This window comes from Silene latifolia, unplaced genomic scaffold (assembly GCF_048544455.1).
Source record: "Silene latifolia isolate original U9 population unplaced genomic scaffold, ASM4854445v1 scaffold_88, whole genome shotgun sequence".
NCBI classification, from domain to species: domain Eukaryota; kingdom Viridiplantae; phylum Streptophyta; class Magnoliopsida; order Caryophyllales; family Caryophyllaceae; genus Silene; species Silene latifolia.
This window is the reverse complement of record NW_027413793.1, coordinates 1,585,734-1,729,912: the sequence shown is the minus strand read 5'-3', so window position 1 is coordinate 1,729,912 and position 144,179 is coordinate 1,585,734. Positions and strand designations below refer to the sequence as shown.

General features: G+C 37.8%; 1 non-coding gene across 1 annotated transcript; it reads left to right on the top strand.

The window, feature by feature from the left end:
* Positions 1 to 81,146: 81,146 nt before the first annotated feature.
* On the top strand, positions 81,147 to 81,253 carry LOC141640582 (small nucleolar RNA R71). The gene has a single exon (XR_012543076.1). It is a non-coding gene; the product is annotated as a small nucleolar RNA R71 (small nucleolar RNA).
* The last annotated feature ends 62,926 nt before the right edge of the window (positions 81,254 to 144,179 follow it).

Sequence of the window (144,179 nt, the reverse complement as noted above, 5' to 3'; positions counted from 1 at the left end):
CACAGATCATAGTGAGCTTGGCAATGAACCGGCTTATGTATTGAACCTGACCGAGAAATCCCCGAATCTCCTTCTCGTTCTTAGGCCGAGGCATTTGTTGAAGGGCTTTGATTTTGGGTGGATCAATCTCAATGCCTCTTTTGCTGACGACATGTCCCAAGAGTTTTCCGGAGGTGACCCCGAATGCACACTTCTGAGGATTTAGTCTCATGTTATATTTCCGCAGACGAGCGAAGAATTTATGGAGGGCACTGATGTGGCCGTCCCTTTCTTTTGATTTGACAATCATGTCATCGACATATACCTCTACCTCCTTGTGCATCATATCATGTAGGAGAGTGGTAGCGGTTCTCTGATAGGTTGCTCCGGCGTTGATGAGGCCGAAAGGCATGACCGTGTAGCAATATGTACCCCACTGTATAGTGAACGCAGTCTTGTGCATGTCTTCCTCAGCCATTTTAATCAGGTTGTACCCGGCATACCCGTCCATGAATGATAGGAGAGCATGTTCGGCAGTGTTGTCCACCAGAATGTCAACATGTGGCAAAGGGAAGTCGTCCTTTGGACTTGCCTTGTTCAGATCCCCAAGTCGACGCAAACCCGAATTCGTCCGTCTTTCTTTGGTACCGGCACAATGTTGGCCACCCAATCCGAGTAGTCAGATACTTTGATGAACCCGGCTTTGAACTGTTTGTCCACCTCTTCTTTGATTTTTAAGGCCCACTCAGGACGCATCCGGCGTAGCTTCTGCTTTCACGAGGTTTAGCCCGGGTTTGATGGGTATTCGGTGCTCGCAATTTCTCTGTCAATCCCGCATGTCTCTCGTAAGACCAAAGAACACGTCCTTGTATTCGTGGAGGAGGTCAATGAACGGTTGTCTTTCCGAGGGGTCCAGGGTTGTCCCTATCCTAAGTTCTTGAGGTGTATTGTCGGTTCCTACGTTAATAGGCTCAGTTTCCTCAATGATGGGGGTTATGGTTTCCCGTTTGTCAAGTTCTTTGGCTAAGTGAGGTGGGTAGTCACTCAAGTCAAATTCCTCATAATCATTCAGAATCGCATTGCAGTTAAATTGAGACGAGTCATAAGCAAACTTAGCGTTCATTAAGTTGACACGAGCGAAAAGCTCGGAGAGGACAGACATCTCGTGGTCGGTCGGAGGCGACACGACGAGAAGAAGTGGCCCCGGAACAAGCTCCAGGTTGTCACCTTTCATGGGAGTGGGGGTGACCTTAGTAGACTCGACCTCGAATCGGCCCGACTTTGTGATAAAATAGTGGGAAGGGGACCTTGACTGGGACTTTCGGAGCGTTAGGAGCTATAACAGACTCTGACTCCGACTCAGACTCAGACTCAGATCCTTCTTCACTTTCCTCCTTGAACATAGGGCCTTCTCCAGTTGTGATGTTTAGAATGCGGCCTTGGCGATCGGTCTACTTGATGGTCTTCCTCCAGCCCTGAGTGGCTTTCTTCGGGTCAGTATCGGAGATCAAGGCGATTGGATCAAACTGAATGTCTTTCAGGGCAATGTTGATGATGTCCTCATAGTCGAGGCGTTTGATGTTATCCTCCCCAAAGAGTAGTGTGACAGCTTGTCCGTCGAGGCATGGTGACGGTTTGGACTCAGTTGATGCGGTTCGATGTTGTCGGGGATAAAGTAGCAGTCCTGAAAGACTTCCACTCCCAAGTATCTAGCCCTGGCCATAGAGTCATAGATTGGCTCCGGAAAGCCGTGGTTGAGTTTAGACTCTCCCTCGGGGACAAAGTATCCGTTGAGAGTCAGGTGGTAGGGACAGAGGATAACTCAGTGCTTCTTGCGTTTTCGGACTAGGAGGTTCATCTCCTGGATATCTTCGTGAGTAGGTTCGTACCACGGTCCAAAGGGAATGTTGGGGACCTTAGCCTGTTTCAAGGGAGGCAAAGGGTCCTTTAGTGGATTGAGCGGCAAACCCGGGAAATAACCCTGACGCATCATGATACGGTTGATCGTGAGGTTGGCGAACGGGTCACCGTCAGAGGTTGCCGATTCATCAGTTATGGCGTTTACAGCCTGGAAACCCCACAACTCATTGTCGTCCTCCTCAATGGCTTGGGAGGCTACCCCTCTTCTCATAACTGCTTTGATTGGGAAAGCAGGGATCGTGATCGTTTTCCCGTTGAAGGGGACCCTGATCTTTTGGTGGAGCGTTGATGTGACCGCTTTGACGGCGTGAATCCAGGGATGTCCCAGGAGCATGTTGAAGGACGCGTCGATGTCGACCACTTGAAAACTGGTTTGTCTTTCTAATGGCCCGGTTACGACGGTCAAAGTGACTAGCCCAGCGACCTTGCGACGAGTGCCGTAGTAGGCGCCTACTCCTTGATTCGTTGGGATTAAATCAGATTCCTTAATGCCCAGCCTGTGGGCAGTTTTGAGAGGAATGACATTCACCGCGGAACCGTCATCCACGAGGACCATCGGTATGTTTTTCTGGAGGCATTGTACGGTGATATACAGGGCCAGGTTATGATTGGCTCCGAACAGGGGGATATCCTCGTCGAAGATGACGACCGGGTTACTCAGGTCAGGGGCGTCTCTCGTCATGTGTGCCACTATTTCTTCTGGGGAAGAGGTGGAGGGCACGGTTAATTTCCCCAGGGCCTGTAGCAAGGCCTCTCGGTGATTAAAAGACGTTGCGATCAATTGCCAGATAGAGATCTCGGCTTTTGCTTTCTGGAGCTGCTTCAGGATTGAGTTCTCGGGAGCCTTTGGTTGAGTGTCCACCTCTGGGACGATTTGGTCATTCGATGTTGGAACGATCGCTGGGTTGCTCGGATTTTGATAGGAACGTCCGGACCGGGTGAGATGTCCGATTTCCTTCATCCGCTTTTCCTTCCCTGGGATGACATAGACATCCTGAACATCATCCCGCCATATGCCGTTAATTTCAGGGTCTCGAGGATACCTTGAAGGGGTATTCCTCGGTGGGTAATTCTTGTGGGGAATATTTTTGTGAGGACGATTTTTGTGGGGGTAGTTATTTTGAGGGTAGTTATTTTGAGGGTAATTCTCGTGAAGGTGGTTATTTTGAAGGTGATTTTCGTGGGGTCTATGCCAGAATGGTCGCGGGAGCAATCCATCCTGGGGTGGGTAGTTTTGAATACTTGGGGAATTCTCCCTCGGACGTGGTGCCGGGGGATTGAAGATGAGTCGACGGTAGGCGTCGTCGAGTCGGGTGATTCTCTCGAAAGGGCGGCAATGGCCTCCTCAACTTGTTTGAAACATAGTGAGCATAGTGGCGAAGATCGAACACGAACACTCCGTCTGAAGGGTCCTTTTCCAGAACATTCACCTCGTCGTCAATCGGCAAGATGAGATGAGAGCAGTCTAGGGTCGGCTCATCGTCAAAGATGGCGTGAATTCCCAGAGGATTCGTCTTGTTGTTTGGCTTAGTTGGTGGAGGTAAAGGCAAATCTCCCTTCTCAATCATGTCTTGAATGAGGTGCTTGAGTTTGAAGCAATTTTCGGTATCATGCTCTTTCCCTCGATGATACTGGCAGTAGGCGTTGGGGTTCCAAAATCGGGATTTCTTGGCGTCGGCCGGGTCCGGGGTGGGCCCGATCGGTTGTAGCTTCCCTTGGTCCATGAGCCTTTTCAGGGCACTTGCATAAGTTGACCCTATGTTGGTGAACACTCTCTGAGGCGTTCAATTTTCTTGGCAGATGGTTCGACGAGGTTAACCTCATCAATCTTGCTTGTCTGACCGTAAGGGCGAGATCCGGTTGAGGTGGATCCTTGATAACCCCTGCCGGTGGTCTTTGCTAAGACACCCTTTCGGAGGTCGTCCTCAATACGTGTCCCCAGAATCTGCAGATCTTGAAAAGTTTTGATATTTTGATACCTCGGAGGCATAAACCGCGGAGGTTGTTGACAAATTTTTCCACCGAGTTGACTCACTCGGCTTATCGACCAACCGAGTACTCACCCTCCTCCAACGGGTTAGGAACTCGGTGAATCCTTCCTTGTCGTTTTGGGTTAACACCTCGAGAGTACGGGTGTTGGCCTGGATCTCGACATTGTCGGATATCTTGTTTGGCAAACTCAACCGCGATCTCATCCCAAGTGGTAAGGTTTTTCGGGTCCAAGGAGTAGTACCATTGGCGAGGAATCGACTCCAAAGAGGATGGGAAGATCCTGGTAAAAAGTTCCTGTTTGACCCCCTTAATGGCCATGTAGTCTTTGAAAGCACGGATGTGGTTGAATGGGTCCTCCACTCCCTTGAACTTAGGCACATCGGTCGGGGTGAAGTTGTCGGAGTAATCGGTCCCCAACGGTTCGAACCTTCGGTTATTTTCAAGGTGGATGTTGTTACCCCGGGCTAGGAGTTGTTCTTCCAAGAGTTTCAGCCTCTTTTCAGTCTCAGTCAGAGGTGGGGTATTATGTTCCCCAATTTCCTTGTTCTCTAGGGCGTTGATACGGGTCTCGACGCGATCCAGGGTGACCTTAAGAGCGGTAAGTAGGCTGGCTAGCTGATCAGTTGTGACATCTTTGTTGTTATCATTGTTATTGTTGGACGAAGCTGAAGACAGGGCCATGGCTCTGAGGCAGAAAAACGGCTCACATTACAACTCAATCCGACACGGTTCCAAGAATGAACGCAGACAACACAGAGGACGAGACCAAAATCGACTCAACAAGACGGGGTGACCGTGTGTGGTACCTCGGTGCCGACTCGATTTATGACGTGACGTTGTTTGACCGAACCTTTGACACGAGTCCAATCATGACGGCGCGACGCCATTGGACGGGTCTCGTGGTGAGACGACTCATAAGTAAAGACCCATAAGTACGTTTGCTTCGACTTGACAGACACGAGGCGGAATTGGAATGGTGGACTGAAGTTTTCGAAAATAGAAATTTTCAAAAAGATTCATTTGTCGCTTTAGTGGGCGGCTTCCGAAGATAGAGATCTCCGCAAGTCGATCAGTTGAAAAGGGTTGTCTTAAGTTTATTTGCAAAAGACGGTTTGAGTTTGAGTCGGCTCGGAAAACAGTGTATTGTTTCCCAAGACGGTTTTGAAATTCAAAATTGTATGTTTTGAAAATCGAGTTTGAAATGCTTGAAGTGGTCTCGGGGACGGTGCATGGTCCTCGGGATCCTGAAAGTGTCTCGAGAAAAGGGTGTGTGATTTTCTCGGGTTTTGAAAGAGCCATTGTCGGCGCGAAACGGGTTAAAATCCGTGTCTAGACGCGGCGATTATAACGGCGTAAAAAGGTGATTTGAAATGTTTATACAAAACCGGGTTTGAAAATCGTCATTACGACGGCCTAGAAAGGCGTGTTGAAATGGTTATACAAAACCGGGTTTGAAAATCGTCATTACGACGGCGTAGAAAGGCGTGTTGAAATGGTTATACAAAACCGGGTTTGAAAATCGTCATTACGACGGCCTAGAAAGGCGTGCATCGGTCGGCGAAAGACCGAGGTTTGAAATGGCCATTATAACGGCGCAAAATGGTGTTTTGAAAGTTTGAAATGACACGGAAGGACTTATGATCAAGTAGCACATAAGCACTCACAGTTTCATTATATTATGCATTATGCTGACACGGGTTTTGGCTTAAAAGGGTGGGTTACACACCAAGCAATCAAACCCCGATTTAGGAGAGGGATACCAATCCAAACAAAATGTGTAAGGAGGGTGCCCTAGCCTCGTGCTCGAAAATGATGAAAGCTCTTTGACGAAACAAAAATGTGTAACGTCAATGGTATGCTTGACTCAATCGGGATTCGAAACACGGGGATGAGAAAACTCACGCCGACGGGACGAGCCAATTGGTCGAAAAGGGTTAGGTTGTGGGCCCGGACAAGGAACCCGACCGTCACCGTAATATCAATTAATGCATTCCAACCAAGACCTCGTTCGAGTCTCACCATCTAGGGATCACAAAGACGTAAGTGTCCTAGTTTTCCACAGCGGAGTCGCCAATCTGTGGACATGGCCCACCTGCAAGTCCGGTTCGATCTGTGGACATACATCGGTCTTTTTGAAAGCCACGCTCGGCGGCGTAAAAATGCCTTCGACCGGATCGTTTTAGATCGGTCGGTTTCATCTCGGTAAGGGTCTCGAAACGATTAGAGATGTTCGGAGTCGCCACCAAGTATTTGTGGGATGCCTGGAACCCGTTCGAATTCCACTTTATACCTCGGTCAAATCGAAGCACAAAGCAGCGTTTTGACGTAGGTACTAAAGATAAGGAAATCGTCCCTCTTTAGCATCCTATCTCTAGAATGACTCTCGTACGCCCTGGATAAGGTCGTCCACTATCCAAAGTTTCTGAGTAAGAGGTGAAGGTACGTATTGGGATGCCCTTTAATCAGACACCCAATCCCGCCCGCGTTTTGCGGCCTCTACTGATCGATCTTGGTTGGTTGAATGCAAAAGTTGATAAAACGGTTTAAATGCATGAATGCGCATCCAATAATTTAAACCCAACATGTGAGAGCTTTCTAAATCGGTTTATTTAATCCAAGTATCAAGTATAAGATGTCGAGTTGGATTAGTGATTGATTTGCATGCAAGACGGAAATTAATCATCCATTTACCATATTAGGTTTAGGGTGCATAAGATGATCCATTTGTCTTAGTAAGGCATTTTGCAAATATGGTTGGAATAGTCATCTGATCCGTCCTATATCCGGGTTAACCTGAGTCGGGATCGTCCTGGACTAATGCTGGAAGGGAACAGGCCCTGTACCAGATGGCTATAAGAGGCGCGAGGCAGCCGACGGTGTAAGGGGCCTCCCTCTGGTTTTGAAAATGAGAAAGAAAAGGCCTGCTTGAGGCGCGGGTTAGCCAACGGTTGTATGCCGTGTTCTGACTGTTTAGAAAACGTTATAAAACGTGTTAAAAATGGGTATTTGAACCCGGTTTGATTTGAAAGGGTCGTTTAGACCGCATTTGTCGATTTGAAGAACTAGACTCGAATAATCATCATTGTTTGATAATATTCGGTGTCGGGTTCGGTTTGACAAGCTTGACATGAATAGTTTTGAAAATGATTATGGACTAACTGTTTTAAGTCCATTTTGAATGTAATTAGTCGGTACTCATCATCGTACCCGGGTTAAAATCCGGCATGGTATGTATAACCAAGGATGACTTTGTGTTGGTGACTAATATGGTTGTTTGAAAAATGTAAAGAAAATGAAATTAAAGGCTTTAAAATACCTCTTAAATGTCATTAACCAAATATTATCACCGAAACACGGTTTTAACCGTCATGGTATGAAGAACCAAGGGTGAAAATGCTTTATGGTTAAGACATGTGAAATGAAACAAAAAGGTTTCGAAAATACATTGAAATGGTAAAAACCGATTACAAATATGAAAAATGGATAAAGGGAAATGAAGAGAACAAACACGGTTGATCTTTGGTCTGAATACCCCATTTAGGCGCGAGCCAGTTGGCGACCTAAGGGGCTTCTGCCTCAGACCAAAAATCAGTTTTGGCTCGTCCATCCCATGTTTTGGTTCATGTTATGCATGTTTTAGCATGTTAAAGTCATGAAACAAATGAAAACATAATAAAAGAGGATTTTTACACCCTCATACTTACATGTTTGGTTATGGCGAGTGACCGACGTAAGTGTAATAACTCGTTTGATCGGAAAAAACTCGGTTTAAAACCGTTTTGGTAAGTAAAAGAGTGTTTTAATAGTTTAGTGATGGTGTAGTGGTCAAAGTGGTCGGACAAGTGATTTAATGCACGATGACGGTACCAAACAATGTGTAAGGATTGTATTTACGATCGGTAGGTCGTCAATACGCGTCGGGTTGTGACTTAAGAAGTCGAGTCGAGAATTTTAAGGGAGAAAAGAGGGGGCGGACACTCGCGCCAGTCTTAAATGGGTGGCATTTGAGGGGTATTTATAGGGAAATGAGTGGTTATGTGAGTTTTGAGCGACGTGGCCACCTGGGCTGCTCAAAGAGGCGCGAGCCACGTCGCGGCACTTCGAGTTGTGTTGTCACTATCACAACAAACACAATCATGATTTGTTCTATCCTAGGTTTTGTAGTCACATGTTTGGTACTTGACCAACATGAATCCGGGAAAACTTAGTATAGAAGGCTTGAGATATTTTTGTTTTTATGTTTGACTCGGTTTGACTCGTTGTTGGAGTCGGGATTTGAATTTTCGAGTCGGTTTTTGGTCCGGTGTCGGTTTTGACTCTAGTTAGTGTCATTGCGACCCCGTCGTCGTGCATTAAACACTCCAGGTATTTTTGAAATGTTTTGAAATGTTTTGTTTTCGAAATCGTTTTAAGTTTTCCGACGTAAAGTTGTACACAAACTGTCGATCAAACGCTGCGATCCCAAAACATGTTGTAGTCCGATAATCATCGGGTGTTTGTTGGAGTCTCAGCAGATACTGGGTATCTACACTATGACTTTGGGAGGATGAGTCTCTTCATAATTGTCACGAAAGTTCTGGAATCTATCATTAAGAACTCGTACCGTCTCGGTATGCGTTCTTTTAGTATTTGAAAGAACGGTTTTAGATTCCTTTAACTGCTGAGTTAGAGATTCAATCTCCTTCTTTTGATCTGAGATCATGGCTTCTCTAGCCATAGCCTTGGACTCAAGAAGCTCTTTGACTTTCCTCAATTCCAATGTTATAGCTTCACTAGCTATAACTTTGGCTTGAAGATGCTTAATGTTGAGTTTCAGGTCTGAGGTTATATCTTCATTAGCTATAACTTTAGACTCAAGAGCCTTCTTTTCAGCATTTGTCACATCTGAAGTTGTAGCTATATTAGCTGTAACTTTAGATTTAAGCCTTTTGGCCTTTGCTTTAAGAAGATGATTCTCTTCAGCAATATCAAGAATTTGTACTTTCACGTCTTTCAATTCCAATTCTTGTTCGTGACACTTATCAAGAGATTGCTCAAAATATTCAATTAAGGCATTCCTAGGTAGTTTCTTAACACCATTTTTATGTTCAAGATAGCTTACCTCTTCTTCTTCTTCTTCTGATTCGGAATCTCCTAGAAAGCAGCAGTAGGAGTCCACGCTATCTTTATCACTGTCTGAAAGGAGGTCAAGACTAACGTTACTTAGACATAGGTTAGCAACTTTTTCTTCTTCTGATGCTTCGTCGTCCTCAGTGTCGAGATCTCCCCAGCATGATGTCATCATTACTTGCTTGAATTCCTTCTTGGTCTTTTCACGTTTTGCTTTGTCTTTAATTTTCTCCCATGTGGGACAATCCTTAATCATATGACTGGATTATCCGCACTTGAAGCATCCTCTGTTAGCAAACGTATTCTTAGACTTTGAAGTTTTCTTATTATAGGACTTGTTGTTGTTGTTAAACGATTTTGCTTGCTTATTTCTGAAAATTCAATTATTAAATCGTTTGGTAAACAAAACGGTTTCGTCCTCTATTTCTACATCTTCTTCTTCCTTAGCAGAAGCTTGTAGAGCCATGCTCTTATTATTACTGGACTCGGCCTCATCGTCATCCAGGACGAGTTCATGAGCCATGAGAGCACCAATAAGTTCTGCATAAGGAAGAGAAGTGAGATCTCTGACTTCTTCCATAACCGTGACCTTGGGACGCCATTTCTTGGTTAGACTCCTAAGTACTTTTCTAGCAATATCCTCGGAGTTAAAAGTTTTACCAATATTTTTGAGCTCATTGACTATAGTAGAAAATCGTGCTGACATGCTATCAAGTGATTCATTCTTTTCCATTCTAAAAAGTTCATGTTTTTGAATAAGCAAGATAATGCGATATTTCCTTACAGCAGACGTTCCTTCATAGGCCAACTCAAGACCATCCCATATTTTCTTGGCTGAAGTACAAGAGGAAAAACGATCGAATTCATTCGATGTCATGCCGTTTTGTAACATGCTTATCGCTTTCGTGTTTTTCTCAGCCTTCTTGTAATCAGCCTCAATATAGTTTTCTTCCTTTTTCTCATAGGTAGTGCCTTCCGAAGATGCAACCAAAATTTTGTTTGGTCCATTCTTGATGATCGTCCAGCACTCCCAATCATGTCCTTTTATATAGTGTGTCATCATGTTTTTCCAAAGTCCATAATTCTTCCCATGAAAGACGGGACCCTTAAGATACATGGAATCCATTTCACACGTGCGTGTAAGGTAGCGGAATAAAAATAAAATAAAAAGATAAAAAGATAGACGGATCTAGCCTCTTTGCGGTTAGGCAATCAAGAGCACGAGGCTCTGATACCAATTGAAGAGTCTATCACAACCGAAATACTCGAGAGGGGGGGGGGGGGTGAATAGAGTATTTAAAAACTTATGCCCACTTTTTATTTTATATCAATGTAATTAATTATTTAAGGTTTATTGATTAAACTTTAACTAACTAACTAAATGATTATGAACGTAATGAAATGAACAAAACGAAAACTGTAAAGACACACGGGTTTTAAGTGGTTCAGCTTCACACGTCGAAACCTACGTCCACTATTCTCGATTAATAATTTTAGTACCATTCTCCGGATTACAAAATTATCAACCCAATTCGTATAGCTAACTCTAGCTATAACTCAATTTGAATATCAGTAGATATTCGGTTTTGACTATCTTAAATTACTAACAAAGCACTTTGATTGTTCTTCTAAGTGTTCACACAATTGAACGAGTAAGAAACAATATGAAGTACTATTATCTTATGACGTAACCTTAAGAAAAACAAGCAATTTAACGAGCACGACTTTTCGCAAGATTTTCCAAATGCAAAACAATAAAAATAACGATTAGATTTAAACTCAAAATTTTTTGCAAGAGATTTCTATATTCCCAAAAGCTTAACTTAAATGAAGAATGATCATATGTATTTATAGTAGAAGAGAGGACTAGGGTTTGCACGAAAACCTAGAAGTGCCGTGAGATAGGTAGTTTATTTTGTAAGAAATAAATCTCTATCTCTTTCTTAATTCAATCCAAGATATATTTAGTTTAGGTAAGTAAGATAAAAGTAAATCTTATTTTTTCCAAAACTATATCCTTAAGATTTTCAGATAAGTAAACAAATTAAATCATATATATTTAAGATAAGAAAATATCTTATAAAAATATAAGTTAGATTTAACTAGATTGATTACTTGTACTAGAGGACTTGTGAAACCTAAAGATTCAAAGCCAGCGGCCGAAACCCTAGGCCCGTGTCCATCTAGACGAAAATCTCTCTTCTGGGATTAGGGTTAGGTTGAAACAAAACTAGCAAACCCTAGGTAGCATGACGACCCATAAGTCGTTTTACTAACAAATAGAGACATGTATGTTATCCATTACAACAACCCATATTTCAGCTCTACTATAGACATATATGATTTCGAAATATGTTTAAAGAATTTTTATCCTTTGAAAAATGATTTTAAAATTATTAAAATCGTGCCATCAAATTGCTACTCAAAGTTATAGTAGAAACAGCTATAACTTTAAGTTTGCTAAGTAAAGTTATAGGTGAAATAGCTATAACTTTACCTTCCCAATATTCTTCTCTTAAGATACCGTCATTAGATGAAGACCTATACTAGCTAATCTTCCTGGAGATCTTCAATGATAGGATCTTCTCTTTATCTTGAGCTTATTAAAGACTTTATCTAGCCTTCTGCTTGAGTGATCATCATACTTGAAACTTGTTACAGTTACTATGATGCTTTAAGAATCTTCAATGTTATAGCTCAAGCTGCTATAACATTACTTGAACAATGCTTCACAAATCTTCAAAGTTATAGCTAAGGATGATATAACATTACTTGCTAAACTTGTAACCTAAGTTAATCTAACAAAGACTAAACAAACGATTACGAGCAAGAGTATATATTATACGAAGCACACACTTGTCATTATCAAAACTTAATCATATATCTATATGGTCCAACAATACCTATTTTGTTTCTCAAAATCATGCTTTAATTTGTGTTAAATCATGTTTGTGTTAATATGGTCAGCCGACAGTTGAAAATTTGATATGCCCTAATGCTAATAATATTTGAATGGTGAGACTATATTAAATTTACTCATGAGTATATTATAATGGTGTATATGATAGTATAGACAAGTAATACTACCATCTTTATCGCAAAATTTGCAATACAGAAAATTTTATTTTATATTTTAACAATTTAAATGTTAACATTAACATATTTTAGTCCTACGATTTAACAAGAGAGATTTTGAATGGTGTATAGTTTTATTAGTCTTGCACAATGTATATATTTTTGGACCTGAAGTTTTCTCTATATGGTAAACAAAATTTGAATAAAGGACATATCATATACTTTTTGGGCCTTGAGTTCCCAAAGATTTTTATTTATAAAGATGAGGAGATATGTCCATATAATGACTTTAGCCTGTAGTGCAAAGTTTTAAAGGTGTGTAATACTTTAACACCGTCTCACCCATACAATATATTCATATTGTATAAGTATAAGTGGCCAGAAGTACACGTGTAAATGCTAGTGGCCAGAAGTTCACAACAACAATTTTTCAACCGCATTTGGGTTTCAAATTAATAAAGCGGTCTTTATGAAAAGGCAAATTTATTTGCGAGTTGATTCTTGTTCACCTGAAGTGGAACAGTATAATGAAATCTGTAATTTGATCCATTTCTAGAAAAGAATATGACACCTCATAAAGACTCTGCCGGTGACAGATATCGAGAATATGGCGTTATGATAAGCCTAACATTGCGGCCTTAATTGAGCCTAATAATGTGGCATTTCATGAGCTAAGCAAATAAGCCTTAATTGAGCTTAATGATGTGGCCTTATTGAGCCAAAATTTGTTCATTGAAAGAAATGACAATATCTCATAAAAGTCATGTGAGATTCATATATGCTCAAAGTTTGATATGAGAAAGGAAAAATTATTTATGTGTTAAAATTTTGACATTTACACTATGGCCTGAAGTTCATAATGTTTGCAAATAATGAACCTATGACTCGAAGTTCATAGTATTTACATAAAAATTATGACCTGGAGTTCATAATGTTTACAGATATTAAAACAGTGGCCTGATGTTCTCGATGTTTGCAATTCACATTTTTCATACGGTGAATCATTTTGATTATTAAAATAAGAATAAACTCGAGGTTTATTCATGGATGTCAAAAGCTCATAAACTATGGCATACGAGATTTATTGATGATGCAATATACTTTTCATTTCACCCATATAATTAATGTAGTCTTGGAGACACAATATGGTGAAAATATGATTTGAACACTTTATGAGTGATATCTTGTTTAATTTCCATGTGAAATTATGATTTTATTGGAGGGAATTATGCCATCGGTATGTAGTAGTCAAATACGAGGACGTGATGTATTTATTTTAAAACACTAAAATTCCGTATGGAACGGGGCATTTACTTTAGTCCTGAAATAAAAGTGATCATGTGACCAATATATGATATATGGAGAATGGTTAAACAATACAACTAATTTGAGAGTTGTTGAATATTTTATCAACCTTGAAGGGAATAATTGATTCATAAGTTGAATTGTGGTCAATTTACATGTATCATCATGCTATACAACACATTAAAAGGATGTGATAAGCATGGGTGTGTCATCATTTTATATGTTGATGATTATAATTGTTGGTCATATGAAAATACTTAAAGAAGAATATATTTCTTATTGGAATATTGATGAGTCTTGCCTACATATATGAGACACTTATTATGTCCTATGTCACATCATTTATGCGGTTGGATAAAGTATTGCTAACCATAAGTTTAGCATGACAAATATAGTCAACTAAAAAAAAATGGTGTGTGATACATATGAAAGATTGCCATGGATTTTGGGCAAATTAAGAAAGTTGACATGAAATGGTTAAAAATGTGACAGTTGAGGTCATCTAGGTTACTAATATATCCGTTTTTATAAACCTTAAGTTTATCGTAAGGAAAATATAATGCTGAAACTCTCTCGTGTAAATTTATTAAAGGCAAGACATTACACGGAGATTGGGTATATTTGATATTGGAGATCTAACAACTACTCAGAGTGTAATAAAGAACTTAAATGTTCATGTACGGATTGACACTATATTAAGAGACTTATAGCCACATAATAATTTTTCTGAGTAGTTATTTTGTGAAAATCACAGTTTCATTATATATGAAATAATCATTAGTCGAAAAGGGCATTATGATTCAGCACATTTAAAATCCAACTGCATTACATGTTACTCCTCAAAACATTTTGTTATTGTACAAAAATGTCCATATAAATTCTTATCGATGATATGAGAAATTAAGGTCTAAGGTGGTTATGGTTTTTACCACCTTAGGGGGAGAATGATAAGGAAAAGCTGGTAAAAACAAACAAGTAAATTATCCCCAACTGAACCTGAGGTTCAGCGGTTTGTTTTCAATATGAAATACATCAAGTAGAGGTTCATGGAATTAGAAATGATGGTATTCATTTGGTTATGAAGATGTATTATGATACCACACTTTTATCACCTTATCAAAATGCGATATGTTACATTAAAATCTATGATTTAATTATAGACAAATTATCCCTATATGTGGTATAGCGAGCTATACACTAGTCATAGAAAATATATGTAATGAAAAATTAGATTCTTGCCAAATTGAAAAATAAAGCACACGTGAAATATAGTGTGAGTCATATCGGTCCACATATTTCAAATAATAAGAAAATGGCAAGTTTGGGCAGTTGGTACTCCTATGGAGTAAAGAATTTTGGATGTCCCGGAAGTGACATAAATATCTGAATGATAATAGATCACCTACAAAAGAAAAGGAATGGTACCACATATATTCAGATATCACTTATCAGTACTGACAATATCACAAGATGTTGAAATTATATCGATATGTCTAAGGAACCGATATGCATTTGCGCGCGGATTTTAATGGACTAGAAAAAGGGGATCTTATATTTAAGTCCATTTTGGTTGTCGACATATAATCTATGATTATAAATGAGGTCATGGACTAGAAGTCTAGTTATTGACTTGAAGTCAATTTAAGTTATGAATATTGGAAAAGGAAAATGTACAGTTTGCATTTTGAGTCATCATCATGTGCATTGTAGATAATAAGTTTATTATTTGCATCTTATTGTTATTATATATACATTATACATTATTGCATTGTTTTTATTGTTGTTTAGAATTAGTTACATATCATATGCATGCACATGATTTATTATATTGTTATATTTTGATAAATGTTTAAAAAGGAGAAATGTTATCTTATAAGATACTCCAACGAGGATAAATCCCTATAGGAGCCTTTTATAAACGATCATCAAATGGTGATGTTTGATTAATTGAGTTTTGGAAACTCATGATTATATATGAACTTCTACGGCACGATTGAAAGATTATCGTCATTATTTCCAAAATGGAACATTCAAACTCCTGTAGAGTTACTTGAATGAAATTATTATTGTCTCAACCTGAAGTTTGAGCATATGAGAATAATGATTTAAATGAGCTTCATGCTAACACGTGTGAAGTTAGTTTATGGTTCATGCTAACCTGAAGTTAGTCAAAATCTACAATGAGAATGTCAATCCATACATGTGTGGTTTAGCAAAGAAAACAAGTCAAAGGAATTGGATGATTTATTCAATAATTATCGGATTAATTCTCCTTAATACAAGGAATTAAGGAATGATGGTTATACTCTTTTTCCCTTCGACTAAGGTTTTTGTCCCAACGGGTTTTTCCTAGCAAGATTTTTAATAAGGTAGTAGCATAAGCGCATTATTACGCTATAGTCATGATCATCAGTATTGTTGAGATAACAATTATTTTAGACATATAATGTTATGTCGTTTACTGTGGAGAAGCTATATCACTATTGCAGAAGTATTAATTGAATTGAAGATCCAAGAGTTATTATGAAATGATTATATCCGGACTGTGAATTCTCAAAGAAATATTATATCGAAGCTGTCATGGATTTCTATTGATCGAAGATTCAAGTTTATTAACCACAATGGGTACTACTTCAACGATCGAGAAGTTATGTCAAATTATGGATCATTTCAAGATTTATCAAGTTATGTAATCATGACGGGGAGTAGCACGTGCTGTACTCTTTTTTCTTAGCCATGGTTTTGTCCCACAGAGTTTTACATGGAATGGTTTTAACGAGGCAGCTTGTTATGCGTGTTTGAAGATTAGTGTACTCTTTTCCTTCACTAGTGTTTTTTCCATGGAGTTTTCTGGGAAGGTTTTTAACGAGGTATCTTCTTCAATGATGGATATCCAAGGGGGAGTGTTAAGAAATATTATAGTATAATATTATATGGATATCCATATCTTAGAATATTTTAGAGTGTATTATCTTATGAAAACTCCACCCTTATTGTATGTGTATAAAAATCCCCTCATACTGGAATAATATACGGTTATGTCTCTCTTTTCTTCTCTCTACCTTCTCTCTATAATTATCTCTTATCTTTATTTCACAACACGTGCATTGTTCTTGCTAATTTTTTTTCTTGATATTACCAATAGATCAATATGTAAATAACTGACATTCTTTCCATTTTATGTAAACAAATCGGTCTATATATTTTTTATGACATTGAATTTATAAATCATGATGCCATTCTTGAAAAATATGTTATCATATATGTAGATACTCGTATCCGTTGATATTGGAATTTATAAAGAACCCGACAAACACCCGATGATGATAGGACACATGTATTTATTAGTTGTCATTGTCATTATTTGGGTTCGTTTTACGATGTAGAATGGGCGTCGTCGATGAAGTATTTTATTAATTTAAATGATATTTAAATTATGGTTTTTTTGGGTGAATTCAATTTATTTTATTTTTATTTTTATTTTGAATTTATTTTCCCAAGTTTATTTTATTGAAAATAAAATAAATATTTGATTTGAAAAATCATTTTATGAGTATATTTGGTTTGAAAAATCATTTATTTTAATGTGTTAATTGATTTGAAAATCGAAAAGAACTCGTTTTGAACATGTGTTTTTGAGCTCGATTTTAGCTCGGTTTTTGGGCCCGTTTTCTTTACGAATTGGCACGAATATCGAGTACACTAACCAACCTAGACCACTACCCATCCAACCGCAGTTCGAACCCCATAACCACGGCCCAAATCATGCCCCAAATCACCCCCAAACAGCCCGCACAAAAACACGAGCAGCCCCCCTGTTTTGCAGCCCAAAACCCGAGTCCAAAACCCGCTCCAAACACCACCAAAACCCGTGCCCATTAACCCTAACCCATACCCTAATATCCTACCCATATTACCTTACCTTAATCACCAAGAAAACCCCCCATACGAACCCTAGAAAACCCCCCAAAAGCTGCTGGACAGCAGCTATGCTCAGCCGAGCCCGTCTGCCTCTCCTCCCTTTTACCCTACTTTAACTCCCTATAAATACCCACCCTTCACCATACATTCATTCCTCTAAGTTCTCCATACATACAACCGTCACTTACAAGCTTTAAACTCCAGAAACAAACCCTAATTGCCTCTCAAAAACCCTCCACAAAACCGACTTGCAAACTGGAACAGTTTGTGCGTCCTCTTCGAAATACAATTCGTTCCTCCTTCAAACATCCATTAAAATTCGAGTTTCTTGTTCCAAATTAACCATACAACATCCATCTACACATTAGACAAAGATTTACGAGCCAAATTGCCCTTGAGAGTACACGAATTCCCTCGAAAAACAGAGTGTTATACACTCTGTTTTCGCGGCTTTTTCCTGTCTGTCCAGTTCTGTTTGTGCTCGTTTTTCGTGCCCTATAACTCAAAACGAGCAGGGATTGTTTTAAGATCTTTGTTCTCCTCTCTTTCTAGTTTTCAAAACATCTTTTAAATCGAATTTTCATCGTGAAACGAGGGAGAAATCGCTGTTTGAAAGTTGCTGTCCAGATTCGATAAAAACGCGTGTTTGCTTTGTTTCTTCGTCGACGACGGCCTCTCGTGATAAAATCTACCATCGATTACGACCCAAGACGGTGTCAACGATACATGTAGGTTGAGGGTGCATCAAATCCTTTTCTTTCTCCCTTTTATTTCGTTTTTTTATGTTTGTTTTTTATAGTTTGTTTTTGTTTGTTTATCGTTTTTTGTTTATCGATTGTTCTAATTAACTACGAAACTAGTTTAGTCCGAGTATGAGTTAAAGTACCACCATGAACACCCGCGTTGACTTGAGATGGGAAAGAAACCGCTACATCAGTCGGTCGTACACCCCCATCTCATTTACATATCCTCGTGTTCAAGGTAGAGCATTAATAAAACAAATTTTAACTTCGTTCTTCGCTTTTGACATCTCCTCTTCTCTCGTGTGATTCGACCCATCTTAGGACCCGTCACATGTTAGTATGACCTCTGATTGTTAACATATAACTCATTTAGATGACATTAGATCAATTTGATAACCTAATTAGACACATTAGGGTACATCGACATAGCTTTAAAAACCGATTAACAATTCTGTAACTTAATGAACGCATCTCTCTCTTTCACCTAATTTCTCGCTAGTATAAGAGTGCGTGATTAGCACCTTCTTATTAACACTCGATGAGTTAACTTAATTAGCAACTTGACCTAATTTGACCCCTTTTAGGCCGTGTAGAATACACCTTTGCGCGACATCCTTCCAATCGATCAACGTTGTTTCTAATTCGTTTTCTAACTTGTTTCCTATCCCGTTTCACAATCATCTATCTAACCTAATGAACCTGACCTAGGACCTAGGTTTGGCCGTGGCCTTTGGCCTTTCTTGTTTCGTTCGTTTTTGCATCGTTCGTTCTTTATTTGTTTTGTCGCTTGTAATTTATCGTTTGTTATCGAGTTGTAATTTTCGAGTTAGCTTTCTTTTATCGAGTCAAAACCTCTTTTAAAAACCTTAGTCTTGTTTGGTTAGATGGTTGTGCCCCAATGCAAGTAAGAGCGTAGTAAATCGCATGTTGTTTAAAGCAACATGGCCCGGTTTATGCTAATGCATGCTTTGGTGCGTGACCCAATGTCTAATTCGATGAGATTAAGTGAAAGCACACATCACGAGGAGTGACCCAAGGCCGTGAGTCATGTAAGCCGTGGGCCACCCCTCTTGTGCACGTTTTCCTAGGCCGAATTGGCCATGTGTCGTGTATGGTATCGTATGTAGCAATTGTATTTAGATCGAGTTGTATCTTTAATTTATTGTTGTGTCGGCATGAAATGCCTGGTTTGTAATAGGGTAGATCCCAACGGCTCCCCCATTCCCATCAAGCCTTGTTTGTTTCGTTTATATGTTGTTAGATCAATCAACCCACATGCTAAATTACAACTTTGACAAAGTTAGTTTAGTTGCATCTAAATCGACATAGAAACTTCACATGTTAGGGTTAAAACGATGTTTGCATTTCATATATCGTAGTAGCTATGACCTTGTTTGAAATCCATACTTGACTTAGTAGAGGCCGTTATTGACGGGCGGGGTTGGGTGTCCTTATGGGCTTCCCAACACGTACCCTCACCCCTTACTCAAGATCTATGGTTTGTGGATCCGTCTAAATACCATTGGATTACGAGAGTCATTCAAATCGAGTGATATAGGGTACAAGTCTTTATCTTTAATCACTCGTAGTCGATTGGCTTTATGCTTTTCGATGAAAGGTGTAAAGTTGACTTGAACGGTTCCAAGTTCCCAAAAAACTTGGTGGCGACTCTAATTGGTCTTAATTCGATTTGAAAGAACCTCGAGTCGATTATGCCTAGTGTGGATCCCGCGGACGCAGCCTCCCGAGGGCCTTGTCCACGATTTGGCGACTCTGGGAAAAGAGGACTAGTTACACTTTGTTTCTAGGGTCTTTTCCTCCGAGGTGAAACTTGAAAAGAAAGTGTTGGAAAGTAAAACATTACTCATAGTGCTACGATTCATGCATAAACCCTTAAGGACTTGCCCGGGCCGTCCCAGCGTTTCTTCGTGATGCGTGGGGGGCGACGTCCCACTATGCTAGGAAGCTGCACATTGCTTGCTTCCACTTCACCTCGCGTGGTTCTTGATGGTGGGGACGATCTTCTAGGTACTCTACCTTAAGACACCTTGCTCTATAAGACCGCAAAAGGATGGAGGGCATAGACCTTCTTGTAGAAGACTTGCCGAGACTTAGAGATGTCTAGGAGCATACATCCTTGTAACATGAGAATGACAATGTGCAAATTGTTTTCCCGAGTCTTTTCGAAATTTTCCATGTCCATTTCAAAACCGAACTTTTGAACAACTTACTTTCAAACTTAGCATGATTTTCAAAACGCGGAATGCTGCCCAAATAGGACTAGAAATTTCGGCCAAAATGAGCTTTTATAGCCGGCATGCTGCCCATTTTAAATCTCATTTTCAAATCAATCCTTCGTTTTTCAAAATCAATCCAAAATGCCTCTCGAACCTCAACCAAGCATGAAATGCGTCAAGTCGTGTCCGGGTCCCGGCCGTGTTAGGCCGGGTCTGTTTCGTTCTAAAAGTCTAGAACACGACCTTGTTGGGTCACCCAAGCTCACCTCTTGGGCCTTGAGTCATGTTGGTCGACCATTTGGTCTAGGATAGTCCACAAAAACGCCCAAGCTAGGCCATTTAGGGCGTTTCACCCGAACCTATGGGCTATGTTAGTCCAATCACGGGTTTAGTCACACCGAGTCCATTTAGAATCGTCTTTATGACAGTTTGAGTCATGTCGTTTTGCCGAGTCTAAAATGAACCAAGGTCTAAATCCAACCGTGAGTCGAACCTTTGGTTAGTCAGTCTCAAGTCGAGTCTTTGTTTGAGTCAAGTTGGGGTCGTGTCCTTAAGTGTGCAGGGGCTCTTACTTTAAATATTGACTCAGTACGGGGTTTTCTTGTAGAAAGGCCGCCAAAAACCCGACGTCAAGCAATGGAAGATGTTGTTAACAAGCTTACTGAGGCCGTGAACCTCATGATGACCCGAATGGATGCAATCGAATCTAAGCCGGGTGAAGATTCCCTCCACCACCGACCGATCTGGAAAAACGGTTCAAGTTCATCGAAGACCGTTTGAAACTCTCCCGGGGGGAGAACATTCACTATGAGAATGCTAGGGCCTATACCCCCGTGCGGGATAAGTTGCCCACGAACATGGTACTCACCGACATCCCAAAGTTTAAGGGCACAAAGATCCATCCACCATGTTAACGCCTATAAGGGGTACTTAGCATCGAAGGGAGTACTTGCGACATGCTCTCTCGAAATTTTCGCTCAATCTCGGATGAACACCCGAAGGCGTGGTTCTATAACTGGACCTTAAGAACTTCCCCACTTTCAAGATATTACGGTGGAGTTCTCAAAGCACTATCTTGACAATGTCGAGATTCGGACCAATATAAGAACATTAGAGGTTATGACACGAAAAGAAAAAGAAGGCTTTCTTGAATTCCTTGCAAGATGGCGCGCTGAAAGCGTGAAATTAGCCAAGAAGCCTGATGAAGTTGAAATGGTAAATAAGTTCGTAAAGAATCTACGACCTATTTACCGTAATGCTCTGAAATACCAGAATTTTGGCTCTTTCAAAGAATTGATAAGAATCGGGATAAAGGTAGAAGATGATGTCATAAGGGCAGAGGCTGAAAGGCCGAAAGGGTACCAAGGGGCCTCATCGTCTAAGGGCAAGGCCCAAAGAATCGGTCCATATTGATGAAGCCATCAATCTCTTAGAAGGGCAATCGAAGAAGTCGCAGCGCCAAACACCTAGGGCATTCACCGATATCGGATGCACTTATACATACGCTCTCCAAAGGCTCATAGCCCAAGGAAAGCTGAAGCCTATTGGTCCAACTCCGGACCCTCCCGCTGATCAACAAGGTAAATGGTATAAACCAAATGCCTATTGTGCCTTTCATCAAGGGAAAGGCCATGATACTTGAAAGGTGCTATCGATCAAGCACAAAATCCAAGACATGATTGAGAACGGAACGCTCCCGATCCCAGCTGTTAAACCCAATAACATCATCAATCCATTTGGCGATCACTCTAACTTTGTTTTTGTCGAAGACAATGTCGATTATTCCCATCTTATCCGCCCATGTCACTTGAAAGGGGTGTTTATCGGGAAAATATTTGTGGATTGCTTTGAATTCTTGCCAAACCCGAAGAATGAAATTCAAGTCGGGAGTCTTGCTCTAGAATGTAATCCTCTCGTTAACGAAGTTAATAAAAGACAATTTGATTCACCAACCTTCATCACTGCGTAGATCCTCAGAGGAATACCTCAGGATGGAGGCAGACCATCAAAGGGATCAAGGACAAGAGCCGAGCATCTAAGTTGACAGCTGAACAAGAGAAAGCTCAAGACCAGATTTGAAAATTATGAGTCGGGATCTATTTTCTTATTTTAGTCGAGTCGAGTCTAGGACTTTATTTTCCTGAAATTGAATCGTTTGTTCCGCGATGACCTAGGGTGTGTCCTAGGAATCGTTCCTTCGAGTCTGTTAAGCATTTGTCATTCCAATAAAAGTCGCAGTTTCGTTTCCAAATATGTCTTGTTTCCCATCCTCAATCATTCCTAAAGCATGATAAAATGCGCAACACACTCAAAGGCATCCCTGGGGTAGAAATATGTCCCGTTTCAAAATGTAAGGTACAATAGGATTCCGTGTTTGATTCCTTTACCTATTCCATGTTTGGCGGTAGAAAACCTCCATCAGAACCAGTGCTTGTGACAAGCTTTTAGATGATTCTATGACAAACCCGGACTAGCTCCTTGTTTCCCCTATCGATGATGGAAGGCAAGCCTTTTCCCCAACAAAATCATCCCATCTCGAAGAGAGAAGATATCAACCCGTTCTAACAAGGAATTGTTAGTTCCTACCCAAATTAGTTGGCGAAGCCCAGTTTTCAAGGTGTATCCATTTATGACTAAGAGAATGAATAGAAGATCATTTTCAAAGAGAGAAAAAAGATGAAAAAGAATGAAAAAAATGAGAAAAAGAGAAAAAATGAAAAATGAAAAAAAAAGATAAAAGAAAAAAAGATGTTGAAGTTATTGCGGATTGCTTTTGGTTGGATGTCGAAGTTACGGAAGCCAGAAGTCAAGTCAAGTACCCATAGTTGAAGTTCAATGGGCGAAGCCCAAAAGCTTAAGTAGTAACCTCTTTACCCTCTAAGTCCTTCCCGAGACGATTCTGAAAGGGATAGTCGAGAATTTTGAGAATTATTCCGCTTGTGTTGTTACACCCAGCCTTTAGGGTCAGACATGGAAATTTGAACCCACATCATTTTCCAACCCATTTGTACTCGGGTTTCATCAAGCCTGAGACACCATTTCAAACCACGTTATAAGCCATAGCCCTTGGCCTTAACACCACAAAACAAGCCTTCAGAATGATGGTTAACCATTCAAACTTGTTTTTACCAAGCTCCACATCCCAAAGAAACACAACCTTTTGTACCAACCCTAGACACGGGATTTAACGGTACCTTACAGGCTAGAATGGGATATGACATGATACCTTAGGTGAAACCTTCGAGTGTGTACACACAATCAAAATGCCATGTTTATGCACCATGATCGAACTACGTCGGATTTGATTTCGCTCCACGCGAATACGTAGGCAGTCCTTCAGAATAAGGGATTCAATCCACTCATCAACCAAGTCGTCATCTTGTCGGTTTCTTATGGGTCCTAACCAAGTCCAAATGAAGCTACCTTTGTTTGAGTCAGTCTTAGCACTCGATGTAGGCTAGGATAAGGATATAGGTTCAGATGAATAGTATCAAGTCTCAGAATGAGCTTTATCTAATGGTTTAGGCAAAGATGCCGAGTCACATAGATGTGGGTTTGTGTTGGGAACAGAAAATTTGAAAAACCCACTGAAAAGAAAGAACGCGTGGAAGAAAAATAGTAAAAGCCCGCTGAAAAGAAAGAAGGCGGTGGCAAGAAATGATGAATACTCGCTAAAAAGAAAGGAGGCGAGGAGAAGAGTGGCAGAATGTTCCCAACAAGAGTGACGTGTGATGTCCAACTGTTCTCATAAAATCAGTCTGTGTTTAGTGTCTAGGCGAAGCTAACGTCGTTGCTCCGTGAGTTTAATCCACCTTGTCAATATCAAGTGATCTTGATTCCCATGTGCCCTTGGGAGCACGCCCATGCCATACGGTATCTCCGTCTCAAGTCCGATGGCCTTGTGATTCCCGTTTGCCATCTTTTGATGCCAGAATGGCCAATTTACATTTCTACCCCAACAAGTCAATAATTGAATTAAAACCCGTGCACACTTGCGGTTTTATTTTCCTTTTTTGTTTTACGGTAGCGGGCTACGCCCACGTGGTTTACGAGTCATACAGAGTGTCTGAGTCGTATTTCAAGCTCACCCATCAACGTTCGATTTCAAAATGCCAAATATTTCAAAATTTCAAAATTTCAAAAACTTTTTGCGCATTATGGATAGATGATCCAAGTCAAGGTTCAAACCTCAGAGTTCAAAATCAAATTTTGGGTCGACGACCCAACACCCAAATGATTCGTTTCAAATTCAAATTTCGGGTCGATGGCCCAACATTCCAAGTGATGTCAAATTCAAACTTCGGGTCGATGGCCCAGTTTTTCAAAATTTTCAAATTCAATTTTCGGGTCGATGACCCAATCTTTCAAATAATCCAATTTCAAGATCGATGATCCAAATGTGCTTATGTGATGATTATTGCTAGAGCGTTTTTATGTTTCAAATATAGCAGGATATGCTTCAACTGGGGGCTCTAATGTCTTCGACTTTAGAGCCATGCAAACTGGGGGCTCTGAAGCCGTTGGCTTCAGAGACCATTATCAAGATGTAAAGGATGACATCCACTCAGAATTCAATTCAATACAAGAGTATGAAATGGAAGAATTCCGTAGCTGAAAGCAAATGATGAAAGCGGCGGCAACCTCCTTGGAAGGTCCCGTCCCATTCGGACAAGCGCCAGCAGATGATAAATTTTGGGCAAATGTCAACAGATGATGAATTTTGGAAAAATGCCAGCAGATGATAAACTTTGGGCATGTGTCAGCAGTTGCCGAACTACGACGCGAGTTTGATTCCGTCAGAAGCGGATACGTAGGCGCCTAAGGATAAGGCTCAATCCACTATACATGCAGTTTTATGGGTCGATGACCAACGATGACAACTTGACACAACAGAAGCAAGAGGCAATCCCCAACGAAGTTTCAGGTATGATCTCTTCTTATGGTCAAGTAGCTTATATACGCAAGTCTAATGGACTATAAACGACCCGCAGAATCCTCAGGTCGAAAGGGACCTGGGGTATACTTTGACTTTCGCCTTGTCCAAGCCTCAGTCAAAGTGGGGGCTCTGTAGATACCCGTATCCGTCGATATTGGAATTTATAAAGAACCCGACAAACACCCGATGATGATAGGACACATGTATTTATTAGTTGTCATTGTCATTATTTGGGTTCGTTTTACGATGTAGAATGGGCGTCGTCGATGAAGTATTTTATTAATTTAAATGATATTTAAATTATGATTTTTTTGGGTGAATTCAATTTATTTTATTTTTATTTTTATTTTGAATTTATTTTCCCAAGTTTATTTTATTGAAAATAAAATAAATATTTGATTTGAAAAATCATTTTATGAGTATATTTGGTTTGAAAAATCATTTATTTTAATGTGTTAATTGATTTGAAAATCGAAAAGAACTCGTTTTGAACATGTGTTTTTGAGCTCGATTTTAGCTCGGTTTTTGGGCCCGTTTTCTTTACGAATTGGCACGAATATCGAGTACACTAACCAACCTAGACCACTACCCATCCAACCCCAGTTCGAACCCCATAACCACGGCCCAAATCATGCCCCAAATCACCCCCAAACAGCCCGCACAAAAACACGAGCAGCCCCCCTGTTTTGCAGCCCAAAACCCGAGTCCAAAACCCGCTCCAAACACCACCAAAACCCGTGCCCATTAACCCTAAACCATACTCTAATATCCTACCCATATTACCTTACCTTAATCACCAAGAAAACCCCCCATACGAACCCTAGAAAACCCCCCAAAAGCTGCTGGACAGCAGCTATGCTCAGCCGAGCCCGTCTGCCTCTCCTCCCTTTTACCCTACTTTAACTCCCTATAAATACCCACCCTTCACCATACATTCATTCCTCTAAGTTCTCCATACATACAACCGTCACTTACAAGCTTTAAACTCCAGAAACAAACCCTAATTGCCTCTCAAAAACCCTCCACAAAACCGACTTGCAAACTGGAACAGTTTGTGCGTCCTCTTCGAAATACAATTCGTTCCTCCTTCAAACATCCATTAAAATTCGAGTTTCTTGTTCCAAATTAACCATACAACATCCATCTACACATTAGACAAAGATTTACGAGCCAAATTGCCCTTGAGAGTACACGAATTCCCTCGAAAAACAGTGTTATACACTCTGTTTTCGCTTTTTCCCCGTCTGTCCAGTTCTGTTTGTGCTTGTTTTTCGTGCCCTATAACTCAAAACGAGCAGGGATTGTTTTAAGATCTTTGTTCTCCTCTCTTTCTAGTTTTCAAAACATCTTTTAAATCGAATTTTCATCGTGAAACGAGGGAGAAATCGCTGTTTGAAAGTTGCTGTCCAGATTCGATAAAAACGCGTGTTTGCTTTGTTTCTTCGTCGACGACGGCCTCTCGTGATAAAATCTACCATCGATTACGACCCAAGACGGTGTCAACGATACATGTAGGTTGAGGGTGCATCAAATCCTTTTCTTTCTCCCTTTTATTTCGTTTTTTATGTTTGTTTTTTATAGTTTGTTTTTGTTTGTTTATCGTTTTTTGTTTATCGATTGTTCTAATTAACTACGAAACTAGTTTAGTCCGAGTATGAGTTAAAGTACCACCATGAACACCCGCGTTGACTTGAGATGGGAAAGAAACCGCTACATCGGTCGGTCGTACACCCCGTCTCATTTACATATCCTCGTGTTCAAGGTAGAGCATTAATAAAACAAATTTTAACTTCGTTCTTCGCTTTTGACATCTCCTCTTCTCTCGTGTGATTCGACCCATCTTAGGACCCGTCACATGTTAGTATGACCTCTGATTGTTAACATATAACTCATTTAGATGACATTAGATCAATTTGATAACCTAATTAGACACATTAGGGTACATCGACATAGCTTTAAAAACCGATTAACAATTCTCAGAATTTAATGAACGCATCTCTCTCTTTCACCTAATTTCTCGCTAGTATAAGAGTGCGTGATTAGCACCTTCTTATTAACACTCGATGAGTTAACTTAATTAGCAACTTGACCTAATTTGACCCCTTTTAGGCCGTGTAGAATACACCTTTGCGCGACATCCTTCCAATCGATCAACGTTGTTTCTAATTCGTTTTCTAACTTGTTTCCTATCCCGTTTCACAATCATCTATCTAACCTAATGAACCTGACCTAGGACCTAGGTTTGGCCGTGGCCTTTGGCCTTTCTTGTTTCGTTTGTTTTGCATCGTTCGTTCTTTATTTGTTTTGTCGCTTGTAATTTATCGTTTGTTATCGAGTTGTAATTTTCGAGTTAGCTTTCTTTTATCGAGTCAAAACCTCTTTTAAAACCTTAGTCTTGTTTGGTTAGATGGTTGTGCCCCAATGCAAGTAAGAGCGTAGTAAATCGCATGTTGTTTAAAGCAACATGGCCCGGTTTATGCTAATGCATGCTTTGGTGCGTGACCCAATGTCTAATTCGATGAGATTAAGTGAAAGCACACATCACGAGGAGTGACCCAAGGCCGTGAGTCATGTAAGCCGTGGGCCACCTCTTTGTGCACGTTTTCCTAGGCCGAATTGGCCATGTGTCGTGTATGGTATCGTATGTAGCAATTGTATTTAGATCGAGTTGTATCTTTAATTTATTGTTGTGTCGGCATGAAATGCCTGGTTTGTAATAGGGTAGATCCCAACGGCTCCCCTATTCCCATCAAGCCTTGTTTGTTTCGTTTATATGTTGTTAGATCAATCAACCCACATGCTAAATTACAACTTTGACAAAGTTAGTTTAGTTGCATCTAAATCGACATAGAAACTTCACATGTTAGGGTTAAAACGATGTTTGCATTTCATATATCGTAGTAGCTATGACCTTGTTTGAAATCCATACTTGACTTAGTAGAGGCCGTTATTGACGGGCGGGGTTGGGTGTCCTTATGGGCTTCCCAACACGTACCCTCACCCCTTACTCAAGATCTATGGTTTGTGGATCCGTCTAAATACCATTGGATTACGAGAGTCATTCAAATCGAGTGATATAGGGTACAAGTCTTTATCTTTAATCACTCGTAGTCGATTGGCTTTATGCTTTTCGATGAAAGGTGTAAATTTGACTTGAACGGTTCCAAGTTCCCAAAAAACTTGGTGGCGACTCTAATTGGTCTTAATTCGATTCGAAAGAACCTCGAGTCGATTATGCCTAGTGTGGATCCCGCGGACGCAGTTCCCGAGGGCCTTGTCCACAATATACAATTTGGAAACATAATTGTAAAAAGGGTTTTTCTAACATGTGTCCTTAGGGCACATGATAATAAGTTAAGTAAGCAAATATTTTCAAGATTATTTCACTATTTATGGTAAATATGAGTTTCAACTCTAATTTATCATGATATATTCTCAACAATGTTTCCTTAATTAGCTTATTATCATATGCCCTAAAGGCACATGTTATAAATTCCGAAGTTAAAATTACAAACAATTGGTTTCCAATACGACATCATTCACACAAATTCGAATACCAATATAAATTCCCAATTAGTTCACATTCTTGAAGAAAATGTCAGCATTCCATAGCAGGATACATATTGGCAAATATTAGGAACAATTGTCCAAAAGTAAATTCCCAAAATACCCAATTAGTTAACGGGAAACACAAAACATGCCAAACATAAACTCCACAAAGCATGTCCTAAAACATGGCTAAAGACGATGTCGAAAGAGAGTCATAACTTTACAGACCAATAAACAAAACCACAAAGCATGTTCAAAATAAGGCCATAACCAATGTCCAAAATAACGCTATTCAGCATGTCCAAAATAAACCCGCCAAACGTGACACTACTTCTTTTGGCTAGCGCCCTTCTTTGCCCTGATGCAGGTGTTAGGCTGATTCACGGTCTGACTTGGAACGCCAATGTCATCAAGCCTAAGGGAAAACGACGGCGGCTGCACCAAGACTAATGCATCCACCTGGTCACCGTGAGCGTTCCAGGCTGCAAGGAAATCCGAATTGTTCGTATATTGCGTAAACGACCCCTGCGATTGCCCGCCTTCACCCCCAACACTTCTCATCTCACTTGTCATAGGCTCAACAGCACAAGCACCCCATTCCTGGCTTTCTAACTCCCGTGTAAGGCTCCTGTGCATATGGGCAAAACTATAAACAATTTAGGTCAGTTTGTGACAATTTCAATTATACGACAATTAAGCTTAAAATGGTTACAAATAACACATGCCCAAATATATAACAAATACCTATTTTAATGAACAATTTAACCTACCTACATTTTTAACAAAATTCACCACATATTAAGTTATGAAACATACAGAAACTGGTACCATTTTAAGTCCGTTTGTGACCATTACAACTATAAAACAATGAAATCTAGAATGGTTACAAATAGCACACGCCCAAATACTTAACAAGTACCTATTTTAACGAATAATGTTACCTACCTATATTTTTAACAAAATTCACCACATATTAACTGGTATCATTTTAACTCAGTTTGTGACTATTACAACAATGAAACAATTAACTCTGAAGTGCTTACAAATAACACTTTCCCCCAATTACTTAACCAGTTCTTAACTCAGCTATATTTTTAACCAAACTGATAAAATGTTAAGGTAAGAAACATAAAAACAGTACACCTATTTTAACTCAATTTGTGACCATTTCATTTAGACAACTTTGAATCCTAATCTGGTTACAAATAACACATTTGCCTAATATATAAGTTGTACTTATTTTAACAAACATTGTGACCATTTCAATTATACAACATTAATCAACAAACTATTTTATGTCGAAAAAACCACCAAAAATCAAAAAAACAAACTATTAAATATACAATTTTTAAACCACAAAAAAAAATCGAAAAGAAGACTATTATCAGTTGCACGTTTATACTGAAACCAACAAAAATAAAAAAAAATAAACAATAAAATCGAAAAGAAGACCATTATCAGTTGGACGTTTATACTGAAACCAACAAAAAAAATAAATAATAAAATGGTCCGAAACCAATTTGTGTCAAAAAAACCACCCAATATCCAAAAAATAAACTATCAAATATACAATTATTAAATCAAAAATCAAAAAAATAAACAATAAACAATAAATTCGAAAAAACCCCAGAAAATAAAAAAAAATATACAAAGAGACTGAAAAACAACAACTGATCTATTATATGTCGACATGGATCACTTGCATTTGACCATTATTAAACCACAAACAAAACCATAAACAAATGAACTGAAAATAAAATCTATGAAAATGAGATAACCTCCTCCATTCCCGACATCATCTACTGCCTTTATCACTCTCGTATTCTTCTTCACCGGTTGCCGTCTTGCAGATTGTTTCGTTGTCATCCTCCCACTATTTTCTGATAATGTTTACGAATTTGGTTGATTTGCATGAAGATTTTTTAAATAAGAGAAGAGGAGAGATTGAGAGAAAAGGAGAGATTTTTAGAGAGAAGGAGGGAAAATGATCTTTAGAGAATTAGGTTCAAAGTATCATTGGGGAAGACAAAAGTTTTAATTGTTATTTTAATCCCAAAGGTCTCATTTGTCATAAAAGGCGCACAGTATCAATGCTAGTCTATTCCTTACATGTTTTGCATGCAATTGGTACTATCCGACCCGTCGTAAGTTTGTGAAGGATATATCCGTCACAAGCAAGACTAATTGGTTTTAAGAAGACAAACATGATTGTGTTAAGGAGGATAAACTTTAATTTGACGAGGGATCAACCGCTGGACAATCAACACTTGGTAATATGTAAGGTGTGAAGTTGGAGGGTCATGACATTGGAAGGATGTTAAGAGTAAAAGCATACAGATTGAAGAGTATCTCCTCTTCCTCTTATTTATCCTCTTTCCCTCTATCTTATTGACACCTCATTTTCCACTATCACCAATCACCATCCTCCTTCTAACTTTTTTTCCATTTTTTCCTCACATCAAAGAGGATCCTCTCTTCTTCCTCTTTTATATTTTAATTATGTTTATAATAGTTGATAAATTTATAAAAATAAAATACAATCCACATGGTCTAACTTTATGGGAGAATGGACACAAGGGCCTATGATTAATGTTAGGCCTCGAAATCCGCAGACCCTCCTGATCAGTATCTCATCTAAACCTGACTGTCAGGCTGTCAGGGTGTCAGGCTATCAGGGCACATGAAGATAGGCGCCAGGCCATGGAGAGGACAACGTTCAAAATATCAGGACGATATGAGACCATATACGCGTATTATAAAGGAATTATATACGCAGCATTAAGTATGAAGATCATGCAATAAATGCAGTAATTAAGGGAGGAATAATTAGCAATTATTACTGGTAATAATGGAGAATAATCTACATTTAATACCGTATCAAGCAGCCATTCAGGGAAGAAGCCTATATAAAGAATACTTTGAAGATATTGGAGGCATCTCATTTACACACAAGAAGAAGTATACGCAATACATAGAGAAATATAAACGTTATTATCATACAATTATTCTCTCAAAAATTATATAGTGAAATCCTCTCCTGGCTTGGTGCCCGTGGTTTTTTCCCATTCAAGGGTTTTCCATGTACAAAATTACTTGTCTTATTATTGTTGTTGTTATTTCATTTACGACTTATTATCACCACTCGACGACCGACCAACAGACTATCTAGAGCTAGTTAACCTTACACAACTCTACCCTGACCTGATTTCGCCTTGCGCAAATTCCACACAAAACAATTGGCGCCCACCGTGGGGCATCTAGCTCTTTAAATCCTTTTTTCTTATCTTACAAAAACTCAAAAAAACTACAAAAATGGCCGAACCCACCGTTGAAGAACAATTGAATGCAGCTCTCCAAAAAATCGCTGAGTTGGAAAGCCTGAAAGAAAAAGTAGCCCAAACTGAAGCAGAAATCCTGCAATTAAAAGAATCTGAGTCAACCCTAAAGAAAAAATTAGAGAAGACCCAAGGGGCAGGCTCTAGATTCCAACCAGGAACCCCATTTTCATCAATCATTAAAAATATTGACTTTTCCAGTTTTGGGAGCCCAAGTATTCCTAAATCCATTAATATTGATGATGATGATGATGAACCAAAAGATGATAAGGAGAAGCCTGATGAATCTGCAGCAGCCATCATGATGGCAGTGGTTCAGGAGATCAAGAAACTCAATGAAAAATTCGATAAGATACCTGGAGTACCGCCAAAGATGGAAGAAGTCGCCCTCGACGGCTATCTTTGATTCGCCTTTCATAGACGAAATAGCAAAAGTAGACCTACCAAAAAAGTTCACAATTCCATCCATGAGGGTCTATGATGGAACCACGGATCCACAAAATCACGTGGCTCTTTACAAGCAGAAAATGCTAGCTGCATCTATTCCCAGCGAGTTCAGACAAGTTTTCATGTGCAAGGGATTTGGAACGACCGACCGGCCCCCCCTTCGAAATGGTACATCAACCTGCCAACTGGCAGCATCCATTCCTTTGCCAACCTGATCAACAGTTTCAACCAGCAGTTTGCGAGTAGCAGGGAGATGGAGAAACGATCCAGTGACCTTTACCGGGTTACACAGAAGCCTGATGAAACTCTCAGGACATTTCTTGCATGATTCAACAAGGAGAAAGTATCCATACCCAGGTGTGACGTTGGAACAGCAGTGGAGGCATTCAGACAGGGGTTACTACCATATAGTGACTTATACAGCGAACTCACTAAGTATCCCTGCCATACCTTCGAAGATGTCCAGGCCAAGACTCTTGCTTTCATCAGGGTGGAAGAAGATAAAAGCTATAAACTTGGATCACCCAGCAGACCAAAAGATCATGAAAGGAGCAGTAGGAAGAGCAACAAAGGAAACAACTATAGACCTACTCCATATTCCAGGCCAGATCAGTCAGAAGTGAACCTGGCCCATGAGTATCAAGGTAAGATTAAAGTTTACCCACCTATCTCCGAACATAACTTCAGTGTTGATATTGCAGGGTTGATCTAGAGACTTGACAACATGGGATCAGCTGTCAGATGGCCCAGGAAGTCAGAAAATCCAAATCCCAGAAGAGACAATTCAAAATGGTGCGAATTTCACATGGATATTGCACACACCATGGATGATTGCTTCACCCTGAGGAAGGAAGTGGCCTACCTGCTAAAATCAGGATACTTGAAAGACCTGATCAAGACAAAAGGCAGGAATGCAAACCAGGATAAAGAGAATCAGGAGCATAAGCAGGATCGTAGTCTCCCTCCACCACCACCAATCTATGAAGTGAAATTCATATCTGGCGGTTCGGAGATTTGCGGCCTGACAAGTTCAGTAGCAAAGAAGATAGCCAGGACGCCAAGGACTGTATCGCCCTGCAAACCGGATCATGTCCCAACAATCACTTTCAATGATTGTGACCTAGTGGGCATCCCTGATGTTCATCATGATGGCCTGGTAATTTCTATGCAGATTGGAACAACCACACTAAGAAGGATCCTGGTAGACAGAGGCAGCTCAGTGAACCTGATCATGCTTGACGTACTAAAAGCCATGAAGATCAACGAGGACCAAATCATCAAAAAATCCAGCGTCCTAGTAGGATTCAGTGGTGAAACCAGGAGCACTCTAGGATAAATCCACCTCCCAACCTACGTGGAAGGAGTCTCGTCTTATGAGAAATTTGGAGTCCTTGACTGCCTATCATCCTACAACGCTATCTTGGGCAGACCCTGGATTCACAATGTCAAGGCCGTACCATCAACCTATCACCAGTGCATCAAGATACCAACAGACTAGGGCATAGCCACAATCAAAGGGGATCACAAGACAGCCCAGGAATGCTACACAGCAGCCTTGAAGCCTTCCAAGGCAGGTAAGTCCCTGGCATAGCAATTACAGTACCCTGCCAGGAGCACCTATGTGGCACCTCCCAGAATGGAAATAGATCAGGTAATCCTAGACCCTGAGTACCCTGACAGGTATGTTTTCATAGGATCTGACGCACTTTTGGATAGTGTCGCCCGAATCGGTAAAATTCCTTAAAAATAAATCATCTTGGTTTGCTTGGTCACATTTTGATATGACAGGAATTAGCGCTGATATAATTACTCATAAGCTCAATGTTGACCCATCTTTTAAGCCTGTACAACAGAAAAGGCGGAAATTTGCAGCTGAAAGAAATACTATTATAAACGAGGAAGTAGAAAAACTCTTGGATATGGGGATGATCAGGGAAGTAATGTACCCTGAGTGGCTGGCTAACGTAGTTGTTGTGCAGAAAAAGAATGGGAAATGGAGAGTCTGTGTAGACTACACTGACCTGAACAAAGCCTGTCCTAAAGATCCATTCCCCCTGCCTCACATTGATGCCATGGTAGATGCCACAAAGAAGCCACGAAATGCCGACATTCATGGATGCTTCCAAAGTGGATTCAATCAAATAAAGATGCACCCTGCGACCAGGAGAGTATCGCATTCATTATAGACCGAGGCATATATCGTTACACGCCATGCCTTTCGGCCTGAAGAATGCAGGGGCAACTTACCAGCGCCTGGTCAACATGATGTTTAAAGACCAGATAGGTGACATCATGGAAGTATACATAGACGACATGGTGGTGAAATCCAAGAATGCAGAAGATCATGTGAAGCATCTCGAAATAGCATTCGAGATATTAGAAAAATACAACATGAAGCTGAACTCTGCAAAATGCCACTTTGGAGTCTCTGCAGGCAAATTTCTTGGATATATGGTCACAAAGAGAGGCATAGAAGCTAGCCCTGAACAGATAAAGGCTATCCTGGAACTACAGTCACCCAAGACTGTCAAGGATATCCAAAAATTGACAGGCCGGGTGGCTGTCCTGAACCGTTTCATAACAAGATCCTCTGAGAGATGCAAAACATTCTATAACCTCCTCAGGAAAAATAAACAATTCTAGTGGACAGATGAGCATGAGACAGCTTTTCAAGAACTAAAATCTTATTTATCATCTCCACTCTTATCAAGGCTAAGCCGAAAAGGAGAGCCTTTGTCGATACCTATCATCACATCGACACAAAGTCATGCGCCTCTGGTGAAAGAACAGGACGGCCAGCAACATCCACTCTACTATGTAAGTAAAAGCTTGCTAGATGCTGAGTTGAGGTATGGACTACTTGAAAAATATGTCTTAGCTTTAATTATGTCATGTACTAAATTGCGACCTTATTTTGAAAGTCCCCCCCCATTATAGTCAGGACCATTTTGACCATAAAATCTGTCTTGCGTAAGCCTGAACTTTCAGGCAGGATGGCCAAATGGTCAGTACAGATTAGCACATACGACATCTCATTTGAACCCAGGGCAGCGATCAAATCGCAGGCCCTAGCAGACTTTGTGGTTGACTTCAGCCCTAACCTGGAACCAGACCTGATAAAAGAGGTCAACCAACTAGAAAATAAAACCCCAGACCAAGAATGGACCCTATTCATAGATGGGGCATCCAACGCCAGGGGGACAGGGTTAGGACTAGTACTTAAATCACCCAGGGAGATATGATAGCACAGGCTGTAAGCTGTGAGTTCAAAGCCACAAACAACGAAGCAGAATATGAAGCCCTGATAGCAGGCTTAAAGGTATGTCTAAACCTCGGTGTTCAAAACCTAAAGGCTGGACCCTACCTGAGATGTTTGGAACCTGACGAAGCCAAACTAGTACTTCAAGAAATACACGATGGACACTGTGGCAACCACAAAGGAGGAAAGAGCTTGGCAAGCAAAGTTCTCGGACAAAGCTACATCGGCCTACACCGAGGGCTGACTGCCTGGAATACTCTTCAAAATGCGAAGCCTGCCAAATTCATGCACTAATCATACATCAGCAATCTGAACTCCTCCATTCAATTTCCGCACCCTGGCCATTCATAAAGTGGGTGATGGATATTGTGGGAAAACTGCCCATAGCTCCAGGGCAAAAAGTATTCATGTTAGCTATGACTGATTACTTCTCCAAATGGATTGAGGCTGACTCTTTCAGGCAACTAACAGAAAAGGAAGTAATATCCTTCATCAGGACAAACATCATTTGCAGATATGGAGTCCCATCAGAAATAGTATGCGATAATGGAACTCAATTCGTGGGGAAAAGAACCCAAGCATTTTGCCAAGAATAGAATATCAACCTGGTAACATCAACTCCTGGATATCCAAAAGCTAATGGCCAGGCTGAATCAAGCAATAAGGTAGTCATAAGCTGCCTAAAAAAGAAGCTAAAAAGAAGACGAGGCAGATGGGCTGAAGAACTTCCATTAGTACTATGGGCAGACATGACAACTCCAAAATCGCGACAGCCAAACACCTTACTCCCTGGTGTATGGCTGTGAAGCTGTCATTCTGCGAAGTACGAGTACCAACATCCGATGCAAACAACAACGTTGAAGCAAACAAAGACCTGATGCAAGACAATTTGGTCCTGACAGAAGAATTAAGAGACGCTGCCAAAATCAGTATGGCATCATATCAACAAGCAGTCGCCAGGACTTACAATAAAAACGTCAGGGTCAGGGTCTTTAAAGAAGGAGACCTTGTCCTACGCAAAGTATTTCCAAATAAAATAGAAAAATCAGCAGGCAAACTGGCTCCCACATGGGAAGGCCCTTACTTAATTGATTCAATTGTTGGGCAAGGAGCATACAGGCTCCAAACGCTAGAAGGGGAAATGATCCCAAGATCCTGGAATGTAACTCATTTAAAATTATTCCATATGTAAAGATCAGGCTACAATCAGGTTACTCAAACAGAATGTTTGACAGGCCCAACAGGATGAAACTTACAAAGGAATATCAAAAGCAGAATAAGCCAAAAGAAGGCCATCATGCCTATATTAAAAACCTTTACCCCCTGGGGCAAAGGTGCCAAAATATTTATAAAAGCCAGGGATAGCCTCCCTAACCCAACACAGGAAAAGAAAAATATTGTTTGTCCAGGGACATCCCCCCTGGATGGGCCAAAATAACAAATTGAAAAAATTAATTACTGCTTCTCCTTAGAAACAGTAGCAGCATCAACAACCTGCTCCCCACTCTTAGCCGGATCAGCATCAACATCCTGCTCCCCTGGAGAGTCAACCTCCTGTTCATTTTCCATGTTATGCAGATCAAGATACTTTGAAGCAGCAAAAGCCATCTCAGCCTCAGGGTTCCACTTCGCCCTGGCCTCAATAGGCTCCGACATAGCAGCCGCCCTTCCCTTGATATAGAAGTAGAGGGAATCATCATCCAGCTTGAACTCCAAGTCATCCCTCTCTTGGGTGAGCTCCTCATTTCTGTCCAAGGCCTCCTGCAACAACCGCTTGCTCGAAACTGCCTTAGTCTTAGCGGCATCCATCTCAACCTGCACCCTTGTCAAGTCAGCAGCTTTAGCAGCCAGGTCAGCTCGTGCAAAATCCAGCTCAGACTTTAACCTATCATAATCTAATCTCATCAGATCAATTCTGGCTACCAAAGAAGTAGCCTGATAGGCATTATGGAGACAGGTCGCAGCACCCTGATCAAAAATAGAGAGAAAAGTATGAGTAACTTACCCTAATAATAGAAAACTACCAAAACAAAACACACATAAAAATTGTTCCAACCTACCTCCTCTTGCGCAGCCCAAGGCACCCCAAGAGGCTGATCGAATGATCCATCAAGTAAATGCCGAGTAGCGCCTCAACAGGGTCAAGGGTGAGCATGACATCTGATTTAGAAGCAGCGTAGTCCCTGATCTTCACCCTAGCAGCCTCCATATTATCCACCCTGGCTCTCACCTCCCTGACCGGGGCAGAAATATCAACATCTTTAATTTTCCTTTTTTGGGTCAACTTGTTTCAAGGGGCAATCTGAGTAGAGAGAGACCTTGGCGATCGACTTTGTTCAGTCAAGTCAATAACAGGCTCAGTATCCTCGCTTCCCTGGGAACCTTCCTCCTTGATCTTAGCCAACCTGGCTGAAAGGTTAGCCATGCCAAACTTGGCAAGGCGAATAGATGACCTGGTGGCTGCAACACGAAATACTATATTAGCAATATAAACCAAACATTATCAGGAAGCTAAAGTAAAAAGAAAAGAAAGACTAAAGATAGACTTACTGCCTGAGGTAGTAGCACTAGCAGTCCCTGAAGGTTTAGCCGCCCTGGCAGCGCCATCAGCCTTCAAACAGCGAGGAAGGTGACCAACCCCGCAACAGAGAGGCCAGGACCTCTCCAAATGAGGAATAGCGAGGAAAGCAGAAACATTGGGAGTGGGATACTCAGTTTCAGTAACCCAGTCATCAACTGCACACATAAGAGGTATGACTTATTATAATTTTCATTTTATTTTTCACTAACAAATAAAACATTGCAGAACAAAGAAAGAAACCAAAAGACTCACCAGCAACGCAGGCCTCATGATTTAAATACGCTAAGTCAGGACCCACAGAATTGGTCCTGACAAACATGTACCCAGCAGCCCAGCCTTTATCATGGCCGCTGTCCAAGTTACTCAGAAGAGGAGTAGTAGACACCCTGACCTTAAAACTTATACGGCCAGGACTGTTTGTTTTAACAGCATAACAAGTCTTCAAGTCGTCAAGAGAAAAAGAAATATTGTGTTTTTTAGAGATTCTCAATGGAACATACAACCTTCCACACCATTGGCATTAACTGATAAGATGGAACACCGATCTCCTTAATAACCTCAACCATAAGAGGAGAAAAAGGAAGCTTACAGCCTGCCCTGAAAGCCCAATCATGAATACAGAACCAACCAGGACAAGCCCAGTCGGCCTTGATGGAAGAATTCTCAGGGATCCAGACTTCAGCATCAGCAGGGATGATCCCCTTATCCTTCAAAATCTTCTCAAACTCAGACTTCAAAAAGTTTGCAGGAGACTGATCCTCGTTTAAAGCCTTCGTAGGCTTGAATTGAAAATTACCATGGAATATTGAGATCATCTCCAATGGAGAATCACTCGGCTTATTGACTGTGGGAGATGGAGCAGCAGAAGAACTAGGCAAAGTTTCAGAAGAAGTTTCCTCAGGATTATGAGGAGGAGGAGTTGCAGGAACCGCTGCCCTGGTAGACTTCGTCTTTGCAGCCATTATTTGAAAGATTGTGAAGAATTGATTAAAGATTGAAGAAGTTGGAAATTAAGAGAACTAAAGAGAAAGATTATTAAAGAGAGAAAATAAGAAGAAATTGCTTTGGTGTGTTCAACTTAATGAAGCACGCATGTATTTATAATGAAGGAGATTAGGGTTTCAGCCGCAAAGGAAGTGGATAATCATTAAGGAAGTTGCAGTAAATATCACACGCGTCATCAACTGCAGTAAAATAGCCGCTGCAGGAAACTGACTAGGCAAAACTTAACCGTTGGGTAATCTTCCTAAAAATAAAGTTATCTCCTCATTTTTTCGTCCTAGCACACTGCAAATAAGGAGATAAGGGGCAATTGTTAGGCCTGGAAATCCGCAGACCTTCCTGATCAGTATCTCATCTAAACCTGACTGTCAGGCTGTCAGGGTGCCAGGCTATCAGGGCACATGAAGATAGGCGCCAGGCCATGGAGAGGACAACGGTCAAAATATCAGGACGATATGAGACCATATACGCGTATTATAAAGGAATTATATACGCAGCATTATGTATGAAGATCACGCAATAAATGCAGTAATTAAGGGAGGAATAATTAGCAATTATTACTGGTAATAATAGAGAATAATCTACATTTAATACCGTATCAAGCAGCCGTTCAAGGAAGAGGCCTATATAAAGAATACTTTGAAGATATTGGAGGCATCTCATTCACACACAAGAAGAAGTATACGCAATACATAGAAAACTATAAACGTTGTTATTATCATACAATTATTCTCTCAAAAATTACATAGTGAAATCCTCTCCTGGCTTGGTGCCCGTGGTTTTTTCCCATTCAAGGGTTTTCCACATACAAAATTACTTGTCTTATTATTGTTGTTGTTATTTCATTTACAGCTTATTGTTGTACCCTGACGACCTGACCAACATACTATCTAGAGCTAGTTAACCTTACACAACTCTACCCTGACCTAATTTCGCCTTGCGCAAAATCCACACAAAACAATTAACTTCCTCTAAAAATAGAGGAAGTCTTCCTCTTCCTCTTTCAAAGAGGATGTCCAAGTTGGTTCCACATTGAAGAGGACATTCTTTTAGAGGAGTGATGGTGCTAAGAGGATGCACCATCCTCTTCAATGTGGATGCTCTAAGACTTGATGTCTCACAGTCAATACAAATATGTGCATTCAAGAAGTTGGTAGAGTTGACGCCACACGTGCCAATTTAAAGGCGGCTTTGGCAACTTGGGTTCGACTGTAGAAATTTTGAGATACTTCGTTGTCTCGATTTGGAGTTACTCCCTCCTATTCTATATATTCTTCTCCTTTTTTCTATAAGAAATAAGAAAGTGAATTTGGACCACATAAAATACACTATTTAACATGACATTTAATTTGGACCACACAAATCAACCTAATAAAAGAAATAGGAAAGAAACCTGATAAACGAAAAAGTAAATAGGGAAGAATATATAAAATAGGAGGGAGTATTTATTACTCATTTGGTCCCGCTCAATAGTTATCTTTTTTTATTTTGGTGTGTATTATTCAATAGTAATCTATTTCTAATTTTGTTAGTTTTTTGTGGTCACCACACATTTTCATGTGGGATCCTATGTTTTGTGTGGTCCATAGTTACCGAGCTTTTTTATTAATCTATTTACCAAAAACAATAGATAAACTATTGACCTAGATGGAGGGAGCACTTTTAATAGACTATATCATTAGTTTTTCAATTTAGAATCCGAGCTCTATAGTAAAGTATATTGTAAAGTATCTGAACTTAGCCAGTTAGACATAATATAAAAAAAAATATAAAAAAACTCACGAAAATAACACATAAACTCGGGTAAATATATAGTATTAAAACAATACATATTATGCAACTGGTATTATAATAGTATTTACCAATAAAATATGTGAGAATGCATTTAAACAACACAAATCACTAATTTACTACTTGCACATAAAAACACCCATAAAAATATGTCAAAAATGAAAATAAATAACTATTGACTAATACACTAAAAAAAGAAAATAGAAAACTATTACTGGGACGGAGAAAGTACGATTTTTGGGAATAAGATATTGGTACAATGGAACGGTTTTGGTGGGTGATGGTTGTGTAGGTACTAATTTGACACAATTTTTTTTTTACATAAATTCTCATTTTAGACGGCCTATTTCGTGTGAAGATTTCAGACGGGCTTATGTGTTTATTATGATGGTCAGATGTGATCATTTTTAAAAATATTACCATTTAAAAATGGTCACATCTTACTGTAAAAATGGTCACATAAGGCTCGTTTGACGCCTTCAGGCGGAATCGGTCGTTAAAAATGTTAACATTTAAAAATGGTCACATCTAACCGTAAAAGTGGTCACATAATACCCGTATGAAACATTCAGACGGAATAGGCCGCCCGAACTCTGAAGGGAAACGTGCTGGGGACTAAACCTGGCAAAAGCCAACCCTACCCAAAAAGGCTGACCCGAGACCCGAAATTGACATGAATTACATCACCCGAATGTGACCCCCGAAACCTGAATTGACCTGACTAGCCCGAACATGACCCAAACATTCTTGACCCATAACTAACCCGACCGAAAATGACCCGACCAAACATAACTCTAATTGAACCAAAAAGACTTAAAATTCCTTTTTCTCTCTTATTCAATGACGGGAAAATGCTCGAACCGAAATAACTTGTCCTGCTTGACCCGACCAACATATCAAGACAGACCCGATTCCCGAAATGACCCGGCTCGAACTGAATTAACTTGAAAACATTGAGAGACCCGATTTAACCCCACCCGAACTGGCCGAACCGAACCCGACCTTATAGACCCGTTTGCTAGGTCTACTAAGGACAATTGAGTGATAAAAAATTACAATTTAATGATAAAATGTTACAACTAAAAATTGTCACTATTTAGCAAAATAAACTGATGATGACATTTTATCCGGAGATATTTACATTTTATCGAAAAATAATCATATTTCGTCCGTCTGAAATGAGAATTCGCCCTCGCTGAATATATACGATTTTATTTATCTAATTATTTCATTAGATTTTGTTTAAAACAGTCTAAAGTTACGATATTTCACAATCCTCTTTTCATCTTAACATATTTTAAATTACTTGTGAGCACATCTTAACTTAAGATGGTCAAAAACAAGTTGTGATTTCTTTTAGCGAAAGTAGTGAATTTACTTTTGCATGACAAGTTAAATAAGACGATGTAAGGTTGTATTCTTTAAAGGTTTGTCTGGGCATATTCCGACGTATTTTAAGAAGCGTATTCGTGACATTTTACACGTGCAATCAAAATCAAAAATCGGAGTTTATCTGGGCATCCCGATTGATTTAGGCAGAAGAAAATTGTCTACTTCCAGTTTCTATTAGACAATATCTCAATAGATTCTCTCATGGGGGCCTGCGAGTTTTTCACAAGCGGCTAAGTTGATTTTTATTAGCTCAATTCTCTTAGCATCTATTGTTTACGTCGCCTCCGTTATTCCATTACCACAGCAAATCACTTCAAAAATCAATTGCCTGATTGATCTTTTCTGGTGGAAAAAACCTCATAATACGCATATTCAACATTGGTTACCATTTAATAAATTACAGTAACCAAAGGCGAACGGTGGACTTAGACTGAAGAATGCAAAAATTGTTACTCAAGCACTCTTGGCCAAACATTTCTGGCGTTCTCACCTCAATCATCTTTGCTTTTGCCAAAGTTATTCGATCCCAATACCAGAAAGACTTTCCTATACCAAGCAGCGTTCAAAATATTCTACAGCCCCACATGGCTAGAAAGGCATTGTCAAGACCACCTTTTTACTTCGTGATGGAATTGCATGAAAATTTAGGAATGGAAGAACAATTGATCTTAAATCTGTCGCATGAATTCTTGGTAATAAGCCTATTTTCAATTCTCTGATGGAACCTCAGATGGTTACTTTGATGATCTTCTGCTAGACCCGACTCATTGGAACACGAAAGTTATTTTCCATCTCTTTAATAGAATTTCAACAAAAGGTATTTGTGCCACGGAACTCCATCATCAGCCTATGGATGAATATATTTATTGGAAGTTCACGGAAGATGGAAGATACTCATCTCATTCTGGTTATTCCTTCCTTCTGAAAAAAAGGTTCCTTGTCTACTTCTTATGTTTCGAGCCATTGTTCCGACTTTCAATGCGATCTAATTTGGAATCTCCCATGTCAATCTCACATTATGCTTTGTGTTTGGAAAATGGCTCATCAAATTATACCTACTTCAGATGTGCTAATTAGAAGGGTTTTGGATATTAACCCTGTTTGTTGTTTTTACCTTCTAACATTTGAATCTATGGCTCACCTTTCCCGAGATTGTGATGTCATCAAGCGAGTTTGGTTTGCTAGTCACCTTGGAGTTCGAATGGAATCTGCCTCCATTGTACCTTTTATTTCATGGTTTTTACAACTTCTTGAGGAATAATGTGATTTTTCAAGCTTGCCCTATCAACCCCCTTGCCTTTATACGAGAGACTTATCAGCTTTGCGCGCAGGAGCATGCATTCAATTCCAGGCCCCAGTGAATAAACTCACACCTTCAAAACTTGTGGATTCCTGCTCCTCTCTCTCTGTCTCTCTTACAACACTTTCACCACTACTTCGTAATAGTTGTTGCTTTATCAACAAAAAGATGTGGACTTGTTCCTTTCAAATCTGCAACAACGATCTTGTTACTAACGATTATAGTAACCATTTTTGCAACTCGAGTCTTCAAACTAGTATTATAGCCCTCCTTGAGGTGATGACTTATGCCTCCTCTCGTAGACTTCAACCAATGTTGTTCAAAATCAGCAATGAGAAACTTCTCTAGTTGCTTACCAAAAGCAACATGCCTATAGTCCCGATAGTTGTTTCTAGCAGTATTAGTCGTGTTAGGTTTTTCCTAGATTGTAATCAAATCTGGTATATTAGCGATTTCCTGTAACTCGTGTTTAATATTTATAAGTTAGTACACCTTTGTTTGTCTATGTATTCACGCCGAATTAAACTCATGATTTTGGTTTTTTTTTTTGCATTTGTAAACTTGATTTTGCTATTTGAATTTCTTATTCACCATTTTCTGGCTTTTGAGTGGTGGTTTGTCCATTTCATTGAATACCATTGGCACAGATCCATTACTCAGTAAAATGGTTTACGTTTACCATAGTTAGATCGAATTTATTCCATTGTAGAGGTCCAATATAATAAATTTTTCACCAAAACAATTAAAGTATTTGACCACTAAAAAGCTTTGGAATTCCAACTAATTTTAGTTTAGATCAGCTAACACTTCACACTATTTTACAAAAAGCTTTGGTCTTTCATATATGAGATATTTTGTGGAAATTATCTTTTTTTTTCTTTGAAGATCGTAAAAGACTCCTAAAGAAAGACCCGATAGACGTAACGTCGGAATTAACGTGCTCATCAACAACAGCTTTGCAGGCTGTGTACTTGGCACACAATAAATCCTGGTATTTTCTAGCCCATTTTCACCTTACGGAAGGTCACTCATGCTAACACTTCTCCCTGAGGTATTACGAACAATATTCTTGAAAAATACAAAGTCCTTGTTCCACTTGCAAGCATAATCGATATCCCATGATCCTCCACTCTAGGTGCATTATCGCACAGTTACACAGTTGCTCGAACAGTGCGTGTAACACCCCGACCCAAACCTAAGGCTGGGAGCATTCACTCACGGTAGCTCGTCAGATTATGTACATGACTCACAGATCAACACATGCACTTTCCAGCGGATTTAATCCTCACTCATGCGCATCACGGAAACCTTCCGAGGAGGCCAGCGATCTTAAGACTACTCCGAACCAAGCACGCTTAACTGTGCAGTTCTTTTGCATGGATAATTAGAAAAAAAAAAGTGCATTTTGTTGATATCATTAGTACTTTGAGTCCTTTTAAACACCAGTTAAATTTTAAGCCTATAAATGGACTTTTTCAAAGGAATACCCCACCCGAATAACGTCTTCAGTTAACATGGAGTATTACAGACCCCCATTTGGTGGGTGAAAGAAGTACTCATGACAACAGGCTCACCACGTTGTCAGAGTGTTGCTCTGATACCACTTGTAAAACCCTGACCCAAAACTAAGGTCGGGAGGAGGTCATTCACGGTATATCGACAGGCTGTGTACATGACCCACAGATCAACACGGGCCTATTCCAGCGCATTTTGTCCTCACTAATGCGCATTTTGGGAACCTTCCTAGGAGGTTACCCATCTTAAGACTACTCCCAGCCAAGTACGCTTAACTGTGGAGTTATTTTGCATAGATAAACAGAAAAGAAAGTGCACTTTCTTGATATGAGAGTACTTTCAATCTCTTTAAGCACTAGTCAGGTTTTAAGCCTATGAATGGGCGTCTTGAAGGGGGCACCCCACCTGAATAATATCTTCATTTAACATGGAGTACTATAGTGCTTGTAACACCCCAGGTCAAGCCAAGACTATAAGTGGACACGCACGATAAGTGCCCTTTTGTTGATATAAGTAGTAATTTCAAACCATTTAAGCAGTAGTCATTTAGCCTTATAGATGAGCCTCTACAATTGACATGAGATATAAAACCTAATGCTAGACGTGGAGTTGGTAAAGAAGAAGATACAAGGTCTTGGTTCTTGCTATTTGTTAGGACATGTTTTGCATGGATCTAATGCAGTTAATGTATTATACAACTAGTTGTATATACAACTTATTTAATTTAGTTGAGCTTATTATAAAGTTATCAAGCTCTACTAACAAAATTATCCAGCTATGATACAAAGTTATTGAACTTAACGGAATAATTATTAAGCTCAATAACTTCGTAAAATAACTCAATAACTTGTAAAATAGCTCAACAACTTTGTGTAAGAGTTCAACAACTTTAAGGCGGTTGTACAATGCTACTATACAACTGGTTGTAGGATAGTATTTGTGGATCTAATGTGCAAGGATATGTTGAAAATCCAAAATGTCCCATATTCTTTGTTCGCCTTTTTGTTTTCCTAAGCATTGAATCAATTAGTTCAGTTATAACTTTATCGTATCATCGTCATCAAATTAATATACAAATTAAATGGAACGATTTTTAAGTGAATGTTATATGCTCATTTGATTTAAAAGTTGAGCAAAAAACCCAGCAGAAAAAGCACGACTCTCTTGGACAAACCCAAGATTGACGCTAACAACGAAAGTGGAAAAGGAATAAAGATATAACAACTTTTAAATGAACATACGAGGGGAATTCGTAGACTCTAAATAGAACTAAGATAAAGCTATAGTTCAGACTTGCATTCATCAACTTCTTCATTGAACAACTTTTTTTCCCGGTAGTTAGTTTAGACACTTTGCCGTGATTATTGAGACGACCCTCGCTAAACAGAAGTCTCGCAAAATTTTTATTAAGAAAAAAGTGAAGCTTAATTCAAGTGGTGTGACAAAAGATGTGTTACTTGGTATGAAGTGAAATCCCTATTTGCCATCCATCTCTACACTCATTTGGAAGAGGCCAAGAATAGTCATCGTTGCAGCATAGGTAGTCAGTTGTCATCAGTGGTGCACCAGCATCGCTAACGCTTGCCATCAATGGTGATGGTGGACGTGAAGGAGGACATCAATGGTGCACCAACATCGTTAATGCTTACTAGCAATGGAGATGGTGGACGTGAAGGATGGTGGTTGACGACGTGACATGGTGGTTTAAGTGTCACTGACATGAAGAAGATTGGGAATATGGTGGATTTTTGGGAGGAGTTAGGGGGATAACGACAAAGGAGGTTTCGCAAAACCGGGTGAAATTTCACCCGACGACAACCAAGTTAAAATAAGCCAAATTGTTGTCCATTAGGCGAAATTCCGTCCGATGGCTTTTCGTCATCCGAACACCTAGAGGATTTTTTCTTGGCAACCACAATTATTAAGTTTCTGGGAAAAATTTGGGAATTTGAGCGATGATTGAAGAAGAAGACTGAAGACGAGTTTAAAGATTGAGAAAAAATTGATCGGTTTTTGGTGAAGGTTAAAACAAGAAATACGACACTATTTATCAACGGCGAAAATTTGTAACAACCCGGATTATAAAATAAAGGGAAAACGTATATAACTGAAGAATCAGAGTATAAGAATGATAAAAGGATCAAGGTGGCGGAAACACCTGACCAATCCGGATCAATACTAAAACCAAAACCAAAACTAATACATTATTCAAGGATTCTAAAACATAAAAACAAACTCCTAATTTATTATCCGTCTCGCTTCTCGATGCATCCCAAACAACATCATCCAAACAGCGACGAGCATTCAACATGAGAGTGGGGGTCGACAATCAGTCGGGTGTAACTAGATGCTCTCCCAGTCATGTTTACAATAATTGAATATAACCAACAATCAATAAGAATTAAAATGCATAACCAGTGAACATGTGAGACCAACTATGCTCATGAAAACTAAACACAACTTATCATAACTTTACTAACCTTAGACGGAATCCATAATGAAAACCTAGACCATATGCAACCACTAGACCATGTACACTTACAACCAAAATAGCACACGACCCACAACAACTTAAGGACGATGCTAGCATCAAAGCATAAAGAATATGGTGACACACAATCCACATCAACAGAAGGCGCAAAGGTAGAAATAAAGCACAACGAATAGAGCGAACGCCCGTTAGAGCGTCTAACCATTGCCTCTAACTTGCAGAGCATATATCCACTGCCTCTAGCTAACAGAGCGTATAACCACTGCCTCCATCGGTGTGGATCGTATAACCATTGCCTCCACGGTACTATGTATAGCGTATAACCACCGCCTATATGTCTAAGACCCGGCCAGACTCTAGGTGCAATAATTGTACACTGAACGATACTCGTGGAACAGAGCGTATAACGCAATGCCTCTGTTACCCCCCGACCATAGACCAAAAATAAATCCCGTATCATTGAGTGGCATTAGTTCGTTCCTATAGTATATAACTGATACTACTGTCATCTATTCAAACTAGCAAACCACAAATGCATAGTATAATTGACTGTACGAACATGCGTGAACAACATCATGACTCAACTCACAGGATAATATAACTGACTATCCTACTTATCGCATGAATAAGAGTAACAAACGACATATTAAAACATAGCGTTATATAATAACAACTGAACATGACATAACATATGAAACCAGTACTAACGAACAATGTTATTGTAACCTGAACCATAACATCAACTATGGATGTGAGGTTATAGTAACCTAACCTATAACTTCAACATATAACTTGAAGTTATAGTTACCTCAACCATAACCTTGACACAAAACTCAAAGTTATACTAGTTCTAACCAGAACCTTGAGTCATAATACCAGGGTACGTTATTTCCAGCTATAACCTTATCTCGCATTCTAATGTTATAGTAGTTTCAGATATAACCTTTATTCATATTTCCAAGGTTGTACCTATTTCAGCTATAACTAGAGTAACGACCCAACGTTATGCTAACTTCAGCTATAACACTCGAATCATCATGAAGGTTGTACTAGCTTTAGCTATAACTTTGAATCCCACTCTTGGTCACCTATCATGTCGCCTGACACGGGCTGTCGCAACCCTATCAAAAATAGACCTAATCAGCTCTTACTAATGTAGCAGAGGTAAGTTGGATATCGTACTCCACAGGGAGGCGGTCACTATCTACTTGTTATTTAGTCTGTCTACGGTCACAAAATAGGGGTATTGATTGATTTGTTTTAACTAAACTACTGGACTGAATTTAAAGCAGTAAAAGAATCAAGAATCAAAACAAACAAGAATGAAATAGGTGTGATCAAATAAAGAGAAAGATGGCAGGATGTCGGTTCACCATGATATTATGCAAATCAGCTAAAGGTAAGGTCAGTCGGTCTGATGTGAGAAGGATAGTGGAAAGGTCCTTCCGGTCCGCTATCTGCTCTAGATTCTTCCTAAATAGCTTCCGCTCTGATTCGGGTAGTCACTAGCCCACCAGACGCTATCGAGCCTGACACTTTTAGCCCGATAGTCTTAAAATGCTGAGCAGTCAAGTAGGCAATGTTAAAAACAAATGGGGCACCGTTATCAATGTTCAGTTACCCGCCTAAAATGGACAGCTCAGTATTATTAACATTGTTAGGCTCCTGACGACCAAAAATAGTTTCTCCAAGCAGACGGAGAAAGTAGCGGGCTGGGGGTAAGTGGACGTGGGCACCACGACGCTGACTGCGGGGGATGTGTGACAGTGTAGTCCAAACCTGAGGCATGAGCTTCCTAGGAGGCTCAATGCAGTCATCACTAACTAGGCCTAACCGTTCCCCAAACTCAGCTAAAGTCCAGGTAAAGGTAGTGTTAAACAGACGAAAAGTGATGCAGGTGCTCCCATGGTCAGTCGCATAGGCCACAGGGTGAAATTCGAAAGAGCTAAAAAATTCTAAGGTCAATGTCCTATAGGTTATCTCATTTAAATTAGCCAATCCCGACATTCCCGTCCTGTTGAGTAGGTCAACAACGGGCGCTAAAATTCCTGGAGTCTCTAGGGAAGGTCGACACAGAAAATGGGTCAAAGTCATGTAACATTCCATCATATTTAAAAAACGAGTGTGGTGGGACGGGGACAAAAATCGTACCTCCGGAAACTCAGATAGAAATTTCGTAGAAGTGTCAGCAACGTGCCTAGCAGGGGCCCGTAAAGCAGCAGCCCGGAAACCCGTGCCCGTCCCAGACCGTGAACCAACAAATGCAGTGACAGTAACAGTGGCAGTAGAAGTAACGACAGGAGCAGCAGTAGTAGTGATGGGTGTCGACACAGCAGGGGTCGACACCACCGGAGTAGTAGCAGCTGCAGCAGTGACATCGGTGGCAGCAGTGACAGTGGCGAAAGCAGGGACCACTGTCTGAGAAGGGGTCGAAGAAGCAGCAGCAGCCGATGACATTGGATTTTTGACTCCGGTTTCTTTACTACTATCCATAACTACACAAAAAGCAAGTTCCAATTCACTTTCAATCAACAAAATTAAATTTCCCCAAATCAATTTTCGAAACCCTAATTTGTATAAAACTAAGGGAAAATTGTATTTAAACAATAAAGAAAGAGGAAGAGAACTTACTTGAGAGATTACCCAACAAAATAATCAATAAAAACCAAATAAAACTTCAAATTAATCGAATTACTTCGAATTTTTTTTTTTCGAAACCCTCGCTCGAAAATTTCCAATTTAATCGAAATTTTGTGAAGCAAATAGGGGAAAATGGTTCAATCGATGCTTAGAAACGTATTTGGGTAATTTGATTGGTAAAATTGGGGTAGAAAATGGAGATTTTGGTTAGGGATTTAGGGGTGTCGAAAGGAAATTGGGGAAGAACAAAGTAGTAAAATGAAAATAGAATGAGGAAAAGAAATACTCCCTCGTCTATTAACCGCTTGAACTGCTCGATCGATTGGTTTGAAACTGCTCGATCGAGAGCTTTCTTCCTCCATTTGCTCGATCGAGTACTTTTTCTACTTGATCAAGAACCCTTGAAATTTGGTTGCTCGATCGAGAGGTTTGAACAGCTCGATCGAGGACTTTTGCTGGGGCATTTGCTCGATCGAGCCCATAAAGTGTTCGATCGAGGGCTTTTGTCTTTGCACGCTTCCCAATGATTAGTATTCTTCCAAAATCCTGCATAATACGCAATAATACTTCCCGCAAAATACCAAACACAAAAAAGCGCAGTCTATATTCGTCCTAAGCTAATTAAATCTAACTAAGCTAATACTATAGTCTATAACTAATAAGCAATTAAATGTCTAGCGAAATTCCAAAGTACAAAATGATAAAAACGGGATGGCGTCTCGTATCATCCTCTGAAGCAATTAAATAGTCCAAAGCTGGGCTTCTGGCTTGACGAGGTTCCTTCAGCATTTGTGACCTCCGTCTTCGGTTTCCAAACAACTGAGCCATCGGAAGGAGAATAGCACATCTTGTAATCCGCAACCTTCCTCGTTTCTTTGTCCGGCTTTTTCTTTCCATGTCCCGTATGATATTTAACGCCATCAATGCTAGGTTCCAATTGCAATGCACCAAGTCCGGCAACGGGATCTCCACTGTCCATTCCGCCAAGTCCTGTAGAAACAAAAACAACAGATTGATCCTCCAATTTGCTCCTAGACTGGGGCGGAGGTGTCATAACAGCAGTGTATGACTGGATAACAGTACTCGAGGGATCCTTGTCGGAGTTTATAAAGGGAATAGCGTTGCAGGGCATAACTTGCATGGGCGCCCTGCGAACACTAGACTGGGTTAATGTCAAATCCTCCCCACCCACCTGAAAGGTCAAAGTCTTAGCCCCGACGTCAATTATTGCATGAGCAGTATGCAAAAATGGTCTTCCCAAAATAATGGGAGTGTATGAGTCCTCGAGTATGTCTAAGACTACAAAATCAACGGGAATAAAGAATTTCCCAATCCTAACAGGGATGTCCGACTCCTAACGGCCGTGATAATGAGCGATCGACCATCTGTACGGTCATATTTCTGCATTGAAATTTTGTCAAACCATGTCTCTTTGCAAGAGACAAAGGTAAGACGCTTACGCTAGCTCCTAGGTCACAAAGCGCATTATCAATAAAATAAGTCCCAATATGACACGGAATTGAGAAACTACCCGGGTCAGCCAATTTCGGTGGAGTCTTATTCTGAAGAAGTGCGGAGCACTCCTCAGTCAAAGCCACCATTTCTACTTCATCTATATTCCTCATACGTAAAAGAATTTCTTTCATGAATTTTAAGTAAGAGGGTACCTGGGTGAGTAACTCGGCAAACGGAATGTTAACTTTAAGACTTCGCAAGAGATCGACAAATCTGCCAAATTGTTTTTCCGCCTTTGTCCTCCGTAGCGTCCCTGGAAATGGAACTTGGGGCTTATAGGAATTATCTTTAATTGCAGAATTATCGTCCAAATTAGACTTAGACGACAATTTATCATCCTCAGCATTAAAGTTACTCGATCGAGCAACATTACTACTCGATCGAGAGGTTTTCTCAGCAATTGTGCTCGATCGAGCAGGTTGGGATGCTCGATCGAGAGACCTATTTTCCTCACTGCTCGATCGATCACTTTTATCTCCTAGATCAAGCACTTATTCAGTAAATTTGCTCGATCGACCATCAATAACTGGTCGATCGAGTACATCAGATGAATCCGTTACTTTTTCGTCAAACGACGCCTTCTCAAGAACAGTATAGCTTCAACCCCCGAGTCTGAAAATACAACATTCTCCTTTGGCATTTCGGGTCCCTCATAGGAAAGACCACTCCTTAAACTAATCAAATTTACTGTCTCATGTGGTTTCTTGTCGGGTTGTGACGGTAATTGGCCCGGTTGTCTTGAAGCTTGCTTAGTAGCCAATTGAGCTAACTGGGACTCAAGCAATTTAATAGAAGCATCCCTTACTTGGTCATTTTTCTGCATCTGATGTGCAAGTGTTTTCACCAGTGACTTCAGCTCAGCTATGTCATTATTACCACTAGAAGAGGCACCTTGCTGATGCGGCGGTGGAAAAGAAAGAGGCTTTTGAAAGCCTTGTTATTGATTCTGATGAGGCGGAATATATGTTTGTTGTTGCTGCGGTGAAGGTGTAGGATTTAAAACATTCTGGTTAGACCACCTCAAATTGGGATGAACTCCAACTTGGTTGTTAAAATAGGAGCCTCCTTGCCTAAATTGTTGAAAGGCATAGACTTGCTTCTTCTCAGCTAAATACCCCACTACATTATGACCATCAGCACCACATCTCTCACATAAGACGGTCTCTTGTCTAGACAGCAAGTGAACCATCTGTTGATTTCCCACAGGTTGCAATTCTAACTTATCAAATCTTTCATTCATGGCTTTGAGTTGAGCCACAAGTGCACTATTATCTGCAGCAACTGTTCTAGTGCCACTCCTTGGATTCCCATATTCAGCACAATGGGTAGCCATCTCCTCTATAATATGTCAGCCCTTATCATCATCAATATTCTTCTGAAATATTCCATTGGCTACAGCATCTAAAATAGCACGGTGGTCATCATATAACCCATTGTAGAACTGGTTGCACAAAAACCACTGGCCAAACCCGTGATGTGGGACAGACCTAACCAGCTTCTTAAACCTACACCATGCTTCATACAAGTTCTCAGTCAGATTTTGTTTAAAACTTGTAATCTGCCCTCGAATTGCATTAGTTCTCTGCGGAGGGCAGTATCTCTTGTAGATGGCAAGAGCTAGGGTGTTCCAATCAGTAATCTCTGCTGCAGTCCTATCCAAGTCAGTCAACCACTCCCGGGCTCCGTCAGTAAGAGAAAAAGGAAACAAGACTTCCTTGATCTTCTCTTGGGCCACTCCCTTAGTAGCAGGGATAGTGGAACAATAATCAGTGAAGACCTCCATATGCTTCCTCGGATCCGTCCTCACATGCTACTCCTCTAAACAGGTTTCTCTCCACCAGATTAATATAGGAGGGACGAATATCAAAGGTACTCCCCTCATCATTTGCAAGCTTGAAACCCTTGGGAATAGAATCAGCTGTCGACTCAGAATGACTAGCAATGCTAGGCATCTTCGCAGATTTAGTAACGGTTGCAGAAAAAGAATTGTCTTCCTCTAAAGACTGAGCTTCTGCAAAAGTGGAATTTTCTAGAACTGGTTCAAGAGTACTCAAGTCTTCCTCTCAACGAATCTCTCTCAATAAGTTTTGTCTACGGCGAAATGTCCTCTCTCGTTCAGGATCAGCTGGTACTAACTCTGACCTGTTGGAGCTGGGCATAAACAAAACTAAGAGAAAAGAATAAGAACTGTCTCAAGGAATTAAAAATTCTTGAGACTAAAACAAACTAAAATAAAACAAGTAAATAAAATAGTTGCCTCCCCGGCAACGACGCCAAAATTTGACACGGGCTGTCGCAACCCTATCAAAAATAAACCTAACCGGCTCTAACTAATGTAGGAGAGGTAAGTCGGGTATCGTACTCCACAGAAGGCGATCACTATCTACTTGTTATGTAGTCTGTCTACGGTCACAAAATGGGGGTATTGATTGATTTGTTTTAACTAAACTAATGGACTGAATTTAAAGCAGTAAAAGAAACAAGAATTAAAACTAACAAGAATAAAATAAGGTGTGATCAAATAAAGAGATAGATGCCAGGATGTCGGTTCACCATGATATTACGCAAATCACCTAAAGGTAAGGTCAGTCGGTCTGATGTGAGAAGGGTAGTGGAAAGGTCCTTCCGGTCCGCTATCCGCCATAGATTCTTCCTAAATAGCTTCCGCTCTGATTAGGGTAGTCTATTGTTCATAATAGGTCTATTCATTCCAATCTTCCGATCTAGGTCTGAATTTAACCGGATTAATTAGATTAGTTGCGTGCATTCAACCAAGTAATCACTGTTAAATTGCTATAAAACAATTCTCACATTAAAAACCTCCTAAACTAATTATCGCATCATTGTTTTACTATCATGGCTCCCCTAATCCTAGCAATAAGGAATTTAGCTACTTATAACGATAGATAAAACAATAACGATAGATAAAGCAATAATAAACATGGTATAAAGATGATAAAAGGAAAGTTGCATAAACTAAAGGTTTTTTTGTCAAACACAACCTTTAAAAAACCCTTTTTTTCCAAACACCACCTTTAAAAAAAAAGTTGGTAAAACAAACCTTTAATAATATTTTTTTTTGTCAAACACGATATTTTGGCTGGAGTTTAATCATTTGCAATGGAGTGACGTTTAGTCGATGTTTGGGATGGCAAACGAGGTCGGTTTGAGGCGTTCTTAGACTCGTTGGAAAGGTGGGAGTACAAGCTTTCCAAGGGTTATCAACACGTGATGATAGGTGGCCTTACATGGGGTATATTAGTGTGTAAAGTAAGGTTGGTCAGAGAGGGTTGCTCTAAATCTGGGTTTAGAGCGGATGGTCAGGGGGTTTCTTGTGGGTCTTTTAATGGGATTTTGATATTTTGTTTGGTCTGAAATTTGGTATGTAGGTATAGGGGAGTGCAAGATAGGTCGTGATTATGTTGTTTGTTGTCGTTGTTGGTTGAAAGTAGTGGTTCAAGAGGAGTGAATTGAAGGTAAAAACAAATCAGAAGAGAGTCAAAGTATGACTTTTTCGTGGGTCAATTTACTCCCCGTGAACCACCACTTGCAAAAAACAACCACCACAAACAACACAACTACGACCTACCTTGCACTCTCGTCTTCGTATATACCAAATTTCAGACCAAACAAAATATCGTAACCCATTTAAAAGACCCACAAGAGACCCCCGACCACCCGCTCTAAACCCAGATTTAGAGTAACCCTCTCTGACCAACCTTACTTTACACACTAATATACCCCACATATGGCCATCTATCACCACCGTGTTGATAACTCTGGGAAAGCTTGTACTCCCACCTTTCCAACGAGTGTAAGAACACCTCAAACCGACCTCGTTTGCTATCCCAAACCTCGACTGAAAGTCACTCTATTGCAAGTGATCAAACTTACAGCCAAAATGTCGTGTTTGACAAAAAAATTATTATTAAAGGTTGTGTTTTAGAAGAAAAAAATTTAGAGGTGGTGTTTGGAAAAAAAGTTTTTTAAATGTTGTGTTTGACAAAAAAACCCTAAACTAAATATAAATTCTAATAACTAAACAACAATTAAGGGACAAGAAATTAAGTGTTGCAAAAGAGAAATAAATTAAATGAGAAGCAAGAAAGAGATTACACAAATTAAGATCCGGAAAATGAAAGGCAACGTCGAACAAGGGTAATCAATAATGAATGTTTAAATCTGGAGTTAATGAATAAAAACTGAATGATTAAAAGATACATAAAACCTAATTAAGTCTCTCGTTTATATAGGAAAGATATTTATTAACCTAATACGATAACTTAAGATATCAAGTAAATAAGGTTTACGCATCAGAATCTTGCGTCAGATAACAAACCGGTCGATCGAGCACTTTAAAACAACTCGATCGACCAATTTCCAGTAGAAACCTCTCGATTGAGTATAGAAACTACTCGATCGAGGAACACCAAATAGCCACCTCTCGATCGAATATAGCAGGAGTTCGATCGAGGGTTCTTCAGCACCAAAAAGTACTCGATCGAGCAGCTAAGCCAGCAAAAGCTCTCGATCAAAGAATCCACCACTGAACCCGCCATAGGACGTTGATTTAGCTTCCAAGACGACTTCACGCATCCCAAGACAGAGGTATTCTCGCTCCAATTCCTTCCATCTCCTAAATGCCAGCTAAGGGGACAGTAAAAGGTTCAATTCTGCTCCTTCGGGGTCCGTTCCTGCAATTAAAGCCAAACGAACCAAAGTAGACTATTCGGGGCATTTTGCAGCCTAAAACTACGGGAATCGCATATAAATGCGTGCAAATAAGGCTTAAAAAGACTATATAAAATGCACGCATCATCGCCACTAGGGTTTCATTCCTAAACCTTAATTGCGCTCATGACATTTAAAATAAACATACAAAATAACATACGATATATATTTAAAACATTAAAACATATAGAAACATGCGAAAACATAATCTATATATATTTATAAAAGAGGCTTTTTTCGAGCGATTCTAGAGCGTCCACATCATCAAAAATCAATTTAGGAAAGTATTATAAATAATAATTTTTGATGTAAAAAATAAAGTGCAAAATCTTTTAATTATTATAATATATATATATATATATATATATATATATATATATATATATATATATATATATATATATTTTCTAAATTATATTCATCTGATATTTCAAATTTTTATATAAAAACTTTTCCATTTCATTTGACAACAAAGTATTGTTAAAAAAATTATGAAAATAATATAATTAGATTCGTGATAAAAAATGTTATCATTAGAGTATAAATTTTATATCATTAGCACATACTAAAGATAGTGTACCTCTTAGTTCTTAATACATTATATGTCCCACATTGAAAAATAATGTAGGTGTGGAGAATATACTACGTATAAATAATAGAATTGTCCACATCGAAAGATTAACAAAGTGGGTTAATCCTATGATTATAAATAGGAGGCATCCTTGAAACTAGGTATTAACCCAAATCTTTTGAGCCTCTTAAGTATTGTCTAAAAGAGCTCTTAAAATTTGTATCATATCTCCACAATATGATATAAAAAAATAAAGTGGATATTTTTTAAGGGTGGTGCTCATTCATGTACGAGTTTTACTCATTCATGGACATAAATGACCTTAATACCCTTTATATTTTATTGATTTCATCTTAATACCCTTTACCATCTCTCTTCAGTACTCTTTTCTCAATCCAACTACAACTATCTAACCACCATCCGGCAACCACCATCCACCACCCTCACCGCCGACTCCCTTGTGCCACCGGCCGGTCTTGACGACCTCCATAGACCGGCCATCAGACGATCTCACAAAACTGCCTCCCAACGATGATCTCAGGTAAATTTCTCGTTACTTTATTCAGTTCGGTTCGATTCGATTCTATACAATTTCAGTTGTTGTTGTTCTTAGGTATAACAGCATATGTGACCAATTGAAGATTACTGAATTAGATATTTTATTTTGTTCCTCAATTGAAACAAACCTGAATAACACGAAAAAAACTCTGATGCATTCACCGGTCTTTTCCAAAATGCATATGCAGTCAGATTTTAAATCGTACAATTTTGTATTTTCGATTCCGTACATTTATTTGTTTCGTTGTAAACAAGAGGAACCCGTGGGAATCATGGGACATTGGACTTATACCCGCCAATCCGCCATTGAAATCACTGATGAACTTCATGCAAAAACTCAACAACAATCCTTCAACAATTCTCAAAAAAACCTAATAAATTGATTATTTTACAACAACAATCCTTCAACACGGCAGTTAAGTGAAGTGTTGGAGTAACACAGTTCTCGGTTTATATCAATTCATGGCGACTGCTTACATTAAATTACATTCTGATATCTTTGGTTTCACATTTGGGATGTTATAAGCAACCAGGAAGTTATTGAAATAATATCCACAGTTCCTGCGCGGGCCTCACCAGCACGTGTACTGGTCGAATCAGCTGCACAGGAATGGAAACTGAATTATCGGACATCAAAGATGGATAATTGTGCTGTTGTTTGCTTATTTTTGGATGGAAAAATGGATTTTGCATCGGATTATAATGAACAAGGCTTTTCTTCAGCCGCGGTCCAAAGTAATTATTCAGGTGCACCGATGCAATCAGATGATGGACAGACTGTCGAGCCTTCTCTTCAGCGGAATAATAATGTTCGATCAGCTGAAGAAAACAACTCTTTCAGGAGAGTGTTGCGTAGTTCAGGAAATTATTTAGCATCAATGTATTAATATGAATATTTGCGGTAATTGTATTAGGTCGATGAATGATTTTTATGTATCACAATGCCAACTAAGCTGTCATTTTTTTCCAACAAGAAATTCTTGAATAAGAATGTATTTTGTACTTTGTGTCTATGAAACGATTTTCTTGTTTTTTCGACAATCGCGAGCAAAAGCACATTTACATCAGCTGAATTATGTTATCGAAGGACAACAACCACAACTACGGTAGTCATTATTTACTCGCATAATTTTTAAATGAAATAATCTCGTAACTAGCAACAAAAATCTCGTAACTAGAAGCAAAACACCTTGCTGAAATTTGGAATGTATACAATCTTATTCATGGAAAAGACGAAAGCATAAGATAAAAAGTTGTGAACTTTCGATTCAAAACGCTAATAATGTCAGAACTAAAAATGTCAAAAGTAGTTGTTCGACAACTAAAATTACAAGTCCGAAAGTGTTATTGCAGACGATGTAGTCTGTTGCGGTGGCTGCAGGGACTTATAAAGAGTAATTCTGTAAGCAACTTGGCTACTATCGTGTTCAATGCCTCGACAAGAAGGGTAAAGGCTCAGTAACGGAGAGTCATCTCGAAGACGCACCTGCTAAAAAAAAATTACATTATTATAAAAAAACATTCTTAATCGTATAATTTATCAAAATAATATTAAAATTAAATTGATTGTTACTTACCCATACAAAATGTTTAGCTGGATCAATCAAAACTATTGTTACGATTTTCTTTGGACCGTTTTGTACTATGCCCAAGACTTTCTTTGGATCAATCAAAACTATTGTTACGATTTTCTTTGGACAGTAAGTTGAAGACAAAGTCACAAAAATCACATCATAACGGTTTGATACAAGAAGTCCAAACCCAACTTCAAACCAATAATCTTCGGAGAGTGCAAAAGGCTCCCAAAACGATATCATCTTTGCAAATCTGGCAATCTCTCGTTCACCCCCATATACATCTACATAATATTGTCTTTTAAAATTTAATTCATCCAATAAATCACATCGAACCTTCGCCCATTCATTTTCATTTCCATAAATCTCATGAGCAATCGCTCTGTACCCGCAGTGGCCATCGCCTTTGACATTCACCCAATCCGTTATGTAACTTGAAAAGTAATGAGCAATTGCATTTGTATACGGAAAAGGTATACATGACTTATCGACCTGTATTTTAATAAAGAAAATGTATTAATTAAGCAAAATTATATAGTATGTTTAAATACAAATTCATATTTAAAAAATAAAATTTGATTAACCTGTGAAAATGACATAGAAGTTGTAGGAGTGTTCACTGGCGCCGTAGAAGTAACAGGAGTGTTGGCGGGTGTCGTAGAACTAGTAGGTGTGGCAAATGTTGCCGTAATTTTTGATTTCTTACGACTTTTATTTGGAAACATCTTCTCACGATACTCCCAATGTGATGGATTTCTTGAAACAGAAGTTTTTTTCGGGCGCCCTTTTGTCTTTTTAACTTCTGGGTCAACTATATTCGGAGGGTGCAACAAATTTTCCGTAAACTCAGAAACCTTTCGCATCAATTCTACGTTGCCGGATGATAAGACATCATCTGCAAGCCTACATAATCTGTTTTTTTCTTGAAGTTCTCTAGTATACTTGTCATTCCCATTGTTTTTATCCGCAGAGGCAATGCAAAACGTTTTCCAAAATTGGTGAATATAATCAAGTTCAATACACTTATCTGTCCAATTTAAAAAAAAAATTAAATATTAATATTACTAACAAAAACAATAACAGCAATAACAATATCAATTGACAGTCGTACCTGTATTGACTAAATCAATAATCTCGCATGCGCAAGGTAGACCATGAGTTGTCTTTAATGCACAATCTTTATAATTTACCTCTTTTAGTGCATCATCAAGCATTTTAATCGCGTTGTGAGTCACATTATGAGTTAATCTTTGATAAACAGACATAGCTTGAGTAATATGAAGACGAATAGTCAAAGAACTTGCGAACTCCTCATTTATGTTGTGATATTGAAGGTTCACAACATGATGAATTGTTTCAAATACAGTGTCGAGTCCACCAACAGAAGTTCTTAGCAAGCGTTTAAGTGACGCATGTGCACCCTCAACCCTTTCACCATCAAGAATATAAATAAGCTACCAATAATCACGAAACCAATTAAAAATGCATATAAAGTAAATTATATTTACCTGTTTGTAGTGACATTGCCAAAGTGCAATACTTTGTCGGTCCAAGCTGATACAAAATTCTCTTTATATTTGTTGATCCATGTGTTCTTTAAGTATTTTTACAGACCCGGAACAAATTTGTACCTCTTGTATATCTCCTCCTCATTTTCGAGAAATTGTTTCTCACTTGTAGATCTTACCATTCGTGTCCACATCCCTTTTGCAAATGTTTCACCAACTAAACCTGAATTTTTTATCCCACTTTTTTTTACCCAAGCTTTGACATCTTTCTCTATGTGACGTCTACATAATAAGTGCTTAGCATTTGGAAAGTTATTCTTGATAGCATTAATCAAAGCTACCTCACAATCGGTCAAAAAAACCGTATTGTCATCTGATCCTACTACTTCCCTCATACATTTTAGAGCCCAGTCATATGATGTTTCTTGCTCGTTTTTCAAGAGTGCAAAGAACATAGAGAAGTTTCTACCAACTGGTGTAACACCTATAACTTCTAGCAATGGCATCTTATACACGTTAGTGTTGTAAGTAGTATCGGCAATAATTACAAATGGGTAAAGTTTCAAAAGCTTGACTGAATCGGGATGTATAAATAGAACATTTGTCAGCACTCTCGTACCTTTTTTTTCCCAGGAATTGTGTCATGAAAAGTTCGATATCCATGATCATCAGCAAGTTTAAGCAATTGTTCAGCAGTTGTGTGATCACCTCTAGATTTTTTTTTCTCTCTTGCACGAATATTGTACACTTGTTTGGAAGTGACATTTATATCCTTCTTTCTCAACTCAATTAGTATATTAGCCACCGAAATTTTACTTGCTGTCATGGACAAAATCAACTCCTTCGCCTCAGCAGTCAAAACATTATCCTTTACTCCAATGAAGTGGTTGTGAAATCCATTATGTACATCTAACCTCCATATGCCGTCAACTTGTCCAACCGCCTTGAGTTTGAAAGGGCACCAATATTTTTTAGTCCCCGTATACGACTTTGTGGAGGGAACGTCAAAATTCCCTCGAAATTGATAAGGTCTAGACTTGTCACACTTAAGCCAACGCTCACCATAACCACGATGTGGGTGATAAGTATCTAGTCGCACATGTATATCATGCAAAAGTCCAATTTTCCTAACTTCTACTATCAATTCATCGTAATTATTGAAATTTTTTCCAAGATTGAAAATGTGTCCAGTATCTATCATTTTTGCAGGAAATTCCTCATACTCATCGGACTCCAATTCCGAGTCCTGAAATAAAAATAAAAAAAATAATTAAAAAAAGTACAAAAACAATTAACAAAAAAAAAGAAAAAAAAAAGAAAAAGTGAAAAAGCAAATCAAACGTGAAACAATCTGACAAAACAAAAAAAATAAAAAAAATAAAAATAAAAGGTGAAACAATCACATAACCACGTAAAGCGGCAATGTCCCCCCATAACACACCCTAGCCACCACCACCCGCCAGCAACCCCGACACCACTGCCGGCGGCCCACCCACCACCTCTTCACTCCCCGACGGCCGCCGTCTTTTATCCCAACACCGGCCAGCACCGTCACAAGCAACAGTATGCAAAACAACGGACAACACCTCTCTACCCCATACCCTGCCACCAGCGTCACGGCCACAACAGGCGACGGACAACGTGCCTCACCCAAACGCCGGCGACGACCGCCTTCCCTCACCCCGACGTCGGCGACTATTTATACAAACCCTAATTTAGTTAGTCGAAATCAGTTCCGTAATTTGATATAAAATCAATAATAAAATTACGAATTAAAATTATTACTTGATCGATACGAGAATTAGCATCCATAATTGTAATTTGACGGATTTGATAAAATTGAATAATTTCGTGAGGGAGAGAATTAGAGAGGGTTTTTTTCCTTTTTTTCTAGGTAAAGGGTATGTAATGGAAAACTAATGGAAAAAAAAGTACATGAATAAGTAAATCCCGTACATGAATGAGCAACTACGTTTTTTAATTATTATAATATATATTTCCTATATTATATATCCAAGTCATGTTTATAATTTTTATATAAAAACATTTTACATTTCATTTGATAAAAAACTATCGTAAAAAAGTTATATAATTAGATTTGGAATAAAAAAATAAAATTATTAGAGTATGAATTTCATATCATTTGCACAAAAAAAAAGAGAAAAAAGTACGATTATTAATAGACAATATAGGATGTTGAATTAGGCGAGAAAAAGAAGATGTGCTTCTTAGTATATTATATGTCACACATTGAAAAATAATATAAGTGTGATGGACATACTACGTATAAATAGTAGAATCGTCCCACATCGGAAAATTACCATAAGGTGGGGTCATCCAATTATAAATAATAGAATTATCCCACATCGAAAAATTAACATAAGGTGTGATGATCCTATGATTTTATATATATGTGTCATCCTTTGAACTTAAATATCAACCCAAAATCTTTTCAGTCTCTTAAGTATTGTCTTAAAGAGCTCTTATATGTTACAGTTGTCTTATATGTTACATTTGTTGTGCTCTAACAGTTAAATTGATACAAGTGACCTTGATTTTCTTGATTCAATTATCTAATTATATTATACTTTAATCTAACAATCGAACATCGATAAGACTAACTAACAAATGTAACAACAAGTATGAATGATCTACATAATTAATAAGTCTTAAAAGCGATTAATATTGATTAATTCAATTTAATGAGAATGAAAATATAAAAATGAGTTAGGTATGATTTCATTAAAAAGGAACCAACTCACTGAATATTAGTCAAACAATTAAGCGGACAGCAGTTGAAGAAATCCAAGTATAGCAAAAATCTCAAGGTTCAGCTACCATATTAGCTCTAGGAACTGCCAACACACTCATAATAAAATGCTACAAAAACATTTCTCTAAAAAATCCATAGGCCATAACAGCCTATAAAGTCTTAATACCAAATTTATTTGTATTTTATTATCCATGAATTTTTATTTAAGACGGAATTATCCGTCTTCAACCTTTTTTTGTTTAAATATGTACTTAAATTAAAAGACTTCCAAAAAGAGTTCATACATCAGTTAAGGGGGAAATCCAAAGAACAAAATGTTATTAAATCAAGTTGGATGTCGAACTTGGTGCGAAAAAGATGATGTAATTCTTAGTATATTATATGTCACACATTGTAAAATAATAAGATGTGGTGAACAACTACGTATAAATAGTAAAATTGTTATCGGAAAATTACCATAAGGTGTGGTCATCCTATTATAAATAGTAGAATTGTCCCACATCGAAAGATTAACATAAGGTGTGTTGATCCTATTATTATAAATAGTAGAATTGTCTCACATCGAAAGATTAACATAATGTGGGTGATCCTATGATTATAAATATGAGTCATCCTTGGAACTTAATATCAACTCAAAATCTTTCGAGTCTCTTGAATATTGTCTTAGATAGTTCTTATAATAGTTTGTATTATTACTCTCCACAATAGTGAAATTTATTTGTATTATACTTTTGATTATTTTGGTGGTTTCACAATTATATAATTATATATTGTTATATCGTCTCCTTTTCTACACAAATTTAGTAGTTTAGCAATAAGTTATTTATTTTCTAATTTTTAAGCTGAATTTTTAAATAACAAAAATACATCAGTAGTATTCTTATTATCTAACAGACTTTAAAAGTAACGTTACATAATGTTAATTTTTCAAGTTTTAACAGTTTTTTCATCTAGAGAATCCAACCCTTAGAAACTACTTAATATTTATAAGAAAAAAATGTTAATTTTATACGTAAGAAAAACTTTGGACTTTAGATAAGATTAGTTTGTTAGCAATAAGATAAAATTGCACAAATGTTACCTATATATGTGCGAAAAACTTTAGACTCTAGATAAGATTAGTTTGTTAGTATTTGCTCATTATTAAATATTAAATATAACTACTATTAGATATAATGAGTAGCAATTGTCCGTATTTCGAGATTCAGGTTGGATGTCGAGCTAGGTGTGAACAAGATGGTGTATTTATTAGTATGTTATTTGTCCCACATTGAAAAATAATTGAGGTGTTGTGAATATACTACGTATAAATAGTAGATTTGTCCCACATTGAAAGATTAGCATGCATAAGGTAGGGTGATCTTATGATTATAAATAGAAGTCATCCTTGAAACTTGGGAATCAACCCAAAATCTTTTGAGTCACTTAACTATTGTGAAAGAGAGCTCTTAAGAGTATCTATTATTAACGGTTAAAATTAAAATTTAACAAATTATAATTTTGTTGTCACTAAATTGTATGTTTGCTTATACTGGCCAAAAACATAGACAGATTTATCTTTTACGCCTTTACGGTGGAATGATATCAATAAGATGATCATAATAGTATACATTACAAGTGCATTGTGAAAGAAAAAACATAAAAATGAACACTATGTATCAGTGATTAAAAGATTAATTATTATTATTATTATTATTATGTAAGACGATCTTACTAATTGAACAAAAAAAATCGAAATGACTAACTTAAAAAATGACATGTGTAAGTAAATTGTCCATATTTGAAGGGTAGGTATATGGTTCAAACAAAATATATACTCCCTCCGTCCCAGTCAATAGTTTACATTTACTTTATTCTCCCTAACAAAATATAGCAAATGTAAACTATTCATTAATTTTATACTTGACTTTGTATTAATCATAAGGGTTATCAAAGCGCCCCCATTGGCTTACACTTATGATGATTAGTACTTAATAAATTTTGCTAGAATTCGAGATAACAAAGCTTTTGAGACTACTTAATGCTTAGAATCAAGTACGTATGAAGAGACTATAAGGGATTAGGATATTTCATTTTTTTTAGAATTATGTGACACCCGGATTTGAACTTCGAAACACCTATCTTTATATTAATCATAAGGGCTATCAAAGCGCCCCGATTGGCTTACACTTATAATGATTAGTATTTAATAATTTTTGCTAGAATTCGAGATAACAAAGTTTTAGAGGCTACTTAATGCTTAGAATCAAGTACGTATCAAGATACCATAAGGGATTCGGATATTTCATTTTTTATAGAATTATGTGACACCCGGATTTGAACTTCGAAACACCTATTCGATAAAGCTCTAAAACTTAGTTTAAAAATAATTAAGGTCATTAACCCGTACAAAGTACGGGCTTTCAAACTAGTTAACATGATAATAAACAATCAAACATGTACCAATCATACAAAACAATCATTAAATTATATTAATTACATCAATTGGCATAAACACAGTTAAAGGAAAAACACCTAGTTATCTTTTTAACAATAAATGAAAACCTCCATAAAGAATACGACCAACCAAGCGTTGTCTCCAACACGTGTCAACATCCCCAAATTCGACATTAAAGAATACCCGAATCCAACTCCAAGACACTTCTTCTTCTTTACCCATAAAAATAAGAGACCCAAAACGTAGGTCTAAAGATCCGTACAAATAATCCCTAAAACATTATTTGGAGATGAATATGTTGTAAAGATAAGAGCAAGGATTGTGAAAATATAATTTTCTTTGGAATTGGGAAGAAGGAAAGATATTAAACAATATAGTCAAAGAGAGAAAAGAAGAGAAAACAGACGAAGAAAAGGAACGGCGTGCGGCAGCATATCTCACGCACCATACAAATGAATTGACCTAGTTGTTTGCTAGGTTAAATTCTATTTATAAGAGGATTACTAATGGGCTTTGGGTCCATTAACTCATACAATGGATTATCTGATTACAAAACCAGTTGGATATTATGAAAACGCTAGGAGAGTTTAAATAAGAAAAGTAGTTATTAAATTAAAATAGTAAAATCATGCACAGACATTTTAACCTTTTCAAAAGTAGTTTAAAACGAGAAATAATAAATTATAAAACAGAAGCTATAAATATAAATATCTCCAAAATACATTAATAAATTCCGAAATAATTAATTTACTAAAATACTTTTATAATAAAATATTTTTATAAAATACGGGGTGTTATAATTGAACCCGCTAAAAAGAAGTTTCGCCCTTAAAGCTTGAAATTCAAAGATCAGATCAAAAGAAGGTAAGAATTACAAGTGATCATCAACAAAAGTCATCTTGGAATCCTAAACGATGCGCACTCTGATCCATATCCAAACTCAAACCAAAGAAAATATCTGAACCCTTCAATGTTATTATCAACTTCACACACTCTACAACCTCAAAGTCACAATTAACTCAAACCATCGTAACCCAAAAAGATCATTAAGCCAACATCTAGTCCTCATATTTTAAACACTCATCCAGCTCCATTAACCATCATTAAACAACATATATGCCCTCTCAAAATTATGAACTCGGTACTGTTAGTCCTAATCCACCTAACCTTTAACAATTACTCCAATTCTACTTTACCATTCACCACAAGATCTGACATTTACCAAAACCCCAACAGATAATCTATAAACCAAGAGTATCTTTCGAATGAGAAAACTCTTCCATTCACGAGTGCCATTAATATCACTCCGGCCTACTCTAATATCCTCAAAGCGAGTAGTGCATACTACCATTCACAACTCTTAAGCTCAAAAGGTTTAAATAAATCTCGATAATTCTCGATATATATCTAGCATCCAAAGTCATCAATCATAAACCTCAAACTTCGACTAAACTGTCATAATTCTATCCAACCTCAATCTCATGACAAAATCATCAGCCGCACATGTAAGACCCAATCGCTTCCTCTGAAACACTTATGATCTTGACATTCCTAAGCACCCAATGAACCATACACTTTAGTTAAGCTAGTACCTATCGTACCACAACACACTTGCCATTGATAAAGCATTTCCATCAAAGCATAATAATATCACCATATAAATCTTATCATATGTGCTCATATAACTATCAAGCTTATAACCCCAATTTCTAATCTCAGTTTATTATCCATGAGTATTATCATGACATTGCGAAACCACCACAAGATTGCATACATCTATGTTCTTTAAATAATCACTCATACTCTTAAATGAAACACCTTTAACCCATGAAAGAACAAACAAACATCTATATTCCCTCAATATAATAAAACACTCAAACCTTCTTAGCTTAGTATAAGACCATTAATACTCCTTCTCAAAAACTTTAAAATTTATCCCAATTCACACTCGCATACAACTATGTTACTAAGTTCTCAACCTCAAATAACCGAGCATCAATCTCGAGGTATATAACAGCGCTCGCCAAAGGATCCAAGCTTCCACTACAAGATGATCACAAGTAGCTCTAAAGAGATTTCAAACATTTTCAAGTTACCATGAAAGAACAAACAACTTCCAAAACAAAACAAAACATTCTCGTGCAGTACCACGAAGCAAAAGAACACATAGCTTTAGGAAGTAAAAGCTTAGAGAGAAATCAATGTGAAAAGCGTAATTACAAAAGTTCAAAGAAGAAGGAACCGGATTTTAATTAAAGAACAAATATAGAGTGACGATAGATGAAACAGATGAAGGACAAAAAATAAAAGTGAAATCTTTGGCCTGAAAACTCAAATATGAGAGTTATGATGGTCGACACGAGCAGGGATGACAAGGATAAACGACTCAACAATTATTCTATCTACCCGAAGACGACACCATAAGATAAGATAAATAAACCGCGATAACCAAGGTCTTACAAATATCGTACAATCATTACTTAAGGTAACTCCGCCACGTAACTTCCTTAAACGCATCTCCGTAATACCTCAAGACCAACAAATCCCTATATACTTGCCCTTCACAAACACTATACTCCTTATATCATCAACTCTCAAAACCTTTAACTCTCAAGATCTTCAACTCTCAACACCTTCAACTATCAAGGCCTTCACCTAATTATACTTAATGAATAAATCCATTGAAATTCTCTATACACTTAAAAGATGAACACCACGATTCAATATCATCATATTCGATATGGCCATATACTAAGTCAACGTTTTAGCCCAATTTAACGTCAACATCTCACAAGTTCATAAGCAACAGTTCATCCCTCTTAATCTGTCCTTCAAAAGTACGATCAGTAAATAACTCCTCAACGGATAAATCATAAGATTTTTCATAACTCGCTAATCACCATTAATAATTCTAACTCCTCAAATATGATATTCCCAGTAAAAGACAAGCATAGTCTCCAAAATTTCCAACGTGCTCAATCTAAACTCCACGATAACGTTCAGTTCATTTCCATAATTCTATCCTCGATCCATAAATAACTCGCATAACTTTTCCTTTAACACAAGACAAAATCCAATAAATCTAACCATTAAGAGCATAAGCTACGATATTCCCAAATAATTTCATAAGATAAATATACTCGTCATGTCTCTCACTTCTTGTGAAACTTTGAAACCACAATTATACATCTTTTGGCACAAATCATCACCCTCTATCATCAATAAGGATTTGCTCAAGCACATAAAAGAACATAACGCCTACAATCCCAAAGGAAACATCGTCCTATGAACTTCTATTCCAAAAGTAAACTTCTTCGTTACCAAACTCATATTAATAAACGCTCTTTTCTTTCATACTTGAACATCCAACCTGCCAATCAATCCTAACTTGATGCCTCGAGAAACCACAAGGGGATAAACCTCAAAATCACCTCAAGCAGGGACGATATCACCAAGTAATCCAAAAGGATGAAAGTAGGATAAGAGTAAATCTCGGGTTATCAAGGATTAAAAGTTTTGACTGATGTATAACCCAAAATGTACGACACGTAACATGCGAAGGACATTTTCAAAATTGACCGTCTTTAAAATCAACAAAGCATGCTCGAAAAACTCATACATGAGCAACACATTTTATACCATTAATGACGAAACAAAACATCAAGTGATAAACAACACAACCCATAAATCATACATTTAATACAATTAATAACGAAAAACAATAAGACATAAACAAAGTAATACATGAACAAAACATGTAATACAATTAATAACGATATGAAACATTAAGGCATAAACAAGTAAGTACATGAACAATACATGTAACACAATTAATAACAATGCGATACATTAAGATATAAACAAACAAGTCCTTAATTGTTTCTAACCAATTTACTCTCACTGATTTACTAAGCCATTGTATTTTAGTCATTAACTACGCGAGAGTTGGGAGCATGCTCGCTCTAATACCAACTGTAACAACCCGGATTATAAAACAAAGGAAAAACGTATATAACTGAAGAATCAGAGTATAACAATGATAAAAGGATCAAGGTGGCGGAAACAACTGACCAATCCGGATCGATACGAAAACCAAAACCAAAACTAATACATTATTCAAGAATTCTAAAACATAAAAATAAACTCCTAATTTATTATTCGTCTCGCCCCTCGATGCATCACAAGCAATATCATCCAAACAGCGATGAACATTAAACCTGGGAGTGGGATTCGACAATCAGTCGGGAGTAAGTAGATGCTCTCCTAGTCATGTTTACAACAATTGAAAATAACCAACAATCAATAACAATTAAAATGCATAACCAGTAAACATGTGAGACCAACTATACTTATGAAAACTTAATACAACTTATCATAACTTTACCAACCGTAGACGGAAGCCATAATACAAAGCTAGACCATATGCAACCACTAGACCATGTACACTTACAACCAAAGTAGCACACGTCCCACAACAACTTAAAGCACGATGCTAGCATCAAAGCATAGAGAATATGGTGACACATGATCCACAGCAACAATAGGCACAAAGCTAGCAACAAAGCATAGTGAATAGAAAGAACGCCCGTTAGAGCGTATAACCACTGCCTCTAATTTTTTTTTTTTTTTTGGTAGAATGTAAGAATTCTCATTAAGCTTAAATACTATTATAAAGTAAGGATATTGCAATATATTATATAGGATTAACAACAACCAAGCAATCCATGCTCTATCACTTGTACTAAATGTATACAATCCTAGTTGTTGAATCCTACTTCTAATTAAGCATGTAATTTGTGCAACCAAAAGCCTTCGACTGAGCAAAACTCTTTCTAATCTAGCTATATTTAGTTGATGCAACACATTGTAGTACACAGCCATAAGAGCTGCAATGCAAATGCTCTCCTGAGTTGGCGCCTAATTCCTTCTACCAATCCAGATGTTGCCATTGCCAGAAGGTACATTAATATGGAGCCACGAGCACACTCCCTGTAATATCAATCTACTATCACTGCCTCTAACTTGCCAGAGCGTATAACCACTGCCTCCATTGGTGCAAAGCGTATAAACACTACCTCCACGGTACTATGTATAGTGTATAAGCACTGCCTATATGTCAAAGACATGGCCAGACTCTCGGTGCAATAACTATACACCGAACGATACTCGGGGAACAAAGCGTATAATTCACTGCCTCCATTACCCCCCGACCATAGACAAAAAATAAATCCCGCATCAACGGGTGGCGTTAGTTGGTTCCGATAGTATATAACTAATACTACCGTCATCTATTGAGACTAGTAAACCACAAATGCATATTATAACTGACTGTACCATTATCGTGAACAACATCACGACTCAACTCATAGGATAGTATAACAGACTATCCTACTTATCACATGAACAAGAGTAACAAACGACATATGCATACATAGCGTTATATAATAACAACTAAACATCACATAACATAGGAAACTGGTACTAACGATTAATGTTATAGTAACCTCAACCATAACATCAACCATGGATGTGAGGTTATAGTAACCTCGACTATTACTTCAACATATAACTTAAAGTTATACTTACCTCTGCGAAATGCGGAAGCGGAATAACAGACAAATTAAAATAAAAGTATATTTGCCTTGAATTCATGTGTCGAATTCAAGTCAATGGGATATTTACTCGGTGCTAGACCTATAACACGAGTAATGGGTGAGAATACTCAAGACCTATTGACTATTACTCGGTCTAAAGCTTGATCGCGTCAAACTCCAACGTTTTTTTATCGAACTCATCGATCTTTTTTTGTTTTCATCTCAATTCTCTCTTCCATTTCTATTACAAATGACGGCCTCTATTTATACTAAAAGAACTAACCACTAACATTGAATCTAATCTCTATTACTTGTAGTCTAAATGCAAAGGCTTGAAGGAAAGACATTGAACATAGTCCAACGTCAAAAACAATGAACAAAATACATTGAACATAGTCTAAGATGAAATGACAACCATATTCGTATCATAATCCCTTTCTTAAAAAAGAATCGTCCCGATTCTTGGGCCTATGATATGAGTTATCCAAAGTCGATCAACCCTCGAACTACCTCGCTCGAGTTTAACCTTTGAATTCCAATCGCAATCGGAAATTCAACCAATATCTTGACTTTGACACGCCTTAAGACCTTTTGGCACCATTTGTTTTTTTTTTTTTTTTTTCGGATGAACAGTTCCATGCCCCTGAACAGTAGTTTTGTTTTTTTTTTTTTTGGAATAAAGTCACTAGAAATTCGCCCCTGAGATGCAAAACCGATTAACCCTCAAACTACCTGCTTGAGTTTAACCCTTGAACTCCAATCGCAATCGGAAATTCAACTAACAACTTGACTTTGATACACCTAGGACCGTCTAGATTTAACGAAATCAAGAGCCGAAGCTCTGATACCATATGATGCGAAATGCGTGATCGAGGCCATTTCGTGTTCACAATTAAGCATATGTGGTCGTTGGTCAATGGTCGATACAAAACACAATTTATACTTCACAAACAACTCTACAATTAGTAAAGAGGCAAGTAAAGGTCGGATCCCAAGGGACGGGTATTGAAATGAGAATTCTATTGTAACTAGTAGTGTCTAGGGGTGTCACAAATTGGGTTGATGTAGAAGGTTACTAAACTAAAATAGCAATGAAAATAAACAAGCAAGATGAATAAAATAAGGGGTGTAAACAATTGATTAAAGGCACTAGGGTGTCATGGGTTCATAGGGGAATCATGGGATATGATCATACAAACATGTTCTCAAATTATAAGCAAGCAATTATTGTTGTGATGGATTGAGTTGGGTTATATCTTACAATCCTAGGAAAGTTTGGGTCCCGGAGCCGAATCGATTAGATTGTACAACACCTACAAGTCGACTTAATCTTTCCTACTCAACACATGCATGGTCTAACAAGACTCGAGTTGGGTTATGTCTTACAAGTCAAGTTGAAAGGATAGAAGATGATAGTAAATGCAAGGATTCATAGGCTTAGCATTTCATCAAATATAACATGTGCATGTATTAAGATCAAAACAAGCAAGCAAATAAGATATGAAAGCATATTAATTTAAGCATGAATCATTCCCCATGTTGGTTTCCCCTAATCACCCATTAAACCCTAGCTAAGAGACTACTCACTCATTATCATGTTGATCATGCTAGAAAGGTTGTCAATCATACTAACATAATGAAACATGATGAATAAATGAAAGTAATTAACCATAATTAAAAAGGGATTAAGAGATTATACCTACTAATGATTCCAATAACAAAGCAAGAATAATAGAAGTACTTGAATCCTAGATTGAGAGGTTGTCAATCTCCCAAAATAACCCAAATAATCTTCAATTACCCAAAAATAAAGGAAGAACAAGAGAGAGATTAAAGAACTAAAACTTGGATTAAAACTTGATTAATACTTGATTACAATATTAAAGAGAGATTTGATTGATATTAACTACACTAATTATTGATAAGAAGAACATGCTCCTCTAATTAGACTAATGGGGTATTTATAGTGAAAATTAGGGAGGATGCATTAGGGTTAACTAAGGGCTAAACTAGTAATTACACTTTTTAAGTTGAGCAAGGAGAATCCGGTATTTTCTGAGAGAAGGGCTTCTCTTTTCGTAGCTTGAAGAATGAAAAACGTCTTTATCTTGAAATCCGTGCGGATCGGAGTCGGGACGGCGGATCTGGCTTGGGAATCCGAGCGGATTCAAGAGAGGGACGCTCGGATTGTCTTTGGGGAATCCGGCGGATTCCAAGGTGGGACACTCGGATTGGGCTGGACGGACGGGCGGATTTGGTACAATCCGTTCGGATTGTTGGTCAGCTTCAATTCTTCTTCTTTTCTTCCCTTTTCTTCATAAATCCCTTGGGGATTTCCTCGGGGACTCAAGGATCCTTTTCTCAACATTGTTCTTCTACTATGATATGTACAAAGGCCTTCTAGTCTTGTCTCTTCTTGATGCTTGGTCATTGAATACAATCAATTTAGCCTCGTTTTGCCACGAAAATGCAAGATTCTTACTCCTTTCCTACCAAGGGATCAAAATCTCAAAGAATATGCAAAACAAAGAACTAAAGATAAGAAATGACCCAAATAGGCACTAAAAAGCATGGAAACAATGGTAATTCGGGGGCTAAATATGCGCCAATTATGGTCACATCAAATATCCCCAAACCGAACCTTTGCTCGTCCCGAGTAAAGAGGTGACAAAGACTAGGACCAATACTAACCTAACCTAATAATAATAGCCGATATGAGACAATTAGCGGGTCTCACTCCGCCCCTTCAACTCACAACAAGACAACCATGAGGTAGGATGCCTTCTTGCAAGGCAAGGTGGGTCTTGCCAAAATGGCGACACATCCAAACATTAAAGCACATAAAATCACATAATGGATGCATCTACAAAAAGAATAGCCACTTTCCTCATCTAAGTGGCGGAAATTATCTACAAGGGAAGCAATTCAAGGGTACACAATCCTTCATAGATGCAATTTGTTCAAACTACTAGGCCTAGAAGGATACCAATAAATCACCTCCAAAAGGTGTCAAGCTAGGGTATCTTTGTCCTCAATCGTTAAATGCTTTTGTCAAGAGTAGACTCCCTATGGTGTTAGAAACACTGGAGGATCGCGGAATTCCCCCTCTTGCCTAGACAAGAAGAAGAGTCGTCCCCTCTCTACCATGCACAAAAATGGATACGATGGATAAAGGGATCAATAGATATTTGAGTTTCATTTTGGGAGTTTGCTTTCATTTTTGTTTTTCCCCCCAATTTCATTTGGCATTTGACATTTGAGAACACTTTCTTGCCAATTCTTTTTGATTTTTGGCTTTTCAATACTTGACAACTTTTCAACTTTTTGCATTTTTTTTTTGAACATTTTCAAAGTCACCCCAATTAGTAACGAGGGTGCCTTGTATTTGAAGCTTTAGGAGTCTATTTTTGCTCCTCTTTTCATTTGATGCATTTTTGCAAACTTTCTTTCACTTTTCATTTCATTGAACTCAAATTGATTTCTTTTTGTGCCCATTCCCTTTGATGACAAAATGTGTGGTAGAACATGGATGAATGATGGAAGTATGCATGGTTTCAAGGGTCACCTTGGAATAAACGGTAGCCAAGGAGTTATCACACCACAAGGTACTCTTGACTAGGCCTTAATCCATGGGTCAAAGGATACTAGTATGACACATCCTAGGGTGTTTTACAAGTATTCTAACAAGCAAAGTCTTAAGAATAAAAAGCATCTACTAGGGCCTATATACACTTGTCAAGCTTCCAAAGTAGACGGTTTCGCAAAATTTTTCTAACATGCAACTACATGCCATGATGCAACTAGCATATAAACATCCTAATGCATATGATTCTACCAACTAATATGGCATATAAACTAAATGCAATCCTAAGTTCACATTGTTTTACCGCATCAATAAAAATAAAGCCACATAGTCATTAACATAAAGAGGAAAAAGGAGATTGGAAAGATCATACCATGCGGTCTTCAATATCCTCATGTCTCGGATGTGGCATAGTCAATCAAAGTGAACAAGGATAAGACAAGCACAATATATACAAGACAATATATACAAGTCTACACTACAAAGGAAATGAACTTGTTTTTGGATTTTTCAATTTTTCTCAATTTTTAATGATTTTTTGAAATTTTTTCAATTTTTATGGGTTTTTGAATAAAAGTTAAGTGTTAGAATTCCCATCCCCACACTAATATGGGCATTGTCCTCAATGGCCAAAATGATGGAAATTATGCAAAAATGATGCATGATTTCTATACTAAATGCAATTCTACACTAAGCTATACTACATGATGCATGGTTTTTGTTATGACGGAGAGGATAATTTAGATTACCTCCCGTTGTGTATGCATTAACTTCCCCAAACCAAATAAGACACTATTGCTAATGTCAAGGATGGGTATAGTTCATGCACACACTATGATATGCATGAAACTAGATTGTCATTTTGGATTTTCAAAAATGGGAACAATAAAGAACACCTCAATGGTACCGAGGTGCGAGTCCTTTGATGTTGCTAAGACTAAACCAACAATGATCAAAATGAAATAAAATACAAAGAGATATAGACAAACCATGGGAGTGTAGGAGTCTCCAAAGCTAGTCTTCCATCATGCTATCATCATCACTTCCCTCATGAGAAGTGGTCACATTGCCACTTTCCTTGGCACTTTCTTTATCACTTTCTTCATTATCTTGCTCATCATTATCTTCACCATCTCTTTCTTCATCTCCACTTGCTTCTTCCTCAATATTATCATCAATTTCTTCACCATTTCCAACAACCTCATTGTCTTCCACCACGTCCCTAGATGCACCCGGAAACAAGGCTTCTTTATCCGCCCAACTAGGCAAAGGACAAGATGGATCAAGGAGTCCTTGCCTAGCTAGATGTAGGAGGGGAGGATATTGAGCCAAATATGCATTCTTCCGATCTTCATAAGCTTGCTTGTGCATGGCTTGCATAAGAAGAGTGACATAGTCTTTCCCAATTTCAACTCCTTGTGGTTTGAACTCTTCATACACAAAGGGGTAAGGCGGTATAACAATGGAAGAGGAGGGGTTTCATGATCACCCTTTTGTTGTTGAATGATGTACTCGGCTTCTTCGGATAGGGGAAGTAAATAGTTGGTTCGGTGGACACTTAGACGACAAATCTTCGCGGGTAAAGTGAATGATCGAGCCTCACTAGTAAGCCACCCATACTTGGTGTCAAGGGGATTGTGAGCAACCCACTTGAACTTGTTAATCATGATAGACATATCAATAAGATGGCCACCTTCCTTTGCCTTGTACTTGCTATCCTTATTGAAATTAGGATCAAAGTGCTTGGCTAGGACCGTGACTAGGCCGCCATTAACAATAACGGTTGTACCCTTCTTCCCACTATCTACATGGAGCCATCTATCAACCAATAGCCTCAAAGAATTGTAAGGCTTGGTATGAATTCTTCCAATATTCAAAGCCGATTCAAGGAGAATAAAATCAAGTCTTGTGAAATGATTGGTGTCTTTCCTAGCAATTATGGTATTTCCCACAACTTTGTGCCATACTCTTATGCCCGGATGATGGACCAAAAGAGCACGACAAGCATGAAAATCATCAAATTTCTTCCCGGAGATTGCCTCCCAAAGAGGCTCGGGGTCATACTTCCCATATTGCTTATAATATTTCTCTTCATCGCTAAGACCCAAAATTTCACCCAATTCCGGAAAGGTAACGCGTCTACTAGTGTTAGCTAGACGAAACTCAAGATTTTCCCTATTCTCAACTTTGGTGACTTTTAAAGAACTTAAGAATTCTAAGACAAGGGAGGGGTATGTTACTTCCTTTGTTTCAAACAATTTCTTCAAACCCATGGCATTGAAAAAGGCTTTTGTTTGTTCAAGAACACCCAATTTCTCCAAAGCATCTTTACATATGAATTTGGTGGTTTTAATTGATTTCATAGCAAACTTAGCAAATGTCTTTCTATGGGTATCGGAAATAAAAGTTACCTCCGGATAATGCAAGAGTTGATCGATTACCGGAGTAGAAGGTGATGCTCCCATAGAAGTTTGTTGTTGTTGTTGTTGCACTTCCAAGTTTGGTGTTGCTACCACCATTGCCAAAGCTTTCTTTGTTTGGAGAGCTTTTTGCCTTTGAGAGAGAGCCCTTGCTTTTGGTGCCTTTGTTGCCTTTGTTGCACCCTTTGTCCTTGCCATTTGATGAACTAACCAAGAAAAGAATCAAAAATCTTCAATTTGTAGAATGTCCAAATCGATTTGAAGGTGAAAGGCTTTGCCTTTATGAAATCAAAAATCGACTCAAAGGTTTGAAGAATTTGTTCTTGGTTTTGATTGTTATTGAAGATGGAGTGATTGATTTGTTGTTTGAAGGATGGTTTGATTTGATTTTGGTAGATTTTGTTGAGGGTTTTTGTTTTTGTGATGGAGAGGATGAGGGTTTTGATGTTTAGGGTAGTGTTTGTAAGTGAATGAATGAATGAATGAAGGTAGGGTGGGTTATAAAGAAGTCGACAATTTCAAAACGCAGGGACAATCCGTGCGGATTGGGTGCAATCCGTGCGGATTCTGCAGCTTCAAAATTTTCAAAATCCCGCCTAGAGACGGGCGGATTCTGGGGAATCCGCTCGGATTCTTTTTGAGGGACGGGCGGATTTTGTGCAGGACGGACGGATTTCAGTCCAGAGATTTTTCTTTGTTTTCTTCAGCTTGAAGACGGGCGTCTTGTATGAAAGACGGACGGATTCTGTGAGACGGGCGTCTTTCCAGAAATCCGCTCGGATTCTTTAACAGTCAAGAAATTTGCAATTTCAGCTCAGCCCAGGACGGGCGTCTTCTCAGCAGGACGCTCGGATTTGCTGCGACGGGCGGATTATCGAGAATCCGCTCGGATTCTGGTCCTTTGTACCCGGATTCACTTCATTCGTGCACAATGCATTTCCCTTTACCATTCTTCCATTCTTTTTCATTTCTTTTGTTCTTCATTGTGGGGGCACTACTAAGGCATGAATAGCCTAGGCAATTGCCATCCCCACACTAAGGTAAAGCACTACACATCAATTGAAATCGTTAGTCCCTCCCTCACTTCTCTCTTTTCATGACAATTATTTTGATCAAAGTAAATAAAATCCAAAAATGACAAAAATGCAATACAAGAATTGAAATGTAAGTTGGGGAGTTAGAAATATTTACAAGTGGTGGTTTAGGGAGGACTCCACCAAACTCTCATTCTTGATGAGATGTCAAGGGGGCATGTTCAAGGTGTTGTTGATGTTGCTCAACACCTTGAAGAAGTAATCAAAAGCTTGTTCATTGTTATGGTAGAGGTCCTCAATAGACCGTGGCCCTTGTTGTTGATCATGATCGATGGCATGCCCAATGTAGGGATTAAAGATCCCTTCAAATTCGTCGTCCCAAAGACCACAAACTTCATTGAGTTGATCATTGAAAATCTCTTGCTTAGATGGAGACAACTCTCCCAATTTCTTCTCTTGGCCAATGAGGCCATCCTCTTCTTCCTTGGTTGATTTTGATGAGCTTTGCAAGCTCTCCTTGTCACAATTCACTTGCTCTTTGAATGGAGCATCTTCAATTTTCTTCCTCCATTGGAGTTCCGATTTCTTCTTTTCATCTTTTAGGCTATAATGATCAATCATGAAACATGGCTCATGCAAACGAGGAGCTCTCATGGTCTTGTCAAGATTAAAAGTTATGCTTTCATCTCCCACTTCTAGAGTGAGCTCTCCATGTTTCACATCAATCACCGCACCCGCGGTGTGTAGGAAAGGTCTTCCTAAGATGATTGGAATGTTGGAATCTTCCTCCATATCAACAATGACAAAGTCCACCGGGATGAAAAACTTCCCAATTCGCACGGGGACATCTTCCCATATCCCTAATGGTGTCTTCGTCGATCTATCGGCCATTTGAAGTGTGATATTGGTGCATTTAAGCTCTCCCATTCCCAACCTTTTACTTACCGAGTATGGCATGACACTCACACTAGCCCCTAGATCACATAAGGCTTTGTTGATCGTTGTGTCGCCAATGGTACACGGTATTGAGAAGCTTCCCGGATCCTTTAACTTTGGAGGTGAACTCCCTTGAAGTATTGCACTACTCACCTTAGTGAAGGCGATAGTCTCAAGTTTCCGGATCGACTTCTTCTTTGTGAGGATATCTTTCATGTACTTTGCATAGGCCGGTGATGCGTGATTGATTAATTCCGTGAAAGGAATTGAGACTTCTAAATTCTTCACAATTTCCATGAACTTTCCAAGTTGATCATCAAATTTGGGCTTGGCTTGACGACTTGGAAAAGGAAGTCTAATCACAATGGGCTCCTTCTCTTTGGCCTTGTCTTCATTTTTCTTTGAACTTTCTTCTTTTGATGATTCCCCTTCTTTGGGGCTTTGCACGACTTCTTCCTTTTCACTAGCTTTCACAACTTCATTCTCAACTTGCTCCTTCGGTGCTTCATATCTCGTACCACTTCTCAAGTGAATGGCACTAACCGTTTCATGTCTAGGGGGATTACTTTGAGGTGGTAATTGCCCCTTTTGTCTTTGTGAGCTTGAAGATGCTAGTTGAGTCAATTGTGTTTCCAACATCTTGGTGTGAGCTAGAATGTTGTTGATGGTGGTGTCTTTTGCTTGTCTATCTTTTTGCATTTGAGTGAAAAATTCTTGTTGATTCTTTTGCATTTGGAGGACCGCTTTTTGGACATCAAAACCTTGGTCATTTTGGTGATTGTATGGATTTTGATTTTGGTAACCTTGGTTTTGATTGTAAAAGGGTCTTTGATTTTGATTTCTCATGGGTGGTGGAGTGTATGTTGTTTGAGGGTTTTGAACATTTTGGCTTTTGTATGAGAGATTTGGATGGAACTTGGTGTTTTCATTGTAAAAATTTGAATAAGGGGTACCACTTTTGTAAGCTTGGAAAGCATTAACTTGTTCGGTTGTTCCCCTACACTCACTTGAATCATGACCCAAAGTTCCACAATTCTCACATATCCCACTTGGGATTGATGAGGATGCCGTCATGGCATTGACATGATGCTTTGATGATTTCGAGTTTTCCTCAAGTCTAGCCATAGCTTGTTCAAACTTCAAGTTGATTGTGTCAATGTGAGCACTAAGTTGAGCACCCAATTGAGTAACGGAGTCCACTTCATACTTTCCTCCTCTAGTAGCCTTGCGAGGCCTACTATATTGTGAATTATGGACCGCCATTTCCTCAATCTTGTTCCATGTTTGATTGTCATCAACTTCGGTGAACATTCCATTTGATCCCATATTGAGAATGTTCCTTGAATCTTCATATAAACCATTCCAAAATTGTTGCACTAAAAACCATTCACTAAGTCCATGGTGAGGACATGAGCTACAAATACCTTTGAACCGCTCCCAAGCTTCATACAAAGATTCTTCATCCCTTTGCTTAAAACCCGTAATTTGAGCTCTTAGCATGTTAGTCTTTTCCGGTGGGTAGAATTTTTTGTAGAAAGCTAGAGCTAACTTCTTCCAAGAATCTATTCCAAGGGTGGCCTTATCAAGGCCCTTCAACCATTGCTTTGCGGTGCCGATTAACGAAAAAGGAAATAAGACCCATCTTATTTGGTCTTGAGTCACGCCCGTTTGAGAGATAGCTTCACAATAATCGCAAAAGGTTTCCATATGAGAATGAGGGTCCTCACTAGGCATTCCCCCGAATTGGCTCCTCTCAACTAGTTGGATGAAGGCGGACTTGGCAATAAAATTACCGGTGAGATGTTGCGGGGTAGGAGTACCATTTGGTAGATCCTCCTCGGTGGGTATAGAGTGTGACGAGAATTTAGGGATTGTAGGTGGATTTTGTGTGGTATTGTTTAATGGGTTTTCTTCTCCTTCTATTGCGAAAGGATTGACAAACTCACTAGTGGGTTGAACAACTTCACCAACACCTCCCAAATTCCTCCTAACAAGTCTCCTATTATTCGTCAAGGTTCTTTCGATTTCACGGTCAAAAGGTAACAAATCTCTTTGTAACCTTCTAGACATGCAAAATATCAAACAACTCGAAAACAATTAGAACAAACCTTGAGGAGTTTTACTTCCCCAAGGTGAAAAAGACACAACTAATAACAATAAAAGAAATCTTAAATCAATTAAACACCGTCCCCGGCAACGGCGCCATTTTTGATCGAGGCCATTTCGTGTTCACAATTAAGCATATGTGGTCGTTGGTCAATGGTCGATACAAAACACAATTTATACTTCACAAACAACTCTACAATTAGTAAAGAGGCAAGTAAAGGTCGGATCCCAAGGGACGGGTATTGAAATGAGAATTCTATTGTAACTAGTAGTGTCTAGGGGTGTCACAAATTGGGTTGATGTAGAAGGTTACTAAACTAAAATAGCAATGAAAATAAACTAGCAAGATGAATAAAATAAGGGGTGTAAACAATTGATTAAAGGCACTAGGGTGTCATGGGTTCATAGGGGAATCATGGGATATGATCATACAAACATGTTCTCAAATTATAAGCAAGCAATTATTGTTGTGATGGATTGAGTTGGGTTATATCTTATAATCCTAGGAAAGTTTGGGTCCCGGAGCCGAATCGATTAGATTGTACAACACCTACAAGTCGACTTAATCTTTCCTACTCAACACATGCATGGTCTAACAAGACGCGAGTTGGGTTATGTCTTACAAGTCAAGTTGAAAGGATAGAAGATGATAGTAAATGCAAGGATTCATAGGCTTAGCATTTCATCAAATATAACATGTGCATGTATTAAGATCAAAACAAGCAAGCAAATAAGATATGAAAGCATATTAATTTAAGCATGAATCATTCCCCATGTTGTTTCCCCTAATCACCCATTAAACCCTAGCTAAGAGACTACTCACTCATTATCATGTTGATCATGCTAGAAAGGTTGTCAATCATACTAACATAATGAAACATGATGAATAAATGAAAGTAATTAACAATAATTAAAAAGAGATTAAGAGATTATACCTACTAATGATTCCAATAACAAAGCAAGAATTATAGAAGTACTTGAATCCTAGATTGAGAGGTTGTCAATCTCCCAAAATAACCCAAATAATCTTCAATTACCCAAAAATAAAGGAAGAACAAGAGAGAGATTAAAGAACTAAAACTTGGATTAAAACTTGATTAATACTTGATTACAATATTAAAGAGAGATTTGATTGATATTAACTACACTAATTATTGATAAGAAGAACATGCTCCTCTAATTAGACTAATGGGGTATTTATAGTGAAAATTAGGGAGGATGCATTAGGGTTAACTAAGGGCTAAACTAGTAATTACACTTTTTAAGTTGAGCAAGGAGAATCCGGTATTTTCTGAGAGAAGGGCTTCTCTTTTCGTAGCTTGAAGAATGAAAAACGTGTTGTACTGAAATCCGTGCGGATCGGAGTCGGGATGGCCGGATCTGGGCTGGGGAATCCGAGCGGATTCAAGAGAGGGACGCTCGGATTGTGCTGGGGGAATCCGAGCGGATTCCAAGGTGGGACGCTCGGATTGGGCTGGACGGACGGGCGGATTTGGTACAATCCGTTCGGATTGTTGGTCAGCTTCAATTCTTCTTCTTTTCTTCCCTTTTCTTCATAAATCTCTTGGGGATTTCCTCGGGGACTCAAGGATCCTTTTCTCAACATTGTTCTTCTACTATGATATGTACAAAGGCCTTCTAGTCTTGTCTCTTCTTGATGCTTGGTCATTGAATACAATCAATTTAGCCTCGTTTTGCCACGAAAATGCAAGATTCTTACTCCTTTCCTACCAAGGGATCAAAATCTCAAAGAATATGCAAAACAAAGAACTAAAGATAAGAAATGACCCAAATAGGCACTAAAAAGCATGGAAACGATGGTAATTCGGGGGCTAAATATGCGCCAATTATGGTCACATCAATGCGGAAGCGGAATAACAGACAAATTAAAATAAAAGGATATTTGCCTTGAATTCATGTGTCGAATTCAATTCAATGGGATATTTACTCGGTGCTAGACCTATAACACGAGTAATGGGTGAGAATACTCAAGACCTATTGAATATTACTCGGGCTAAAGCTTGATCGCGTCAAACTCCAACGTTTTTTTATCGAACTCATTGAACTTTTTTTGTTTTTATCTCAATTCTGTCTTCCATTTCTATTACAAATGATGGCCTCTATTTATACTAAAAGAACTAACCACTAACATTGAATCTAATCTCTATTACTTGTAGTCTAAATGCAAAGGCTTGAAGGAAAGACATTGAACATAGTCCAACGTCAAAAACAATGAACAAAATACATTGAACATAGTCTAAGATGAAATGGCAGCCATATTCGTATCATCTATGGACACAGCCACCCGCGCAGCGCGCACCTGCGCGTTGGTTTCGAGACGGCTGTACTTCTCCCACGGAACTCTGGCGCAAGGGCCAAAGCACATCAAGGGCCATTATCGATTTGAAAGGCATTGAAACCGGTGAAAGGTTTGCCAAGCCTGCATTTATGGAGTCGCCACCAATGTTTATGAAAAACTGGAACCATTCGAATACTTCACGTCATGTCAAGACACAAAGTAGTGACATGAACACTAAGAAATTCGTTAACCTTAGCATTTTATGTCTAGAATGACTCTCGTTATGCCAATGAACACGGATGCACACATAGATCTTGAGTAAGGGGTGAGGGTACGTATTAGGAAGCTCGTTTATTTGAACACCTAATCCCGCCAGCCTCGATAGCAGCCTCTACTAATGATAAGGGAATTTATTTATACTCGTTATGTTGTCAATTATATGCATGCAATGCAGCTTCCAACGTTTTAATCCTAGCATGTGAATTTAACTAAGTCGGTTAACAAACAATTTAACACTCAATTGGGTCGAAGTTGGAAATTAGATTAATTACATGTGAAAAAGCCGGATAAATAAATCATACAAGATAATATGAAATATTACAAATTATAAAGAAATAAATTACCAGTGACAAACGATCTATAAACATGCCAAAAGAGTTTAGGAAAGAAATAAAAGAGATAAAAGAAATAAGGAAATTAAATTAAAAAGGAAATAAAATAAAGAAATAAAAATAAAATAGAAAATATTGAAAATATGAATTATGGAAAATTTGTCGAATTATGGTGATAATAAGAATAATAGTTGATTATAATCCTAATTAGAAAAGCTACGTCAAAACGAGAAGAGTTCAAGGGCAGAAGCCATATCAGAACAGGCGCAGCATAAACTGTGTCCCCTGGAAGAGGCGCATCAGTTTATGCGACTGTTCTCGAGTGGGATTCTGACTGTGAAAGTCAGACTTGTTGATTATTTAATGTTCATTGGTTGATTTACATTGATTATTGATGTACGACTCGAATAGAAGTGCTTTAGCATGTTTATGTACAAAAGACCAATTCTAAAGACTCGATATGGAATAATCGAACCTTTAAAATCCGGGTTTGAATTAAGTGATGTAAACCCTCAAATATTGATTAAAAGGCATTTAAGTTGTAAGTTATTAAAAAAAATATTTTATAAAATAAATATAAACAGAAACTTGAAAAGGTTTGGAGAAATAAAGACAAAAAAATAGAAAAAAAGACGAAACAACAGAAACCTGAGAAAGAAGAAGAAGAAGAGCAGTGACTGAAGGCAGCCTCTGGAAGAGGCGCGACAGATGTTGCGACCTTTCCAAAAGGTGCATCAGTCAGTGCGATTCTTCCCCACGTCGTTTCTCTGCTGTTTCTAAAAATAGGTTTGAAAAGATGATTTTAAAGACGGTTTTAAGCATGTTTATAACATAAATTCTTACAAAAATTATGATACAGAAATAAAACAAGATTAAAGTGGGATTTTACACCCTCGGAATTACATGTTAGCATCGCGAGATTTAACTAAATCGGCTTTTAGTGGTAACTCGAATCGATTTATGCAACTATGAAAGTGCCCTTGCAAAAGGATTTTAAAAGGTTGATTTATTGATTGTGTATTGGTCAAATTGGTCGGTCTGTGCAACGTGACTGGTACCCAGAATGATCTAGGCTTACGTGGTCGCGTAGAGCAAGCACGTAGGCGTCGAAAACCAAGAGCGCGGTCTTAGAATGCAAAGAGAGAAAAGAAGGGGCGGACACTCGCGTGAGAAATATGTGAGACGAATGCCTCTATTTATACTAATCACGAGGTAGGGGTTCAGGAAAGAGGTATGACGAAATTAGGAAGGGAAACAACCGACTTAGGTTGAAACACAGAAACTTGGATAAAAAGAAAGCCCTGAGAAAAGGCGCAGCAGGTGCTGCGTTCCGCAGCGGAGGTGCACCGCTTGGTGTGTTATCTCTAAGGTAGTTTCTTCTGCGCAAGAAAGCGTGTTTGATAGCCTGTCGTATTTTTGGCATAACTTTCTGTACAAGACACAGATTAAGGTGATTTTGGTGGCTTTACAAAGATAAGAGAAAGATCTAGAACATTCTGTGGAATATGCCAGACACAAAGAAGTCGTTATTACCTCGTAAAATGGGCCTAAAGGTCAGATTGTCATTTTAGCTAACTGAAATGCACATTTTGCAATGTAAACTTAAGTTTAGCCTAAAGACGTGACATGGGACTCAAAATGAGATATACTCCTAACAGTTTATGACATCCAAACCTTAGGTAGACAAGCGCATTGCTTTTTGACTCGGGATTGACGGTTTTAGAAAATGGAAACGGTTTTTGAACCGGACTCCAAATGTACTCTAATTACTGCCAAAACGACCGTAATGACACCTAGATGACAACCAAGAGGTAGACACAAGTGTACAGGTTACCTTTTATTAACCGATTTACGAAACGTCATAAAATCGCGACATATGCTAAACATGCGGCCCGATCGTCACTGGGTGTTTGGCGGAAGGTGCAGAAACAAGGTGTCTACAGAGCCCCCACTTTGACTGAGACTTGGATAAGGCGAAAGTCAAAGTATAGCCCTCAGGTCAATCAAAGATTACAACTTGAAGACTATGGCGACACATGGCGGCTCAAGGGGTCTGATCCAAGGACCTTTCGTCGAGAACATTTAAGAGTATGTCGACTATCGAGGAGGGTCGTTTAAAGTCCATTAGACTACTTATAGAAGCTCCCCAGCCATAAGAAGAAATCATACCTGAGACTTTTTTCCTGAGATGTTTCCGGAGTTACGTATGAGCTAGGAGTAAGACCTAAAGGATATGTAAGGATTGGTGCTAGGGTGTGGGGCCCTAATGGTAAACATCAACGGGAAGGAGGCCAAATATAAGCTTAACCTAAGCGGCAACAATGGTTTGGGTGTAGGAACTCTAAGGGAGTGTGATCATAAAGGATAGAAATGGTAGGAGTGTTTGAACTTTAGAGAGTTTGGGTAAAGAGCTGGGCTATAGGAACTTAAAGGCTTATGACCCTAAGAGGACGGGCTGGGTATGGGTACTTAAAGGCTTATGATCTTAAGAGGACATGGGATCCTAAGGTTAAGTTTAGGTACTACTGGGTTACTAATTCTTATTTTGAACGCATGGGTCCAGGCTTTCTAAGGAAAAAAGGTATAAGAAATTCAAAAGGATTTATGGGTTTATGAACCTAAGGACATTTGGTATGGGATCTTTCAGGTTAACGAACCTAAGGGAAGCTATTTTGGGATCTAAGAATCTAGGGGTAGGAATCCTAACTTTGGGTTTACGAACCTAAGGAAGGAGGCTTTGGTCTGGGAACTTCTCGAGAACGACACCTTTGCTAAGCTCCGTAAAGAAACAAAAAATATTGAGGGTAGCAGGACGTTGGAAGAAACCGCTGAGACAGAGGTAGGACTTTCTGAGAACCGCCGGGGACAAAGGCAGGACTTTATGAGAACCGTCGTGGACAAAGGCATGAGTTTCCGAGAACCGTTAAAAAAAAGGCAGGACTTTCCGAGAACCGCTAAGTAGACGGACTTTCCGAGAATGCTTGAAGAAACTTGACTTTATAGAAGGCGAGACTTTTTTAGAGCCGCTGGAAGAAACTTGACTTTATAGAAGGCGAGACTTTCTGAGAACCGCTGGTAGGAACTTGACTTTATAGAAGAGGAGACTTTCTGAGAACCACTGGTAGGAAGGCAGGACTTTCTAAGAACTGCTGCTAATAATCAATTTGGTCGAAGGCGGGACTTCTTGAGAACCATTTGGCTGAGAAATACATGGGCTATATAACGGTAATGAACTCTCGCTGGGGAACACATCAACGATTAGGAACATCTTGATCGTCATGGAAGAAACCTTGAGCACCACTGCAAATACTGCTAGGGAATATCTTGACTGCCGCTGGGGAGAATGAAGACTTGGACGAAGCCCCCAGCTGGAGCGAGCTACGCTTCTTATACTCACCTGCATGGTTAGTAGCCACACAAGAACGCAATCTAATACGCAAATAGCACATCACACGAGGAAACAATTAGCATGTGGACCTTGAATGAGGAGGGAAACATACAAGTTTTGAAAGCTCTTTTCTTTATTAAAATTATTTTAAACTTGAAATAAAGGTGGAACTTATTGCTTGTAATGCGTTATGAAAATTCAATGGGCTCTAGTCACATGACTTGACACGTCATCGACTCACTAGGACACAAGACGACAGACTGGCGCAACACTGACTTAGATTTGACGGCGACACATGAATGACCTTGACAGACTTTGCTTCAATATGTGCAACGCCTAGTCAAGTGTGGGTGACAACGCGTATCAGTTCCAAAGGTAGAAGAATTGCAATGGGTATGGCTCAACTGTCTTCTTGGATGTCTTTCCCCACCGTTTGCTATAAAAGAGACCCCTCTTGAGGCACGATAACTTGAAGAATCGATCTAAGACCTTTGTCATTATCCGAACCAAGCACTAGTTTGACTCAAATAAGACTCAAAGGGCAAAAGGGAGGAATAAAGCAAGAGTGGTGCCTGGGAAGAGAAGCCCCCAGGATGAGAACATGACTCGGGAATTTGGTAGAAATGAGACTGGGCGACAAGAAGGAGCCCCCAGTAAAGAGGTAAAAATGGATGCTTATGGTGAGGATGGCAATGAAATGGGAAAGGATGATAATTGAGGTTAAAAGTTGATGGTTGGGGTGGTTGATAATTGAGGTTGAAAGTTTATGGTTGGTGTGGTTGATAATTGAGGTTGAAAGTTTATGGTTGGTGTGGTTGTGTCCTTGTTAGAGGACTGCCTACGTATTCACGTGGAGTGAAATCACGCCAGATCGTATTTCTGAGCTGGCTTTGAGAATTAAGGTCGAAAGTTAATAGTGGGGATGGTTGTGTCCTTGAGGACTGCCTACGTATTCATGTGAGGTGAAATCAAAACAGATCGTAGTTCTGAGTTGGCTTTGAGAAATGAGGTCGAAAGTTGATATTTGGGATGGTTGTGTCCTTGAGGACTGCCTACGTATTCACGTGAAGTGAAATCAAACCAGATCGTAGTTTTGAGTGTGTGCCTAAGCTATGCTGTTAGGGCCTTAAAGTGTATGGGTCACAAGGGTATATTCCTTTGGTGACTCAAAGAATCGATTTGAGATAACTCCCTCTAATCATAGACTAAAGAGGTATAATTAAGTTTGTAAAAATTTCCTTGTCGTGTGAGCACACTTAATGGACCCTAAGGATGATATGGGTATGTCCCGTCTCGGGTAGCAAATTATTTGAAGATTCCGTGTCTGGGTCAAGGTGAAACTGAATTGGATATTTGGAATGTGGAGCTCGGAAATAAGAGGCTTTGATGAACAAATCTCTTGAGCTTGATTTTGTGGAGTTAAGGCTAGATGGGGTTATGGCTTGTAATATAGCTTGGAAATGGGGTCTCCTGGCTTAATGTAGCCTGAGCACATAAAGGTATGTTAATTGATACGGGATCAAGTTTCTATATCTTGGCTCTGACTTAGGGTGTGTGATGGTTAAGTGAGGGTGCTAGTTGACCATCTTCATCGATGTCTTGATCTTATATAAACTTCAGCATTATTCTGTTTAGTATTTGATTCCAGGCTTGTTTTTGATTCAGACTCAGATTCTTGGTTTAGAATATATCTCGGCTTTTTGCTCAGATTCTTGATTCAAGTTTTTGAAGATAACTTTGACTTTGGATATTGACATGCTTGCTTGATTGAGCCTTCTTCTTTTGACTCTTTTGTCTTAGATTACGGGCATAGCTACGGCCTTGGATATTGGCACCAGTTTCTCTTGATTGAGCCTTTGTCTTTGATCATGGCTCGTTTCATCTTGGATTTGCTTGCTTCCATGGATTTGAGTCAGACTAGCACCTTTTGTGTGAAACGGGTTGGTCTTTACTAAACATGCTTTTTATTGTGGGGAATTGGCTTTCCTTCCGTCATGGATCGTTAATGATCCAAAAATGGTGAGCTCAAGCGTTTAAAAATTCTTTAGTATATTTCCTAGTTTAGTTATCTCCTTATCTCAGTTTTTAGAAGGTTTACTTATTTCTCCTTTATGTTATTTCTTTCCTAAAGTTAGTTTTTTTCTATTATACAAGAATAATATCTCCTAAAGATACTAGGGTTAGATGATTGTAATCCTATATAAGGCATAGGGTATGCTGCGTTTTAAAAAAGATTGAGTTATTGAATAAAAACAGTGAGTTTTTCGTTTACAGTTGTAAACATCGGTTCGACGAGTTCGTTCCAAAATTTTATTGTTTGACGCATTTTCAAACATTAACCCGAGCTATAATCAATAGGTCTTGATTATAGTTCACCATTGTTCGAGTTATAGGTTTAACCCGAGCAAATATCCCATTGTTTCAATTTCTAGACAGATTTCGAAGCAAATATCCTTATTTCGTTATCGTTCTTTATTCTCTTGAACCGCTTCCGCGCAACTTTTATATCATAAGTGGTATCAGAGCCAGGTTCTTGATTTCCATAAATCGAGACGGTCCTATGGGGACAATTTGGATGGGACGTTACAATGATATATTCTTTTATGAAGAAATTCAGGAGGGCGACAATTATTTTCTAAATCTGAATTTACCTCCGTTATTTGATGAGTATGATGAACCGTTGTTGTCTAGGGGTAAAGAACGTGGGGTTAACGATGTTGGTTCTTCCGTAGATTTCAATCGGCCTCCTATATTTGACGATTATGGTGAGGAGGATATGGTTGATACATCTGCAAGGGATTCATTTTGCTCACTTGGTTCGGGTTACAAGTTTGATATTGGGATTGCAAAATAGAACTGCTGCAAGAACATAATAAATCCTAATGGGTTTCAGAATTATCGATATTATTATTTTGTTGATTTGCAGGATATAGTAGCTCTGAAAGAATGTAGTTGTTCGATATGTCGGTTCGACAGCGTGGTTCATGAAAAAGGGTCTAAGCTAGTGTATGGAGGGTGGAGGGGTGGAAGGCACAAGCTGCTATGGCACAAAAGAATGTTGAAATCAAGAGGAACGAACGAGTTAAGGCTTGGCAACAAATTTATGTTCGTTTTTTATCCAGGCGTACTTATACTTCCAGAATTGAGGTCAATTCTCTTCTAAGGGGGGAGGGGATGATACAGAATTAATTCTGGAAGTGATCAAAAGGAACAATTCGAGTGACTGTTCAATAGAACGTCCAGAAGAAGCACTGGTTCATGCTTTACTTGGAGGCCAAGGAAGTGGTGTCGAGATTTCTTGCCTAAAAGAAATCATATCCTATTAAATTAGTGTTATTATTTTGAATATTATTTCCAAGTAATTAGTTTAATATTTTATTTCTTAATTACAGAATAAGCTACTTTATTTTACTTCCTATTTACAAAATAAGGCAATATTGTCATAGTCGTTTTTGTTAGAAATCTTTATCTCATTACTTGACATATTCATATATGTGATGATTTAATTTAGTCATAAAATTAAACATGGATCTTATGCATGCAAACAATAATAAAAATAAGGAAGAAATCATCAACCCTTACATTGATATATCGGATTATTGGGCACAAGTAAGATCTCCTTCTTACTTATTCTTGAGCACTCCTTAAATGGAAGAACAAGAATTCAAGTATAGAATCCCTCCCAAGGAATAATACCAAGATAATACTCTTAATACAAATATTAATTTTGTAACTAGAAATTAATATTTGTTCTTTAAAATTACTAATATTATTAGTATACTACTTCTAGTATTATGTAAAATAATATTAGGGATTTATGTGAGAGTCTATAGTTTTGTTCTTCAATCAAAAACTAGAGAGATTAGTTTTTCTCAAGTTGAAAACTGATTAGAATGAATTGGTTGGAAGAGAAAATACACTACTTGAGTGTATCAATAGAGGAGGCCACGGTTTAGGGGTGGGAAGAGTGCCCAATACATGCACACATTTGTTCTTCTCAAGATACATAGGGTATGGCTAGTTTTAGGTCTAGTTAGAAACATAATCATTGTGCCTAATTCTCAATTAGAGCACCAATTGAATTATAGAATTATAAATCATAACTTCTTGGTAATTCACAATTACAATTACTTAAAACGAGTTATAGAATTATAAATCATAACTTCTTATATTTATAATGGCCAATTCATTCTATATTTTAATTGTTTCATAAACAATAAATTAATCTAAGCAATAAAACAATTCGATTACTTAGACCGAATCTTATTTAATCAAATTACAATAAGACACGTAATTTTACTCACAAAATCGTCCGTCAATTTTAAGCAATTTAATTAACTCGTATCAGCATACGATCAATTAAATAATCAATTAAGAGTGTTACCCTTTAGGTATGACCTAAGGGGATCAACTGATCACCACCATCGCACGACTGTAATGTCAAACTCTAGTCAGCCAATCATTACCGATATGTGTGGACCAGTAGATAGTAAAATTTTACTTCCCAATTGTATTCTTTAGAATGAGACTTAAACATGTGATCATCATGATCGACAGTTGTGATCGCATTATTGTCGGAGGACACATATTCCAACAATCTCCCACTTGTCCTCGACAAGTGTGCGTCACCAATTCTCTTGTCCTATTACTATCTCCCACTCAATGCAAGGTGTCTTTCGGGTCGTACTTGCAAGTGATCATATCGAGAGTGGTTTCCTCGATCTGGAGAATAACTGATTGACCGGAGTTATCCACCATGGATACATTCCGAGCGTGGCCACGCATTTCTAGTTCATTACTCCTCGAGTGGCCCTGAGATATTGTTATAACCCTGACAAGGGGGTGGACAATTTCTATCGCACTTATTCCCTTCGATTAGCCACAGCCATCATAACCTAAAATATGCCCGTTTGACCCTATTTACGAAGGTCGTAGTAACACAAATCAAAGTTAATCTGAAACTGTGCCATCTTAGGCGAACAGTCTTTAGTCAAAAGAATCGACTCATTAGAATACTATAGTAGCTCTCGCCATAACCACGCTATATAAATTTGCCAGAACTCTATAAGCGGTCATAAGGCCCGACAAAGTGTTCCTAACAGTCTGCCTATGTGATCGACTAGTCATCTCACATGACTCTATGGCACTTGAACTTGCCATCAATCGCATCACACTCTAGTCACTTCGAGACGTCACCTCATACAAGTGACTATGGGCGAATACCATGTTAATCCGAGTTCACTTTAACGGGGTTCAATTGTCTCCACAACCCGTTTGGATATAACAAAGTATAAAAGGAGTTTTTAAGATTTTAAAAACTCGAACGACAAATGTGATTATCACATATGAATAGTCAATACCTGATTACTATTCTATCATCCAGATTGATCTTGAATGTAGTTGTTCATCTCAATTCAATTGAAATGACATGACTCATCATGTTAAGCCTATGAGAAGGCTTTGGTTAGTAGGTTTTATCAACTTCTTGTACCTTACTCAACCTTACTACATACTCGTTTTCCTTTGTAATGTATACATTTGCATTACAAAACTTTCTAAGTACGTGTCGAGATTTAATCAAGACATAGGCCCTCTAGCCTTAGAATGACTCCCCACTTTTTTTCACGATGTGCGGGACTCATCCTTCTTGCACATCACATGATTGCAAGTGTACTCAATTTCCGTTGTAAATATTTCTCATTGTTCTTCATTGCCTATAAGGATTCTAGAAAATCTATTTCTTAAATAACGTAGCCACAATGGTATCTTAACCATCCTAATGTGTTTTGATTATGGTTTTGTCGAAAACCATGCGCAATCTCAATTGTCAATTGTCATTTGTGTAACACCTTCACACAAAATTGCATCAAAAACATTTTGCATTACATCCTTAATGCCTCTGCAAGCACTTAAGGGTAATCATTATGGCTTACTTGGTAACTCTTACTTAAATTCGATTTGAAACAATTCATCATACTCAAAGTATATGAAGTCTTTATAGATCGTTTCCAATTTAATTGATTCGGCAGCGGAAGCAAATGGAATCAATCAAATATGTTCAATTTGATTGAACTAGTCATGAATCTTATCAACATAAGACTTCTTATTTGACGCTAATATCATGTGGATTTATCTCCATAAAACCGGATATTCAAGATGTATTATTATACTCCAAAAGTCTTAAATCATTCCCAATGATCAATGTCTCATCCACATATAAGACTAATTTAAAATTTTCGTAACTCCCACTAAATTCCATGTATAATCACAACTTTTCAACCTATTGAGAAAAGTTTTATCACATGATCAAAATGTTGATTACAACTCATTGATGTCCTACTTAAGACCCTCTCTTAAGTTTCACATTATCTTAGGATTGCAAGAATCTACAAAACTCAAGACATGTATTGAATACATTCCATCTAATTGAAGAAGCGGGTTTTAGATTCACTTGCTATATGTATATCATCATAATGAAACACAATCCCTAAGAAGATCCAAATAGACTTAAGCATTTCAACTAGTGCAAAAACCCTTTGCAACCAATCAAGCTTTGATATCTAACAATTCACTTGGAATTTATTTCGGATTTTCATGGCACTAAGCCTTGTATTGAGTTGTGACTTAGACACTTTCATGTAAGTCATATGTTCATTACTTTCCAGAAGTAATCAACTTGAATCAAACAATTTCTTTGTAAGTTACAAGCTCTTTACTTTCTAAAAGTAACACTAATTCATCATCTTCAACAAGTGATGACTTTAACCTCCTAGGTTTTGAAGAAACAACGTCTTACACAAAACGTCTCATGTAGCCAAGAAAGACCAGTTTCTTGCGACATAACATTCTTTGTGGCTCTTGAATAATTTCTCCCACTCTGTCTTCTAGAAATAAACTTGTTTTCTAGTAAGACAGTTTCACGAGCCACAAACCCGTTGTACTTGTGATTATAATAAGGGAAAATGAGCATTTGTTTCTTTTGAAAACTTACAAACATGGTACCCTACCATTTCATATCTCATATGATTCGTTTTAGATTTAGTGGAAAAATATTTTAGACAAAATGATAAAATCCCCAAAAGGATCAAGTAACTCAAAGTGAGTTGATTGAAGTCCAAACCATATCGAATAGCGTTTGATTTCTTATCCAACCACACATTATTCCATAATGTGTGTTAAGAGAGATTAACTTGTGATACTATATCACATTTCCTCTGGCTTATATCAAAGTCTTCACTTTGATAATCCCATAACGACTAAATCGCGATTCCTGAACTCTTTGAACTTCTTCAAAGATTTCTCTATTTACCTTATCAAGTGAACACATTAGCGTCAACTTAAATCGTTGGTAAAAGAAAATGATCAACCTATTTTGGATCAATGATTTACAACCTCGATCTCCTTTTCAACCAAAAGGCACGAGACATCTTGCTTTGAATACAAGATATGCATATACCATAAGATTAACAATTTAATGGTTTCAAGAGTACTCGATAACTCTTTGAATTCATCATTCCAGAATTTAAGGTTTAATCTTGGGATACCAATTTGAGTCTTACATCATCTACATGATGTGTCATTCCAGTTCGGTTTAGAATATAATCACCTTGATAATGGGCTAGCCATATATCAAATCATGGTGTAAAGGGTCACAAAGGTGAAACCTCTTTTGTATCTTAAAAAGTTTATATTCTTATTTGGAGTTTATTCACTTAATAGTCATAATTAAGGTGAACAATAAACCCAAAACTAGATTGAGTACACAATGACTCTATCTCTCGACATCATTGTTGCTAGTCGTCATATTCTAATCATCCTATGTATCAAACATAATGATGAAAACCACCACCGGTTTCTAATATTGACGAAGTGGTACTAGCAAAATTTATGTCAATCAAATAAACATTTATAGAAGAAAGTCTCATTAGATGTCCCACAACTAACTTGCTGGCTCTTCAATAATTTGGGGTAGTTTCCTTTCTAGTGTCCAACATTTAAGACAATGGAAACTTTATTGGTCGGGATTGATAGATTTAGTATCGTTATTCTCAATAACTTTACTTTTAACATTACCATGTATCAATTCCATTATAATCTTTACTTCTTGAACCTCGTCCTTTTCTTAACGGTTTAAGAGAATGCTCCCACTCATTTCAATGAATCTTTGCTTAGAGAAGCAAAAATTGAATTTCATGAAGACTACTCTTCATTCGTTTGTTTAGTCTTAAAACTTTCATTGAAGTGGTTGCGGTATTTTGGTCAATTACGAATTCTGACAAATCTAATTACCAAAACAATTTATCGCTTCAAGGTACTTAATTCGATTAAGTATATGAAAAACAATCCATTGTAAGTAGATGTGTTAGTCAGGAATCAAAAACCTATTTGATAATGAATAACTTTTATCTATACTCTTTACAAGAGATCCTTCCAATGGATGACACGAGGTTTTAGAAGAAAATTCAAATTTGTCTTTAGTTACGATGTTTTAATGGAGATTTGAATCGAAAATTGAAATGATATCGTATATAATTGAGGTAAAAAAAATAGAACAATATGATAACGGAATAGAGGAAAACAAAACATTCATCGTTATAATAATACTTGTAAATAACAAGTAAAGCATTTACATAGTGACCTCTCCCCAACTATGATAAATGATTCCAAGATCCAAATTCATATTAACTTGGGGCACGGTGTGCCGAAATACCCTTTATTAATATAACTTGGTGGATTAACTCTTTAATCGATTATACTTTTAGAACTCTTGGTCGATAAAATTACATTAATATTTATCTCTAGCCCGAAACACATCCGGAAATCGTCGTGAATACTTTCGTTGAGTTCAACCCAAATTTCGAATAAATGTGTCCATGATCCAAACTCATATCAACTTAGGGCACGGTGTGCCGAAATACCCTTCATTAACATAAATTCGGTGGATAGACATTTATCACCCACTTCCCCTACGTAACAAGGTTTGTACCCCGGTGTGGCCGAGTGCACTCCCTCACGAAATAGGTTTTCATGGTTTCTACTTTTTGGTAAGGCTAAGTCTCAATTGTTTATTTTAGCGAGAGGTCATGTCAATTTATTATCTATCACGTTTTAAGTGAACTAAAGCGGTGAACTACGATAATTGTAATTGACACGGTCGATAAACTCGATTAAAATGATAATGCATGTTTTAGTTATGGCGATTTAGCGATGCATGCAACATATAAATAAAATGCAAAGCATAAATAAAATCCTAGTATGGCCTTCCTAAAATAGAAAATCTAATTAACAATTACATATTCGGAAACCAACTCCATTGGTCCCTTGAACTTCGGTTTTGGCACGCATCTCGAGGTAACACCGTCTTTATGTATCGTCTTCCTTGAGTGACACCGTCTTCAAGGAACTCTGGAATAAATAAATTACATAACAAATTACATAATTTCCTATTATACATTTGTAATTAAAATAAAATAAATCTATTAAATTACAAAACGGTGATACGAGATCACAATAAATTACAACCGAATCGATATTCCCATACATTTCGGGTAATACCAATTAAAAACTAAGGCCATACTAAGTAAAATTACATAATTCAAAAATTACATAAAATAAAATTATTACAATCATAAATAAAATGCAGCATTATAATATGTATGAACATGGCCAATTTTATGCTAAATCGCCTTTAAGGAGCCAATATCGTATATTAAACTGTTTTTACGGATTTGTGTGATTCAACCTTATAAAATCACAATAAATTACATAAAATCATATTTATGCACAAGTTACTTACCCTAACCTTCTTAGGACTCAAAATTAGTCTTCACTAACATATTGACTATAATTAACTTGTATTTCTTAAAATTTGTTCATTAATGGACTCAAAATTACAATAAAATGCTATAAACTCCAAATAAATCATAAAAATTTCAAATAAATTCAAAATTTGAAATTTAAACTCATGAACATTCTGGAAAAATACCATGACACTCATAATGTTCAAAAACTTAGGTTAAAATTTCGAAAAATTATCGGAAAAACTATGTTGCGGATTATCGGATTTATCAATTATAATCATAAAAACATGAGAAAAAATATATTCATCAACTTTTCAATTTTAGATCTGAAAAATATAATAAAATGCAACATGTGACGTTTTTCCTTAGTCATGAAGTATGTTTTAGCAATTATTTACTAATTAAGTCACTATTTATGCTACTTTTCATCAAAAAATCATAAATCATGCATAAAGACTTCATAATAGCCTATTATTTTACACACATCTTGTAAAATTGTATGTGACAACATACTAAATATTTATGACCAGATTCAAAATATTTCTCATATTAACCTATTTTTCATTTAAATTCGATTTTATCATGAAAAATCCATATTTCGAGCATAAAAATTCCAAAAATTCTGAAAATTTACAGATCATCTAAAAATAATATATGTGAAAACATATCCAAAAACCACTGGAAAATTCGACGTTTAGCTAATTTTAGTCCGAAAATGACATTTTAATCATAAAATCACATTTTTAATGCCATTATTATATAAGATGAACAATAAAAATCCATAAATTAACCAAAATATCCTAAATACTTTTTAGGATCAGAAACTTTAACATGCATAATTTATTTCGTGATATATCATAATAACAAAAAATTTACAAGTTTTATATGTTAATCGTATAACTCGGAAAAACTATAACTGATTTGCATGCAAACAACCAAAGGCTCTGATACCGCTTGTTAGAAATATTTATCTCATTACTTGACATATTCATATATGTGATGATTTAATTTAGTCATAAAATTAAACATGGATCTTATGCATGCAAACAATAATAAAAATAAGGAAGAAATCATCAACCCTTACATTGATATATCGGATTATTGGGCACAAGTAAGATCTCCTTCTTACTTATTCTTGAGCACTCCTTAAATGGAAGAACAAGAATTCAAGTATAGAATCCCTCCCAAGGAATAATACCAAGATAATACTCTTAATACAAATATTAATTTTGTAACTAGAAATTAATATTTGTTCTTTAAAATTACTAATATTATTAGTATACTACTTCTAGTATTATGTAAAATAATATTAGGGATTTATGTGAGAGTCTATAGTTTTGTTCTTCAATCAAAAACTAGAGAGATTAGTTTTTCTCAAGTTGAAAACTGATTAGAATGAATTGGTTGGAAGAGAAAATACACTACTTGAGTGTATCAATAGAGGAGGCCACGGTTTAGGGGTGGGAAGAGTGCCCAATACCAGCACACATTTGTTCTTCTCAAGATACATAGGGTATGGCTAGTTTTAGGTCTAGTTAGAAACATAATCATTGTGCCTAATTCTCAATTAGAGCACCAATTGAATCCTAAACTTACCCTAGTCCCTCCACTCACACGGCACACCCATATAAAATGGGTCCATTTTAAGTTTGTCAAATGTTAAATTGTATAGTGTGACATATTGGTCATGTTACTAGACATGTAATTTAAATAATGCATTTTTAACTTATTAAAAATCATTATCTAAATGAAATAGATCACATAAAAAATTAACTTGGTAATTCACAATTACAATTACTGAAAATGAGTTATAGAATTATAAATCATAACTTCTTATATTTATAATGGCCAATTCATTCTATATTTTAATTGTTTCATAAACAATAAATTAATCTAAGGAATAAAACAATTCGATTACTTAGACCGAATCTTATTTTACTCACAAAATCGTCCGTCAATTTTAAGCAATTTAATTAACCCGTATCAGCATACGATCAATTAAATAATCAATTAAGAGTGTTACCCTTTAGGTATGACCTAAGGGGATCAACTGATCACCACCGTCGCACGACAGTAATGTCAAACTCTAGTCAGCCAATCATTACCGATATGTTTGGACCAGTTGACAATAAAATATTACTTCCCAATTGTATTCTTTAGAATGAGACTTAAACGTGTGATCATCATGATCGACAGTTGTGATCGCATTATTGTCGGAGGACACATATTCCAATAGTTTTTAGGTGAGTTTCAGTCTCTTTTAGGAAATTCTAAAGCTCGTTGTTTGCTCGGTTTTGGCATGTGTTAGCTCGTATTCTAGGTTAGTTGTGAGTCGATCCTAACTCCTATATAAGGAGCTTTTGTATTGCTTATTTCAGAACGTTGAAGATTGAATTAAAATCAAAGTTGTTGCTTTGTTTGTGTTTGCAAGTTATGTAAAGATAGGATCGACGCGTTTCGTTCCGAAACTGTTATTGTTTGACGCGTTTCAAACTCTAGCCCGATTGATTGCAATAGGTCTTGCAATTCAATCAATATTGTTCGATCTATAGGTCTAGATCGCACAAATATCCTTTTTATTTCATTGTTCACAATAATTCAAAAACACCAAAAAAGATTACTCCTTGTGTTCGTGTTCTTGTTCGTTGCTTTCACTATTGTTCTCGTTATCTCTTTTTCTCGCTGTTGTTTATTGTTCGTTACTGCTGCTCGTAGAAAAAATCACCAAGACTGTTGTTTTGGGTTAGACCAATGCCATATTCGTTAGTGAACATACCGTCTGTGTGTTCATTTTTCCGCTGCAAGTATTACGGTTTGTTGTTTTTGCTTCCGCTACCACGAAAGTTTGTTAACTTTCTTATCATAGTTGGTATCAGAGCCAGGTTCATGATTTCCTCAAATCTAGAAGGTCCAAGGCGTGTTAAAACCAAGTTGTTAGTTGAATTTCCGATCGCAACAGGAGTTCAAGGGTTAAACTCAAGCAGGTATTTTGAGGGTTAATCGGTTTTTCATCTCAGGAGCAAGTTTCTAGTAACTTGTTTTTCAAGGCGTGACGGTTTTATAAAAAAAAGTTACTGTTCACGCGTGGTACTATTTATCCGAAAAAACAGGCAATAAGAAGAGACATGGAAAGAGTGTTCGAATTTGAAAGCATCCACGAGGACAATGACAAGTTTGATCCGGCATTGCCTCCTATTTTTGACATTATGATGAGGAGGAGCGAGTTGGAGTTATCGATCTTCAAGTTACAAAATTTGTTATTTCTTCTGTTGATAATCATCAAGAAGACAAGCTTGGAAGAACTCTTGAAGGGGAGAAATTTGAATGTAAAACTGAAGTGGTTCGGGGTAGAATTTTATGACTTGTGCACGGAGTGGGGTGGTTAGCATGAATGGGTCTGGAAATTAAAAAAAGTAAACGAGCCGCTGGATGGCGTCAAATATGGTTCGACTATGTGTTTGAGTTTGTTCGGGTTTGTAATATTCATCTTTGACCCAGGTATAATGAGGCTACATGAATTGAGGTCAATTCCTTTCGAAGAGGGAGGGGATGATTCAAAAATGGTGAGCTCAAGTGTTTAAAAATTCATTAGTTTATCTCCTAGTTTAGTTATCTCCTTATCTCAGTTTTTAGGAAGTTTAATTATTTCTGCTTTCTGTTATTTCTTTTCTAAAGTTAGTTTTTTTTTCACAAGAATAATATCTCCTAAAGATACTAGGGTTAGATGATTGAAAGCCAATATAAGGCATAATGTGTGCTTCGTTTTAAAAAAAACGATTGAGTTATTGAATAAAAAGAGTGAGTTTTTCGTTTACAGTTGTAAACATCGGTTCGACGAGTTCGTTCCAAAATTGTTATTGTTTGACGCGTTTTCAAGCATTAACCCGAGTTATGATAAATAGGTCTTGATTATTGTTCACCATTGTTCGAGTTATAGGTCTAAATCGAGGAAATATCCCATTGTTTCGATTTCTAGACAGATTTCGAAGCAAATATCCTTATTTCGTTATCGTTCTTTATTCTCTTAAACCGCTTTCGCGCCACTTTTGTATCAGTTAATAAGGGAGATGGTCTTGATTCGTCCTAGAATATCTTGAGATATGCTCGTACTAAACTGGGGTATAACGAGGTTTCTATTGCTAGACATGGAATAGGTAAGAAAAGAGCACGGAGTTTCAGATCCTCTACAACTAGGAATGGAACAAAAACGTCGACTAAGTGCACTCATATTGACTTGACATATTTGTCATTATTTGTTTTAAAATGTCTCAAATCAATTCTTGTTGTCACAAGAAATTTTAGAGGAAGAAATAGGATAGAATATGTGGATTGAAAATTGTACTTTTATTACAATGATTAATTAATAGATTTTATAAGACGTGAGTCGTGGGACAGCCCTCAGGTTGCCACTAGGAATGGAAATGGACATAAAGAATGACACTAGAATAATTATGGGATAGAAAGCCTAGGACTCGGACCCTGACTCGATCTTAGATCCATACTCGTAATCATCAGCCCATGCTTGAATATTTTCATTTCCCGCAACAGGCTTTGACTCTCGATTTTGAGCATTCATCCATTTGAGCACCTCGTCCTCATCGTTGGGAACAGTGGAAGGATAACAGTAAAGAAGAGTTTCCTGATAAGTGGTATATCAATGAGGATTATCTAGACTGCCTTGTGGAATAAAAGTTGAGAGGGATAATTTCCCACATTCAATCATATCTTAGATCATATTCATCAAACAAAAGCATGCTTCTGTATCATGTCCCCTACCACGATAATATTGGCAATATGCATTATTGTTCCATCTAGGCAGTATATTTTCAGGGTCTGGAGTCGGACTGAGCAGGTGTAATTTGCCTTGTGATAGTAGTATTTGTAGCACTTCTGCATAAGTGATGCAAAGGTTAGTGAATGCTTTAGGAGCCCGTCCCAGTATTCTGGGTGGAGCTTCTATGAGTTTAGCCCTATCACACTTAATATCAGTTTGAGCAAAGGTTGATACATGATACTCGCCGCTCTCAATATTATCCTCGATGACATTTTTTAGCTTGTAGCAACTCTCAGTGTCATGCCCCCTTCCTCTATGGTATTGAAAATACGAATTGCCATCCCAAAACTTAGATTTCTTTTATGGGTCTGGGGTTGGACCGATAGGTTAGAGAAGACATAGGAAAGATAATTTGTTCAAGGCTAGGGCATAAGGTACAACTACATTTGTGAATGACCTTGGAGAGTTGTTAGGTTTATTTGACGAAGGCTCCATGTGGTCGCCTTTGTTGATTTTGATTCATGGATTAGAAGAACTAGGAATAGGTTGCTCACTTGTCGCTTTATCCTTAGGGCTGTCAGGTTGAGGGTTTGTCTGGACACTTTTCATCTTGAGAGGTTGGGCCTCATGCTTCTTACCCATTTCAACAAACTGGTTCTCCATGTTGGAAAGCCGAGAGTTTAGGTTATCAACGGCTCCCTCTAACTTGAAAAATTTATTGTTGAAGGTAATGGAAAGCATGAGAATTCTACTTTGGATGTCGTCTTCCTCAAGCACGTTGATCTATCCGTTGTAACGAGGATCGAGGATTGAGAACAGTCTAGGGATGATACTTCGTCATGTTTAGTGATGCTTGACCTAAGAGGGTCGATCCTCTCAAATTGCTCGACAGAAGGCGACACTGGAAGCTTGCCCTCTTCGATCATATCTTGGACGGTGTGTTTCAAGAGAAAACACTCCTCAATATCATGACCTCTACCTTGGTGATATAGGCAGTACTTGTTGCCCTTCCAGAGGTTCACCTGCTTCTCTAAAGGTGGATTTGGATTCGGACCTATCGGATATATCTTGCCTTGGGCAGAGAGTCTCTTGAAAGCATCGACATAAGACATGCCTAAATCAGAAAGCATCCTTTGATGCTCCCAGGTTTTATTTCAGCTATTTTCGAATTTCTAGGAACATGGTTAATGCAAGATGTAGGCTTTGGACGACCTAGACTAGTGGTTTCTCGAGGTGGCGTGTTCTTTTTTCACCATCCCATTTTCAAGGGTAAGGACGCGAATGCTCAAATTTTCCACTATAGCTTGAACTCGTAGGACCATGGCATAAACGTCTTGGAGAGACACGGGGATTGTGGCTTGAACTGCTTCAGGATTTTGTTGACTGATGGAATTTGCGGGATTCCTACTCGACAGAAATGACGCGCGTTACAACTCGATTCGACATGGGATCACGCATACTAAGGAGATAAGCAAAAAATGGTACATGAAGGGACGAGTATGAGGACAAGACGCGGATACTGGATTTGATTGTGAGTTCTTGAAACGTCGTGGTTGACTTTTCGTGTTTGAGCTCACGGTGCTTGACTTTGACTTTAGACTCGAGTGTTATATTTGACGGAGTGACGCTTATATGGTTGACCTTATTGACGGGATTGATGACACGTGTTGATTCTAGACTCGGGAATAAGTGTAGATACCCGAGGTGTGCTTATAGGTGATTAAGAAGACGGCTGCATTTTAAGACGTTAGACTCAAATGTGAGGCCCATTGAGACTCGTGTGTTGAGCTTCGGGACGTTTCATTAGAAAGATTTTGAAAAGACTGTTTTGAAAGAAAATGTATTTGAAAGGTGAGCCTTAGGACTCGAGGTGTTGGAAATGGTTAGATCCTAATTAAATTAGGGTAGGGGATCCAAAATGACGGCGTGACGCCTTAGGACTTGACTTGAATTTGAAAGACGAAAATGTAAGGGAAGACGAGTTTATAACGAGACAGAGTTCCGACTAGGACATAGTCGGTTTGAATTTTGACTCTAACTTGGCCAAATTGAATTTACACATTTGCATTTATATGGTTTGAAAATATTTTGATTTAAAACGTTTTTTGGTTTTAAATTTTCTTTTTGAATTTTTTGAGAATTTACAAAAGGATTTTTATGGAGAATTTAAAATTGAATGGAATTTCACAAAAGGGTTTTGTTTTTGGAAAATTTGGAAATGGATTTTACATCTACAGAAAATTGGACATTATTTAATTTACAAAATGAATTTTTTGAGAAGGATTTTTTTTTTTGGAAAATTGAAATTTGAAAATAGGAAAATTCGGCATTACTTGGTTTACAAAAGCGACATTTGAAATGTATAAAAATGAATTTTATTTACACAAAAAATTTGACATTATTTTGTTTATAAATGAGGAATTTAGACACGTGATTGATTTGGAAAACACAAAATGTACACATACAAACAGGGATTATAACAGTATGTTGAGTGCATTTAAACGGTTTTGGCTTAAAAGGTGGGTTGCCACACCAAGTTATCATACCCTGGTCTGTGGAGGGGTCCGTGTCAAACATGAGTCGGGTCGGTTCCTAGTCCATTCGCTTGAGTAATGAAAGCTCTTGATACAAACATGAGTAAACATCGTGGTATTGTTGACGTCAATCGCTATCCATCTTTGGGCACAAATAGGAATTTCCAACGTCCAGACGGGACGATTGGTCGAATTGGTTGGGTTAAGCCTAGGAAGGCTGGTTAAAACGACCTATGAAGGTCGAGTAATGAAAACTGACAACTGCCTCATATAAACTATTCCCTATCCTTGTTCAAGGTTCACCCTAGGTAACACTAGACTTAGTCTAAGTGTATCATCCGCAGCGGAGTGGCCAAACTGTGGACACAAGCACTCGCGCCGCGCGCACTCATGCGTTGCTTTCGCGACGGCGACACTTCTCACACGAAACTCTGGCGCGAGGGTCAAAGCAAGTCATGGACGGTTACCGATTTGAAAGGCAACCGGTGAAAGGTTTGACAAGCCGGCATTTGTAGAGTCGCCACGAATTTTTATTGGAAATTGGAATCCTTCGAATACTTCACGTCTGTCAAGACACAAAGTAGTGATATGAACACTAAGAAATTCGTAAGTCTTAGCATTCTATGTCTAGAATGACTCTCGTGATGCCAATGAAAACGGATGCTCACAGAGATCTTGAGTAAGGTGTGAGGGTACGTATTAGCAAGCTCGTTTATTTGAATACCTAATCCCGCCCATCTCGATAGAGGCCTCTACTAATGATCAGGGAATTTATTTATACTCGATATATTGTCAATTATATGCATGCAATGCAACATCCAACTTTTTAATCCTAGCATGTGAATTTGACTAAGTCGGTTAACAAACAATTTCGCACTCAATTGGGTCCAAGTTGGAAGTTAGTTTAATTACATGTGAAAAAGCCAGATAAATAAATCATACAAGATAATATGAAATATTACAAATTACACATAAATAAATTACAAGTGACAAACGATCTATAAACATGCCAAAAGATTTTAGGAAAGAAATAAAAGAGATAAAAGAAAATGAGAGAAATAAGGAAATTAAAAGAAATAGGAAATAAAAATATAGAAACAAAAATAAAAATAAAATAGAAAATATGAAAAATATGAATTATATGGAAAATATGAATTATGGAAAATATGTCGAATAATGGTGATAATAAGAATAATAGTTGATTATAATCCTAATTAGAAAAGCTACGTCAAAACGAGGACAGTTCAGGGGCAGAAGCCATATGAGAACAGGCGCAGCATAAACTGCGTCCTCTGGAAGAGGCGTATCAGTTTATGCGACTGTTCTCAAGTTTGATTCTGACTTTGAAAGTCAGTCTCGTTGATTAGTTATTGTTTGTTGGTTGATTTACATTGATTATTGATGTACGACTCGAATAGAAGTGCTTTAGCATGTTTATGTACAAAAGACGAATTCTAAAGACTCGATATGGTAGAATCGAACCATTAAAATCCAGGTTTGAATTAAGTGACGAAAAGCCGCAAATATTGATTATAAGGGATTTAAGTCGAAAGATATTAAAAAAAAATATTTTATAAAATAAATAAAAACAGAAACTCGAAAAAGTTTGGAGAAATAAAGAAGAAAAAACAAAAAAAGGAAAAAAGACGAAACCACAGAAACCCGAGGAAGAAGAAGAAGAGCAGTGACTGAAGGCAGCCTCTGGAAGAGGCGCAGTAGATGCTGCTACCTTTCCAGAGGGCGCATCAGTCAGTGCGATTCTTTCCTACGTCGTTTCTCTGTTGTTTTGAAAAATAGGTTTGAAAAGATGATTTTAAAGACGGTTTTAAGCATGTTTATAACATAAATTCTTACCAAAACTATGCTACAGAAACAAAACAAGATTAAAGTGGAATTTTACACCCTCAGACTTACATGTTAGCGTCGCAAGATTTAACTAAATCGACTTTTAGTGGTAACTCGACTCGATTTATGCAATTATGAAAGTGCCCTTGTAATAGGATTTTAAAAGATTGATTTATTGATTGTGTAGTGGTCAAATTGGTCGGTCTATGCAACGTGACTGGTATCCAGAATGATCTAGGCTTACATGGTCGCATTGAAAAGAAAGAGGGCGGTCTTAGAATGCAAAGAGAGAAGAGGAGGGGCGGACACTAGCGTGAGAAATATGTGAGGCGAATGCCTATATTTATACTAATCACGAGGTAGGGGTTTAGGAAAGAGGTATGACGAAATTAGGAAAGGAAACAACCGATTTAGGTTGAAACACGGAAACTTGGATAAAAAGAAAGCCCTGAAAAAAGGCGTAGCAGGTGGTGCGTTCCACGGAAGAAGCACACCACTTGGTGCATTATCTATCGGGTAGTTTCCTTCTACGCAAGAAAGCGCGTTTGATAGCCTATCGTATTTTAGGCATAACGTTTTCTACAAGACTCTGATTAAGGTGATTTCGGTGGCGTTGGAAAGATAAGGGAAAGATCTAGAACTTTCTGTGAAATCGGCCAGACCCAAAAAAGTCGTTATCACCTCGCAAAATGGGCTTAAACGTCAGGATATTATTTTAGCTAAATGAAATGCACATTTTGCAATGTAAACTTAAGTTTAGTCTAAAGACGTGACATGAGACTCAAAATGAAATATTCTCCTAACATTTTATGACATCCTAACCTTAGGTAGACAAGCACATTGCTTTTTGACTCGGGATTGACGGTTTTAGAAAATGGAAACGGTTTTTGACTCGGAGTCCAAATGTACTCTAATTACTGCCAAAACGACTGTAATGACCCCCAGATGACCAACCAAGGGGTAGACACAAGTGTACGAGTTATCTTTTATTAACCAACTTACAAAACGTCATAAACTCGCGACATATGCTAAACGTGCAGCCTAATCATCACTAGATTTTTGGCGGGAGGTGCAGAAACGAGGTGTCTACAACCTCAACCATAACCTTGACACGAAACTCAAAGTTATACTAGTTCCAAGCATAATATTGAGCCATAATCTCAGGGTACTTTAGTTCAACCTATAACCTAAACTCGCGTTACAAAGTTACTGTAGTTTCAGCTATAACCCTGATTCATATTTCCAAGGTTATACCTATTTCAGCCATAACTAGAGTAACGACCCAAAGTTGTACTAACTTTAGCTATAACACTCGAATCATCATCAAGGTTGTAATAGCTTTAGCCATAACTTTGAATCCCTCTCTTGGCCGCCTATCATGGCTCCACTAGGGTTTCATTCGTACACCCTAATTGCTATCACGACACCCAAATAAACATACAAAAAACATACAATATATATTTAAAACATTATATACAAACATGCGAAAACATAATTAACATGATAATAAACAATCAAACATTTACCAATCATACAAAACAATCATTAAATCATATTAATTACAACAATTGGCATAAACACAATTAAAGGAGAAACACCTAGTTACCTTTTTAGCAATAAATGAAAACCTCCATAAAGAATACGACCAACCAAGTGTTGTCTCCAACAAACCAAGTGTTGTCTCCAACACGTGTCAACATCCCAAAAATCAACTTTAAAAAATACCCGAATCCAACTCCATGAAAGTACCATAAAAAGACTCTTCTTCTTCTTTATCCATTAAAATAAGAGACCCAAAACATAAGTCTAAAGGTTCATACAAATAATGGCCATAAAATTATTTGAAGATGAATATGTTATAAAGATAAGAGCAAGGATTGTGAAAATATAATTTTCTTTTGAATTGGGAAGAAAGAAAGATGTAAAACAATGGAGTCAAAGAGAGAAAAGAAGAGAAAACAGACGAAGAAGAGGAACGGCGTGCAGCATCATATCTTACGCACCATATAAATGAATTGACCTAGTTACTTGCTAGGTTAAATTCTATTTATAAGGGGTTTACTAATGGGTTTTGGGTCCATTAACTCATACAATGTATTATATGATTACAAAACCAATTGGATAATATGAAAACGTTTGGGGAGCTTAAATAAGAGTAGTTATTAAATTAAAATAGTAAAATCGTGCACAGATATTTTAACCTTTTCAAAAGTAGATTAAAACGAGAAATAATAAATTATAGAACATAATATATAAATATCTCCAAAATACATTAATAAATTCCGAAATAATCAATTTAAGAAAATACTTTTATAATAAAATATTCTTAAAGAATACGGGGTGTTACAAAATTAGGGTTTTACTGCAACTTGCACGCATAATTGATGAGGTGGTTGCCTTAATTAACACTTGTCAGATTTAAATCAACTAGCCGATTTTTAATGATGGGACTCTCAAACCGTCACAAGGAAGTTACTTAATGATGAAGTAGTTATCTCCTCATTACTGGCCTGACCCAGAGATAATGAGGAGATAAGGGGCAATTATTGGGCCTAATATTTCGCATTACTTTCAGGATTGAGTTCTACCCTGACCTGACGATCAGGACATAAGTGCTAGGGTGGCCCAGGATGTGCACTCGGCATAAGAGGACAACGATCAGATATAAAGTCAATATTTGACCACATTAAAAACATTTATATATGATTGTTACAGCATTAATCTTGGTAATTAAGAGAGGAATAATGATAGAGATTTGGTCATAAAACTACAATATTTATCCGGGTAATTAGGCGTAATTAAGGAGCAATTAAGGGCAACATTAATGGAGAATATTACACCTTAATGATGAAAATTATGCAGCCGTTAAGAGAAGACGGTATAAATAACAACCAAGATCATTTGAAGACAAACTCATACATTGCAAACAGCACAAATACAATACTTAGAGCTAAAATATTACATTTTGATCACTATTTATATTTTCTCTCTAAAATCATAGTAAAATCCTCTCCTGTCTTGGTGCCCGTGGTTTTTTCCATTAAAGAGTTTTCCACGTACAAATACTGTTGTCATGCTATTTACTTTATTTACTTTACATTTTGTTTAATCTATCATGTCCTTCATACATCATAATCAAAAGTAGAGCTAGTTAACCCCGCATATACTCTACCCCGGTCAGATTCAGCCCTGCGCAGAATCCACGTAAAATAGTTGACATTATTGTTTTTGATGCATATGGTGTGTTAATATTGATAGGATAAGAATGTTATTATTTGAAATATTGATATTAATTGCATAAGAAAGTGTTATGGATATGTGACATTGAGGGAGAAGGAGTGTGGACGGAACAACGTAGTGCGAATGATGGCAGGAACGATGTAGTAGGAATGTAAGAAAGTAGTAGACTAGTATCTGAGCATAAAGTTATTTTGGATTTGCAAGACGGAATTAGAAAGAAATTTTGGGGAATGAAAGGATTTAACATAGGATGATCAAATATGTGATATTGGAGCGATTTTAGTTAATGGTGGTAGTTGAATAAACCGTCAACTAGATAACCTATTATAGAAAAGTTTGTATTTGTTTATGGGAAGTAGGGGTAATAATAAAAAATTGGAAATGCTCGATTGGGGTTAGATTGTTTATTAGGTGTCTACTTATGATATTTGACGATATTTTGAGGTAATGAGGGACTTTAGTAATGAGTTAAATGGTGATTTGTGTGAAGGAGTATATGACCAGTAGTGGATGTATTTAGTAGTGTGGTGTCATTAATTGTTTTGCAGTTTATGATCATCATTAGAGTGGCTTATATGACATAATATCCAAATGTGTTGTTAAGGGAAATGTTGATGTAATAATGACGGCGGTTATGGTGGGTTTCCCAATTGAAAGAATAAATTGAATTGAAAAGGAGAAAGAGACGTTATATTTAGACGTGAGTGTTTGAATATATATTACAATGAATAGTGGTTATATTATGGTAGTTGAGCTCTTATAGGATAATAAGTCATGAGTGGATTGAATAAGTTGATGGAAGGTTCCATTGTTAGGTGGTAAGAGGTATGATTAAGGGTAGTAATAATGGAATAGTATATAGCTATGGGATCTTGTGATTGTTGGGATCATTATTCGCGTTTGCAAGAGGATATGAGATGTTAGTAGTAGTCCCAGGTTGATGAGTTGTTGGACCATGAAAGTTCAAAGTTATTGATTTGTTCGGCATGGACAAGTGGTTTGACATAGTGGAAATGACATGAATTTATCAATATATTATGTGATGTACAGGAATTTATCTTGTTATTATTGCTGGAATGTGAACATTCTCATTAATGCTCAATAGGAACATACATCATACATCCAGTTTGACACTAACATAGATCATTACAAATGATAACTTACCTCACTACAAGGTCACTTATCTCTTATCAGCTTAATAAACCCCTATCACACAGCCACTGCCTATCCCGAGTACAAATTGCTTTTACATTCAAAATATGCCATCTATACTTAACACTAGTTTGAATTTTCCTCGGTATCACGCCAGGATATTGTATTGCTCCATTCACCCTAGCTTGATTCCTACATATCCATACAAAAAAAAACTAGGCCTGCACAACCTGACATACAAATATGCTTTCTCAATAATCCTCTGCATCTCCAGTTCTGCACACAGTTAATCATGTTATTAGTCTACACAATACCCAACCAGTCCTAAACTAACTACATACACTTCTTTCTGAAGATACACTTTAAGAAGACGTGATCCTATGTTTCCTGTTCACTGCCACACAAATAACACAGGCCATTAGTTAGAACTCCAAGCTTACCAAGCCTAGGAATTGTTTACTTACGTTATTTAGGGGAATAAATATTCTGGATGCTTATGTATACGATGGTTGCAAACAGTTATGCAAGGTATCGACTGTATAAGTGGTAGTATGAGCTGTAATTTAATATTGACGAAAGAAGGTAGTATTGAAAGGAATTACATGGCGATGTTGAAATGGTCATATAAGGCATGAACTATTGTAAACATGGGGGATTTTATAACAGAATATGTGTGTGTGTATGTGTGTGTGTGTGTGTGTGTGTGTGTGTGTGTGTGTGTGTGTGTGTGTGTGTGTGTGTGTGTGTGTGTGAGTGTGTGTGGGTGTGGGTGTGTGTGTGTGTGCGTGTGTGTGTGTGTGTGTGTGTGTGTATGTGTGTGTGTGTGTGTGTCTGTGTCTGTGTGTTTGAGGTAAGGGTTAGTTGCAAGATAGTGGAGTGGTGTTTTTTCCAAATGTTATTGTACATGAGGTGAAGTGAGGTTTTAAGAATGCAAGATATGTCATATTCTTTTATGTGTTGGCGGAACGTTGAGTGGAATGCTGGGGCGATTATTTGGGTTAAGATGTAAACGAGATTGTGATAATAGAAACAAATTCTTGAGGATCTCAATGAGTGTTGTATAGTCTTTGAGGTTACGGGGACGTAACCTTTTATTCAAGAGGGGTAAGATGTCATATTATTGCGATGGTTGCACTACGTTTTGATTAGTTATTTGGTTGTTTTAGTAGGTCTTAGTAAGCGTGATGGGTGTTGTGGTAGCTTAGCATTAGGGTGGACATGAGAATTTTTGTTAATTTATGTTGTTGTAAATGTTAGTCGTGCACCACGTAACCTAGGAGTAATTTTAATGGTAGCAGTACGAACCAAGGAACCCCGGAGTCTATTGGTGTTTAGTATGGATTGAGAACTTCGGGACGAAGTTCTTTTAAACGGGAGGTAGAATGTAATACTATTGAAGTTAATTGTAGATATAGTTGAGTAATATGTGTAAGTAGTGTAATACCCCGTATTTTATTACCTTGGTCAAAGGCTAGTCAACGGAGTATGCTAAAACGTAGGTTAATCCTACTCAGTTTTAATATATATTTGAATGTTCATGTGAGTCGTATTTTAATAGTCATTGCATTATAACATGATATTGGTTGAGACGATTAGAGGAGTCAGTAATTGGCATATTGTGTGGTATCTTGCATTTATTGTATTTGTCATGTATATTGGAGAATCTGATGGTTGTGATTGTTTGGTTGTTGTTGAGGAGACGGAAGGCGGTTGGGAGATCGTCTTCCGCTTGAGTCGCCTCTTGGAGCTTCCCACTCGAAGAAGGATGTGCACATTAATGACTTGAGTTTGGAGGGACTCGTGTAGTTGAGATACAACGTCTTGCAGAGGATCCGGTTGGCTTCCGGACTCGGTACGTCTGGGCGTGTTTCGGTACCTTTTTGTGGTTGTCGGTATGTTGGGGCGTGTCCCGGTACCTTTTTGTGGATGTCGGTATGTCTGGGCGTGTCCCGGTACCATGGTGGTTGTGGGTATGTCTGGGCGTGTCCCGGTACCGGAGTGGCGGTTGTTTGATAGCGTTTTATTCATGTTATAGTCATGTTTTATACTCACACACTTTGAATTGTGTCACACTTTATTTATTTATTGAAACTGACGTTTGGATGTCTGTGTAATTGTCACCTCCTTCCGGGGTGGCCTGTGTCGATCCATATGATATTTCCGATCATATGGAGAGCAGGTTGAGTTCATGTGTTGCTTGTTGACTTGATCGCGATTCGGGCCGCGCTACGGACTTTGGAGTCGAGTACATAGCCACTAGGTGGATGATATAGTTATAGACGAGTTTTATTTCATTTATTCATTAGTTTATGTTTGTAATAACTAAACTTGTTATTTATTTAATAAAGTTTCTTAATTTTAATTCCGATTTCACGGCCTTGGAAAACCGAAACGGTAACATTTCCTAGATACCTTGGCCGGGTAAGAAGGGGGTGTTACAAAGTGGTACCAGAGCGACGATTTTGGAACCAAAACCAATGAACCAAAATGAACATAGGTGTGTCTAATAAAATGAACCCGACCTCAGTACAATAGGAGGTCAGTTTTGGGTGAGTAGGATCCCTTATTTCAAAATTAGATCATATTGTTTTGGTAGGTCACTACGTGGGTGGTTACGAGTCGGGAAACGTGAAGTGAAATGTTGCATGATTGTACTTGTGTTATAGCTTTGTTAACATCTTGCATAATATAGAGGTTGTGTGGTAAATGATAACATGTGATATTTGAAATTATAGAATTGAAATGTTTACTTGAGTGAGATATATGTGATGTGTGTAGAGGATTGTTTCATGTGAAATGCATTCATTTTGTACGAGTATTGCGTGTTTGAATATGATGAGTTTTGAAGCTTTAATTTGCATAGTTGATAGAATTCTTGCATGATATAATTGTTCCTATGGTATATGATAACATGTAGAAGTTTGATGAATGTAAGGATACGCATGATATGATTGAAAGTGGTTGTTACGAGTTGGTATGTGAGAGGCATTAGCCCCATCCTTTAGCATTTCAATACCGCATACATGTTTGGATTTCACTGGTGTCATAGTAGAGTTTGATTTGTAATAGTTGTTAGTAAAGTAGTTGCTAGTATAAGAAAAGTATTCCTTAGTCGAAAATTGCAAACCATAAAGAGTCACCCAACCGAGTGCGAGCTAGTACTCGACTGAGCATCAGTCACTCGACCGAGTGGACCAATTTCCAAAAACTTGAAAATTTCTCAAAGTGAGTCACTCGAGCGAGTGGACGGACACTCGAGCGAGTCGATAGGGAACTCGATCGAGTGGACGGGCACTCGACCGAGTGGACTGATCAGCATTTGACCGAGTGCCATTTTCCGGGTTGTGAAATTCGTGAGACTTGCATTATTACCTTAGTTCTTACATTTCTTCATCGTTTCTCATAACAAAATACCAAAATATCTTTAAAACGTTTCCCAAAACTTCATTGTTGATGTTTGTTGCTTAGACTTAAACTTTCTACTCCATTTTATCCTCTTAATTCTTGCTAATTAAACAATGTGAGTGCCTTTCTCATTTCTCTTAATTTGTTCCAATTTGATTTCGTTTAAATCCACACGATCCCTCCAAATTTTGTCAATTAAGTGTATGCTTTGTTTGATTCATTATTTTAATCACCTTTTTATACCATTCATGATGTCAAGTGTAAAATTTTATATGGAATTTTGCCCGAAAATTTTATGAACCCGAAAATATGTATTTTCAAGTCAATAATTTGAGTTGGTGTTTGTTGCATGGTTAATTGTTTAACAAGGAGTAAAGTTTGGGTGTTATTGCTTACTCTTGTCACATGTTTAAAATCTTGTCTTAAAAATTTTGTTCCGAAAATTTTGAAACCTTAATGTTCAAGTGTAAGTTTTGATTTTCCGTGTTTAAAAACCTAGTTTAGTTTAGTAATTGTGGGTCAAGAATCTTCTCACGCTTAAGTTTTGATTTCTCTTTCTTGGTAACGGCATGTATCACTTGAATCAAAATTTCACCTTAAAATGTTATCCAATTCTTTTGAATTTTCATTTTAAATTGAATGATTTTGATCTTTGCACTCGAGACTTGATCCAATTGTTTCTTATTACTTAATTCTTGTTGAGGTTGTATTGTGTTACATTAAACTGGCAGTTTTGCTTTACAGATCGCCTCAAGTTTTGACATGTATGTTAGTTATACCGACAAATCCGATTTTTATACTCCATTTTGTCCAATTATGTCATAAAGATTCAAATGTTGTTTAATAATGTTAGGCATGACCTTGATATTTAAAAACTTTGTCTTAAAGTTTCTTTGATTTAATTAAGTAATAAGACATCAATTCTGTTAATAATGCTATGTATTGACTTAATTTGAGAATCTTGCCTTAAAAGTTTGCCCAATTCTTTTTTTTTATACCATACTGTGTATGATTAGATTTTAATTTTTTTATTTAAAGCATGGTTTCCTTGTCTCATAGTGTTGTTTCTTTGATTATAATGTATTGTTTTGTTTATATATGGGTCTCATTGCCTTGTCTACCTTGTGGGTTGTATGGTTTTAAAGAGTAAAGATGTGTAGACACATGTGATTGTGCTTGAGAGAATGTGGAACGGGAGTGAGTCGATGAGTTAATGAGGATAAAGGGGTGCTAATAATGTGTGATGACGGAATGTTACATCTTAAGAGTTATAAATCTGAAACAAATGTTTTGGGTGAACTTCGGAGACGAAGTTCTTTTTACGGAGGGAAGACTGTAGTACCCCGTATTTAAGACATTGGAATTATATTAAAATGGGTTTTAAAAGGTATTTAATGATTATATAAATTAGATAACTAAGTTGTAAGACGGGAATAAAATAATTATATAATAGTGAGACGGGAATTGTTGGAACTCACATGTGGCACACGTGTGATTCGTGTGATATCGGATTGTATGACGGAAGTGTATTGTACAATATTACTAATAATAAGTAATAATAATAGTAAACAATAATAATAAAGGGAATTGGAAATTAGGAAGTTTCCTTCCTCTTTCCTTCCTTCAAAAATATAAGTTAATTTTACCTACCACATAATCATACACAATCATAAAAACACAAATAATTTACCAAAGGCAAGGGAGAAAGATATAAAGGGAGAAAAGTGGAAGGATTTCATAAAAGTTTATCGTCTCAAGGTTAGATTGTCGTATTATATATTTATCTCGCGCTATTTAATTAAATTATCGTATGTACACCGTATGGGCTGCCGTGAATTGCACCGATGGCCTTAGTACCTGTCGTGGACCACCGTGACTTTAGTAGGGCCAACCTTGACTGTCGTTGACCACTGTGGGTTGCTTTTGGGGCGGCTAAAAAGGGGGTTGCCGAGAGGTATAAGACAGGTTTAGAACCCTTGTTTTAACTCGACTTGACTTGGGACTTTGGTGGTTGGACTCGTCGTGGTTGAGCGACACCAAGGGTGGTGACGGGGTGGTTGCAGGTGGTGGTTTGTGCGGTGGTTGTCGGGTTTGTGTATTTTTTGGTTGTTGTGTGGTGTTCGTGTTGAAACCGAGTTGTGGGTTGTTGTATCTTGGCCGTGGACTGATCTGGGGGTTGGCTACGATTTGTGGTACCACCTTAGGTCAAGGGAGACCACGGTGGTGGCCACTGGTTTTGGGTGGTGGTGGTTTAAGGGTTGTGAGTGTTGGTTGGTGTTGTTGTTGATGTCGGGTAAGAGGAGGTTAGGGCGTGTATTTGTAGGTTGTTAGGGGTGGTTTGGCTGGTGGTTAGGGGCTTTTTGGGTGCGTCGGGTTATAGGCTAGCGGTGGCTGGGTTGAGTGTCGTCAGGGATGGCTTGGTGGTGTCGGTATTAGCAGGTTAAGGGTGCTGGTTAAACACGGTTTCAACCGTGTTTTATGTGGGTTTAGTGGGTTAGTTGTGATGGGTTTTTAATTGGTGATTGGGTTTTTTTATTTAAACGGGTTTTCGAATTATAAATTATACGGGAATATAATTAATGTAATTTAATTATAATTGGTTAAATTATAATAGTGAATCGAATAATTATTAATTAAACTATAATATTGTATTTAGGTGGCGGATTTGAAGTGGAGTACTTTTGATTGTAATTCTTTTGTAACATCCCCTTCTTACCCGACCAAGGTAATTGGGAGATGTTACCATCTCGGTTTCATGAGGCGGTGAATCAGAGATACAATCAAGAAAATTTATTATAAATGATAGGTTTAGTGAATTACATAACCATAAATGAATGTTTAAAATAATACAACTCATGACTACTATCTATGTTATCTATCACTATCCAAGTACTCGACTCCAAGTCCAAAGCGTGTCCCGTCTCCCGCGTGACACCAAAACCACCTGTACTCAACCTGCTCCCCATATGATCGGAAATATCATATGGATCGACACATGCCACCTCGGAAATAGGTGACATTTACACAGACACACAAATGTCAGTTTCAATAAATGAATAAAGTGTGACACGATCAAGTGTGTGAATATGCAACAAGACTATGATATGAATAATACGCTATCAAACAACCACCACCACCACAGTACCGGGACATGCCCTGACATACCGACAACCACACTGGTACCTGGACACTCCCAGACATACCAACAACCACAAACAGGTACCGTGTAACACCCACATCGACCAAGGAGCCTTAACAAGACCTTCCCCAGCGGATAAGGGCGTTACCATCTCGGTTGCCCGAGGAATAGCAAATATCATAACGTCAATAAGAGAACAATTAAGTTTATTACAAGTTTAACTCGACAAAAGAAAGATACAACTAATAACAAACACTATTAGCTACAGTGATGTAACACCCCGATTATCCGGCCAAGATAATTGGAGCGTTACCATCTCGGTTTTCCGAGGTAGTGTTTCAAAAATTCAATCAAAGGACATTTTATTAATATAAATGTTTAGTGAATTGAAGTTTTGAAACACTACCTCGGGAAACCGAGATGGTAACGCTCCAATTATCTTTGCCGGATAATCGGGGTGTTACAAGTGATACTATCTATGCCATGACTCGGTGATAGACTCGTCCCTCCAAAGTACCCAGCTAAGCTCCACATATCAACACCTTCTAAGACTGACTGCTCACTAGAATGGATCACGGCAGACACAACACAAGAAGAAGCACAGAAAATACCACACAAGGTCAGTAACTGAAGAATAAACACAAAACACAAGGTACAACATACACAATCCATCTCCACCTCCAACTACCCATCAAGCATCTGACTAACCCGAAGGAAACGTTCTGCCAGAATATCCGCCGCAATAGATATTCTACACCGCCAGTGGGGGACCGCAGCCTTTCCCGCCTAAGACTCGCTCATCTCCATCGAGCGCATAACCCATGTCCATTAATGTGCACATCCCCCTTGTGGCGGGAACCACAAGGGGTGAATCAAGGGCGTGAAGCCATTCCTGAGATGGCTCCACTCAGCCGAGGATGCACCTTTCAAACCATAGACAATCAACAACAACCAGCTATAATACCAATGTAAACAAAACCAATACCAACTAATCAACACCACCAACATACCGAACAATCAACTGTACTGAGTAGGAAAACCTACTTTTAACAATCAGCGGCAACACCGCATACGACCATATGAGGACAAGGAACCACCATTACCACCTATTACAAACAGTATGGTAAACCCTATTAATACAAATCACAACCACAACCAAAACTAAGGAAGATGATGATGATGATGACTTACCTACGCTCAGTGTTCCGGCGACAAGACTGCTACCCGACTCATGCCCCCCATCCCTATGGTGTCTTAAAGCATAAAAGGGTTCCAAGGAATGAAGGTTGGTGACGGAGAGAGATGTATCAACGATTAGGTTTAGGAGAAATGAAATGAAAACTGATTTTGGGGTCACGACTTCACGATTTATATTTTACAGTTGAACTAGTCCAGGGTCAGGTAAAAACTAGTGTTCATCTCAAAAATGTCTCTGACGTCTACTTCTATTTTCAGGTCCTCGAAAATACTCATGTCAATGCACCTAGTGGGTCTCATACGACGACTCATCAACTCTACGAAGGCATTTCTTTACTTAAAATCAGCAAAGATAACCGTAGGGTAGTCAGGGACTGGTGGAACAGTAGGCCCCTGAGTTCCTTCCCTTGCCATGGGGTATTGGTGATAATCAGCCAAGCAAGTGTCCCTCACCATGAGGAATCCTACGACCCCAATCCGAGGGTTGAATACCATAGGCTTTGAATATGCCGGAAGTGTTCCCGTCCCCGGATCAAAAGCTATGGCGTTCGGTCACTCTTATTCCTTGGTTATAGATGAACTCATGCATGTCCCTTAGGACCAAGGAGTTGTTCACTCTCTCAATTAGGTCCGCCATGGGGTATTGGTGATAATAAGCCGGCGGTTGTTGGTTATATCCTCTGGTGAAAGATGGCATGTGCATGGAGTGCGAGGGAGGGTCATGGTGCAGCGAAGGTTCGCGCGTGAAAGAAGAAGACGGGGCGTAGGTGGAGTGTCTAGGGCGATCAAAGGGTGGCGAGGGAATGGGCATATAGGAGGACGATGGGGCATGCGGAGAAGTCCTACGAGGGTCGGAAAGGAGCTGCGGGGTTGGTTCCCATTGCACCGCTTCACCATCAAGGGTGTAAGTAAGGTTTTTGGGGACGAGGTAGGACCGCGCCGGAGGGCAAGGTGCGGCTAACTCTGGTAAGTGAGAGGTTTCGGGCAATTTTCCAGCTCCGGGAAGTTTTATATATAGGTCCGTGTTCACCCTCCACGAGTATCCCTTTTTGTCTTTCCTATCCACAACCCAAAACATGCCCTTCATATAGGCGATGTCGAAGTATGGCACCTCCATACTCATGGGTCTATCAATAGCCCTCGGCTCATAACCTAAGAGGTTCTTGGCTAGTCTAGTCACTAGGGCACCACAATCAAAGGAGTACTTGTCGAACTTGGTCATCCTCTCAAATGCTAAGCATACCATGGTCACGGGGCTAAAGTAAAAACGCCTCTCATACTATGGATTGAGGTAGGAGCTTAGAATTAGTACTTCCGAGGAGTTAAATTGGTTGGGTCCCTTCTTCCGTAAATGAGGTTGGTCATCAGGCGAAGAAAAACTTTCAAAACGGGGTGTTCCACATCGTTTATTTTCATGGCACTAACGTCGGTGTGTTAGTTACCCATATAAAGATCGATTTATTGTGTGGCTTTCATTTCTTTCCCCACCTTGTCAAGAGTAAGGGTGGTCCTTTTTCCTACACCTAATCGTTTCGCAAAGACGTCGCTAGATAGGTGAAAGGACGTGTTCTTGAGCCAGAAGTTCACGGTATGATCCTTTGGATTGTATATGAAAGAGCTCAAGAATTCTAAGGTAAGGTTGCGGTAGCTTATTTCCGCCAAATTATACAATCCCTCCATGCCAAGTACACTAAAAATGTCATGCACTTGCACCTCTATCCACAAGGCTTCTAAGGCACTCTCCAATACACACCTAGTGGCGTTCATACGTCTTTCGGTGAGGGCTAAGAAGGTATTCTTATGGGGTTCGCTCTCAAACTATAACCCCAACCCCGGGTATCCCGAATCGGTAATGGCGGGTGGTGCCGCCGGTTCGGGTTGATGTAGGCGGTTGTTTCTCCCACGGTTTCTCCTCGTGTTCCTTGACTTGCTATAAGAGAAATCACACCACAAGACATAGAAGGAGAAGATGAGACTTGGAACTAACTTTGAAAATGGATGAAATTTTCTCTCAATTCCTCAATTTAATAGTTAACTTCTTAGGAAGTTCTCATATAGTGTTCTTATGTTTTAACCCATACTAAAATCTTCCATATTACCGACATCATGAGACTCCAAACATAACCCTTAAACATGAGCATCATCCTTATTCATAACCAAATTCCAATGTGACAGTCGTTCATTTTGAAACTCTTAAAATTTTAAGATTCGAGACTCTAGTATGAAAGGTTATATGTTATTACACATCAATGTAAATTATCAAGGAGAAAAATTAGGACACGAGTTGTTTTGATAAAAAAAAAAATCAAAAATTCAGGTAATTATAGTGCTTATTTTCAACACTTTCAATGCCTTTAAGACAGAAAAATTATGAATGTGGAGCTTCCTAAGGCGTTAAAATTTGAGATTTAAGATAACCATGGATAAGTTGACCATGTAGTGAGCATAAAAATGAAGTTTTCGGCATGGTTAGTGTCAAATCTTGGAGAAATTAGTTACACTTTTAAGATGAAAATTTCTTGTTTACCTCATGGTGTAATAATAAAAACCATCAAATTCCTAGCTTTTTAACACTCTTAAACCATTTTTAAGACGGAAATCAAAGTTGTTCATGGCTACTTAGGAAGCTTTTAAGGGTTTCACCCAAATTTCAAGACAGAATATTTCGTTTTGAGACCACATACGACATTACCAATTAGGATGGTAGCCTTATAAAGTAATTAAACCAAGTTTTACCCATGAAAAATCAAAATTTGGGCATGACTTGTCTAAAATTCGAAATTTTAAGACGAAATTTTCACATATCAAACAAAATCCATCCATAACAACAAAGGTTAGGCCTTTATTGTTCAACTACCCAACAATAAGCACATAAAACCCACATATAAGTTCATTATTAAGCATTTTCGTGTTCCTTGATGGTGACCACTATTTTGACATAAAAAAATTATTTTTAGCAACAATAATGATGTCGAATGCTAAGTTCTAACATGAATTGAACAAAAGTATGCCAATTATTGGAGTAAGTGTCCTCAACAATAGTGTGATCACATGTTTAAATCTCATGATAAGAATACGCAAGGGATGATTCAATTATATAGTCAACCGATCAACATTAATCGGTAATGATTGGCTAACTAGAGTTTGACATTACTGTCGTTTGACGGTGGTGATCATTTGATCCCTTAAGGTCACACATATAGGACAATTTCCTTAATAGATAAGTTAATTAATTGTATATCTATACAAGTTAATTAAATCCTTAAAATTGAACAATTCGTTTTGTGAGTGAGAACGTTTATATCTTATTATAATTCGATTAAATAAGATTCATTTTAGTAATTAACATGTTTGTATTACTAAATTTTTATTATTGTTTATGAAACAATGGAGATAAGAATGAATGGTTAATTATAATTGCAAAATGTTGTGAATTATATTAACATGACCCGTTTTATGTCATATCATTATGAATTACTAGAAAATTTGTTATTTGTGATTTAATTAATTTATATAATGATATTTAATTGTTAAATATGCATTAAATTGATTAATTACATGTTACATGCTACATGTTACATATTATATGACCATATTACAAATGACAAATTGACAAACATAAAATGGATGTCCATTTTATGGATGGACCGAAAAATTGGAGGGTTTTGGGGTTAGTGGGTGTTTTATTTTAATTGTTAAAATTAGACACGATCATTACCTAAAAACTAGCTTTGCATACCTATCATTTTGAGAAGAAAAAAAGCAAAAGGTGAAGGCCATGTATTGGCCTTCTTCACCTCCCCAAACCGGCACCCCCTCCATATAATGAGAAAAGTGTTCTCATTTTTTCTCTAATGAAATGTTAACATTCTTATATGATCATTCTCACACATCTCTAAAATTAGTTTTAGATCTCAAATTGTTCAACCAAATTCTAATATCACATTATATTATTACTAGAGTAGTAATACAAATATTATTAGAATCTTTAAGGACAACTAGTATATTAATCTAGTTAATTAATATATTAGTATTAAGGGGTTTTTGTCTTGGGTGCAACATTGAGGAGGATCTCTACATTGGAGATTTGTTAGAGGATCATCCACTTGCATTATAGCTCAAGAACCAGGGCCGACTTTGGGCATGTGCAAGCGGTGCAGCCGCACAGGGCCCCCGACTTTAAGGGGCTCAATATCATGACATAGCTGTAGATGATAATAATTAATTTAGCGCATTTTGTTACTGTAATACTCATCGTGACTCACTGGTAAGAGGTGCGCTATATATCATGAAAGGTCTAGTGTTCGATTCTTGGCTCATGTTACATTTTGTTAAATTTTACACAATAAAGGTTTATTTATTAAATTAAATTTCAACAAAACAAAGCTACGGGGAATCTAACCTGGGTCTTCCAGCATTTATATTAATTATCTAACCACTATGCCACTTCATTATTGGTGATAATTAAAAAGGCATTTGTAGTTATATATTCAATTTTTATAGAAATGAGAAATAAGCTAATTATAAAAAATTCCTCTTTTAAGGTACGTTTTTTAAATTTTTCCAGCATTTATATTGATTATCTAATCTTACTTGTGCCCATTTCGTGCCTTTCTCATTGTAAGGAAACCGTTTTTCTTATTCTTTTGTTATGCATGCACTAGATCTTCAATGACTAAATTAAAATGTTAATTAGATCAATATTAAAAATGTCTAATAATAGGCATATGAACCTAACAATTGGTATCAGAGCATAAGATGTTGCATGCATAATCGATTTATAGTTTTTTCGAGTTATAAGTAACTTAAATAAAACTAATAATTTATGATTTATTAGATAATATCACGAAATTATATTGCATGTTGTATATTCTGGTCCTAAAATTTATTTAGGTCATTTTGATGATTTATGGTATTTTATAGCTTATTTAAATGATTTTTAGTAATTTTATTACATTTTAATGGGTAAAATGGTATTTAAAATTTATTTGGTTACTTATTGTATGTAAAATTTCGTATAAATGTTATTTATTTTGCATGATTTTTGATTTTTATGAGATAAAAATGGAATAAATGGAGGTAAAATGGTTAAAAATAGTTAAACTTTGAAACAGGTCATGAAACTTTAATATGTTGTCACATGCACATTTTAGTCATTGTGTGTAAAATTTAATATGAACTTGATTCATTTTGCATGATTTATGAATTTTTAGTGTAAAAATGACATAAATAGTGACTATTTAGGCAAAAATAGCTAAAACGAATTACATGGCATGAGAAAATTATTTTAGGTTGAATTTATATCCCACTTTTCAGATCTAAAGCTGGAACATTAATTAGATTAATTTTCATATGCTTTAGATGTTTTATTTGATAAAACCGATAAATCGCAACTATATTTTTCTCGAATTAAATTCGAAAATTTTAACCTAGAATTTTGACATTATGAGTGTCATGGATATATTCCAGAGGATTCAAAAATTTAAAATTCAAATTTTGAAATTATTGTAATTTAATTTGAATTTATTTCATAAAATTTGTGATTTTAGGGTAAAAAATAAGCATAAATATTATATCAAGTTGAATTATTGTCAAAAATTGAGTAATGACTAATTTTTGAGTCCTAAGAAAGTTAGGATAATTAACTTGGACTAAAATTAGATTTTAGTATTATTTTGCGATTTTATTAAGTTAAAAATTGTGAATTTCCATAAAACCGGGTTATATGTACGATATAAGTTTAAATAGGGCTCCCTTCAAAAAAAAGTTTAAATAGGGCGATTTGGCACACAACTTGGCATGATAGATACATATTATAATGCTGCATATTTCATTGATGAATGTCATATTTTATTTATGTAATTTTAAATTATGTAATTTTATCTTAGTATGGCCTTAGTTTTAATCGATATTTTCCGTAATGTAAGGGGATATTGATTCGGTTGTAATTTAATGTGATCTCGTATCACTTTTATTTTTACTAGTTTTTCATATTACAAATGTATAATAGGAATAGCTATGTATTTTATTATTATTTGTAATTCCGGAGTTCCTTCAAGACGGTGCCATTCAGAAAGGCGTTTCGACAAAGACGGTGTTCTTGGGAGGCGTGCCACTTGAAGATTCAAGGGACAAAAGGAGTTGGTTTCCGAATTTGTAATAGATTATTTGATTTTCTATTTTTAGGAAGGCCATACTAGGAATTTATTTTTTGCTTTGCATTTCTTTTAATATGTTGCATGCATTGCCAAATCGTCATAACAACACATGCATATCATATCGAGTCTTTGACCGTGTCAATTATAATTATCGACAATTCGACTTTTTAGCTCACTTAAAAATTGATAGATAATAAATTGACAAGACCTCCACTTTTAAAAGATTGAGACTTAGCCTTACCAAATAGTAGGAGCCCATGAATCTCAATTTCATAAGGGGTACAATACGATTTTTCGGGGTACTTCAATTGACGTTGGGTAAGTGGGGTAATAAATAGTTATTACACTTCGAAAATTTGGTTGATCTCAACGAAGGTATTTGCGACCGTAGCCGCAAGAGGTTCGGGCTAAAGATGAACTTAATGTAAATTCATCGACCGAGAGTTCTAATTGTAGAATCGTTAAAGAGGGTTAACCCACCAAGTTATATTAGTAAAGGTGTAGAGAGCCCGTTTGCTCACATCCAAGTTAATATGAATTTTTGGTCTCGGGATCATTTAGTATAGTTGGGTAGAGGTCACTATATAAATGCTATACTTGTCTTAATGTTTACAAGTATTATAACGATAAATGTTAATTAATTTCCTTCATATCCAGTTTGTAGTTATCTTTTACCGTAATGGATTCATCCAACTCATTAACACCGATCACTATTGAATCATGTCACAGATCGTTCGGCGAAATTTGCTCACTAAACAACCTTGATACAATTAGAGAAATTCATTTTGGCATTGGTTCCGATGGAAGTCTTAACTTTATTACTACTTCCTCACCTCCTATCATATCTAGCAACTTAGTGGATAAGTCTTGTGAAGACAACCTCACTAAAACCATGGGATCCTTGTCATTGGAAGCAAGGAGAAATGATAAAGCTAGTGGGAGTTTTAGCAAAAAGCTTGCTATCAAGAAGAGAAAGTTCAAAAGGAGGAAGAAAAGTAAGAAGTCTAATTCAAACCATAGGAATTTAATGACTAGTGGGACTACCAATAATATATGCCTTTATTGTCATGGCATGGGCCATTGGGTGAGGAATTGCCCCATATTTTTGGGAGATATCAATGATGAACTTGACGTTCCACTTGGTAATATCTCTTCCGAAATCTTTATTATTGATATAAATTATACTTCCACCTCAACATGGGTATTGGATACCGGTTGTGGTTCTCACCTTTCTAATCATTTAATTGGGCTTAGAAACGTGAAAAAGCTAAACAAGGGTGATGTGGATCTCTGACTAGGAAATGGAGCTAAGGTAGCCTCCACTTCAAGAGGGACTTATGTACTTGTTTTAGCTAATGGCTTTGAGTTGTACTTACATAATTGTTATTTTGTACCTTCTTTATCTAAGAACATCGTTTTCGTTGCCATGTTAGACGTGGAAGGTTTTTCTTTTGCTATTAAGAACAATGGTTGTGTAATTTCTAGAAATAAATTGGTCATAGGCAAAGGCACTTCAATTAATGGCATTTATGTTCTTGAAACTTTTGACTCAAGCAAAGATATCTATAACATACACTCCAAAACACTCAAAACAAGTGACCCAAAATGAATCGTACAGTACATTTTGCATTGTCGATTAGGTCACATAAATGAGAAACGCATTAAAAGACTAGTGTCGACTGGAATTATTAGACCATTTGATTTCCCATCATATAGAGTATGCGAATCTTGTCTCCTTGCCAAAATGATTCGTGCCCCCTTTAGTGGTAAAGGGACACGAGCAAGTGATTTATTGGGACTAATATATACCGATGTATGTGGTCCAATGAGTATCACCGGTAGGGGAAATTATGACTACTTCATCACTTTTACCGCTGATTTAAGTAGATATGGGTATGTTTACTTAATCAAATATAAAAGTGAAGTATTTAAGAAATTTAAAGAATTTCAAAAGGAAGTAGAGAACCAATCGAACAAAAAGATTAAAGCATTACGATCCGATCCTGGTGGAGAATATCTTAGCAATGAATTCAATTCTCACTTAAAAGATTGTGGTATTGTATCACAACTCACTCCACCTGGCACACCTCAACTCAATGGTGTTGCCGAAAGGATAAATCGAACCCTACTAGATATGGTTCGATCTATGATGATTCAAACGGATCTACCAGATTCGTTTTGGGGTTTTGCGATTCAGAAAAAAAAAAAAAAAAAAAAAAAAAAAAAAAGAAAGTTCTTTTTCCGAAAAAAATTTGGAAAGTTTTTTTTCTTTTTTTTTTTTTGCCGAATAAAAAAAAGGGGGAAGGGGCTGTTTTTTTTTTTTGATCAGCCGTGAAGTAGCTGTTAAAAAAAAAATTGTTTATTTTTTCAGCCGAACCAATTTTAATTGGTTTTTGTTTTTTTTTTTATTTTTGGCCAATTAGTTATTGTGAATCGGTTCACAATTTAAAGATACCGAGTTATTTTAAAGCGGTTTAAAATTTTGACGGATAGAAATCATATTACAAGTTTAATATGGATTGAAATGAAACTAATGTGATTAAATTGCGGAATTGTCACTTAATTTAATTTAATTAGGTGGTTTGGATAAATTAATCAACATAATTAATCTATTGTATTATGTATGTTTAATTTATTTTAGTTGATGCTTTTAATTATGTTGAATGAATCGAATGAATGAATTTTATTTACGTATTTAATTTTGCAATCGGTTGTAATATTTAATACTTAGTGTGGCCTTAGTCAATTATGTTTTCGTAATGAAGGAAACATGATTTTTATGTAATTATGAGATCTCGAATCTCCTTTATTTTAGTTTTGGGTTTTTGAAATTAGAATGTAATTAATAGGTCAATTATGTAATTTTATTTATTGTAATTTCAAAGAAGACTAAAGATGAAGATTCAAGCTCACTCCCGCTACATGGATCAAGATGGAACATCAAGACAAGCTTCTCGGGTCCAAGGATGGATTCCAAACTTGTATTTATTGTTCATTTTGATAGGATAGGCCACACTAGGACTTTTTTGCTTTTTTTACGTTTTTCATTTTATTGCTTTTCATTCACATGCTAGTAATTGCATCATATTCCGCCTAAAACCAAACCACCTACTACTAAAATGCATGAAAATTGACTCATATAGGTTGTATGTTAGTTTTCATGGACATGCAGATGTCACAGACTTTAAGCCATCACTTTAGTTTAATCATTCTCGCATGCTAGATTATAGTTCACTTAAAATGAATTTAAATAAAGTTGATGGGATCTTCCTCTAAAACGGAAATTGAGATTAGTCTTTGTAAGGGCAAACATCTATGAATCCCTTCTTCGTCGGTAGGCCTAATATGACCCCTTCTACGTTGGGTAAGTAGTTGTGTTGACTTAGTTTACCTCAACATCATAGTCCGAAGAGTTTCTCGTGATTATGATGGACTAAAGATAGTATTTACAGAAATTTATCGACCAAGAATTCTAACGGTAGAATTAGCTAAAAGGTTAGCTTGTAAATTTACAGAGAATTGAGTCTTGGGTCATTTATATGATTCTTGAGGGAGGTCAATTGTATAAATATTTTTGAGTCTTCGCGTTATGACATTAGTTCATTAGACTTAAAATTAAAACGATGCACATGCTTATTATTTTATTCTTCTTTCGCAGTGTAGAACACGTTTATTATCAATAATACTGTTACAACAAATGGCTGGAAATAACGCAATCCCAATGCATAGTGCCACACTAGATCGTTCATCCTGGCTAAAAGTGTTCATGGACCAAATGAATCACCCACGCGATCAAGAATGATGGGTCCAACTTTGCGACCGGGAGGCGGCACTACGGAATGTCATCATTGCGACGGTAAGCTCAGGTATTTAACTGAGCCAATACCGGTCAACCCAGGCCCAAATGCAGGAGTCAACGAGTCACTCGCTTATAGTGACTTCGTTATGGAAGCAGGTGCGATAAAGAACGTACTCATCTTTGCAATGGAAACCAATTTGCAGAGACGCTTCATTGCCCAAAGTGCAAACAAGATTTTCACTACGCTCACTAACGAGTTCTCAAAAGCACCAAGAATCGTTACATATGAGCATACCTGTCGCTTCTTTGATGCGAAACTCCAGAAGGGCCAACCAGTTAGCCCACACATTCTTCACATGATTGAGAATGTCGAGAAACTGGAGACACTGAATTGTAGAATCAGTGAGAGCATTGTCATTGACCGAATGAATGACTTGAAAAAGAGTCCTCATGAGCTACGCTTCCTTCTCGTACATACCGAGAAGGATATGAAATTGAGTGGGAGCATGAAGCAGGATGTTCTCACGATTCACAACAAGAGTAAAGGTAAGGGCAAGGCTCATGGCGACCTAGCTGTAGGTAAGCCAAAGTTTAAGAAGCCAGGAAACGGTAAGAGTGCGCCTGGTGAGACTAGTGGCTCACAGGGCAAGACAAAGAGCAAGGGCGGTGACATAGAGTGCCACCATTGTCACAAGACTGGACATTGGAGGAGGAACTGTCCCGTCTACCGTGAGGACATCAAGGCAGGCCGCGTCGTTCCTGTTGGTATGTCATCTTATATTCATATGATTGAGATTAACCATGCAAGTTTCGGAACTTTGGTACTAGATACTGGTTGTGGTTCTCATCTGTGTAATCATTTGCAGGGCCTAAAGAACATCATACCTCTCGAAAAAGGTGATGTGGACCGCCCGATCGAAATGGAGCACGAGTTGCTGTTGCCTCGAAGGGAACATATGTAATCCAACTCCCTAGTGGTTTTGAGTTATCTTTAAATAACTGTTACTATGTACCCAGTTTATCTAAGAATATTATTTCTGTTTCCGTACTTGCTAAAGACGGTTTTACATTTTCAATAAAGGAAAATAGTTGTATTTTCTCTTTTAATGAAATGATTTATGGCAAAGCAGTTTCCATGAATGGAATTTATATCTTAGATCAAACCACGGAAGTATTACACATGAATAATAAGAAATTAAAGGTTGGTGACAAAGATCAAACCTATCTATGGCATTGTCGAATGGGACACATAAATGAGAAACGCGTAAAGAAACTCGTCGATAATGGGACTATTCCCTCATTCGGATTTTCTGCATATGGCACGTGTGAATCATGTCTCATTGGCAAGATGACTCGAATTTCCTTCAAAGGTGTTGGAATGCGCGCTAGTGACCTATTAGGACTCATACATACGGACGTATGTGGACCTATGTCAATTACCGCTAGAGATGGCTATTGATATTTTATCACTTTCACGGACGATTTGAGTAGATACGGATATGTCTACTTAATGAAGCATAAAAGTGAGTCCTTTGAGAAATTCAAGGAATACCAGAATAGGGTACAGAACCAACATGGTAGAAAGATTAAAGCACTCCGTTCAGATCGGGGTGGCGAATATCTTTCAAATGAGTTTGATCAACACCTTGAAAGACTGTGGAATCGCTCTACAGTTAACTCCACCTGGAACACTTCAATTAAATGGTGTGTCCGAACGGAGAAATCGAACCTTACTTGATATGGTTCGATCCATGATGAGTCACACAGTAGTGCCTGAATCATTATGGGGTTATGCTCTTTTGTCAGCCGCTCTTATACTTAACCGAAGTCCGTCTAAAGCTGTCGACAAGACTCCATATGAAATATGGAAGGGAACGGTACCTAACTTGTCCTTTATTTGAGTTTGGGGCTGCGAGGCTTATGTCAAGTGGAGACACGAGGATAAGCTCGGCCCGCGATCGGTCAAGATATACTTTATAGGTTATCCAAAAGGAACATTTGGTCATTACTTCTATTCGCCAACCGAACATCGAGTTTTTGTTGCGGCCAGTGCGACATTCTTAGAGAAAGAATTTCTCGAGAACAAGTCGAGTAATAGAACCTTCGAGCTGTCGGAGATTCCAGAACCAACAACCGAGGAACGGATGGAGGAAGCTGTACCTCCAACTGATGATACGGTTAATATTCCTGAGGAACCTAGGAGGTCGGGTAAAGACTCTCATCCTCCGGACAGATACATTGGTATGGTCGAGGAGATTGACATTTTACTTCTAGAAAGTAATGAACCCGCAACCTATAAAGGTGCTATGGCCTGTTCCGACTCAAAGCTATGGCTCGAAGCCATGCAATCCGAGATGGACTCCATGTATGAGAATAACATATGGGATCTAGTTGATTTACCTAATAAGGTAAAACCTCTACAGTGCAAATGGCTTTACAAAATAAAGCATTCTGTAGACGCGCAACCAGATATCTATAAGGCACGACTTGTGGCAAAAGGTTTCACTAAAGTGCAAGGATTGCATTATGATGAAATTTTTGCACCTGTAGTCATGCTACGTTCCATTCGGATAATCTTAGTGATTGCCGCATTTCATGATTATGAGATTTGCAAATGGATGTGAAAACCGCCTTCTTAAACGGTTATTTGGAGGAAGAGTTATACATGGTGCAACCCGAAGGTTTCATAGATCCTAAACATCCTAAGAAGGTATGCAAGCTTAAGCGTTCCATTTGTGGACTTAAGCAAGCTTCTCGGAGTTGGAATCATCGTTTCGACCAAGTGATAAAAGAGTATGGTTTCACTCGATCGGTCGAAGAACCATGCTTATATATCAAGTCGAGTGGGAGCTAGATTGTGTTCTTAATATTGTATGTCGATGACATACTCTTGATTGGGAATGACATTCCTCTCCTATCTTCGGTTAAAGAATAGTTGAAGAACCATTTCCAGATGAAAGATCTGGGTGAGGCACAGCGTATTCTGGGAATCCGTATCTACCGAGATAGATCACGAAGGACGTTATCACTTAGTCAGGTGTCTTATTTAGATAAGGTTCTTGAGAGGTTCAGCATGACCAACTCCAAGAAGGGGAACCTTCCTATGACGACTGGGATGCAGTTGAGCAAGTCTCAGTCACCCACGACGCCTGAAGGTATTGAGCGCATGAGTCGTGTTCCTTATGCTTCTGCAATAGGATCGATCATGTATGCCATGATATGCACACGTCCAGACGTGGCATATGCATTGAGTATGACGAGTCGGTACCAAAAGACTCCAGGTGAAACACACTGGATAGCAGTAAAAAATATCCTCAAGTACCTACGGAGGACTAAGGATTGGGTATTGAATTATGGAGGCGATACTAAGCTATGCGCAACCGGTTACGCAGATGCTAGCTTCCAAACGGATCGAGATGATTCAAAATCTCAGTCCGGGTTCGTCTTCACTCTTAATGGTGCTGCGGTCAGCTGGAAGAGTTCCAAACAGAGTGTTGTAGCAGATTCTACTACTGAATCCGAGTACTATGCCGCTTCGGGGGCAGCAAAGGAAGCGATATGGATGCGTCAATTCTTACAAGGGCTTTCGGTAGTTCCTAGTTCGAATGACCCGATCACCATCTATTGTGACAATAGAGGTGCCATCTTCCAGGCTAAGGAGCCAAAGTCCAGCAACAAATCTAGACATGTACTTCGGAAGGCTCACCTGAACCGTGATTACGTGGAGCAAGAAGAGATAGTGATTGACAAGATTGCGACGGATGATAACATCGCAGATCCTCTCACCAAACCGTTGAATTATGATAAGCATGTAGGGCATGTTAATTCCATGGGAATTAAACATGTTCCTAAGTTGTAGTACTTGATTATGGATTTGATACATTATCTTTTTCATATATTATTTATAACTTCATCGTTTTATATATAGAATATTTTGTTTTTTCATGTGGATTGTACTGACAACATTGAACGCCACAAAGTGAACTGAATTACATTATATTTGTTTTGGTCCGTAATCGCCAATGTGAGCTGATAACTCCGGCTATTATATTGTGCAGTCGATTGATGGTGGGTTCAACGAGCCATAAGTCAAACGGTTGACTAATCGATCAAAGATACGAGATTATGACGATACCTCGTAGGACAACTTTTTGTGACAACATAATGGAGTCCTAAATGTTTAATAACATTCGGTGTCAGGTCGTGGATAGGACATCCATTGTGCTCCTAGAGTCGATTCTTTTGACTATCAACTATCTCTTGAGATTAAGGCAGTTTTTGGGTGACTTTGGTTTCTTTCTCACGGTCTACCGTAACTGGGGCTAAGTAGATTTTTTCTGGGTCATTTCATACTGTGCTTACATCTGCAGGATTCGAGTTGAGGAAAATATCCAACCCTTATCAGGTATAGTTATTTCTCAGGGCCACTCGAGGAGTTGTAACTGAAATGCATGGCCATGCTCGAATGTTGATTCATTTATCAGTTAAGTTACTCTCTAGTCGGGAAAACCACTCTTGATACTGATCGCTTGTAAAATACGACCTTTGTGAATTCAGATTTGCAAATTGTTTTACATTGGGTGGGAGAAAGTTTAAAGGATATGAGAATCGGTTATCGCACATACACTTGTGAGGACAAGTGGGAGTTTGTTGGAGCTTGTGTCCTCCACAAATTAGTGTGATAACATTTGTAAATCTCTTACAGGTTCACAAGGGTATACTTCGTATATTTAATCAGTTGATTAACGTTTACCTAATAATGGTTGGCTTGCTAGAAAGTTTGACGTTATTATCATACAGATGGCGGTGATCAACTGGTCCCTAAAGATCACACCTATAGGACGTGTTTGAGAAATGTGGTTATAGAAATATAATTACATTGATGCCCAAAATGACTAAAAAGTTAGTCAATGTGTTGATGAGATAATTATTTAATGAAAATTAAATAATATTAAGTTGAGACGAATTAACTGTCAATTCGTAAATTAAATATAATAAGTTATATTTAAATTAAATATATATAAGGTTAGTTTGGACGAATTAATCTGTTAATTCGTAGTTAAATATAATCAGTTGTATTTAATATCAACAAGTTGAATGTGTCATAGTGGTAATAGTGAGGGTACACAAGCCAAGAGGTCATGGGTTCGATCCTCACTAGATGACAATTTAACACACTTTATATATTTTTGGAAAGACCAAAATAAGGAGAAAAATACTCCTTATTTCGGTTCACTTGGCCGAAATTAGGGAAAGTTTTCCTTTTCCTAATTGACTCTAAAGTTTTGGTCTGTATAAAAAGAAAGGGAGAGAATTATTTCTACCCTAATGCTTTTTCTTGACCTAGCCTCCTTTTCTCATCACAAGAACACAAAGACAATTAAATTTTACAGAAAATTTTAGATTGATTTCTAGCATAATTAAAGGGCATATCTCAGATCGTCTTGGGTGCAACTAATAGGAGAATATCAATTTTGATATTGTTCTTAGGCCATATTTGCTATGACCAAAGGTTATTTCTGAATCCTTTACTTTTGTTTATGTATTTTATTTTATAACCATTGATCATCTTTATTAAATCGTTATAATCCTTCAAGTTTAAGGGAAGTATACAGATTTATTTCCCACAAGGGTGATGTGGATCTCTGACTAGGAAATGGAGCTAAGGTAGCCTCCACTTCAAGAGGGACTTATGTACTTGTTTTAGCTAATGGCTTTGAGTTGTACTTACATAATTGTTATTTTGTACCTTCTTTATCTAAGAACATCGTTTTCGTTGCCATGTTAGACGTGGAAGGTTTTTCTTTTGCTATTAAGAACAATGGTTGTGTAATTTCTAGAAATAAATTGGTCATAGGCAAAGGCACTTCAATTAATGGCATTTATGTTCTTGAAACTTTTGACTCAAGCAAAGATATCTATAACATACACTCCAAAACACTCAAAACAAGTGACCCAAAATGAATCGTACATTTTGCATTGTCGATTAGGTCACATAAATGAGAAACGCATTAAAAGACTAGTGTCGGCTGGAATTATTAGACCATTTGATTTCCAATCATCTAGAGTATGCGAATCTTGTCTCCTTGTCAAAATGATTCGTGCCCCCTTTAGTGGTAAAGGGACACAAGCAAGTGATTTATTGGGACTAATATATACCGATGTATGTGGTCCAATGAGTATCACCGGTAGGGGAAACTATGACTACTTCATCACTTTTACCGCTGATTTAAGTAGATATGGGTATGTTTACTTAATCAAATATAAAAGTGAAGTATTTAAGAAATTTAAAGAATTTCAAAAGGAAGTAGAGAACCAATCGAACAAAAAGATTAAAGCATTACGATCCGATCGTGGTGGAGAATATCTTAGCAATGAATTCAATTCTCACTTAAAGGATTGTGGTATTGTATCACAACTCACTCCACCTGGCACACCTCAACTCAATGGTGTTGCCGAAAGGATAAATCGAACCCTACTAGATATGGTTCGATCTATGATGAGTCAAACGGATCTACCAGATTCGTTTTGGGGTTTTGCGATTCAGACAGGCCATAATATCATTAAACCAAAGTCCAACAAAAGCTGCAGATACGACACCATATGAGATATGGAAGGGAAAAGTCCCAAACTTATCATATATAAAAATTTGGGGTTGTGATGCTTATGTCAAGAACAAGTTTACGATAAGCTAGCACCCAAATCTGATAAGTGCTACTTTGTAGGTTATCCAAAGAACACTCGTGGATATTACTTCTACAACCGTCATGAGAACAAAGTGTTTGTGGCTTATGAGGCTGTCTTTCTAGAATTGGATTACATTTCTAGGAGACAGAGTGGGAGAAAATTTGAACTTGATGAAGTTCAAGAACCACAAACTAGAGAAGAGGCGCAAGAAGATGTTCCTTCTTCGTCTAATCAAGTTGTTGTTCCTTTCGAACCTAGGAGGTCAGGTAGAGTTAGTCACCAACCCGATAGATACGTGGGTATCATCGAGATGGATGACGATTTGGACGTCTTACTTTTGGAAAGTGACAATCCCGCAACCTACAAAGCTGCAATTTCTAGTCCGAATTCAACTTTATGGCAAGAGGCCATGCAATACGAAATAAATTCTATGCATGAAAACCAAGTGCGGGACTTGGTTGATTTGCCTAAAGATGTGAGACCTCTTCAATGCAAATGGATCTTAAGGTAAAGAATGGTATAGAAGTGCATGATGAGGTCTACAAAGCGAGGTTAGTTGCAAAAGGTTTCACCCAAGTTCATGGTTTACACTATGACAAAACCTTTGCCCCCGTAGCCATGCTTAGATCTATTCGGATTATGTTACGAATTGCCGCATTTCATGTTTATGAAATAAGGCAAATGGATGTCAAAACCGCCTTCCTAAATGGGTATTTAGAGGAGGAAGTGTACATGACACAACCTGAGGGTTTTGTACATTCTAAAAATCCTAACATGGTATGCAAACTTAAGAGATCCATCTATGGTCTTAAGCAAGCATCAAGAAGTTGGAATCATCATTTTGATCATGTAATAAAAGAGAATGGTTTCACTCGAAGTGTCGAAGAACCATGTTTATACATGAAGCTTAGTGGGAGCAAAGTCATCTTCCTAATATTGTATGTAGACGACATACTACTCATTGGTAATGATATACCAATGCTTACCTCTGTAAAGGGGTGGCTAGGGAATCACTTCCAGATGAAATATTTAGGAGAGGCACAACACATATTGGGTATCCGGATCTATAGAGATAGAACTAAGAGGATATTGGCACTAAGTCAAGAGTCTTATATTGATAAGGTTGTTCGACGTTTCAACATGGATAACTCTAAGAGGGGTTTTGTTCCAATGGGTAGTGGGATTATATTGAGCAAGTCTCAGTCACCCACAGAACCTGAAGATGTTGAACGCATGAAATTGATCCCTTATGCTTCCGCCATTGGATCAATCATGTATGCTATGATATGCACTCGTCCCGATGTATCGTATGCTTTGAGCATGACAAGAATATATCAAGCCAATCCAGGTGAAAGTCACTGGATAGCCGTCAAGAATATCCTTAAGTACATGAAAAGGACTAAGGGTTCATTCTTGGTGTTTGGAGGAGATTCTGAGCTAAGTGTGAAGGGTTACACTGACTCGAGCTTTCAAACTGATAGGGATGATTTGAAATCCCAGGCTGGCTTTGTTTTCATGATTAATGGTGGTGCGGTTAGCTGGAGGAGCTTCAAAGAGTCGGTCGTTGCAGATTCTACAATGGAGGCTGAGTACATTGCAGCATCTGAAGCTGCCAAGGAAGCCGTGTGGATTAGGCAATTTTTGGAGGGGCTAAGGATAGTTCCTACCGCCAAAGATTCTATCACGATCTTCTGTGGTAATAGTGGGGCTATCTTTCAAGCTAAAGAGCCCAAGTCTAGTAATAAGTCTAGACACGTACTTAGAAAATTTCATCTAATTAGAGATTTCATCGAAAGCACGGAAATAGCGATTTGTAAGGTTGGGACAGATGATAACATCGCTGATCCTTTAACCAAGCCTTTACTGCAGGCTAAGCATGACAAACGTGTTATTTCTATGGGTCTTAAACGCGTGCCATGTTTATTTTAGATTATAAGAGATGAAATCAAAAACTTTGTTTTTGGTTTACTCATATATGATAATCGCATTTATCGTTTGAGTTTCATTATATAAACTCATTTATTTACTACTTTGTTATATCCAAATTGGTTGTTGAGACAATGTTGAACCCTATTAAAGTGAACTGGATTAACATAGTATTCGCCCCTAGTTACTTATAGGAGGTGACGGCTCGAAGTGACTAGAATGTGATGCGATTGATGGCAAGTTCAAGTGTCATAGGGTCATATTGGGATGACTAGTCGATCACATAGACAGACTGTATGGGACACTCTGTCGGGCAGCGACCGCTTATAGAGTTCTGGAAATTCATAAAGCCTGGTCGTGGCGAGAGCTACTATACTATTCTTATGAGTTAATTCTTTTGACTAGAGACTATTCGCCCAAGTTGGCACAAGTTTCTGATTGGCTTTGATTTATACTCTACGACTATTGTAACTGAAATCAAATGAGTATATTTTGGGTCATGATGAACTGTGGCTATACGAAGGGAATAGTGCGATAGGAATTGTCCACCCCTTTGTCAGGGTTATTTAAAATCTCAAGGCCACTTAAGGAGTAGTGAACTGTAATGCGTGGCCACGCTCGGAAGTTATCTACGGTAGATAATTCCGGTCAGACAGTTACTCTACAGCTCGAGGAAACCACTCAAGATATGATAAAATGCAAGTACGACCAGCAAGACACCTTGCATTGAGTGGAAGATTGTAATAGGACAAGAGAATTGGTGACGCACACTTGTCTTGGACAAGTGGGAGATTGTTGGAGTAAGTGTCCTCAACAATAGTGAGATCACATGTTTAAATCTCATGATAAGAATACGCAAGGGATGATTCAATTATATAGTCAACTGATCAATATTAATCGGTAATTATTGGCTAACTATAGTTTGACATTACTGTCGTTTGACGGTGGTGATCAGTTGATCCCTTAAGGTCACACCTATAGGACAATTCCCTTAATAGATAAGTTAATTAATTGTATATCGATACAAGTTAATTAACTCCTTAAAATTGAACAATTTGTTTTGTGAGTGAGAATGTTTATATCTTATTGTAATTCGATTAAATAAGATTCATTTTAGTAATTAAAATGTTTGTATTACTAAAATTTTATTATTGTTTATGAAACAATAGAGATAAGAATGAATGGTTAATTATAATTGCAAAATATTGTGAATTATATTAATATGACCCGTTTTATGCCATGTAATAATGAATTACTAGACAATTTGTTATTTGTGATTTAATTAATTTATATAATGATATTTAATTGTTAAATATGCATTAAATTTATTAATAACATGTTACATGCTATATGTTACATATTGTATGACCATATTACAAATGACAAATTGACAAACATAAAATGGATGTCCATTTTATGGATGGACCGAAAAATTGGAGGGTTTTGGGGTTAGTGGGTGTTTTATTTTAATTGTTAAAATTAGACACAATCATTACCTAAAAACTAGCCTTGCATACCTATCATTTTGAGAAGAAAAAAAGCAAAAGGTGAAGGCCATGCATTGGCCTTCTTCACCTCCCCAAACCGGCACCCCCTCCATATAATGAGAAAAGTGTTCTCATTTTTTCTCTAATGAAATGTTAACATTTTTATATGATCATTCTCACACATCTCTAAAATTAGTTTTAGATCTCAAATTGTTCAACCAAATTCTAATATCACATTATATTATTACTAGCTTAGTAATACAAATATTATTAGAATCTTTAAGGACAACTAGTATATTAATCTAGTTAATTAATATATTAGTATTAAGGGGTTTTTGTCTTGGGTGCAACATTGAGGAGGATCTCTGCATTTGAGATTTGTTGGAGGATCATCCACTTGCATTATAGCTCAAGAACAAGTGAGGGTAGGAGACCTTACTTGTGCCCATTTCGTGCCTTTCTCAATGTAAGAAAACCATTTTTCTTATTCTTTTGTTATGCATGCACTAGATCTTCAATGACTAAGTTAAAATGTTAATTAGATCACTATTAGAAATGTCTAATAATAGGTATATGAACCTAACACCAATAATTCATAACTTGAGTGAATTAGTGTAGATCTTAATAAAATCGATTTGGGGAAAAATTAAGAGAATGATAATCACTTGCGTTGGTGAAATGGTAGGAATTAAAGAATTGAAATGAAGCAAGAATCTTAATCCCAGGCACCAAAGGATTAGAATGGAGTTGCTAAAATGATTTTTAGTGAGTTTTGGAGTGGTTGTTGTGAGATGAAAAGAAAGAATGAAGAAGATAAGAAGTGAATAAATGGGGTTGAACTCGTGTAATTCCCAGTCCAGCTCCACTCGGTCGAGTGGCGAGTTCACTCGGTCGAGTTAAATTTTCGCTCGATCGAGTGAAATTTTCACTCGGTCGAGTGGCCTATTTTACATATTGTTTCCAGCTTCTGGAAATTGGCCCACTCGGTCTAGTGTCATGGTCCACTCGATCGAGTGGACTGTACTCAGCCGAGTGTGGACTCGTACTCGTTAGAGTGACTGCTTATGGCTTGAAATTTCGAGTCGTATTAAAATGATGAAGTCCCTGCAATACAAAGAGAAGTTTTGGGAGTCCCCCGGCTACCGGTGACTCACCCGTGTTAGTCCATACGTCGTCCTACTTACCGTCTTCGGTACGTTACCGTAGCAGTAGTAGTTACCCTACCAACATCCATTACAATCATTCATGATCGATGACACTAATAGGCATTAAATAACACACAATGTAATGTAAAGAATGAAACCATTATCCATATACCAACACATGTTAGCCATTCTCGAGCATTCTATTCACATCAATCCAAGCATTCAACTTCTATACACATTCACACATCATTGAAAACAATTACATCATACAAGAAGCTTAATACTAATCACACATTCAGGCAACCATACAACATTCCAAATAGCATTGTCCATACTCATAACCACCCAGGTAGTGATCAACCAAGACAATAGGCACCAGTTTTGATATCAGGGGCACCTACTCATCCAAAACCGATCTCCTATTGTACTCATGTTGGGTTCATTTTACTTAGACTCTCCTAGATTCAGTTTTGGGTCATTGGTTTTAGGTTCCAAAATTGTCGCTCTGATACCACTTTGTAACACCCCCTTCTTATCCAGCCAAGGTAATTAAGAGATGTTACCATCTCGGTTTCCTGAGGCGGTGAATCGGACATACAATCAAGAAACATTTATTATAAATGATAGGTTTAGTAAATTACATAATCATAAATGAATGAATAAAAGAATACAAATCATGACTACTATCTATGTTATCTATCACTATCCAAGTACTCGACTCCAAGTCCAAAGCGCATCCCGTCTCCCGCTTGACACCAAAACCACCTGTACTCAACTTTCTCCACATATGATCAGAAATATCATATGGATCGATACAGGCCACCGCGGAAATTGGTGACATTTACACAGATACACAAACGTCAGTTTCAATAAATGAATAAAGTGTGACACGACTCAAGTGTGTGAATAAGCAACAAAACTATGATATGAATGACACGCTATCAAACAGCCACCACCACCACGGTACCGAGACACGCCCAAACATACCTAAAACCACAGGTACTGGGACACGCCCAGACATACTAACAACCACAAAAAGGTACCGGGATATGCCCAGACGTACCGGGTCCAAAAGCCAACCGTATCCCCTGCAAGACGTTGTGTCTCAACCACATGAGTCTCTCCGTGACTCAAGCCATTAATGTGCACGTCCCTCTTGGAGTGGGAAGCTCCAAGAGGTGACTTAAGCGTAAGACAGTCTCCTAACCATCTTACGTCTCCTAAACAACAATACATCCTCAACATATATGATAATAACCAAAACATGAAATACAACCTAACATATCATAATCATCCTCTTAATGATGCAATGACCAACTAAGCATGTTATAATGCAAATGCCCTAATTATGTGAGACTAATTACAACCTCAATATAAACAATACCACATTATTAAAACCGAGTAGGATTATCCTACCTTTTAGCAATCTCCTCAAGCTACTCGGATCCGGACCGAAACCGTCTCAAGGAACCGTCTCATCCTTTACAAATCACATAATAAATATCACAATACATCCTATACTAATATATACTACAAAAACCCTTATTCTTACCCCTTAATTACCCCTATTATACATACTAATTACTAATTAATTACCCATAAAAAAATCCCCCAAAAGTTAGGGTTTAAAAGACTAGAAAATGGTAGATCTTTACTTATTAGATGAAGGAGATGAAGAGGAAGGTGGGAAATCTTTTAATCCAAGCTTGAATTCCAAGTAGTAGGTGTTTGTGAGGGTTTAGAGAGAAGGGAGAGTGTTTGGAGAGATAAGGAGGAAGATAGAAATGATTTTAGGGTTAGAGAAGAAGGGGTTTAATCACGTGTTTTGAACAACGTCACTCAACCGAGTGCCGAGTCCACTCGGTCGAGTATACTCTTCACTCGACCGAGTGGACCCACTCGGTCCGCTGCAGCTCCACATGGTCTAGCCTAGGTCTAGAGTAAGGCTATCCTTCCCTACTGAGTGATCTCTTATCGAGTCTAAAGGTCCTCTCGCGCGTCTCAAGGTCCAAGTACGGGTTCCACAATGACCAGGTATTACATTTTTCGACTGAGTTTTTGGATTATAGCTGCTGAGGTAGGTTATCTACTCAACTTGAATGTGTTTTTGTGATATTTAAGATTTGGATGTTGTTTGGAATCGAATATTGGTTGTTGGATGATTATTGGCAAGAATTGTTAATCCATTGATTAATTATTATCCATGTTGCATACTTTTGTATTGTTGTTGTATGAAGACCCGGTCCAGGGGTGGTGGGATATATATATATATATATATATATATATATATATATATATATGTTGATATAGGTGTCCGGAGTATAAATGGATGTTCGGAGTATTAATATGGGTGTTCGTAGTATGTATGGGTGTTCAGAGTTGTGAACGGGATTTGAGCATTTGCATATTTAATTGTTTTATTATTGTGTTTATTCCTGTTGTTTAGATATTACGGCTCAAGCGTTTGGTTGACAGTGTATTCGTTAAACACCTGTGATGAAGAAATTATTGGGGAGCAGATTGATTTCAGGTAATAGAGTTGGCTTAAAGGGGGCTGAAGAGCATGAGGCATTAGCTTTTACTTAGCATTCTAGATAACCCAGAATGGACAATCATTATTTATTATTTGTTTTATTTAGTTTCCGTTGCAGTTGTATTTTAATTAATTACAGTTATTTATTTTGGAACAATGTAATAAGGCCATTTAACGTTATATTTATTTATAGTACTGTAGTTTTGTTTATCTTTGTAATCACTACCTCGGGCAACTGAGATGGTAACTTTTTCATTTATCTAGGAATGCCTAGTAAAGGCTCTTAAATAAATGGGGGTGTTACAAAGTGGTATTAGAGCCGACGTTCCTCATGCCTAAAACAAATGAACCCAATGAATTTAGGACGTATTTAAAATGAACCCAAGTAGAAACTGTTAGGAGCTTCCTTTAGGCTTGGGATGAGAAATAGAGGCCCCTTCACACCAAACTTCTGGCCCTTCCAGTTTTGAACCTGTCACCTTGAGATAAATTGAACGAGTGGGGTAATTAGAAAGTATTTTCTGTCTTAAAGGTCAATTGTTTGTCTTAAGATATAAATTTCTAACCTTGTTGCAAGACGCGGATTGAGGTAAGTAATATGTGACGATGTTGGGCATAGGGCCGTGTAATATGGCATGTTTGTTGGGAATTTTTGTAAATTGGATGATAATATGCATCAAGTGATGAATTGGATTATTTGGATGAATTTACTTATATTGGCTTGAATTAGTTAATGGCATGAATTACTAATCTACATGAATGGATGTTATATGAATTAGAAATATCATGTCTTGTGATATGATGTTGATGTGATCCTTGAACCATGATTAGTTGTAGTAATTTAATGATAAAAGCGATAAAGTTTTATTCGATGGACTAAGTGGTGGACGGCTAAGTCGTGGTGGGGTATTACGGCTTTGGCTGTGGGTGAGTCACGTGGTTAACTGGTCTTAGGCCAGTACAGTCAACCACATGTTGTTTTGTTTGCGGGTATAGTATTTAAAAACTTTATGCCTAAATTCCTAAGCAGAAGCTTATGTGTTGCATTTTATTTTATATCAGAATCATGCCATGAATGAAGCTACATCTACGCCTACACCCACTTCTATGTGTCAAGAGGAGGTTGATCATCTTATTGCCATGAATGAAACTTTGACTAATGCATTAAAGTCAAAAGGGTCAGCTCAGGATCCAGCTAACG